At 44.3% G+C, this 144,179-nt stretch overlaps 2 protein-coding genes and 1 long non-coding RNA gene across 6 annotated transcripts; 1 reads left to right on the top strand and 2 right to left on the bottom strand.

Moving 5' to 3' along the window:
* Positions 1-33,593: 33,593 nt before the first annotated feature.
* Positions 33,594-57,635, top strand: LOC125169817 (uncharacterized). Its single transcript, XR_007153805.1, has 3 exons — positions 33,594-33,737; positions 34,934-35,078; positions 57,548-57,635. It is a non-coding gene; the product is annotated as an uncharacterized LOC125169817 (long non-coding RNA).
* TXNRD1 (thioredoxin reductase 1) lies at positions 40,574-127,208 on the bottom strand. Of its 4 annotated transcripts, none has more exons than XM_047865566.1 (15): positions 127,154-127,208; positions 107,454-107,563; positions 86,708-86,830; positions 84,281-84,353; positions 81,919-82,038; positions 76,478-76,620; positions 75,947-76,062; positions 74,481-74,706; positions 69,709-69,801; positions 68,588-68,664; positions 67,128-67,284; positions 60,559-60,666; positions 57,854-57,949; positions 54,839-54,973; positions 40,574-42,510 (listed from the first exon to the last, which is right to left on the bottom strand). In XM_047865566.1, the coding sequence occupies exons 1-15, from the start codon at positions 127,191-127,193 to the stop codon at positions 42,448-42,450; spliced, it is 1,680 nt and encodes a 559-aa protein (XP_047721522.1). In that variant the 5' UTR covers positions 127,194-127,208; the 3' UTR covers positions 40,574-42,447. The 4 variants fall into 4 exon arrangements, with proteins under 4 accessions (XP_047721522.1, XP_047721524.1, XP_047721523.1 ...); XM_047865568.1 differs by lacking the exon at positions 127,154-127,208 and adding an exon at positions 109,005-109,160; XM_047865567.1 differs by lacking the exon at positions 127,154-127,208 and adding an exon at positions 108,978-108,996.
* EID3 (EP300 interacting inhibitor of differentiation 3) lies at positions 94,323-97,257 on the bottom strand. The gene has a single exon (XM_047865569.1). It carries the CDS (start codon positions 96,380-96,382, stop codon positions 95,267-95,269), a length of 1,116 nt encoding a protein of 371 aa, XP_047721525.1. The 5' UTR covers positions 96,383-97,257; the 3' UTR covers positions 94,323-95,266.
* Positions 127,209-144,179: the final 16,971 nt, after the last annotated feature.

The raw sequence follows: 144,179 nt of genomic DNA, 5'->3' as shown, positions 1-144,179 counted from the left end.
ATGCATGTGCCATGAAATCTTAAAACCCGCCAGGATCGGGGGTGCCTGGATGGCTCACTCGGTTAAGCATCCGACTTCGGCTCAGGTCACGATCTCACAGTTCGTGGATCTGAGCCCCGCGTCGGGCTCCGTGCTGACCGCTCGGAGCCCGGAGCCTGCTTCGGATTCTGTGTCTCCCTCTCTCTCTGCCCCTCCCCCGCTCATGCTCTGTCTCCTTCCGTCTCTCGGAAATAAAAATGTTTAAAAAAAATTTTTTTTTTTAATCTGCCAGGATGGGAGTATTTACTCTGCAGAAATCGGCCAGTACGATACCCCGGGGATTTTTACACCTTGAAAGCTGGTTTTTAAACATTTACCAGTATCTCACTGAACATAAATGAACATGTGCTGTTGGTATTCATCTCCTTTGTTAAGAGAGGTGGTTCCCATCGAACTCCACACCATTTGAGGCATCTGGGGACACACTGTTTCGACCCCAAGTTGTGTTGTGTCATAGGCTAACAGCTGAGCGGTCCCGCACGAAGGCCAAAAACCTACCTCCTGTTTGTTCTCTGCACACTAAGTTACTGATACTAATGTGCGAATGCAGTTGTAACGACACTAGAGCCAGCTAGTGAGGGGAAACATCCTCTCTTTGCTCTAGTAATTAAAAAACGGGAAACGCTAGTCACTAAACTAGGAGAGCTGATAAAGAGTGGTGATAATTTCCGCCTTTTTCTCCTCAGGGAAAACAGCAATACTGTACATAGTCATTTTCGATAAATATAGAAAATAAGTAATTATTGCCGGAGCCATTCATTATGAATCTCTATTCCCAGTCGCACTTTCATAAACACCACGCATTGTTTAAAATAATCACTTGGAGGGGCGCCTGGGTGGCTCAGTCGGTGAAGCGTCCGACTTCGGCTCAGGTCACGATCTCGCGGTCCGCGAGTTCGAGCCCCTCGTCGGGCTCTGGGCGGATGGCTGCGAGCCTGGAGCCTGCTTCCGATTCTGTGTCTCCCTCTCTCTCTGCCCCTCCCCCGCTCATGCTCTGTCTCTCTCTGTCTCAAAAATAAATAAACGTTAACAAAACTTTTTTTTTTAAATAAAATAATCACTTGGAAAGGCCAAGCCAAACTTCTCACTGCTGGATGATGGGCAGTCCTTCAATGAGGAGGCTGCAAACACACAAGGGCAGCCCGGGTGCCTAGGGCCTCGCTGGTCGTCCGGGTGCTGATGGGGAAAACGGATTTGAAAAGATCATCTTTCCAACATGGAAAAAGCCAGAAAGCTCAAGAAAAAGCTAACGTGTCTGTGTGTGCCAGCCAGGGGCAGCTGTAGGTTCGGAGATCTAATTAAGAAATGCGCGGGAGGTGAACGGCTCGCGGATTGACTTTGTGTCCACTCAGCCCACAAGAGCTCCCTTTCATGTCTAACCTTGATTGAACCACGCTTCTCAGAAAGTCCGGCCCCGACGGCAAATAAATTCCACGGAATTCGAATGGAGCCATTAACATCGCCCTTCTCGGGTTCTGAAACATTTATTTGCTTTAAAATACACACACTCATCTCCGTTTTATTAGGAGGGAGAGCCAGCTTTTTCCTCTGGAGGGGGCAGATTTCTCCCCAGACGAGACTGAACTGCTGGGGGAGGGTAGAAGGGACAGGGGTCAGGACACGGGGAGTCCCAGGGGACCCACTCCTCATTGGCTGGTGAGAGAAACCTCAGCACCACTTTGACCAACCCCAAAGCCCTGCTCCCCCCGGAGCTCATTTTTTGATCTGAATCAGTCATAGCGCCAGTGACTGGAAGAAGATTATTAGTGCAACGTCAGAGATTTGTGCCCAAATCCTGGCTCTGGCATTTTGGCAAGCCTCTCTCTCCCTCCCTGTGTCTTAGTTTCTAAGCCATTTGGGAGCGGGGGTTGGACCAGTAGGGGCACTGTTCCCCATGGGGGGTCTTGGAGATCCGTCAGAACATATTTGATGATCACAATGACCAGGGCCACCGTGGACATGAATGGGCATTAAGCAGAGATACTAGATGGCCTGCAACGCTTAGGACAGTGTCGCACAATGAAGAATTGTTCACATCCCACGTGACTTTCAAAGGCCCCACTGCACATTCCTGTACCTCTGTGGTCTTTTTGGGTCACTCTGCTTCTCCAGACTTTCCTTTCTTTATCTTTAGCTGAGACGTATTGTTCTCTGGGCTCATTGTAGGAGTCTATGAGAGTGACTAAAATCAACACGTTCCTGGGGCACCGGGGTGGCTCAGTCGGTTAAGCGTCCGACTTTGGCTCAGGTCATGATCTCTCGGTTTGTGGAGTTCGGGCCCCACATCCAGCTCTCCGCTGTCAGCACAGAGCCTGCTTTGGATCCTCTGTCTCCCTCTCTCTCTCTGCCTCTCCCACCCCTTCTCAAAAATAAATAAACATTTAAAAAATCAGTATGTTCCTCCCCAACAAATATTTCCTTTCGTAATCATTTTTTAACATTTATTTATTTTTGAGATACGGAGACAGAGTGCGAGGGTGGGGGGAGACAGAGCGAGAAGCAGACACAGAATCCCAAGCAGGCTCCAGGCTCTGAGCTGTCGGCACAGAGCCCGACATGGGGCTTGAACCCCACGAACCGTGAGATCATGACCTGAGCCGAAGTTGGGTGCTTAACCGACTCAGCCGCCCAGGCACCCGGACAAATAGTTCTTGGGCTCTAACTATGTGCCAGGTACTGTGCTGGGTGGTGGGACCCAACCCTGGGTCAGATACAGGTCTCGTCTGCAAGGGGTGGCTACATTCAAACTTGTAATCCTAGCGACGATGGAAAAGGGGTCATGCCCCCAGGTCATCAACCCTCGGCCTCCGTTTATTGGCTTTCCGTGAGGTGTCAGGCGCTGAACTACTGCGAGAGGCTCTGAGTGGAATAAAACAGATCTCCATCCTCGAAGAGCTCAGAGTTAGTGATGGTGATGACCAAACAGCGAACACACAACGCAGTGACATAAATCCCGTAACGCAGGTTTGACCGCTAACAAGATAAGAGCTCCCACCTATCACATCCTTCCTCCGTGCCAGGGAGAGATACTTTCCACACGTCACGTCATTTCGGCCCAACAACCTCGCGAAATCAGGCAGCATGAGTGGGCGTGTCACCGGGACAATTTTTGCCATGGCCACCTAACACCTGTTCTGTTATCAGCTCGACATTTTCCTTTAACAAATTAAACCGGCCCTCGTCTCAGGCAATAACCTCTCTGCGATCATAAGGCTGATGAGTTCGTTTTACGTATATGTGTATTTTTTCCTAATACCTCTAAACAAATGAGCAACAAATCAAAATTTAAAGGTGGACACCACCTAAGACGTCTTGTGTCTCAGACGTGGGGAAATGCTGTGGATGTGAGTCAGGGTAAAGAATGGTAGCCGCTGCAGAAACAACACGGTCACGGGTGATTTTTTTGCTTGTTTTGTTCTGTTGTTTGCTCATGTTATAGTCCAATGTAAGCGACTGGGGATTGGGGATTCTCCACAAAGTCACTCAGAGGCCCAGGCCCCTTCCACTCTCCTCTGGAGCCTCAAGGCCTTTCCGGGGTTCTCTGCACCCAGAGGGCAGGTGAAGGAAGAAACAGCATCACGTGTGACCCATATGGCCCATGTGACCGCACCTAAAAGCAGGGGATGCTGGGACATGCGGTTTGCTCATGGGCCCAAAAGGAAGGGAAAACAGGTCCAGTGAAGATCTGGCATTGTCTCTGCCACGTCGAGGTAAGAATTCCTACTTTGGCAACATTGAGACAAAGCATTTTCCATTTTACAGATGAGGAAATGGAAGTTTTCAAAAGTCGAGTGCCCCGCCCCAGGTTACACAGGCATTAAGAGATAAAGCTTGGCTGGAAGAACAAGCCAAAGACTGTGTTGTAACCATCGCCTCTGTTCTCCATGAGGACTCCCACACCCTACCTCCACTCAGAACTCACTCCTCACCTCCAGATCTGCACATCAGTCCTTCCGCAGATGTCCTCACCTGAGTGTCCCACAGACACCTCTCACTCCGCATGACCTGAGCCCAGGTAACCATTTCTCCCCATATCCCAGCCCAGCCACCTTCTCCTTCTGAATTCCCTTTCGGTAAATGAATCCACTGACCAAGCCAGAAAACTAGGCCTTTTCCTAGAATTTTCTCGTCTCAGAATGTTTTTAGCAGCGAGGAACCGAAAACCCAACTCAAAATGGCTTACACCGTTATGACGTGTCCCATCTCATATAAAATAACAGGCCACCAAACGTGGCAGTTCCAGGATTGGTTGATGGGGTGGTTCACCGTCAGCATCAAGAATCCAAGTTCCTCTGTCTTTCCATTTGGCCACCCTCGGCCTGTTGGCTGGATCTCTCAGCCTGGTTCCAAGTAACACAAGCAGACACCAATGCCCAGAGGCAGAAAAGAAAGTTTCCCTCAACATTCTCTTTTAGAGAGCAAAAAAACTCTCTACAGAGGTACCCCAGTGGAGAGTTCCTTCACATCTCACTGACCATGATTGTGTCACATGCCCATCCTAAACCAGCCATGGGCAAAGGGAATGGAATCATTAGAGTGGTCGAGATTAATGGCGATTTACCTTCTGGGATCATGTGAAAACCAGACCTCTCTGGCCACATGATGTCAGAACCAAAATGGTGCTCTTTGGCGAGAAAGATGAGGGAGAGAATGAGCATCGTACAGTGTCTGCCTGGTCCCTTCTTCCTGACTTTACATCCAACCAATCACCACTGTCTGCCAATTTCGGTTTCTCTTGGCTTCATACTTTAATTTTGGTCTCCACGGAGGCTATCTTAACTCAAAGCCTCAGTAGGTTGAGCAAACTTCTTACAGTGAGTGACTTTGTGAGCGAGTAAATAAGTCCTTCTTAAATGCTAAAAACTAAACATTCTTGGGGCGCCTGGGTGGCTCAGTCGGTTAAGCGGCCGACTTCAGCTCAGGTCATGATCTCGCGGTCCATGAGTTCAAGCCCCGCGTCGGGCTCTGTGCTGACAGCTCAGAGCCTGGAGCCTGTTTCAGATTCTGTGTCTCCCTCTCGCTGACCCTCCCCTGTTCATGCTCTGTGTCTCTCTGTCTCAAAAATAAATAAAAACGTTAAAAAAAATTTTTTTAATTAAACATTCTTGCTTTTAAATCACTGGTATGTCAATTTGCTCCGGTAACTCTTCTCCTCATAGATATATAAAGATAAATTTTATCCCGGTTTTTGTGCAAACTGTAAAAAAAAAAATCAATAAATTCTAAAAGTGAGACATCAGAATTAATGGGTTGGTACTGTATTTGATGTTCTCAGTTTCTAGAAATAATTGCGACTAAAATTGTTATAGAATCTGATTTTTGAAGATGCATTAATTAACATTTTTTAAAGTGGTTCGTCAGAGAACATTGAGAGCATATATATTGGTAGCTAACTACCATTTGAAAAATTCACCACCACGTTATCAAGAGAAACAGAAATGTGTGTGTATTGTACATATGCATGACCAAATTTTCTATTTTCCCACCAAAAAGCCCTTCTATCTATGCTCATCTTATGATATGCTAAATGGTAATTTTATTCTTCCAGTTGCCCAAATCAAAAACCTTGTGTTTATTAGTTATGTATAGAACTGCATAACCAATTATCCCCAGAGTTAACAGCTTGAAACCCACTTGTATTATCACCCAGTCCCTGTGGCTGAGGGATCTCGACAGGGCTTGGAGGAGCCCTTGCTGTCGGGTGGGTTCATAGGCTGATATCAGTGTCAGTAGGTGCTGTGAGCTCATCTCAAAGCTCAGCCAGGGAAGGACCCCCTCCAAGCTCATATGCCTGTTGCCAGAATTCGATTCTTCATGAGTTGTTGGGCTGAGGACCCCAGTTCCTTCCTGGCTGTTGGTCAGGGGCCACCCCCAGGTCCTTGCCATGTGGACCTCTCCAGCGAGGCACTCTGTTTCGTTGACGTGTGCACGCACAGAAGACAACAGACAGAAACTGCTAATACGGGAAGTCAACCTTCTGTAACCTGATCACAGAAGTGACATCTCATCAACTCTGCCATATTCTATTCATTAGAAACAAGTGACAGGGTCCAGCTCGAATCAAGAGAAGGGGAACTACACGGACACGAGCATCAGGAGGTGGGGGTCACCGGACGCCGTGTCGTAAGCCGCCTATCGCACTTTGGAACCATCCTCAATTTCCCTCCTTCTCTCAGACCCTGTATCCGACCCATCAGGCAACACGACAGGCTGTCCCTTCAAAGCAACAGATCCAAATGCTTCAGTTGTTTTGCCCCTCAAAGGTCACCTGCTCAGTGGTATTTGACCATCCTCTTTACTACCGCCACGTACCCATTAACACACACAAGCTCCCATCCCTCTTCCCTCATTTTTCTTTATAGATCACCATGACTCTAGATACTTTTATCATTTTTAAAGTGATCTCTCTCCCCACTTTGGCACATACGCTGCATAAAGGCAGGGATTTTTATCTGGTTTTTTTGTGGCTGTATTCCTCACGCCTAAGGCAGCTCAAAAATTTTACTGAATGAACGAATGAATATTAAAATACACGGAGATGTGTTCCCTTCATTAAGCCCAATACAACGGGGAAAATGTTATTCAAAGATTTGCAAAGATTCCATCCTGTCTATACAAATAGGTGTGGGCTCTGTTGGTTTTTCCAGGTGCTCTTGCTGGCCTCCCAGACGGCGCCCATCACAGCTCTAACCCCTTACTACACCAAAACCAGATGGGACGGAGCAGAAGAAGGAACTTGAAGGGTGATCTCTAATTTAGCTTCGAAAACCACACAACATGGGCTCCTGGGATGAAACTGCAGGGAACATTCTGCCAAGGGAGCCCTCAACTCCCAGTGCCCACCAATGGGCAGACCATGGTCATGGGTGGACAGCAATGGAAGGCAGCCCAGGACAGAAGGAACCGGGTATATTTTTCTGCTTAAAGCCCAATGGCCATGAGGCTCAAGGGACTCTTTGTAAAGCAGAGTTTCTCAAACTTTTCCACATCGGTGTCCCTCAGGGTAGAAGAAAATGAACGCTCAACCCCGGGGGCTTGGGGGTCTAGTCTGAAGCTGACCAGAAAGCCAGAACTGTATCTGCTCTTTTTAATTTCCTCTTTCAAATTCACCCAGATTTCACATTTTTCTCCGTCATACAGCTGCATTTGATTTAATACAAAAATAATGCTTAAGATTGCTTATAAAAGTTTCCTAAAATTTTCTACCCTTTTTTTCAGGCAATGAACGCAATGTTGAGGTACCGAAGCTGTAAAATCCAGAAAATTTGGGCTGAATTGACAAGAGTTCGTGCCGCAGAGCACATTCAGGACCTGGGCAATTTCTTCTCATGGTATTTTGAGAATTCAGATGCTCCCAAACGTGTGGGTGCAGAAGGCAGATGGCGGGGAAGTCAGAGAAGAAAGTGCTGGCAGGGATGAAGTCCCGTGCTCCTCCTGGAAGTTCCTGTCCAGGGAGACTCTATAACCATCTTCTCGCTGAGCAAGTAAGAAGCTTGGGTCAGAGGGTGGACTTTCTGGGTCTTTGATCCTGCTCTCTTTTGGGGGCTGTTTTTACCTTGGGATAAAAAAACAGTTTTCCAAAGACATTTTCCATGAACAAAGATGACTGATTCTTTTGTTCCTGTTTTATTACCAAGATTGTAACTTTTGGCATCTTTAAATGAACCGAGCCTCCAAAGATTCAGTCTCCACAATCAACTCCATTCATATCTCATGTTTCATTGTCATCACATCAATTCTGTCATGTGTGGTAAAAAGAAAAGAAAAGAAAATGTGCGCTAATTCAGGCTTTTAAGGAAATCTGCTAAATGAAGTAAACTTGGGAGCAAGGCTTTACCATTAGGTCAACACTGAATCCACATTTTTACCTTTTGTCTTCATTGGTCCATTTACTCCTTCTTGAAGGATAATAGTTTAAGCCTGAATTCAGTCGTTCAGAACTGGGAGTGCCTCTTCCCCTGACAAAGACAGCCAATGTCTGTACAAAATTCATCATTAAATTCACACCCATTTCGGGGCGCCTGGGTGGCTCAGTGGGTTCAGTGTCCAACTCTTGGTTTCGGCTCAGGTCATGATCTCATAGTTGGTGAGTTCGAGCCCCACATCGGGCTCTGTGCTGACAGCTCGGTGCCTGCTTGGGATTCTCTTTCTCCCGCTCTTTCTGCCCCTCCCTCACTTGCTCTATATCTCTCTCAAATAAATAAACATTAAAAAAGATTCACACCCATTTTAATCCAAAGCTACGGAAAACGATGAGTAGCCAAATAACTTTTGTTTCTGCCTTTTTCAATGCTCCATAGAACACAATGAGAAACCACGAGAACCTTTCCGACGTGAGGTGTCCCTGTACAATGAGGCAATGCCTGCTGGGGAGTTCAGGTGAGAAATAACCTTGATCCTGGCTACTTTTGCTGCCCTTTTGCCTGTCACAGGACTGACCTTGCCTTTGCAACATGCTGGCACCTTGTGTTGGCACACTCTCCCCCCTAATCAATACTATGCTCGCTAGAATACAAATCTGGTTGAAAATCCTTCAGCAGGTATTTGACACATTACAAACTTACACACTTCTACGTGAGATCCTGTAGTACAGCGTCTGAGCCTGGACCCTGGAGCTGACCTCTTGGCCTGGATCCTACCCAGCTCTACCAGTCTCTGGCTGCACCTCAGTTTCTGCATCTCCTAAGCACCTCAGTTTCCTTATCTGTAAACCGGGCCTAACAGGAATGAGGATTCGAATGAGTTCATGGGCAGGGAGTCTTAACGCCTGACACGTAAGAGGAGCTACATGTGTGAGCTCTTTCTACAAGCCACCATGTCCAAGATGCCGTCACTTATAAAAAGTACACGATTATTGTATGTACTGTGAAGAAAGGGGGGAAAAACGCTGCCAATTAACTATGATGCAATGCTTTCGGATCTCTGAAAATGTTTATTTGAGACTTCTCAAAAGTATTTATTTAAAAAAAAATTTTTTTTTAACGTTTATTTATTTTTGAGACAGAGAGAGACAGAGCATGAACAGGGGAGGGTCAGAGAGAGGGAGACACAGAATCTGAAACAGGCTGCAGGCTCTGAGCTGTCAGCACAGAGCCCGACGCGGGGCTCGAACTCACGGACTGTGAGATCATGACCTGAGCCGAAGTCAGATGCTCAACCAACTGAGCCACCCAGGCCCTTCTCAAAAGTATTTATTTAGCGACTTGCGTGGATTTATCACAGGTCACCCTTGGGCGCGCCTAAAGAGGCAAAAAGCGGAAACAAGTGGTTAAGTCATTTGCAAAATGCTGCCAGAGTCCAAATCTTCTCAGTGATTTTTCAACTCAATGTTGTCAATGTTCATAGTTTTCAACACAAAGTCAGCGCTCCGGGCAATCGATGGCGTGAGGAGGAAGCGTTTCTCTCAAGGCTGCTGCACTGGGTTTCTGAAAGAAGGTGTCAGGCAATGACAACCATGTCATGACCTTGTGTCAAAGACAATAAGACATATTCCGATTATGCAGCTGCTAAAAACGTGTGTGGAGGGGGTGGGCACTGCATCTTAGAATCAATGAAATGTGTTAATAATAATACATTCTAAGCAGAGCAGACAAAGCTTACTAAAATGGCGGCATCATGCAAACCCATGCCTTTATCAAATTGCAAAGGACTGTTAACCTCGGTCATGATCCCAATCAGTTGTTCAAATGCAGCTTCTGAGAACATTCCATTTGTCATTCCCCAAGGGCACGGTGTTCAGCTTGGCTGTTTCATTTTGACCCAGATCAGGTGCACACAGTCTTTGCCAAAGTTTCTCCTGGGATGTGCAGGTTCCCATCCAAGGAGTTCTGAAAGGAAAGGTCAAGTCATTTTTTATTCGTGTGTTTGATCATGCAGTTGAATGAGAGAGCGGCAAGCCCAGGGTTGATTCCCTTCTGATGGCCTCTTCTCTTTATCCCCTCTGGATTTTACTCATCTTTCAAGAGCCCCCCCCACACCACCACCACCACCCCAGGGTAGTAGAACTCGTGATTCTTGCTCAAATCAGGATGCAGTACAATCAATCACCTGGAGAGCATGGTAAAAATGCAGAGAAAGGACCCCACTCGGGAACTGGACTAAAGAGACTCTGGAAGTGAAACCCAAGAGTCTGCATCTTAGAGAACTGGACCCGGGGCGCCTGGGTGGCTCAGTCCGTTAAGTGGCTGACTCCTGATTTCGGCTCAGGTCATGATCTCAAGGTTCGTGAGATCGAGCCCCGTGTCTTCACTGTCAGTGCAGAGGCTCTTGGGATTCTCTCTCTCCTTCTCTCTCTGCTCCTCCCCTGCTTGGCTCTCTCTGTCTCTGTCTCTCTCTCTAAATAAACAGACATTAAAAAAAAAAAAAAACAAAACTGGATCCTCCCCATGATTCTGATATAACCGAAGTTTGTAGTTCACAGCTCTAAAAAAAACAGATGGTAGGAAAAAAACGGGCAGAAGATGGGTCAAAGGACACGGCAGGAGAACATTAAAAAATGTCCTTACGACGTATTTTCAAAAAGTGGTTCTTTTTCAGCTGCTTTTTAAAGGTAATATATTGACTTTATAGTGCTGTTAAAATGGAGTGAAAGATGTGGGGGAAGCTGTGGAAAAGGCCGGTTCAGGCTTTGTACCCTCCATCAGAAGCACTATCCCAGCTGTGTGAAAAATAGAAATGCGCTGTCGCACCCCGTGGGCTGAAGGCTGGGACCCTCAAGATCACAGGGTGACCACCAGGGAAGGTGGGGTAATGTGCTCGCCACGCAGTCCCCGGAAAATGGCAACCAACTGGTTCACCTGTCCAGAAATTACTGCAAGAGTTCTTTTGAAGAAATAAAATATAGCGTCCACTGTAGAAGAGTTTAAGGGTATTTTTAACTGCTCAAAACCCCAGCAGTCTTACAAAATAATTATTTGAATTCATTAATGACCGCTTTCTAATTTTAATTCTTTTTTTTTTTCAACGTTTATTTATTTTTGGGACAGAGAGAGACAGAGCATGAACGGGGGAGGGGCAGAGAGAGAGGGAGACACAGAATCGGAAACGGGCTCCAGGCTCCGAGCCATCAGCCCAGAGCCTGACGCGGGGCTCGAACTCACGGACCGCGAGATCGTGACCTGGCTGAAGTCAGACGCCCAACCGACTGCGCCACCCAGGCGCCCCACTAATTTTAATTCTTACACACCCACATAATCCTTACATGATTTTAATCACAGCAGGTATACACATATATATGATTTTACGCATAAATTTTTCTCCTAATATTATTCTGTAAACTTTCCTCATGTTTCACAGTCGCCGTATGATTTTAAATAACAGCACGGCATTTCTTTTCACTGATACACCACAGCTTACTTAGCCAAACTCCACTGTTTCTTCTAGCTGTTCCATGTTACAGGCAACGCTGTGATGAAAATCTTTTGCACAGGGCATTTTTACACACCTACGGCTTCAAATGATGTCCATTTTCATTCCTGTCCCGTGCTCTTCCTCGGTTTTCCGACACCTCATTGTTGCCGTCACTGGCTAACGACACGTACTGAGGACTGACAGAGTGGCAGAGAAGCCCGACCCTGGGGGAAGTTACTGAACTCTATTAGATGAAAATTTATTCCTGAAGTCTCACTGTGGGCTAGCTTTCCCACCTCCAATCTTCTCCTTCTTACCCCAGGAAGAATTATTATTAATCACAAACATATTAAAGAAGAGGGGTGGAGAGGAGGAGGAGGAGGAGGCAGGGTAGGAAGAAAGGGGAGTCAGGAAATGTGGGTGGCTGGGGCGGGGCATCTGGGTGGCTCAGTGGTTAAGCGTCTGACTTCAGTGTGACTTGGGCTCAGGTCATGATCTCATGGTTCGTAAGTTCGAGCCCCACATCAGTGCTGTCAGCGCGGAGCCGGCTTTGGGATCCTCTGTCCCCCTCTCTCTCTGCCCCTCCCCCACTCGAAATCCTCCTCCCTTCCTCCCTCTCTCTCTCTGAAAAATAAGTAAATATTAAAAAGAAAAGAAAAAGAAATGTGGGCTGGAAGCTGGGTCAAACAAGGAAGTAGATATTCCCCCCTGAAGCCTCCAGAAACAATGCAGCTCTATCAACCCCTTGATTATAGACTTCTGGCCTCTGGAACTGTTACCGAATAACTGCGCTGTTGAAGGCACTAAGTTTACGGGCCTTTGTTACAGCAGTACTAGGAAACGAATGTAGCTGCTCTTCAGGCAGGGCTGGGGAGGACACAGAACCTAACGACAGGAGAGACCGTATAAATAGCCGCTAACACCCAACCATCGAGTGCTTGCTCTGTGCCGCACGCATATCTACCCAGATTCAAGCCGCACAGCACTGTGAGGTGAGTGCCATTATTATCCGCGTGCGACAGACCCGAACCTGAGACTCGCCACGGTTGAGTAGCTTCTCCAAGGTGGCACAGCCTGGGAGGGGTTGATTCAGGACTTGGACTTAATCCAGCCAGGAGCAGTGGTGGGTGCCTGGCATCCCGGCTACTTAGGGGGCTGAGGCAGGAGGACGGCTTGAACCCCGGAGTTCTGGGCCATCGTGGGCTGTGCCTATGGGACGTCGGCGCTCAGTGCGGCATCCGTGGGGTGACCTCCTGGCAGCGGGGGAACACCAGGTTGCCTCAGGAGGGGTGAACTGGCCCAGGGCAACAGCAGAGCAGGTCAGATTTTAGACCCAGTCCAGAATCTAGCAAAGATGCTGTGCAAGACTTTCCCAAGGCACGTGGTTTGTGGCGAGGGGGCGGGGGGGGGGGGGCCTACCTTGGACCTTCCAGCTGACTCCAGAGGACTCTTGCCTTGGAGTATGCTTGATGAGGGGGAGGGGTCGGTGGGACTCTGCAGGGGGCTGGAGCTGGTGGAAGGTGTTGAGGCAGGCCCGGAAGGGAACGAGGTGGATTCTTCAGCACTCTGCGCCGGGCCCAGCTCTGGGTTATCACCGCTTCCTAAGCAGACAGAGGCTCTGGGTGGCCGGCCTTGTCTCAGTGTGGATGTAGTCTCTCCAGCTGCTCTTTGGTGCTTCTGTACCTCACAGCCGCCCCCCAGCACCACCCTCTCAAGCCTTCACGCCTCTGTCCACAGGGAAGTCTGAGAAAGGGTTGGCAAACTCCACCAGCCCAGGGCTCCTGGGGCCCTTGCAGGCTCCAGGCTCTAGAGTTCATCTCCCAGAAAGAACAAAATGCCCCACAGGCCAGGCTTGCTGAACTGAGCCTCGTAGAGCCACCACTGGCCGCTGCAGGTAACTGTGTGTTCGGAGCGCCACCTAGTGGTGCCCAGGCTCCCCAGAGTTTCTTCCCAAATCTGATCTCCAGGAAGGGGCTCCCACCTCCCTTCCTCCAGGGAGGTTTAGGTGACTAAGAGGGTCTCCAGCCCTGGGCTGCAGGACACTTTAGAGATGCCCAAGGCCAGCTGGTTCCCTGAAACACTGAATTTACATGGAGCCTGCCCCATCCTGGGCTCTGCCTGAGGGTCCAGAATGCGGGCTCTGGGTTGAGATACAGAATACGGTTTTTTGTCATTTATCAGCTCTGTGACCTGAATGAGTGTGGGGAAGGCGTGGGGGGAATCGGCATCTTATTTCAATGTGAGAGGAACTAATGGAGGAGAGTGAATTTTAAAAAGCTGTTGAGAACACATTTTTTGACAACTTAGATAAAATGGACCAATTCCTCGAAAAACGCAAAGACTCACTTAATATGAGCTAGGAAATTTGAATATGCCTACAACTGTTAAGGAAATTGAATTTGTAATTTGAAAACGCCCAAAAAAAGAAGTCTCCAGACCCAGATGGTTTCACTGGAATTCTACCAAGTGTTTAAAGAAGAATTAACACTATCTCTGTACATTCTCCATCAGAAAATACAAGAAGCAGGAAAACACTTCTCAATTCACTGTATGACATGAGTATGACCATGATATCAAAACCAGACAAAGACAGTACAAAAAAGAAAACTATAGATCAATGTCCCTGTGAATATAGACATAAAAATCAATAATGAAATATTAGCAAGTAGAATTCAGCTAAATACAGGAGGAATTGTACGCCATAACCTAGGGATACGAGGCTGATTCAATATTTGAAAAATCAATGAATGGAATCCACCATACTAATAGGCTAAAGAAGAAAATTCACATGATCATATAAATTGATGCGGAAATAGCATTGACAAAATTCAATGCCCATTCATGTTAAAAACTCACAGAAAAATAGGAATAAGGAATCACTTTCTCAACTTGATAAAGAACATCTACAAAAAACACCCTACAGCTAACATACCTAATGGTGAAAGACTGAATGTTTCTCCTTAAGCCTGGGAAGAAGGCAAAGTGTCTACTCTCACTACTCTTATTCAACACAGTGCTGTAAGGTCTAGACAATGAAGTAAGGCAAAAAACAACGACAACATCAACAACAGCAACAACAACAACAACAAAAGGAAATGAAAGGCATACAGACTAGAAAAGAGGATATATGTGCAGAGGACATGATTGTCCATGTATAAAAATTATTGTATTTCTATATACTATGAACAGATGGACATGAAAGTTATAAAAACAGTATCATTTACAGTTGTTCACAAAAAGGTGAAATATTTAGGTGTAAATCAACAAAACATGTACGGGACTTGTATGCTGAAAACTACAAAATATTTAGGGAGAAATAAAAAATCTAAAGAGACATACCATGTTCATAGATTGGCAGGTTCAATATAGTGAGGATGTTAATTCTCTCCAAATTGCTATACAGGTTTAACCCAATTTCTATCAAACTCCCAGCAAGATTTTTGTAGACATAGACAAGATTATTCTAAACTTTATATGGGAAGGGAAAGGAACTAGAATAGGTAAAAAAATTTTGAAAGAGAAGAATAAAGTGGGAGGAATCAGCCCACTCAATTTCAAGACTTATTATAAAGCCAGAGTAGTCAAGGGTGTGTGGTATTGGTAGAGGAATAGACACATAGATCAATGAAAGAGAACAGAGAACCCAGAAATAGATCTATACAAACATACCCAACTGATTCTGGGTAGGTGCAAAAGTAATTCAGTGGAGGAAAGGTAGCCTCTGCATTCAACACATGGTGGTCGTGTGATGGGACATCTGTAGGCAAATAAACAAACAAAACCCTTAACCTAAACCACACACTCTTGTACAAAAATTAACTCTAAATTTGTCGCAGACTTAAATGTTGAACATAAAACTATAGAATGTTGAGGAAAAGACAGAGAAGACAATCTCCGGGATCTAGGTTTAGGTTATTTTAATTTAGTTTTGAAAATACAAAACGCAAACATACTACAATCTATTTCAAAAAAAGTAGGAAGCATTTTCTTTCCTTCACCTTCCCAGCTGCTGCCCTTTCCTACAGAAATGATGAAATTACATGGGAAAATTTTAAAGATACTAATGTCCAAGTTTCAATCTGATTCACTTGGTCTAGGGTAGTGCCTGAACATCTGCATTTTGGCAAGCTCCCGGGTGATTCTAATGTGCAGCCAGGTTGAGAGCCACTTTGTGAAATGCAGAGCTCCCACAAAACACCTCAGTACAGTGGTTTCCCAAGGGTGGCCCCTGACCATGCTGCAGCGTCACCTGGGAGCTTGTTAGAAGCGCACATTCTCAGGCCCCACCCCAGACCTGCTGAATCAGAAACAGCCACCCATGTTTCAACAAGCCCTCCCTCCAGGGGATTCTGATGCCCACTCAAGTTTGAGAACCTCTGCCTCAGTAGACCAATTCTGACACAGACAGGAGCAGCTGGTTCACAAACAAGAAAATACACGACATTGAAAAGCACTGAGAGCACTGTTCAACCTCCCTGGTGATCAAAAGAGAAGCAACATAAAAACAGCAGGGAAATTCCACCTGACACCCGTCCAATGAGCAAATTCAGAAATACATCCAACGAAAGACAATACTTTACGCTTGCCTTTTCACACAACTGAGGTAACCAACCATCCGGTGTGACTAGGACTGAGGGGGTTCCCAGAAGTGGGGCCTTTCTGTGCTAAAGCCAGGACAATTTGGTCCCCTTATCAAGTTGATAAGTCTTATCAACAAGACTTATCAGATTAATATAATCATTGCTTACTCTGTTTTCCCCCATTAGACAGTGATCCGTGGGGGCAGAACCCTGTGTTTCTCATATTCTATCATGGTCTCTACCCTTGAACATAATATATATTTGGAGATGGAAGAAAGAAAGGAAGAAACAGAGAGAAAGAGGAAGGGAAGGGGAAAGGAAGGACGATAAAGCATTACGGGGCAGTCAGTTTCTCCTTCAGTATTTCTACAGTCCCCAACACACACCAAGATTTTAATTCTGACTGTGCTACTACAGCTACTTATTTATAGGTCTTTCTCCCTCAAGAACTCACGAGCTCCTCCTGTGCATGGACTATATCCTACCCACCGTGGTATAATCAAAGACGTCAGCACCTACAGGTTAGGAGACTGAGTGCTGAACTCAAGGCTTTCTGGGTTCAAATCCTGACTCTGTGGATTATCAGCTGTGTGCCCTTGGACAAGCTAACTCACCTTGCTCTACTTCAGCATCATCTGACAAATGGGTATGAAGAGAATAGCACAGGACCTACCTCGCGGGGTTGTTGTGAGAATTTCACACTGACTAACCCACGTAAAAATGGTGCCTGGGAAATTCAGAATGCTCAATGCAGTTAGCTATTATCATTAGGAACGGAAAGGGACCCACAAGCCCCATGTGAAGGACTGAAGTTACCTTGTAGTGATCAGGAAGCTGCAGGTGGCTGTATTTTCTAGATGGGGGACAGACAGCAGTGTGACTACCTCCAAACGGTCAGGGGGGAACTTTGTAGGGGTGGGAAGACGATGCAGGAGGCTGCAGGCTACCATGGGGCTCCTCTTGCCCATGTCCTCCTTCTGTGTCCCCTACTCGTTACCCCACGAACACCAGACACCCCAGTGTCTCTGGGGTCCGCAGAGTGCCTGGCCTACAACTACACTTGCCCCCCGGAGAGGGACAATGGGCTCTGACCGGAAAGTCATATTTGGGGGAGCAGACCCTTTGGTTCATTACTGAATCCCTAGGACCTGGTTTCTAGCACAGCATATGCATTCGGGGACTATGTATAAACTGACTGATTTTAATGAGTGTAAATCCTTCTTTTAATCCCGTTCGTTAACCACCTTACCTCTGGTTCTGCCCTCGACGGTGCACTTCCTAGCTGGATCTTTCCTGTTGGGTCACGAATCAGGAAGCAGAATGGCCAAAGTTACTCCACGGGCATTTAGCTGAAGGAGGCGGAACCCAGGTCCACACAAGAACCCGCGTGTGAATGTTCATAGCAGCTTTATTCATGATTATCGAAACTTGGAAGCTACGACCCAGACACCCTTCAGCAGGTGAACGGATAAATAAACTGTGGCACATCCAGACAATGGAATATTATTCAGTGCTAAGAAAGAAATGAGCTAGGGGCGCCTGGGTGGCTCAGTCAGTTAAGCGTCTGACTCTTGGTTTCCGCTCAGGTCGTGGCCTCACGGTTCGGGAGCTCAAGCCCCACTGTGGGCTCTGTGCCAACACGTGGTACCTGCTCAGGATTCTCTCGCTGTCTCTGTCTCTGTCTCTCAAAATAAATAAGTAAAATTAAAAAAAAAAAAACGAAATGAGCTAGCAAGCCATGAAAAGACACGAAGGGACCTCGAACGCATATTGCTATGTGAAAGCAGCTCATGCGAAAAGGCTACGTACTGCACGACTCCGATTTTCTGACACTCTGGAAAAGGCAAAACTATGGAGACAGTGGAAAGACCGGTGGCTGTCAGGGGTTAGGGGGACAGGTGCATAGGAGGGGTACAGAGGGTTTTTAGGGCTGTGAAACTCATTTTGAAAACTAAATAGCCCCATCTATAAACTCTCCAGGCCTCCAACGCTCCCCACAGCCCGCCCCCCCCCCCCTTGACTTGAGAGCTAGCAAAGGGAAAGGAAACATGTTGGATTAACTAGGCGAGACTTCACACTGTCTTCATCACCACCCTTTTTAGGGACCTAAAAAAGGGCACCCTTTTTAGGTGCCCCCTTTGTCCCGCCTCCTCACTGGCATTCACAACGCAGTCTCGGCCCTGATGCACGGAGCTTGTCTTTCCCATGGAGTTAACCATGCAGTTGGGCACGATGAGAAGACAGGGGCTTGGGAAACGAATAAAGGCTGAATTGGCACCAGTCTCCCCCTCCCTGTGCCCCCCCCAGAATGGATCCTCCCTACTGTGTGTCCCCCCCCCCCCCCCCGGGACGTGCTACCAACGACACCTCAGCAAGCTCATTTCTTTATCCCTTTCCTGGGCCCAGAGTTGTTAAGGACAGGGATCCCGTTCATTCATGGTTAGGTGAGCCAGCCCCCCGCCCCACCACGAGGCAGCAGGGACTACGCTAAACATGGAAGACAGAGACGAATAAGACACAGCCACAGCCGCTGGCAAGTGTTCGATGCAGGAGCCTCGTGTGTTGCTCATTTCTGCATCCTTGGCGTTTAGCACAGCGCCTCGCAAATAAAAGACATGTTTGTTGAAGGAATGGATGAAAGTCCCTACATGACCCCACAGCAGGTTGCAGAAAGCGCCACCACCGAAATCCATTCCGAGGTCTCTGGCCATCTAGGCTTGGCCCTGGGGGAGGGGCAGCGATGAAGGCAGGAAGGGTCCAAGTCACCTAAGGACGGAAGGCGGCTTTTATTGTCACAGATCGACAGCCAGGCCGGCCAGCTCAGCGTCCCGACGGCCCAGCGCTGCCCTCGGTGTGAGAGAGTGTAGCTTGGAGAACTGTCCTCCCAGGAGAGGAAACGTATTGACAGGTACCTTTCTTGTCCTTTGATTTTTTTTTTTCTCCCTTTAACAAAAATGGGACCGTATATAGTACATACTATTTTGTGACTCTGGGGGATTTCCTCCGTAGAACATACGAACATTCGCAGTAAGGGAAATAAATCAAAACCGCCAAGAGCCTCCTGGCGGCCCGGGGCAGGATTTGCCACACTGTCTACATTTTGGAGCTGGGAGTATGTTTAAGAGAGAAACAAACACCCAAACTTTCAGCATCCAGAACGTCTGCAGTTTGCATTCATGGAGAGGGGAACGTGGGGTACAGTCACTCTTCTGCTTTGTGGGAGAAACTGGCCTCATAAGGCAGAAGGAGGTCGCGCGGGGTAAGGATGAAAGCCCGTCTGTGTTTGGATGCCGGCTTTTCCTACTGCAAGCGGGGTGACCCTGGGCCCGCCACTCGCCCTGTCTGGGCCTCGTCCTGAGGAGCTGTGGAGGAGACTACAAAAGATGAAACTAGCTTAGCAGGGACCTCGCTAGTGCTGGGGAAGGGATGAGAGCGGTCAGTAAGCTTGCCTTGGTGGATGGCAGAGCCGAGAAGTGAAAACCTTTGCTTTTCCTGCAAATGCCACGTGGACCCAGCTACACACTCCGTCCCCGCTAGTCCGTCTGCTCCGACTCATGTAACTGGGAGGCCCAGAAATTGGGCTAGAAGGAAGGACCCAACAGGAGCCTCGGGAGACCCTCTCTCAATGGCCCCAAATGGCTTCTGCCCACCCTGGAGGCGCTGGGGTGCTCTGGGTGGGGCAGAGCCCAGGCCGGCCCCACCTGGACCTCCACAGAGACCTATTTCGGTGTCCCGGAATGTGGTTGTTGCAAATGAGGGCCTGGATGGTTCGAAGCTGCGGTTCCAGGAGCAAGTCAACCAAATACCTGGGCAGGACACCAGCAGGTCTCACAAAGAGTCCAACTGTCTCGTTAAGGCCACGGGCTGCCCGGCGGGAAGAGGTGTGAGAATGGGCAACCGTCCACTTTCCGCAAGTGCCGGGGTGCTCTGTCAGGCCACAGGTGGGTGCCCCAGCGAGAGGGGGTCGAGGGGGCACTGGACAGGCTGGGGGCTCGGAGGTCTGCGCTCGGCTGCAGGGACAGAGCAGAGGGAAGGGAAGGGGCCAGTGCAAGGCTACTTTCCACGTGGTACAACCACACAGACCTGGTGGTTGGAAAACTGCACCCCTGGCTTGTGTACTAAAGTTGGGGTGGGGGGCAGAAGGAACAGATTTGGAAATAAAGCCTGAAAAGCCCTCTGTCCAATCCCCTCTGTTGGCGAAGCTTGCCCGCTCCAGATTATAGCACCTTGGTTGCTGGAGGCTCTTTGCACTGAGAATTCTGAGACCAGCGTGCATTTGCCAAGAATAATTTTGCCAGGTCTGAACCGCTCTGCACCGGGAGGTGGGAGGTGGAAATTTTCAAAAGCCCCCGATCCAAGGAGGCCTTTCACAGCTCACCAAATAGACCCTGGAAAATAGCAAACTGGATCTCATCTCTTTAGAAAGTACTGAAGGGGTTTGTTTCTTTAAAAATATTCTAGACTCCACTGTAGAAGTTATCACAAGTGTTACTTACTTGCTCATAAGCCCACTAATTTTATACGATAATAACCTTATGTCTCAATGTACCTTCTAATCTATATCTTGATTTACATGTTTATGTTGTTTTAATCAAGTGTTTTTAAATTTCCATCTGTAGCTTTTTCTTTTATAGTCTATAAACACTTTTCCATGTTTTTATGCTCTCCATGTTAATTCTAAAAGTTTTTTAAATGTTTATTTATTTTTGAGAGAGAGAGAGCATGAACGGGGAGGGCTCAGACAGAGAGAGGGGACACACAGATTTTGCAGCAGGCTCCAAGCTCTGAGCTATCAGCACAGTGGCCCACAGGGATCAAACTCAGGAACCGTGAAGTCATGACCTGAACCGAAGTCAGATGCTTAACCGACTGAGCCACCCAGGTGCCCTTCTCTGTGCTAATTCTAACAATAGTATCCATTTCATTGTATTTAATACCATAGATTTTTTTTTTCTGTTTATTTATTTATTTTTTTGAGAGAGAGAGAGAGAGAGAGCAAGCCAGGGAGGGGCAGAGAGAGAGGCAGAGAGAACCCCAAGCAGACTCTGTAATGTCAGTGCAGAGCCCCGTGCAGAAGCCACAAACCACGAAACCGTGACCCAAGCCAAAAGTAAGAGTCGGACACTGACTGGGCCGCCCAGGTGCCCAAATACGATAGATTTCTTAACCAGACCACAAAAAATAGTTTTTAACTGTTATAAATAATGCTGCAGTGAACATCTCATGCCAACTACTTAACTTAATTTTCAGTTATGTGTTCAGCATATATTTATTGGACGCCTATTATGTTAGGCCCTGGGGATAAGTGAGAAAACAGACACGGTCTCTGCCCCAAAGGCTAACAAACATTTTCTATCTTAATAATCCGCAGATTTTTCTCAAATGCAACAATAATCCTCTGATGTAAACAGGGTAGCGCCCACTGCCAAGAGAGCAGACCGGGGCCTGGGACACGCAGAGCGGGGGGCTAATCAACAACATTCCTGTCTCACCCGCTCCCTCCTCAGCTCCCAACACACACACACACACACACACACACACACACACACACACACACAGCACAGGGGAGTCCAGGACGGACAGCAAATGGAGCCCACAGCCCCAGGACCGAGGCTGAGGACAGAGGCCCCACTGTAGCAGGACCTTGCTGCCCCACCACAGGGCACGGGTCTGGGCCTCTGCGGGCCTCTCCCACTCCCCTCCCCACAACTCATGCACCCGGGGGCCTCCCCTGTAAAGTGCTGGGATTTGGGGTGCAAGGCGGGTAGAAAGGATGCTTCCTGCAGACGGGCTGTTCCCAAGGGGAGAGGGTTCCCTTCCCTCCTGACCTCCTGATGCAGGCGACTCACCCCCTCCCACCGCCCCCACGCCCCGACAGAAGACAGGATGCTGAAGCATCTGGAGCCGCTCCCTGCCCCCACCCCCACCCCGCAAGGAAACAGCAATGGGGGCAGCAAAGGCAGTGGCGATGGATTATGGTGCCGACAGTCGACAGTCAGTCGGGAGCTCTCAGCGCCAGGCTGCTTTTGACTTACTGTTGCTAAATTAACACACTGAACCCCTATTATGTGCCAGGCAGGGTGCCAACCTTTTGACATCACTGTCCTGTTGAGTCACCTGAACGGCCCCCGACCAGGAGCACTGACCGTCTCTCCTTCGCCAGGGGGCTAGTTACCTTCTCCGGGATCACGCTAGTAAGTGGCAGTGACCAGTTCTAACCAAGATGGGTCTGATGGCGAAGTTGGGATTCCCAGCCTCTGTGCTCTGCTGTCTAGACCTGGTCACCACCCCCCCCCCCATCCCCCTCGTCCCTTGTGCCTTCCTTCTCGAAAATGCAGGGGTTGAAAGTCAAAATCACTGCTCAGGTTACCAAAGAGGAAGGAAAGAAAATTCAGGCACACACGAGAATTCGTGGGTCTAGCTGGAAGAACCCCCCCCCCCCACCTCCCCAGTGGCCAGATCTGCCGTCTGCCGAAGGTTCGCATATAGTCTTCGCTCACACCGGCAGAGGGCTCTCCTTATTTAGTCCTTGCGACAACCACACGAGGGAGGGGCTGATGTTATCACCCCCCTTTCTCTGGCTGAGCGACCCAGGCCCCAGGAGGTTCGACAGCAAAGTCAAGTCACACAAGCACGTGGCTCAGCTAGGATTTGAACCCAGCCTGTGTGACTTCAGGAGCCGTTGCTTTCAACACCTCCCTCCAATTCCTCTTGGACCGAAGAGGGAGGAAGCAGTCAGTCCGTAGGACGCTGTGGGGATTGCTCACGGAGGTTCTCCCTCAGGCCTTTTGACATATGCCTCTCTAGATTCTCCCACCAAACAGTCTCAGGGAAAAGTCCGTTATTTCCTAAAACTGGGGACGTGGGGCCGCAGGGCAGGGCAGGTGATAGAAGTCTTGCTTCCCTTCTTAGGCGGTAGACTCCTCGGTGCCTTATTCTTACGCCCAAGTTCTTAACCCTTCTTAGCCTCTTTATTGACCCTCCCTGATTCTAAAAGGTCTCCTGCATAAAACATTCCATTCCCATAATGTGGCCTTTCTTTCTCGTGAAGACCTCTCTCCCTTGCAAATATTGACAGAGGTGTTGTCGCCCCCTGTGGATGAATCAACACACGCCACCGCCCGGCCAGCATCCACTGTGCCCATGCACACCTCGAAATGTCCCCAGAAGGTTTTTCGCTGATTTTGTTTGCAGAGAGAACTGACTGGTCCCTGTTGCACTGAGAACAGAGAGTGAACAGAACAAGGAGGGATCACGAGAGGTGAGGTTTTGAAGCAAATGCTCCACCTGCTTAATGATGATGTAAGTCACATCGAGACCTTCTGTAGCAAGTAAACAGGGGAAACACAGGCTGTTCTAGGATGGCTAGTCTTGCTTTTCCTTTTCGCAGCTCTGATATTCGGAATCATGGCTCTAACCTGTGCAGTCCGTTACAGAGCTCTTTCATGTATGCAATCTTCTTGGAGCCCTATAGCAACCCCGGGGTGGGGTGGGGGGGGTGGTAACAGAGCCCAGAGGGAAGAAGACAGACATAAAACAAAAATTAGCTCCTCCACTGCCTGGGGTTATCTCTGCTTTGCATGGGCTAATCCACTCAATAGACTGGAAAAGCGGAAAAACAAAACAAAACAAAACTCACTTTCCCAGTCTCCCTTGCAGCTGGAGGTGGCCATGGGACACAGCTTGGGCCAGGAAGTTAAAAGTAAAAGTCAGCTGGGGTTTGCTGGCATGGCTGCACAAAAGGTAAAGAGGCAGTAGCACCCTTTTTGCCCTGACTATGGACTTGATGCCTGGAGCTGCAGCAGCCATCTTGTGACCATGAGGAAAAGGACAAGAGAATTGCCAAGCAGCAGACCCAGAACTCTGACATCAGCGAGCTGCTGCTCCAATAGCTGAAACCACTTGCTTGGGACTTCTTATGGGAGAAGAAACGTTTATTAGTTTAGGCCCCTGGTTGTTACTTGCAGCCAAAAACACTTCTAAATAATACACTTGGGTGCTATTATCTCCATTATTCAGGGCAGGAAAATGAGACCAGAGACACTGAGTGTCTTGTTCAAGGTCCAGTTGCCAATCAACAGAATGTGAACTGAAGCATGAACCTTGTCTTGCCTCTCCCCTCCTCTTATTCTTTTTTTTTTTAATTTTTTAATATTTATTTTTGAGAGAGACAGACAGAGCACAAGCAGGGGAGGGGGCAGAAGGAGAGGGAGGGAGGCACATAACCTGAAGCAGGCTCCAGGCTCTGAACTATCAGCACAGAGCCTGACGTGGGGCCCAAACCCCGCTGAGAGATCATATGCTGAGCCGAAGTTGGATGCCTAACCAACCGAGTCACCCAGGCGCCCCAATGCCCCCTCCTCTTCTGATCTGGCTTTTGTTCGAGGCTTTGAAAGTACAGAGGTCAATAATATTATTGCTAATAATAATAATAGTTAACATTTATATTATTGATAATAATAGTAACAGTTAACATTTATTAAACACTTAGTAAGGATCAAACACAGTGCTAAATGCCTTCTAACCATTATCTCCTCTAATCCACTTCCAGCCTCTAAGGTAGGTAGATGCTACAACACGTCCACTTGACGGGGAAGGAAAGTGAGGCACAGGGAGGCTCAGTCGTGTTTCTCAAAAGACCACACGGCTAGTAAGTGGCAGATGGAGATTCAGTCTGGACTCAGGGCTGCAGGCTCCCACAATTCCCTATGCTGCCCCCAGCTCTCTGGACGCTCCAGCCTGGTTGGGGAGAAAGACATTCCTGAAAATGATCCCACTCTGATCGGCACTATGAAGCAAACTTCCCAGGGATGCTTGCTTGATAATCAAGTCTTTTGAGATCCGGGAAGGGCCTGTTGGGCACCAAGTTGCTCCTTTCAAAGCTGCCACGGGTTGAAACCACGGGGCATGCAGGGAGAAGCTCCCGGCCTAGGTTCCAGGTCTTCAGAACACAAGGCCGTGGGCAAGCTGGAAGATCCCCAACTAAAGCCAGCGAGAGGCTGCTGCATAACTCCTCCTGGCCTCCTTTCCTTCTGGAGGCTTCTCTTACCTAGCCTGCTCCCCACTCGCCTTTCTTCCTGGTCTCCATGCTGGCTCTAGACAAGACTTTGGCCCTTCCGGGAGGCCCCTGGAATTTACCTTAGAACCTTTCCACAGAGCATGATGTAAGGGAGAGTGTGGGACTTAAGCCACCCCAATGGTGGCATTCAGTCAAAAGGTCACACTCTGGAGGGGCCATCACGAAGTCTGGCTCTCCTGATCTCTGATCCATATTGAAGAGTTTGCTATTTAGCAAAAATAGATGTTAGAAGTAGATTTAGGAGGTGAAATTCGTGGCTAAGGAACATCGTGGAAGCTAGAAATGGGCCCTCCTAGGGGCACCTGGGTGGCTCAGTCGGTTAAGAGTCCGACTTCGGCTCAGGTCATGATCTCGCGGTCCGTGAGTTAGAGCCCCACGTCAGGCTCTGTGCTGACTCCCTCTCTCTCTGCCCCTCCCCCACTGACGCTCCATCTCTGAATAATAAACATTAATTTTTTTTTTTTTTTTTTTTTAGAAATGGGCTCTCCTTGGTAAAATCTGTGGTTTTCAGATAGGTGCATTGGCTAACACACTCTAGAGACATCTCATCCATGTATGAGCAGGGAACGGAACCCAGTGTGCCCTCCCCCATGCTAGCGCCACATTCCCAGTTCCTAAAGGGTCCTATGTCCAGCCACCAGCTCAGAGGATTTGGTGACACTTTGCGTCAATGAGGCTTTTATCCAAGGTGCAGGTGGAGTGTCTAAAAGGACCAAGAATCGGGGCCTCCCTGGGTTTAGTGAGCAGGTCTGCACCTCCCTGCTGATGAGTGTCAGCCAACTGGTAGCATTTTCACCAGGGAGCAAAGTCAGGGAGCAGCTTCCTTCACCACCCCCGGCAACTACCGGCCTCCGATAGCAACCAAAGGCTACCTGGCCATTTGCCCAACGAGGCTGGCTGCCATTAGTCCACAATATGTCTTCTACTCCTCAACCCAACCCCACATGCGTGGGTCCTTGTAGAGTTCTGTGGGGGTTTTGTGTGGTCTTGGAAACAGCTCTGGAAGATTCTAGAGCAATCCTAGAACAGGGTCTCTCGACCTCCGCACTGTCGGCGATTTGGCTGGATAATTCTTTGTTGCAGCAGCCGTGCTTTGCAGTACGTTTTGCAACACCCTGGCTTCTTCCGCCGGACGCCGATATCACTCCCACCCTCTCGGACCCCTGTGCCCCGTTGTGACAACCAACATGAATGTCCCCTGGGGGTAAAATCACCCCTAGTTGAGGAACCCTTCTTCTGAGTTATTGGGTGAGATTCCAACACAGTTAACATGCCCATTAATCAAAGGAAGGACACCCTTCAACCTCCTACAGGAACTGAGTCTCTAAAGAAACACACCGGCCAAAACACAGCCCCACATCGCCACTTCCTAGTGGACACACAGCCTGAAAAGTTACTGAAAGACTAGGTCTGCTGCGCACCCTAATCTTCGGATCATCTCAACATCTGGAAAAGAACACGGTCTGAACGGCAGAGGCGCCTCAGAGATCAAGTCACTGGTGCCACGTCTGTCCCCGGCGGCCGGTGGTGTCACAAGTTCCCACTGCCCTGGGTCAGAGCGGGTCTTCCCACGCTCAGGTTGCTTGGCTCTGCGTGGGCGTGGCATTTGCTCACTGTGTGAATGCTGGAGCCATCAGCACCCTCAAAGCCACTTAGCTTCTCTGACCCTTCAAGCTTCCTTTGGAAATCATGGCTGGGAGCCCTCACCCTGCTCCAAGGCAGAGCACTGGACAAAACGGGCCCCTGCAGGTTCTTCCCTCCAGCCTGGAGAGCTGGCATCTTCGACACGCACACCTTGCCTCTGCATCCAGGGAAGGTTGTGGCTGAGAGACGCCAAGAGCCTCGGGCGCGCGAGCTGCGTGTCCTTGGAGAAGTCACTCCTTCTTTTTTTTTTCTTTTTTTTTTTTTTTTTTTTCAACGTTTTTTTTTTCTTTTTTTTTTATTTTTGGGACAGAGAGAGACAGAGCATGAACGGGGGAGGGGCAGAGAGAGAGGGAGACACAGAATCGGAAACAGGCTCCAGGCTCCGAGCCATCAGCCCAGAGCCTGACGTGGGGCTCGAACTCACGGACCGCGAGATCGTGACCTGGCTGAAGTCGGACGCTTAACCGACTGCGCCACCCAGGCGCCCCAGAGAAGTCACTCCTTCTTAAACCTCGGTTTCTGCTTCTGCAAAGTGGGTGGCTTCAAGAAGTCCCAGAACTCTTTGTAAATGTGACCGAGACCAGCTACCATCTCCCTGGATCCGAGAACCTGGTCAGGAATATTCGCCTGGGGGGCTCTAAGCCCGCTCTCAGTTCTGACTTCCTGGAGCCTGTCCTGTCCCCGGAACAACGCTGACCACAGGTCGGGGCCAGGATGCTGAAGGCTGGGAGGGAGCTCAGCACGGGGTGGAGGGCGGCATGAGTGACAGAGTGGGAAGGTGGTTCTGAGCGGGTTTTGTTCTTTGATTACATCAGAGAAAGCCTCCGCTGGTTTCCTTACCGCCTCCCTCTGCCACCTAATGCTCTAACGCAGAGAGGCCTGAGGCCCAGCGGCTTCGGGAGGCCACGCTATGTAGCCAGAAGTTAATGCCAACGTTTTGTTTTCATCGCATTTCTTCCAAACTGTTTTTGTTTAATTCCAGAGGCAGAAAGAATAAATGGGATTAAGGAATAGGCACTCACAGTTGTCCCCCACCCCATCCCCGGCCACCAGCTCTTCTCTCCTAGGTCATCACCATGTGCTTCTTACGTGGCCTTCCAGAGACAACTCATGCATTTCAGGCACAGGCAATATGCATTTTTACAAAATTAATATCTGTTTACGGCAAGTGAGGCTGGCTTCCATTTATGATTTTGTTACATGGCTTTGTTTTCAAATAAATGTGTTCAGGGGGTCCCTGGCTGGCTCAGTCAACGGAGCATGCAACTCTTGATCTCAGGATTGTGAATTCAAGCCCTATGATGGGTGTAGACAGACAGACAGACAGACGTATGTACATAAATGTGTTCACATTTAAAAGAAGGTGGGGGGCACCCGGATGGCTCAGTTGGTTAAGTGTCTGACTTCGGCTCAGGTCATGATCTCGCCGTTCACGAGTTCGAGCCCCGTGTCGGGCTCTGTGCTGACAGCTTGGAGCCTGGAGCCTATTTCCGATTCTGTGTCTCCCTCTCTCTCTCTCTGCCCCTCCCCTGCTCACTCTCTGTCTCTCTTTCAAAAATAAACAAACACTTAAAACAATAATAAAAGAAGGAGGATCACTTTATTAAACCAGAGTGTTAAGTAAATACACAGAGATGACAAAAGTGCTGTAAGCTATGTGATGACACCCACAGGAAAGGCTGTGAAATCCGCGGGGACCTGTCCCCAGCTCTGCCCTGCAGCGATCAGGGGGAGTCTTCACTCCCTCTTACGCCCACCCACGGTGACCAGTGACAGAGGCTGGCAGGAACCTGGTTCATATCCAGATCTGTTGGAGCAGCCCCTCCCCGGGACCCTCTCCCCTGGGAAGGAAGGGGAGCCCGGGTGGAGGGCACAGACCCTTGACGCGAAGCCTCCCGGCCATCAAAGGAATCGGGAGACAGGACCCCAGCCTCCTGTTCCGCAGAAGCCTTTGGGTCTCTCTGTCTCTATTGTTGCATCCACGTGATGGAGGTTTGGTTACATCATGCCTGACACGTATTTGCTTCCCGAAAGAAGGCATCATCTGGAGGGGCGCCTGGGGTGGCTCAATCGGCTAAGCCTCCCACTTTAGGTCAGGTCACGATCTCACGGTTCGTGAGTTCAAGCCCCGCACCGGGCTCTGTGCCGACGGCTCGGAGCCCGGAGCCTGCTTCAGATTCTGTGTCTCCCTCTCTCTCTGCCCCTCCCCCGCTCCCACTCTGTCTCTCTCTCAAAAATAAATAAACATTAAAAAAAAAAAAAAAAAGAACGCATCATCTGGAGATGGTCCTTCTGCCCGCTGTGTGAGTGCCCGCGGGTCCCCACGCGTGTCTCAGCTCCTCCAGAGAAGCCGCAGGTCTGGAGCAATGGCTCCAGACTCGTATTCGGCACAGCACTGGACTGCCAGCACTTAACAGTCACGAATAAAATATTAATGCATTTTAGTTAGGCACTAATGAATGTCATTATAAATACAACTAACGCTCTCCTTCTTCTCAGACACGACACCTTAGGAATCTAATAAACAAAAGTGAGGGAGAACCACCTCCTGCCGTCTTCCGCAGAGATTAGTTCCACGGGGTCAGATGAAAACACGCTCAGCAGTACCTGTGTGGTCATAGTCACCCTCTGGTGCCACGAGCCATGTGACAGCCACACGGCAGCAGGCCCGAGTTTCCCGTGACGTTGGATTCTTGCTCATTCGGTGGGTGGCCGGCATCATGAGACCTTGAGGCCCAGCTGAACCTTGGGGACTTACCTGAGCATCTCACGCAGACAGTTTGTTCCCTAGGCGCAAAAAGGTCCGGGTCCCAGGGGCCACCTTCAAACAACCATGCGGACCTCTCGGCAGGCCGTGAGAAGGTTGAGGCCACGCCACAGAAAAACGCGTGGGTCTTCCGCGCTGGCGCACATCTCTGGAGCTGGATTGGGTTGTCGTGTGGTTCTTTTTTTTAATAGCCTTTATTTCGTAGAGCAGTTTAATCTTCACGGCTAAATTGAGTGGAAGGGACAGAGATATATAACCCCTGCCCTTACACACAGGGCGTCCCCCAATTTCAACATCCCCCTCCAGAGTGGTACATTTGCCAAGATCCATGAACCTGACACATCATAATCACCCAAAGTCCCAAGTTTACATCAGGGTTCATTCTCGTTGTCATGCATTCTGTGGGTCCGGACAAATCGTCATCCAGAGCGGTTCCAGTGCCCTAAAAATCCTGTGTTTATATACTGACAAAAGCTATTCACTGTAAGCTATTTCTCACATTACTAAATATTCTCTGGGACAAAAAATGATTTAAGTGGCTGTATTAGCGGGAGTAGAGGCTAAGCTGGGGTATCAGAGAGCCCCAGAGTGCTGCATCTCCAAAGAGGGGTCCAGACACACTTCTTTCTCTCTCGTCTACAAGATGGGGGGGGGGGGCAGGGCGCTCCAGGGCTGGTCACCCAAGGACTCTGGTTCCTTCCGCCTTGTTGTTTCCCCTTTGTGTTCTATTCACTGAAGACAGCAGACTGTCCCCATCCCTCACGTGTGCGACCACCCTGAGGTTCTTCTAAAAAATGGAACAATAACGCCCAGCTCTCGGATCCACCTGTGGGCTGAGACCCTGCACGGCGGAGCCTCAGACGGCGGGCAGCACGGTGAATGCTTTTACTGGAGCCTCCTTGTTTCAGAGGCTCAGCGCAGAGCAGAGTGCATGATGGTGACCGCAAGCAAAGCCCTGAGGAAGCAGCTCCTAAATGCTGCACGTGGCCGTGGGAGAGCCCCCACGCCAGTGGCCCAGAGCCGCCTGACTCCACACCCAGCAGGGACAAGTCCAGGCAGGCCCAGCCCTGAGCAGCTGCCGGTGGCCTTTTCTCCCTTCCTTTGTTAAGGGTCCTGGGTATGGACCCAGGCCACGTACCACCAGATTTGAGAAAAAAGAAATTTATAAGAAGGTAGTCATTAACCTGTGAGAGCTACATGGGAGGCAAGGCAGTTACCTTCCTAATCATTTTCCTGTCTCTTCACTTCACCGTGAGAAATTCATTTCACCAACTATTAGGCTCAAATTCACGACCGCAGGAAGGACACCAGGGAAGGGTGGGGCCTGTGATGCAGCCAATCCCCGCCCTACGCCCTGCAGGGGTGGGGGACTCATCCACAAAGTCCCCCTCCCATGGGTTGTTGCCACACTAGACTTAGGGGTAGGGTGTGATATTAGCTCCTGCACATTACACGGTCGTCTTCAAAGGCCTGTGCGGGTTCCAGGCTGGCTGCTGGGGGCCACGGGCTTTTCCTCCCTGCCTCTGCACTTGACCCCTTGGCACAGACAGGCCTCTCCTTCTGGGTCTCCCTCCTGCTGGCCCAGCGCTCTCCTTACCCTAGAGTCACCCCTACACCCTTGAGCGGCACCAAGGGCTCGAAGCCCCACTCCACGGCGGCGGGGCTCACAGTCCCTCAGAGGTTATTTTCAGGTGACAGCCCTCTCCCACCCTCCCTACCCAACCGACAGACTCCCCTGGACATTTGGAGGCTGCTGTGTGTGTAGGAAGCAGCAGGGCTGGGGTAGAAAGAGACAGAGAGTCGCCGTCCTGGCCTTGAATCCCAGCACTGCCCCTTTGCTTCTGTGGACCTCACATGCTGAAAACACACTCAGTCCTGCTCTGACCCATGTCGCGGCACATCTGGAACACTGCTGCCCTGTCCTGCGCCCACCGCAGCCCACCCAGCCGTCCCCCAGTGAGAGACATCGGGACCGGGCCCAGCTTCCCGATGCCCCGAATGACGCTCCAGTAGACAGCGGCAGGCTCGCTCCCTTACGCACACTTACGAGCTCTCTGGGGCTGGTGCCCCGGGGGGGGCAGGACAGCCGGGTCGTGGGGTACACACATCGGCACAGCCCAGGAGTCCCCTCGCTTGGCCTTCATCAGCCTCTGGTGTCGGCAGATCTTACGAGGATAACGTGACCTCCCGTCATTTCCATTCACCTCTTAGTCACTCGTGAGCCTGCACATCTGTCCTCTTCAAGGAACAGCCAGCTCAGCGTCCTCTGCCCGTTTTCTTTCGGGGGCCCTGTCTTCTTGAGGACGGAGCAGGATTCCTTGGAGTCATCTGGCTCCAAGTCCCTTGTCAGTGTTAGACGCTGAGATTGTCTTTTCCCAGTTTTCGTGCGTCTTTATTCCCTCTTGTCCACGGTGGTCTGTTGGGTCAGAACCCGTGACACTGTCGGTCCATTCGATGTTTTTGCCTCATGGTCCATGCTTTCAGACCACGGTTTAGCAGTCCGTCCCCACCTCCGGGTCACCGACGTATTTTCCTATATTACCGTACACACTTGATGTTTGTGCCACACGCATGCATTTAGGTCTGTTTCGAGGCTACCTTTGTTACACGGTGTTAGACACGGATCCTGTTTGACAGTCACACAAGTACTGATGGAGTTTTCCCAGCATTGTCTGCCCAGCTGTATGTCCTGCCCTCTTGATGTGCAAGTCCTGTAACTTCTTTAGCTCAGCGGGCTTATTCACTCAGCTGAATAGTTTGTGTTCCAAAAAAAGTAATGGATTAGAAGTGGGAGGCGGAAGCGGCAGCCTGCTGTTCACACAGATGAACACCAGGGGGCACACCTTCTCTTTGTGCTACTTCACATCCCCGTGAGTTTGGACTGATGAATGGATGCTTGACTCTGAGCCGCATCTTCCACCCCCCTCCCCCGCCCCAAAAAATGGGTACAACAGTTCTGAGGGTTCTTACAAGGGTTCATCGAACCGCTGCACATAAAGTGCCTTGCATGTGCACTGCTTTTGTTCTCCTTGCCTGAAGTTTCCATCAATAATGTCTCTTTTGAGCATCTCCTCTGGGGCCGTTTTGAGGTCTTTGTTCTCCTACACACTTGTATTAGCACGTTGCCCCCACATCATCCCAGACATATGAACTATAATGTTTACAAGTATATGGGAGCCAGATTCAATTGCGTTTGATTAGTTGAGATCATGTTAGGTAGACATTTAAAGATTTCTCCATTGAGGGGCACCTGGGTGGCTCAGTCAGTTAAGCATCCAACCTCGGCTCAGGTCATGATCTCACAATTTGTGAGTTCGAGCCCTGCGTTGGGCTCTGTGCTGACAGCTCAGAGCCTGGAGCCTGCTTCAGATTCTGTGTCTCCCTCCCTCTCTCTGCCCCTCTCCTGCTCGCACTCTCTCTCTCTCTCGCTCTCTCTCAAAAATAAACACTAAAATTTTTTTTTAATGTTTTTATCATTTTTGAGAGAGAGACAGAGACAGAGAGCAAGCAGGGAAGGGGCAGAGAGAGAGGGAGACACAGATTCGGAAGCAGGCTCCAGGCTCTGAACTGTCGGCACAGAGCCCGATGCGGGGCTCGAACTTACAGACTGAGAGATCATGACCTGAGCTGTAGCCAGCCGCCCAACCGACTGAGACCCCCAGGCACCCCAACACTAAAATTTATTTTTTAAAAATATAAATAAATAAAAGATTTCGCCATTGCAGTTTTCCTGTGTTAACTTTTTTCCTTCATGTTTTGAAGCATTTTTTAAAAGGTCTAAAGCCCTGAGCGCTGCTGGGGACACAGCCCAAATCCCATCGCTAGACCTACAGCCCCTAAGTCACCTGTGAGTCCTTCCAGGCCAACGGATGAGCTGCTTTAGGCTTGTTTTGTCGAAGTGCCCGCTGGAAGCTGGGGACTGAGCTGAGGCCGCCGTGTGCCCGTCTCCTGTGTTCCCCGGAGTCTGTCTGGGGAGACTGAACTTACCCTGGCTTTCCCATCAAGCCAGTTCTGAGCACAATTCCAAACACACAGTAGGGAATTCATACGTAACTGTGGAATGACACACGGCCGTGTCACAATCGGGTTTACTGCTCTTCTCTCCATACCTACCACCCCACCTTCTCCACGGCAACTGCCCTTTCCAGGCTCCCTCCGTCTCTTGCTCTGACTTGGAGCTGCCTATGCATCTGTTTCTCCGACCTCTTTTCCACTCTTCACTCCCACCGAATCATGTAATAACAACAGTCAGTGTTGCCATATGCCTGCTCTCCACACAGTAAGGTTATATTCTGAGCGCTTTATGTTTTTCAACTTCTTAAATGCTCGCAGACATCCTCGGAAGGTACAAGTCAACAGCCCCATTTTACCGAGGAGGGAACTGAGCGAGGCTGAGCGCAGATAACTTGGCCCAGCGGTTGGCACGGCTGAGATTCTAACCGTGCTGCCTTGGTCAGGGCTGGGGCAGGATGTCAACCGGCCCAAAGCCAACTGCCCATCAGGTGCTCGGGACCAGGGTGAGAAGCACGTGGAGCCCAGAGAGCAGAACTCAATTCCCAGAGCTGTGCAAGGGCTGATCCCGCTCTTAGGAGGCCTTCAGTGAGCAGGCCTCACTCACCTCACCCCCATCCCGGCTCCGGCCCCAGAATGCGTCCCAAAGCACTGGCCAGCGCTTGGAATCTTCCACAGGGTACTTACAACTCCCCTCTCTGCCTTCCCATCTTCCGTTTTCTGTTTCCCTGGGATCCACACCCCTATCTCTTTCCCTGCTTAGATTTTTCTCCATGGCATTTAAACACCAGCTCACATTCCATACATTTGACTTGTTATTTTTGCCTGTTTCCCTCCACTATGGTGTGAAGAGTTATTGATGTTTTTGTTCACTGCTGAATTCTCCTGCCTGCATAGCATTTTTTTAAAAAGAGAGAGCAGGTGCGAGCGAGGGGCAGAGAGAAGGAGAGAAAGGGAGAGAGAGAAGCAGGGCTCAAGCTCCCCCAATGTGGTACTCAAACTCACGAACCATGAGATCCTGACTTTAGCCAAAGTCAGATGCTTAACAACTGAGCCACTCAGGAGCGCTGCATAGCATTTTGTTTTAAAGAATTTTTTAAAGTTTATTTATTTTGAGAGAGAGTGAGACAGCATGAGCTAGGGAGAGACAGAGAAAGAGGGGAGAGAGAGTCGCAAGCTGGCTCCACGCTGCCAGGACAATGCCTGATGTGGGGCTCGAACCCACAGAACTGAGATCATGACCTGAGCTGAAACCAAGAGTCGGATGCTTAACTGACTAAGCCACCCAGGCGCCCCATTCATAGCATTTTTTTAAAAAGAAATGAAGGAGTAACTATGTGCATTCACCTGCCATACCTGACCACACACACCTTCAGAGTTTTAGAGTTCTCTAGAGAAACTAGGCCAATAGGATATATGTATAGGAAAAGATTTATTATAAGAAATTGATTCATGCAATTGTAGAGGCTGAGAAGTCTCGCGATCTGCCGTCTGCAAGCTGGAGAGATCCGGGAAAGCTAGTGCCTCCCAGCTCAGACTCAGTCTGAGTCCAAGGGTCTGAGATCCAGGAGCACCAAGGGTAGATAAATATCCCAGCTCAAGCAATCAGGTAGGACAAGCCAAATTCTTTCTTCTATTAAGGCCCTCAATGGATTGGATGGTGCCCACCCACACTGGGGAGAGCAAACGTCTTTACTTGGCCTACTGATTCGATGCTAATTTCCTTCAGAAACACCCTCACACACACACGCCCAGAGGTAGTGTTTAGCCAGATATCTGGGTATCCCCTGATCCAGTCAAGATGACACATAAACTAACCATCATAGTGTTTATTCACCTCGTAACCACTGTGCCTCGGATGGAAGGAGAGATCCATAATCTGGTCTCCTGTCTCTTCATTCATTTAGCAAACACTCACCCAGGGTGTTTGCTTTTGCAGTTATTGGGCAGGCCCCACCGCATTTCCCTGACATACAAGAAGGAATCCCCATCATCCCTGCGGGGCAGCCAACCCCACGGGCTCCCCACGCCTCACCGCCGGCCAGTCGCCATGCACTCCCGCACACCTACTGTGTGCCGACCGCAGGGCCAAGGACCTGCTTATCTATCGGCTTTTTCAGAGTCAGCACGTGCTTTCCTGCCCTTCATTTTCATGGCAGTCGAGAGTGTGCTTGCGTGGCTGGTGTTTTTAAGCATGTGGGACAATCTACAAAGGAGATGGTGGCAGGAACCAAGCGGTATTGTGCTGTGCAAAGGCACACAGCTGCAAGCCGGGATGGCTTCTGGTCGCGGCTCCGTTTACACCTGTCCACCCCTGACCTTGATGTCGAGGAGGCAGCTTCACGTCTGGCTCTGTTTCTGCACCTGTAACTGGACTCAGAGGAGCTGACCTCCCTTTCCAATCTCTATACTATGAAATAGTACCTGACGGACAAACGACTGTCATAAGGCTGGTCATGGGGTGGGGGGCGGGCACTCGCAGACGGCCAGAAGATCCAGAAGCGCCCCATCCCTGCTCTGCTCGGCTCCTTGTGAGACCCCCCCAGGAGTGCCCAGAGGGCAGTGGATGGTGTCAGAGCTATAGGGCATTAGCAGGAAACATCCTGCAGTAAAATCCTGCTTTCTGGCAGTGGAATTTCAAATTCACAAACTCGAAGAAAAAAACAAAACAAAAGCTCTTTTCTTTTTCTACATAAAATCTTAGGAAATGTTCCGAGTTGAGTGCTCTGATTTAAAGTGGGTTTAGGGAAGAGACCTGGCCTGCCTGTTCTCTGACCTCGCTCTTCGGCTCCCATCGTCTACTGCTGTGCCACAAATGACCCCAAAACTCAAGTTTATGTTCGGCCGACTCCTGGATCTCAGATCAAGGATGCAGTCATGGTGAGTGAAGGTCAGGAAAGGCCTTCTGCCGTTTGGGCACACCTCAGAGACACTGCCGGTCCAGTTCCAGTGATACAGTGTGAGAATAAAGTGAGATGATACGTATTTTGGTTTCTTGGTACGTTAAGTTATGCTCATGCTAAACTATAGCTTCTTGTGTGCAGTAGCATTATGTCAGGGGAAAAAAAGTACATAACTAAGTTTAAAAACACTTTATTAATAAAATAAAATAGCCATTGGGGCTCCTGGGTGGCTCAGTCAGTTGGATGTCCAACCTCGGCTCAGGTCATGATCTCCTGGTTCGTGAGTTCGAGCCCCGCGTCGGGCTCTGTGCTGATAGCTCCGGGCCTGGAGCCTGCTTCGCATTCTGTGTCTCCCTCTCTCTCTGCCCCTCCCCTGCTTGTGCGCTCTCTCTCTCAAAAATAAAAACATTTTTAAAAAATAAATAAAAACATTTTTAAAAATTAAAAGAATATAAAATAGAACGGCCGTCATCTGAGCTGTGAGTCGTCATCTTTTTGCTGGTGGGGGTCTTGCCTCGATGTTGACGGCTGCTGACTGCTCCGGGCGCCGGCTGTGGGGGGCTGGGGCGACTGTGGCAGTTTCTTAAAATAAGACAACAGTGAAGTCTGTTGCGTTGACCGACTCTTGCCTTCACAAACGACCTCTCTGTAACATGCGATGCTTGTCTGACAGCATTTTACCCACAGCAGAACTTCTTCCAAAATTGGGGGAGCCCATTCTCTCAGACTCGGCCACTGTATTACTAACTAAGTGTATGTGAAATTCTAAGTCCTTTGACACTTGAACACTTTCACAGCATCTTCACCAGGAGTAGATTCCAGCTCAAGAAACCACTTTGCTTGTTTCTATGTGATAGGGACGGCTTCTTCCTATAGACCTCATGAGCCAACCTTTCTTCTGCAGCTTTCTCACTTCTCTGAGCCTTCACGGGACGGGAGAGACTCAGGGCCCTGCGCTGGGTCAGGTTTCGGCCTAAGGGGGATGTTGTGACCGCTCTGTTCTTCCATCCAGACCGCTCACACTTTCCCCGTATCAGCAGGAAGGCTGTTTTGCTTTCCTGTCACTCACGTGTTCCCCGGAGTGGCAGTTTTCTTGCCTCCACGAACTCGTCGTGTTCACAGCTTGGCTAACTGGATCAAGAGGCTCTGTTTGGGGCCCGTCGTGGTTTTTGCCATGCCTTCCTCCCCAGGCTGACTCATTTCCAGTTTGTGATTTAAAGTGACAGACAGACTCTCCCTTCCCCTTGAACATGCAGAGGTCGCTGTGGGGTTATTAATTGGCCTCATTTCAATAGTTCTGTGTCTCACAGAAGAGGAGGGAGAGAGACAGGGGAATGGCCAGTTGGTCGGGAGCAGTTCGTGGTGGCCCCTAATTACAGTCGTAACATCAGAGGACAGATCACTGTCACAAACAGAAGAATGAGAAAGTTGGAAATATTGCCGGAATTACCAAAATGGGACACAAAGTGAGCAGGTGCTGTTGGGAAAACGGCACCAATATTAGGAAGGGTCGCCACAGACCCTCAATTTGTAAAAAAAAAAAAAAAAAAAAAAAAACCAAAAAACAAGAACACGGCATCTGAGAAACACAAGAGAAGGACGTATGTCTGGGTTCTCTCTCCTCAGACCCTGGTCTCCCAGCTCTGCGTGCGAAACCTCCTCGGAGATGGTGCCGGCTTCCTCCCAGTCGGCTAACCTTGCGAGCTGCCCCCCTCCCCTTTTAAAGCCGCTTGAAAGAAGTGCTGCGTAGACACAAAGGAACATCCGTAAAAACCATAAATAATGACACAACAGACGCAGAAGTGCTCCAGCGGGGTTAGGAAAGGGACCTTTGGTTCCTAGCGGCCGCTTAGTGACCCCATCCTCCACTGTAAGTTGGTAACGAGCAGCTTACATTCTGGATCCTTCATTTTCAACTGTCATTCTCTTGCTTTCCCTTACGTTTCTTTCTTTTTTTTTTTAATTTTTTTTTTCAACATTTATTTATTTTTGGGACAGAGAGAGACAGAGCATGAACGGGGGAGGGGCAGAGAGAGAGGGAGACACAGAATCGGAAACAGGCTCCAGGCTCTGAGCCATCAGCCCAGAGCCTGACGCGAGGCTCGAACTCCCGGACCGCGAGATCGTGACCTGGTTGAAGTCGGACGCTTAACCGACTGCGCCACCCAGGCGCCCCTTCCCTTACGTTTCTATGCCAATTTTCTCTCTCTCTCTCTCTCTCTCTCTCTCTCTCTCTCTCTCTCACACACACACACACACACACTGCCTAGTTCTGCCTGTTTGTTTACGCAACGGAATCACTGTACGTATTCCTCTGTGACTTTCTCACTCAGCACTGCTTTAGACCGATCCCTCGTGTTCTAGATCTTGCCACGGCTGCTCCAGTCTTCTTGCGTGGATTCGTGTGTCCATCCCCATCTGATGGCTACTAGGGCTGTTTCCAGGTTTTGCTTTTTGCTGTTCCTCACAGCGCCACGGATCCCCGTACGCGCCTACTGTGCTGGCTGTGTATCTGAGCGTGGAAGAGCCGGGCACCAGGCTGTGCAGCCTTCACCTCGTACTAACGTCAAACTGTCTTCCAAAGTGACTGTACCGGTTCATTTACACTCCTGCCAGCAGTAAGCGCTCGATTCGCTCCACACCTTTGCCAACATTCGATGCCGTCAGACTCAAAATGTGCGGTGTAGGTGGAATGCAATGGTTTCTCAAAGCAGTTTAATTTTCTCCTCCCTGCTGAGGTGGACAGTTTCACGTTCCGTCTCTTCAGCTTTCATTAACATGAGAATCAAAGGTTCCTGAGGTAAGAGGAGAGATTAACAGGCTCCGTAAAGTGGCCTTGTCCGACAGGTCCTGAGCCAGGCGCAAGAGGCTCCATCAGCCAAGCCTCTCGCAGGCCTTGTGCTAGAAGCTGGGGGGCGGGGTGGGGGGCCGACAGAGGGGAAGAACCCCGATTATCTAGAGCCAGAGACAGACAAGACACATACGCCAGTCTCCACGCAGAGTAATTCAAAGTGCTCTTGAGAGAACACAGAGTACCGCCGAGTGCATGTAGGGAATCCTCGATGGAGGCGGTCCAGAGCAGGGAGGTCAGGAGTCGAGTGTATGTGGATCACAGAGCAGGTGTGACCAGAAGGGGCAAGGGAAAGCAGAGGTCACAGGTGCAGGTGACAGGCCCTGTGTCCGCCAGCAGACTATGTGCCTATTTAGAGGCCCCCGATAGACCCTGAGGGCTTGGGGCAAGGGAAGTCTGAGCAATGAAATCCTGGCTCTACAAAGAGTGGAAATAAACTGGCAGCGTAGAGACCAGTCAGGAAAAGCGCTAACACACCTCAGAGTATGTATTAACTGTGCCGACAACACTGTGCAACGGCGTGCAAGAAGAGAGGGGCCCCGGGAACGGACTCCGCAGCCCCGAGAGCTCGCAGGAGTCACAGATGGAGGGGAGGAAGTATGGAAAGGCGGCGAAGAGGCTGGGCCTGTGACGTCACAGACCTAGCTCTGGGTCCGAACACTTGCTGTGTCACTAAGCAGCAGTGTAATCCTGAGCGAGGATTCCTACCTGGGGCTGTTTCTCCATCTGTAAATGGGTGGGTCCAGGAGTACTTCCTGGCAGAGCTGTTGGAGGACGAAGGATGAGGACAGCCAGAGAGGGTCAGGACACAGGGCCTGGCACGTGCTGCGGCAAACACGCACCGGGCTGATGCTGTCAGCCCTCGGCCATCGCCCGGGATGGAACAGATGTTTTGGAAAGGTTTCGGTCCGGGTTAACACAAAATAGACCTTTCTGCTTAACAACTGATGCATAAGAAAATCAGGTGCACGTGAGTGAATCAACTGAGCCCTGAACACCTACCGTGTGCCAGACACGGCCAGAAGCCGGAATGGTCATAACCAGTGGATCCGTACCCAAGGACTGCTCGGTCCGGAGAGGAAGGATTACAGACCCGCACGCGGCCGTGTGGGGAGGTACGAAGTGCTGGGACCGAGAGAGAGTGCACCTGAGTGTGGTTGGGGGCGGCGGGGTGGGAGGCTGGTGCCGCTCTAAAGATCACGACCTCAAGTAAGCTGGAGGATGGAATCGGAAGAGCCAACAGCACTACCACGTAAATCTCAGCAGCTAGTTCTCGTCATCATCGACGCAGAACCTGAACTCTATCCGGCAAAGCATCCCGACACCACCATTCAATAAGAAGGCACACAGTGGGTATTAATACCTTTTAATGTTTCACATTGTCTGTTTTTCCCAGAAGATACATAACAAAAATACATGGAATAGGAATCTCAGTACAGTGGGCAATTATAGAATCTAAACAAGACAAATCTATATATAAAGTGTAATCCTTCTTGGGGCGACAGAACATTCCATCCCACTAAGAAGAGAGAATCACAACATGATTAGGCACGTAAATCATACTGCCTATTGTTCTAACTTCAGAGACTGGCAGGCTTGGAGAAAAAAAAAAAAACGGTTAAAAAAATAAATAAAACCGAACATAGTCAACTGCCTCAACTCCCCTCTTTGTCCCTTCCCACCTTCTTCACAGCACTGCAGGGGTAAGAGCGGGAGGCAGCGCCCTGGGGGGGGCAGGCGCAGGCGCTCTGCTGCCTAAGAGCCAGGCAGGCGCAGAAGGTCCCTGAGGTGACCAAGAAATGTACTTTGAACCAAGCATTCGGGGTTGCCGCTGGAATACACGCGGAGGGGAGAGCTGACAGAGGGGCCGGAGGGCCTGCGGACGGGAGGCCCGGTGGCCACAGCACACGTTTAAAAGCCAACTCAGAGAAAGACAAGGTGGCCTCCACGTAATCCTGGAACAGTCAGCACATTCACGCAGAAATCTACAGCTGCAGAGTCAATCCCTCTTTGTAACAAGACGAGTTGGAAAGCTAACGGAGCGCAAAAACTGCCACCATTCTGCCAGCAACGGTCATCCGTTCAACAGAAAAAGGCAAAACCATTCGGTTTTTCAATGAAAATCCTTCACATCCACCTGTGTTCAAAAATAATAACTTATGATATTAATAGCTTCCTTAAAAAAACGATCACCACAGAAGAGTTAAATCCTAAGTGTGGGAAGACCTATTTTCCTATGAATGTGGTTCTTGGGAAGGGACAGATACAGATAGCACGTGTGAAAAGTAAGGCCGTGATATTTGTGTGTTTAACTTAAAGCTAAAGTTACAACAACAAAAAAACCCAGTTTTACACAAATTAAATGTTTCTTATTGCAAAAGAGCTCACTTTGACCAACACACAATAAACCAAGTAAAGGAAAACATTTATTGTTTTTCCCCATCTAAGGTGTACCTCTGCCTCCATGATGAGTACTGGCAGGAACCATGGTACAAGTTCCACCCCGGGGAACGTCACTTGAGATGGGCTGGCCAAGGGGCCATCACCTCACGACTGGTGATGTGGCACATGGGGCAAATTTGGCCAGATTCGATCATAAATGTACTCGTTGGTGGACACGGAACTCATTAGGGGAGACCCTGCTCAACAGGTGAGTCACATAAAACAGGACACTTGGCTCCCGGGACCGTTCTCTCTCACGGGACAAGCCTATGCAGCCTCTGAGGGCCTCTCATGTGCGAGGCACCTTACTTGCACACTCTAGACAAGACTTGCTTTTGGACAAAAATCGACCGCTAACGTTTCTCATCTCTAGTAATCACGTACACCTTGGAGGAAAAAAAAAGAAGAAAGTAATCAACGTGAGAAAGCTGAACAATGAGAGTAAGCAAATCCAGAACGGAGAGGTCGCGCTAAAACTGCTCGGCACTTGTTCCATCACCGCCCACCGCGGGGGCTTGGGGCCGGTGACTTCATGGACGCGCCCTCCGATGCGCTGCCGAGTGTCAGCTCCAGTCGGTCACGGTGACCCCAGTGCGACGCTGTCTGCCTTCCATCCACCACCTTCTACCCGACAGATCCAAGGGGGCCTTGGGTGCCACCAGCGCGGGACACGCGGGTGCCAAAGCACAAAACCCTTCCTAAAATCTGCACCTTGGACTTGGGCAAGTTAACACAGCAGTGGCTTGGAGTGTCAGCAACAGCATCCGCACTGGGGCTTAACCTCAGCAGCCGGCCTGGAGGATGCTTCCCCCAGAGCGCTTGGTCACCGACAAGGTTGTGAATACCTGCGGGGAGGACAAAGCATGAGATTTTCAGACACCTGAACAGATGAGTTAACAGGGAGTTAGAACAGACAGCACCATTCCTATCAAGAGTGACTTGGGGGACCACTTCAAATGAATAAAAACAGGAGAGTGACGTGACCAGGAATGTCACAACTTCTCCCGAGGATAAAAGGGGAAAGACATTTTAAAACCAAGGTGCAAGAAAAAAATTTAGATTATAACTAATGAAGAACTTTATTACCATGAGGGTGATTAAAACAATTAAATGAGACGCCCCGGCTGGTCGTCAATTCTCTAAAAGAACTGCAGGGTGAAATATTTTGGATGTGCAGAAAGGTATAAAGTGTACTATTACAAAACCCCTGTGTTCATACACTCAGCTCAGGGATTACAAATGTGGTCAGAGCCCCCACGTGTGTCCCCCCCCCATCACCTCCTTCCTCCCCTCCCCAAGTCAGTGCTCAGCATTCCTACACATTCCCTGCATTCCTTTTGTAGGTTTTTCACAACCTTGCATCTAAATAGCAAGATGACAGATGCACTGTTCTGTCGTCTGCGTCCTGGGCCCCAGTATTCCTCGGAAATACTGTATTTCCGTAATTCACCCATATGGCTACAAATGGCTCTAATTCTTCCATTTGTCACTGAATAGTATTCAGTTCCTCTAGTATACGATACATACTGTAGACTACAGAACTCAACTCTCAAACAGTGAATATATTACACATTACACACCCAGGCTCCTAGAGCTGGCTATCCCTGCTACTGCTGATACGCTGTTTGCGACAGGCTCTGTGATGTCCCAGTCGTCTCCCTGCACCCAGAGCTAGACACACAATTGATGGGTTGGAGGCTATGCGTCACTTCTAGGCGACTGGATCCCCAGGGTGCCTGACCAACTGATACTTTCATCTGCAGAGACTGATGAGACCACCTCGTGTCATATCCTTACAAACACTCAGTGCTTACGGACTTAGAGCCTTAACATCGTCAGGCAGCTGTTTTACTGGCTACTGCGCAAGAGGGTCTATACAAAAACAACGATTCTCATACTTGGTGAACAAAGTCTATTCACATTGATTAAAACACACAGAAATTATACTGATCTTAATATGGCAGATTTAGAGTAGGGCCCAGGAATCTTATTTTTAGCAGGAGTCCCAAATGGCCTGATCCGTTCTAATGCGGGTATGCCCAAGCACCACACAGCAGAATTTCTTGCGGAGTGCCAATGCAGGCAATGCACTGCGAATTCTTGGCCCAATCCAAAGTCTGGAAGTCTACCGATGGTAAGCTACCATCAGTTGCTTACCTTGTAGTTTTACCAAATAGGAAGCCTACAGTCAAGATTTTTAGAAACCTAATACTTCTATACATTTAGAAACAGATTTTCATTCCTGATCTAATGGAGTAATTGGTACCACACCAGCTCTCTGGACAAAACACCAGACAACAGGCAGTGACTGTAATTCCCTAACAAAGAGAAACAAACAAGGTGAGCCTTCAATAGGCCTGGCTTTCCATCTGGAAGCATCTGCAAGACCCTGGTGCAGTAGGAGGAAGGAGCCCGGAGAGAACACAGACATCTCCGGGACTCGAAGAGACAGAGTGGAGGCTGGGGAGGGAGAGGCGGCTGGGATTTGGGGGGTCAAATTCCCAAGAGGCAGCCACCCCGAGGAAGAGCTGTCCTCTCATCTCTGGCTGAATACCAAGCTGTGCACACCTAGAGGGCAGGGCTCCATGAAGCCAGAGAAGACACAACACCAGACAGAGAGCTGGAAGCTGCCCACCACCAGAACCCACTCAGGGCTGGGAGATGCTCCAGTTCTCACTAACCAGAGTCAAGAGGCTTCTCTGAGCAATCAGTAGAGACTCTAGAAAGCCACATCTAAAAACAGGGTTGGGGCGCCTGGGTGGCTCAGTCGGTTGGGCGTCTGACTTCGGCTCAGGTCATGATCTCACGATCCGTGAGTTTGAGCCCCGCGTCGGGCTCTGTGATTCTGTGTCTCCCTTGCTCTCTGTCCCTCCCCCACTCATGCTCTGTCTCTCTCTCTCTCTCTCTGTCTCAAGAAAATAAACGTTAAAAAAATAAATAAAATAAAATAAAATAAAATAAAATAAAATAAAAATAGGGCTAAGCATTACTAGCGCCAGAATAAAAGCTATTCTAAACCACCCTAACAAAGCGTAAAAACAAGTTTCCAAAGGATCAAATGATGCACAAGGACATCAACGGTCTACCACAAAAACAAAAACAAAACTCAGTACTCTTTAGAGGAAGACAACAACAAAGCACAGATTCAAAGTGCTAAATAAACAAAAAAACCTGTCAACCTAGAACTTCCTTCCATGAAGAAAGCAAAATAAAGACATTTCAGACAAAGAAAAGCTAAGAGACTTTGTCACCAGCAGACCTCTACTACCAAAAAATGTTAAAGGAAGTTCCTCCAGCTCAGGGAAACATAACAAAGGGATAACACATTTTCCCACCATCACCTGCCTGCTGCTCGCCACCCAGGGCGAGCCCCTCCTTCCTCCTCCATAACTCCTCCTTCTGCCAGGCTGAGCTTTGGATCCCACCCCCTCACCTTCTCATTTCACACATCACCTGAACCCACACCTTTTGATTCTTCACCTTGCCTTTTCCATTGGTTCTTGCTTCTTAGCATTTAAAAGGGCTCACACTGCCTTAGGATCACCTCTACCACCACCGTCTTATCCTCTTTACAGACACAGTCTTAAGCTGCCAGTACTCATCATCTATTTTTATCCCTCATTTCACTGAAATCTGGCTTCCATCCCCGCCAGGCCAACGAAGCACCTCTCCTGTGGTTCATCAGGGACTCACCGGCCGCCAAACCCAGAGGGCACCTTGCGGTTTTCCCCGCGCACAGCCTTCTGTAGCCTTCGTCGTCGACCTCACCTCCCTTTTGACAACTCCTTCTTTCCTCTTCTTGTCCCGTGAGAATGACCGTGCCCACATCCCTGTCTTGTGGCCGCCCCCCACCACGGCACCAGGCATGCTGGGATGCTCATCTGCCCGGGCTGACGGGCTGGCTGGCTGAGCCCCCAGAAGGCAGGCCGTGCAGCCCAGCCACCTGCTCTACTTACTCAGTGTGCCGCACAAATGCCGCCACTGAGGCCGGAAGGTGCTGCCCAGGGCATCCACCCCCAGCGCTCCCCCCGGACACCCTCGCATCACACATCTCATTCAGCCCGCCTCTCCCTTTCAGGCAGATGAATCCACTATCTCCCCAGCCACCGTGTCCCTCCTCAACTACACGCCAGTAAGACCTAACGAACACCTCTTCCCGGATGGCACGTCAACCTCACCATGTCCAAGACTGAACCCTTAATCCGGCTCCTTGGTGAATGTCATTACCAGGCCATACATCCGGAATTAATGCTTAATTCTTCTGTCTCCATTGCTGCTGCTAAGTAATCAATTATGAGGTCTGATCCCACTCCTCTGTCAAATCTCATCTTTGTGTTAACACTGACAGTTCCTGTCTTTATAATTCTGACTGAACTCCTCTGAGACTTTTGCTAGTTTCCAAAACATAGAGTGCCTTCACCTCCCTGTGAAGACCTTTTGTGTAGACCACACATTATATATTCTTGCCCTATTAGATGTTAGGGGCCCAGGGCTTGCTTTGACTGGGGACACATGTATGGAAGTGGGATGTGTCATTTCTGAAAATCCTGAGCACCAAGGCACGCATTTTTACATGTCCTTCCCCTCTGCCACTTAGCCAGAAACGCCCCGGGAAGGGGCTGCTTTCATCAGTGGGGCCTGGAGCAAAGCGGCATAGGAGTGGGGTCGCAGCTGATCCACGATGCCCACAGAGCACCGGTGAGGAACAGGCCCAAATCGTCACCCAAACTGTCCATCCGCATTGCCCAGTCACGAAAACATAAAAAAGGCTTTGTGTTCAGTTAATCAAATTTAGAAACATATTTGGCTACTGAGTATAATTAAGATTGCGATCCAAACCTTTTTGGCCACACCAAGCAAGCTAGAGGGAAACACTGGTATGTTTCTAGCCTCCCCTACATACAGGCCAAACTTTTGCAGCCACACTAAGCGTCTAGTAAGACTGGAGGCCATGGCCTAGGTGAGTCCCCAGGGGATGCAAGACTCACAGAGTGCCCGTATCCTTGTTGGCACACCTGGACAAACCTTTCGGTCAGCCACCCCTTTGATTCCTGAGAAATAACCGCTTTCCTGGTTTTTAATACAAAGAGGAAAAAGTATAAGAAATCAAGGCCACTTTCACTTATGCAAGTCAAAGCAATAACAATCAGCACCAAAACTACCTCTGAATAAAAGGAGAAAATACTTTTATGGACAGAAGGAACATTACTGAGAAAAGTCCTTGGTCCATTTCAATCTTAAAGCAGTGACAACGCCTTTTTACTTCCTGCATCAGCACCTTATCATCAGCACCTTAAAAAATGCAGACCCGATGGACAGTATTTTAAAACATTACAAAAATGAAGCCAGGAGAAAATATGAATGATTCACATTTAAAAAAAATAATAAGACACTCATCTGTTAAGCAAAGATATGTAAAAGTCTTTGAAAGTTTACAAGCTTAAGTTTTACTTCTCAGGAATTATTTTAGAAATAGAACTGGTAGGTTTGGATAGAAAACTAAGCCCGTCGGGAGCACCTGGGTGGCTCAAGTCCGTTAAGAATCCAAATCTTGGTTTCAGTTCAGGTCATGATCTCATGGGGTTCATGGGTTCGAGCTCCACATTGACAGCACAGGGCCTGCTTGGGATTCTCCCTCTCCCTCTCTCTCCCGCCCCTCCCCTGCTCACACGCTCTCTCTAAATAAATAAGTAAAATAAACTTAAAAAAAAAAAAAACTAAACCCATCAAAAATGCAAGATTTTTTAAAAAAGAGCTCCTAGTTATTTTTCTTGTACCAATAACATGCTTATGGTAAAGCATGTGCCACTGTTGATTGGTCTAGATGAGAAAACTAATGAGGTCAATTTCTTGTAAGATTTTATTTGTACATAGCTGTTTTAAGAATTTTCGTGTGGAAGTTCCTCAAAAAATTAAAAACAGACCTACCCTATGACTCAGCAATAGCACTGCTAGGAATTTACCCAAGGGATACAGGAGTCCTGATGCATAGGGGCACTTGTACCCCAATGTTTATAGCAGCACTCTCAACAATAGCCAAATTATGGAAAGAGCCTAAATGTCCATCAACTGATGAATGGATAAAGAAATTGTGTTTTGTGGTTTTTTTTAATTTTTTTTTTCAACGTTTATTTATTTTTGGGACAGAGAGAGACAGAGCATGAACGGGGAAGGGGCAGAGAGAGAGGGAGACACAGAATCGGAAACAGGCTCCAGGTTCTGAGCCATCAGCCCAGAGCCCGACGCGGGGCTCGAACTCATGGACCGCAAGATCGTGACCTGGCTGAAGTCGGACGCTTAACCGACTGCGCCACCCAGGCGCCCCAAGAAATTGTGGTTTATATACACAATGGAGTACTACGTGGCAATGAGAAAGAATGTAATATGGCCTTTTGTAGCAATGTGGATGGAACTGGAGAGTGTGATGCTAAGTGAAATAAGTCATACAGAGAAAGACAGATACCATATGCTTTCACTCTTATGTGGATCCTGAGAAACTTAACAGAAACCCATGGGGGAGGGGAAGGAAAAAAAAAAAAAGGAGGTTAGAGTGGGAGAGAGCCAAAGCATAAGAGACTGTTAAAAACTGAGAACAAACTGAGGGTTGATGGGGGGGTGGGAGGGCGGGGAGGGTGGGTGATGGGTATTGAGGAGGGCACCTTTTGGGATGAGCACTGGGTGTTGTATGGAAACCAATTTGACAATAAATTTCATATGTTGAAGAAAAAAATAAAATAAAATAAAAGGAAAAAAAATTTTTCATAAAACACATACTTTAAAAAAATGAGCATGGAGGCTGCCTCTTCATGCTTTTCTAACCCAACACAAAGAGCACTTACAAAGGTCAAGGGCTGCTGTACCTCAATTCCGGTCTGCCACTACCTCCCAGCCTCACAAGACCCTCCACTCTAGGCCACAATTATGTTGCTAATTAAAACTTCCGATGTTCGGCACTAAGATTCACTTAAAAACATTTCACAGGGGTCTTTTCTAATGTTCTCTCCTCTTGAGCTATTACTTTTCCCCTACGGATAAACTTGGTTAGCTGAAATTACTACTCTAAATGATGTGCAATCAGTTTCCTATTCAATTACTGCTGCTCAGAAGTCCGGAATAAATTATCACCACCCTACCTTCACACTGAATAGCACTAATGCGTTACTGATGCTCCAAGCGTTACAACCCCCCCGCCTCCGCCACCTGTACTGACACCACAGTCCTCATAACAAGAGTACTCTCTCCTCCTTTTATAGCAATTCCTCAACTGACGAATCTGTCGGTTTTTCTAAGTAATTACTCCTCAGAACCACAGATCGCTCAGTTGCCCAGGTTATTTTATCAAAACGGTATGAAGACCACTCGAGCGATTTGCTCCGCAAACAACGCACAGCCAGCCAGGGGAGCTGTGGCTGGTTCTGAACACCTGAAAACAGTGCTCAGACCAGTTTTTAAATTACTTCCAATCCATCCCGTGGACTAACATTTGTGAAATTCAATAAAAATGTATTAGAAAATGAAATTTAAAAGGCATGTAAAATTAAAAGCCAAGATCGGATACTGTCAAATAGGTCTTAAAGTTTCTAACCCTTCCTTTTTCATTTCCATCCATACCTCATGTGGACTAGTAACAAACATTCCGGGGGCATTTTGTGTGCCACCTCCCTACAGCATGAGGCTGGACATGAAAAAAACCAATGGGTCCAGTAGCATATCCAATTACTGCCCAAGCTAGACCCACCATTTAACACGGAGAAAAAGAGTCCCTAAAAATTCCCTACAAATCAAATTTCACTTTCCCTCGATCAAGAAGCTTTAAAAAGTATTTCCAGGGGCGTCTGGGAGGCTCAGTCGGTTAAGCAGCCCACTTTGGCTCAGGTCATGATCTTGCAGTCCGTGAGTTCGAGCCCCGCGTCAGGCTCTGTGCTGACAGCTCAGAGCCTGGAGCCTGTTTCAGATTCTGTGTCTCCCTCTCTCTGACCTTCCCTCGTTCATGCTCTGTCTCAAAAATAAATAAACGTTAAAAAAAAAAAGCTTAAAAAAAAAAAAAGTATTTCCATAGTCAAGGGTCAGAACATTTTGGTTTTTCAAAATCTGGTTTCATACTGAGGGGTATAAAAAAAAAAATGTATAACTCAGCAGCAAAAACTCCAATAACCCAATTAAGTAGTAAGTAGATCTGAACAGACATTTTCCCAAAGACATCCAAATGGCCACGAAAAGATATTCCACATCACTCATCATCAGGGAAATGCAAACCAAAACCACAATGAGATACCACCTGACACCAGTCAGAATGGCTAGTCTCAAAAAGTAAAGAGTAAGTGTTGGTGAGAATGCTGAGAAAAGGGAGCCCTTGTGCACTGTCGGGGGGAATACAAGTTAGCTGCAGCCACTATGGAAAACAACACAGAGAGTGGAAAACAACACGGAGGTTCCTCAAAAATTAAAAACAAAACTACGAATGTGATTCAGGAATGCCACTACTGGATATATATCCCCCCCCAAAACACTAATTTGAAAAGATATCTGCACCCCCATATTCCCTGCAGCATAATAGCTAAGATATGGAAACAACCTAAATGTCCATCAATGGATAAAGAAAATGTGGTGTGTGTTACATACACACACACACACACACACACACACACACACACACACACACACACACACTAGCCAGCCATAAAAAAGAATGAAACCTTGCCACTTACACACAAAGATATGCATGGCCTCAAGAACATTATGCTAAGTGAGATGAGTCAGACAGAGAAAAACACAAACTATAGCAGCTCTCTTATATGTGAAATCTAGAAAATAAACAAACAAACAAAACAACAGGGGCGCCTAGGTGGCTCAATCGGTCGAGCATCTGACTCTTGACTTCGGCTCATGATCCCAGGGTCGTGGGATCAAGTCCGTGTTGGGCTCCAGACTCAGCGTGGAGCCTGCTTAAGATTCTGTTTCTCTTTCTCTCTCTGTCTCTCTCCCTCACTCATGTGCACTCTCTCTCAAAAAACAAAAACAAACAACATAAAACACAAGCTCACAGGGAAAACAGATTGCTGGTTGCAAGAGGCGGGTGTGGGGGGTGGGAGAAATGGATGAATTAGTTTGTTCTTGTTGTTGTTTTTAGTTTACATACGTTTCATTTTAAGATTTTATTCTTAAGTAATCTCTGCATCTAATGTAGGGCTCAAACTCACGATCCCCAAGATCAAGAGTCACGTGCTCTACCGACTGAGGCAGCAGGCGCTCCTAAATAAATTTTTTAACAAATCACCAGAGAAGCTTTTTCTTTCTTTCTTTTTAAGTTTTTATTTATTCATTTACGAAATCTCTATCCCCAATGTGGGGCTTGAACTCACGACCCCGAGATCAAGAGGCACATGCTCTTCTGACTGAGCTAGTCAAGCGCCCCAGAGAGGAGCACTTTCAAACTATGAATCCCTTCCCAGCACACCCTGCAACCCCCTTAGAAAATACCGTAGGGGCACTTGGGTGGCTCAGTCGGTGAAGCGTCCAACTCCTGATGCCGGCTCAAGTCATGAACTCACAGTGCATGAGATCTCTCACGCTCGCTCTCTCAAAATAAACAAACAAACATTTAAAAAGAAAACACTGTAACGATCCCCTTGACTGAAGCCACATCTTCTATAATGAAATACCACCAATACCAGTACCGGGTGCAGGAACTCTCCCAAACACTTTCTGCACAGCACCGCTCATCAGCCCTAGGACTTAGACGTCACCTCTGTTTGAGTTAACACAGAGACTAAGGTGCCTGAAAAGCTGGGTGCTGCTGTGGCCAGGTTCACGGAAATCTTGCGGAGACTACAATCCAGCTGTGTGTGTGTCTCTACCACGCTCATGTTGCCACTTTTTAAATTCCGTGTCAAATGCCGTAGAAGGGGCCTACGAGTGGAGTATCATTCACACAGCGGCGGGCGCCTGGGGAGCCAGACTGCCTGGGTTAGAATCCTGGTTGTGCCACTTCCAAGCTGGAGAGCCGTGGGCAAGTTATTCAGCCCCTCTGTCCCCAGGGTCCTCCCTCATCTGTCAAATGGAGATACTACTGCCCCCCGCGCCCCCTCCCCGGGGAATTCGCGTAAGCACTTCCGCAGAGAGCACAGTGCCTGACACACAGGACATCAGCGCCACAGCCAGCATGACTCCCCTGGACCCTGCTTTCTCTGCTACTGCTCCCCACTTCACTCCCACACCCTCCCCCTCCCACTTCAGGGAAGCCCACCTCCTAGTTCTCTCTCAAATCCACCAGGGCCTCTCGATGTCCACTGCCGCCCCCCCCCCCCCACCTGCCCCAGTTCAGGCCGGCACCACATCCTTACTTCCGCATGTGCCTGCTCTGGCCCACGAGGTCCCGTGCCACAGCGTGGCCAGGGATTTCTCCTCACGGCACGTCTGATCACGGCACTCCTGCCCCATCCAACCTTCTCTCGGCAGAACACCAAGGCCCCAGGATAAAGCCCAAACACCCCGCCTCGGTTTACAAGGCCACCGACCTTCCTACCTCCTTTCCTAGCATAGTTTTTTTCACCTCTCTCTGGGCTCTCCAAGCTCCAGCAGTGCTGAGGGCCTTCCAGCTGCGTGAAGAAACACGATCCCTCCCACAGAGGCCCTGTATTTACTATTCTCTCTGACTGGCTCTCTACCAGCACGTTTTACTTGTCTCAGACGAGAACTCCCTCCTCCAGACACCACTTTGGATTTCCCTGATCGGGACCTGTCACGCTCCACTGCATCTGGCCCTGGACTCAGCTGCCTCCTGCTCTTTCTTGACCTCATCCTAAATCCCTGCTGTATCCCCAAGCGCCCAGCACAGCACTACACACAGAACCGCACAACAAACATGTTCACGGAGTGAGACAGCTCCCCATTTTTCTCTCATTCGTCAACCACCAGCTTGGAAAAACAAATTTTTTTAAGCCCCGTCAAAGCAGTGAAACTTTCAGTCTGCAAGCTTCACAGTCATACGGGAACTGACTGATGGAGATGCACAGCAGCAGAGACTCACAGAGGTCCCCAGATGTGCCAGGTGTATCCAGGAGGAGAGGCCTCTGGTTGGCTCTGGGAAGCCCTGCCTCTTCGGCGCATCTCCCCGCCCGGCCGGCGGTCAACCCGCCCAACGCCACCCCGCTGGCCGCTGCCTGTGCGGACGGTGGGAGTCGGTCTTTTAGCCCACCGACAGCTAAGTTCAGGTTTAAAAAGTGAGACGCTCACATACACAAGTTGAGAAGTCTCTTCATCCATGTCAGAGATGGCTGCTGTCGTTTTTAAGTATGGTGGCCTGACTTCTGAAGTTGTAAGTATACTCACTGCTGTGGGTTAAGTCCCCCAGAAAGATACACGTGAGCCCTCACCCCGGGTGCCTGTTAACAGGACCTTATTTGAATAAGGTCAGGCTGGATTCGGGTGGGCCCTAATCCAATGACTGATGTCCTTCTCATAAGGGGAATCCAGACACAGACATGCAGCAGGTGAGGCCACGCACAGGAAGATGGAAGCCGGGATGCAGGAGCGATCCAAGGAAGGCCCAGGACTGCCAGCGACCACCACGAGCTGGAAGAGGCCAGGCAAGAGTCTTCTCGAGGGCCGTGGGAGGGAGTATGGCCCTGCCGACGTTTGATTTCAGACCTCCAGCCTCCAGAACTAAGCGAGAATCAAGTTCTGTTGTGGTAGGGCCACCCGGTGTGTGGCACTTCGTCACATAAGCCCTAGACGAGTAGAGTTCGTACACTAATGTTCTCACTAAAAGAGTTTTTGAAAAAAAATGAAGCTAGTTGGTTCCCTCCCTAGGCAGAGACAGCCTTAGTCATTACACAGAACGAAAGACATACTCGCTGTACATTCTTTAAGAGCTTCAATCTAGACTCTTTTCAATTTGGGGTCACATTTTTAAAAGTTTAGTTTTATTTCACAAAAAGAGTAGTTTTCTGTGAATAAGGCCCTGGTCACTAGACCTGTTCATACTGTGTGCTTTCACCCTAGCCAGGTGCATATGAACACAGAGGAAGACACTGCCCCTGACCACAGGAAAGGCAAAGCCAAAGGAAACCAAAACCCTCCCTCTTCCAGGTCGTAAAGCCGACATTTCACACGCTCAGCAAAGACTTCAGTTGTTCAAGGGTGAAAAGAACAGAGACCAACCAGTTAATGAGCTCCTGGACGAAATCAGGCAGGAACGTGCACACCTGCGTGCGTGTGAGCACACGTACACCCTGGAAACCACGGACGGTGGGGGCCAGGTAACGGCTACAATTTTCAAGTCCATATCCTAAGCTGGACTCATATGAGCTACCTCCCCCCAACCTTCACCAGTCTCCAAAGGAGACACATTTGTGGTTCGCGAGCCCTACGTGGCAGTAAGCAGCACACCATTCAACCCTGGCATGACCCCAGACGAGCATGAAGAAACACGGACACCCACAGGCCCAGAGCGGTCGACTTCCAGCTCTACTGTCTGCTTCATCTTTCAAAAGCATCACTTTCGGGGCGCCTGGGTGGCTCAGTCGATTAAGCGTCCGACTTCGGCTCAGGTCATGATCTCACAGTTCATGAGTTCGAGCCCTGCGTCAGGATCTGTGCCGACAGCTCGGAGCCTGGAGCCTGCTTCGGACTCTGTGTCTCCCTTTCTCTCTGCCCCTCCCGGCTTGTGCTCGCTCTCTCAAAAATGATAAACATTAAAAATTTTTTTAAAAAATAAATAAAAGCATCACTTTCAAATCTCATCCTTTGACACCAAAAGCTAAAGAGGCAGACAACATCCTTTAGCCTCGAGATGGCTCTGGGACACCTAGGACTGAAGCTCTTTCCGGGTATGAATGGCACCAGTCGCTGCCAGCCATGAAAATAACTGAGGAGATGCGATAAAAGGTTGAATCTCTGTAAATAAATCCCCACCATCATTCCTACCATTTAATAGCATGCTACCACTATCTAGTTCCCATCAGGAACAAAAAATATTTGGAAAAGGAAAACTGGTTTCTAGACCCAAGGCTTTTTTGAGGTACCCAATCACGAGCTGAACTGTAAGGATGCACAGAAGTAGCTGCACTGTAGCAGAAAGACCCCAGCTTCAGTTCAGAGCGCTACACCCTCCACTTGCCAGCCAGGCGACGGGCACTTTTAAACAGAGCTGTCGACGCACAGGTGACCCACCTCTGCACAGACGGGGTGGATCCCGATGGTACTATCCAGCTGCATTTTGGTCAGTCCACACTTGAGTGCAGCTGCAAAGCCTTGCGTAACCTCTCCAGCATTTGGACCCAGGACGTGGAAGCCGACAACACGTTCCTAAGATATAAAATAAAGGAAGACGGTCACACTGATTCTTTCCCCCTTAACAGACTAGCGTATTAACCCTGTGTATTCTAAAACCCTGTTCAGAAATGATCAAAGACTTATATTTACAGTTGCCAAAAGCGATTTGGGCTGAAGATACTCCAACATGGGCCCACAGAGTGTGGTGGTTACATCAAGCAAGAAGGAAGAGACAAGAGCCGGCCTCGAGCGATGAGGGGGAAAACCATTAAAAGCCAACACGTGTGCAACTCCATAAGCACCAAAATGTTCGGGAAAATGTTTTCAAAGGGGCAGATGTGTCCTCATCTCCTTTATTTGGTTGTCTCAAGGCTCCAGATAGACTATCTATGATAGCTGGAACGTTTAAAAGCAGCCATTTAGGGGCTCCTGGCTGGCTCAGTCAGTGGAGCATGCGACTCTTGATCTTAGGGTTGGGAGTTCAAGCCCCATGCTGGGTGTAGGGATTACTTAAAATTAAAAAATAAATAAATAAATAAAATCTAAAAAAAATTAAATAAAGAAAAGCAGTCATTTAAATTTAAAAATCATTTTAACTAAGGCTTTGGGGGTAGACAGCACAGTTAGACTTAAGATGCTTCCAATCTGAAAACATCTCTGAAACCAATAGAGAAATGTTTGGCAATTCTGAAATACCTATATGGAAATTACTTTGAATAAACTCTATATCCCAGACTCTGGCTACCTCTGCCAAGGGCAGAGAAATCTGATGCATCCTAATGTTCAGATTTTCATGACTGAGCTATATTATCTAGTCCAATCTCCTCATCACAGATGAGGCAACTCAGGCTGTGGGGTGCAGAGCCTTATCTAAAGTTCAATCGCTGCCTGGAAAACAGTTGCCAAAGTATGGTAATATATTCCACGATGGACTCTCACATTATTCATCCTGCCAATCAGGGGTTTAGGGTATGGATAGAGCACAAAACACACTGCACTGAAAATAAACTAGATTTGCATCTGATAATATGAGTCGATCTCAAAAAAAGAGATATATCAAAGTTGCAGGCTTGTCTTTTTAGCTGAGGATACCATTCTTAATTAAACCACAATGCATAATATTTAACAGGGAGCAAACATAAAACCGTGAACAGGGGAGACACTCCAGGACAGCGTTGCCTCTGGGGCAAGGAGTGAGGAGTACAGAATCGAGAAGGAATACAAAAGATTACACAGGCATAGGATAATGCTTAATAGCATGGGATCGACACTGCCTGGGACTGAGTTCCATCGCCATTAACTAGGCAAGTAGCCTGAGCACACTTACTTAACTTCCATGCGCTTCAGTTTCTTCATCAATAAAACAGGAATAATAACAACACATACTGCACAGGACTGTGTAAGAATTAATTAAGTGAAACCATGTAGATTTCTAAGAAGTACAGGGTACATAGTAAGTACTCAATAAACATTTCCTGTCATGGTTTCCCTCTTTCAAGAGGGAAACATTACTGAATCTGGGTGGTAGGTACTTTCCCTATCTTTCTGTAAATGTTAAAGATTTCATATTTAAAAAAAGAGAATAGCATACAAAAAGAAGCAAAGCCTAGCAGATACTAAATACTGGAAAAACCAAGCACATGTAGACACTGTGAAATGACTGACTCAAAGCGAATAAAGCATATGTCCCAAGCACGGTCAAGTTCTAGAAGCATGCTTTTGTTTAAGACTGCTCATGACAAGGCACCTGGGTGGCTCAGTCGGTTGAGCAACTCTTGGTTTCAGCTCAGGTCATGACGTCACGGTTTATGATTTTGAGCCTACACTGTCAGCACGAAGCATTGCTTGGGATTCTCTCCCATTCTTGCTGCCCTTCCCCCACTCACACACATTCACATGTCCTATCAAAATAAATACACTTAAAAAAACAAAAGATTGCTCATGACCAAAGAACAATGACAAGTATTCATCTTTTCTAATGCTATCTTTGCCAATGAAAATAGCTGAGAGTAAGACCACCCTACTTATGGCCTCGACTATTTTAATTAATTGGGCTCATTAATAGTGAAAACTACTCTTTATATCATATTTAAAAAGTGTTACTTGAACAAATGACACAACAGTGAAAAAAAAGGCCAAAGAACTACAGGGGCGCCTGGGTGGCTCAGTCGGTTGAGTGTCTGGCTCTTGGTTTCAGCTCAGGTCATGATCTCGTGGTTTGTGGAGCTCGAGTCCCCCATCAGGCCCTGCGCTGACAGCATGTGGCCTGCTTGGGTTCTCTCTCTCTCTCCCTCTGCCCCTCCCCCTGCTCGCACTCTCTCTCTCTCTCTCTCTCTCAAAAAGAATTAAACTTAAAAAAAAGAGAGAAGGGAAAAAAAAAGACTGAAAAACAACAATTTACTCAATCATCGTGTAGGTGTGGAAACAAACCCTATGAGGTCAAGGAGTCCGCCACAGGCCTTCAGCTACTGGTTGACATGCAGCGGCAGGCAACAAAATCTGAAACCGGAACCCAACTAAGAGCTCTTCCTATTGCACTCTTCTCATTAGTGCCAGCTGCTTAGCATACAAACTTGTGTAACTCCGTTTATATCTTCTCATTTTTAGACAGTGACTTCACTGCTTTCCTTTTATAAACACAAACATCAGTTCTCAAATCGTCTCTGCGGTCTTCGCGCCGCAAGTTCTGCCTGCCTGCCTGCCTACCAAGGGCAGAGCCCTGTACCAGTGACACTGAGTAGAGATCAAGCGCATCACCATGACCCCTGCCCTCAGATAATGTCCACTCAGCTGGGGAGACCAACAGGTAAAGTACGAAAGGAATGCAATGTATATCATGGGATCAAAATAGAACCACATAGTAAAAACAAAATGAAATTACTGGAGAAAGGATTAAATGAGGATTTCACTTACATTGTCTTTGATATTACAGATTATTTTTGCATAACACTTGTTGTTATCTCTTGATGGAATCGTCCATTCCAATGGCCAAAAGTAACTATGGTAAACCTAAAAAGATACAAACACAATTGAGACCCATTACCGTAAGAAACATGTTTGTCAAACACCAGGTGTGGTTTGAAAACACTGGAGGCTCTTTGATACTTACTTTCATTAAAGAATAAAATTCATGGAATAAACAGGAATTTGGTAGAAGGTAAATGACGTTAAACTTGTGGTTAAGCCTCTTTGCTATAAGCTCATCCCTTAATTACATCTCAACCTGAGAAGAATAAACCTTAAGTAATAATAACAACAAAGAGCAGACAAATGAGAGAAAGAAGCCAGGTAATTACTTGCTGTCTTCCATCAAAAAAAAAAAAAAAGGAAAAGGAAAAAAAACCCCAACACTATCTTGTATAGAAATGACAACTTTGGGCAAGAAACAAGCAAGGTGCCAGGAACAATTAGAGCAATTACCTAGCTCCTTGCTTAATGCTTCCAAAGACATTTCCTCCTTTGGCATTATTCACCAAAGGAAGGAGAGAAGAAGAGAGGGAGGAAGATGAGAAGGTGGAGGGATGCAGATATTTTTATTGATGTTCCATAAACTTAAGTCTGGGTGACTATAGGGATTTGTTTTCCTCCTCCAGCTGCTACCCTCAATTCAAAATATATATGGTTGGCTACCTCTTAAAAACTTAACTGATTATGTAACTATTATAGTGTTCTTCAAGGTTGCAATGCAATGTGAATTTTTTTTTTTTAATGTGGGTTACAAAACTGAATATAGTGTCATAGTATCACACCAATTATGCAGGGAAAAGATAATTAAAGAAATTACCCCAAATTGCTAGCAACTTCTGTGTTACAGACATTAGTCTATGGGTAACTGTTTGCTATTTCCATTTTCAAAATTTCAACTGAAATGTATTACTTTTATAATGAAAAACGCAAATTCTAATAAAATGAAAGCCAAAGCCTGTCAAGAAATATGAAATATACATTAAGAACCTCAAATTTTAAGTACCTTTCAATAGAAATCTATCCTCAGAAAATAATCTAGAGAAATGGACAATGAATTATGAAGACGTTCATCATTCTATTTGTAATAGTGAAAAAGTAGAAACAATGTAATAAAAGTATGGCTTAAATTATTGTATAGCATCCAAAAATGCAGAAGTCATTTTTTAAAATGCTGTTTTTAGAGGAAAATGCTCATGACCTAACATTAAATGCACATAACTTAATCACACTTCAAAAAAAAATTAAGACACATGTACCTACAATTATACATGCACACGTATATATACACTATATAAACACATAAATATTTTGAAAAACTAGAAGAAAATATGCCAAAATATTAATAGCAATGATCTCTTCTTGAATTAAAATTTCTTTATATTTTCCTAATTTTTCAAACTTCCTATGAGGATATACTATTTTTACAATCAGATGTTACTAACGTGATACTGATTAGATCAAGATATTACTACTGATGCATATAATAAGAAATAGATTTAAGAGATTTAAAACAGACTTTTAAGGGGCGTCTGGGTGGCTCGGTCGGTTAAGTGTCCGACTTCAGCTCAGGTCATGATCTCACAGTCCGTGAGTTCAAGCCCCGTGTCAGGCTCTGGGCTGATGGCTCAGAGCCTGGAGCCTGTTTCCGATTCTGTATCTCCCTCTCTCTCTGCCCCTCCCCTGTTCATGCTCTGTCTCTCTCTGTCTCAAAAATAAATAAACGTTAAAAAAAAAAAATTAAAAAAAAAAAAAAAACAGACTTTTATGTCATAAAATTTACTCTGATTTACAAATCTGGTCTTTTAGAAGGTTTTACTGGTAGCTTTTTTCCTAAATGACTTAAAGCAGCAATCCCTTTGGGTAGCATTGTATACATACAAATAGCGTATTTCTTGCACATGTTCCTTGACTGTGGCAAAGTTACTAGAAGGTAATGATACAAAACTACCCAACTATTGTTATTAGAGTGGTAAAAATGTAGTTCATTTTTAGTTTTCTTCTTTGTATTTTCCTGTATTTTTCCTATTTCCAGCAATAGTGTTTTAATAATAAAAAGAACTAGTTAAAGTGGTTTTAAAAAGCAGAAGGAAGGGCACCTGGGCGGCTCAATCGGTTAAGTGTCCAACTCTTGGTCTCGGCTCAGGTCATGACCTCACAATTCACGGGTTCAAGCCCCACATCGGCCCCTGCACTGAATGTGGGGCCTGCTTGGGATTCTCTCTCTCCCTCTCTCTGCCCCTTCCTCTGCTCTCTCTCTCAAAAATAAATTAAAAAAAAAAAAAGTAGTCAGTCTGGGTCAACTGACAGAATTGGAAAATGAAAGGTAGATCTTAACCTTCCTAAAAAGGGTAACTATACAGTGGTTACTTAAGAAAATACCCTGTTCACGGGAAACAGACACACTGAAGAATTCAGGAGTAAAAAGGCATTTAACTTACTTACCAAACGTGGAGGAAAAAATAATACACACAGACACACAGAAATAAAGAAAGAATACTAAAAGTTTATATAAAATAAGTGGGCAAAATGTTGACAGCACACGTCTGTATTGTAGGTCTTTGTGCTACTTTTCACCCTTTCTGTATGCTTGAAATTACTTTTAATTTTGAATAAAAAGTAGTAGTAGCTTAACAGAGGAGGGTGTAACTTACCTCAATGTTTTCTTCCCCAAATTTCTCCGCAGCCTTCTCCTCAGAAAGACCACAAGCACCATACTCCAAAGGAGTGAACACAGTTGTCGGAACATTTTCATAGTCACACTGGTTCAAAATGAAGAAAAGAGTTACAACAGGAGAAAATGTAACCCAAAAAAGGATGTATGGCAAAAAAGGTTCAAACTTAGGAGGGGAAAGCAGACTAATAAATTTCTACCAAAAGTATGGGAAGTCAGAAACCCAAATATCAGACCTACTATGCTGAGAACCATCAACTCATGTGATCATTTCAGGAAAGGTGTGAACCCTGGCAAGACCAGTCACGCCTGCTCCGTCCGTCAACCAACCGATGTCAACAAGGGCGTACTGCTTCTCCCTTTATCAAGCAGCCAAAAGCAATACGAGTGCACCCGACGCTAAGAGTCTCATCTTGGTGACAGGAATTAATAGACTTCTTTTGGGAAATCAATTAGGTAACGCCTATTAAGAGCCATAAAAACATTCTTTACCTTTGTGCCAAGGTAAAGATGTCCTATAATAATAATTTACTGTCTAGAAAAAGCTACATGCGTTAATGGAGCACTCTGCAGCACTCAACAGCGGCTGTCTCTTGGGATTAGCAAATCCCAAGGGCAAACAGGAAAGTGGTTCATACTCTCAGTGTATCATTATGCAGCCACTGAAGCGGGAATGAAGACTACAGAAACAGAAAAAGTTAGCGACAGTGTTTCCAAAGCATATTTTATGATGTTAACAGTGCAGGTGACTAAAGGGTTCTGAAGTCAAACAAGTCTGTGAAGCGCTGGATTAAGCAAGCAAACAGGTTTCGCTACTACTGATTTCTCAGAGCCTTCAGTATACAGATGTGAATTGTGGAAAAGGTATTATGTAAGTGCCAAACACGTTTGTAAATGCTATTGGGTAAAAATCTACCAGTCACATCTGTACACAGAGGTGAGCCTAATAAGTAACATTCTGCATTTAAAATATTGGAAATTCAATTCTCAATTCTCATTCTTTAAAACACTAGTGTAAAAATCTTTAAAATGTGTCTCCCTCTAGAAACAATAAATATAATTCTTTTTCTCTAAAAAGAGCATAAACCCTTGGAATTCTGAATCAAAAGTAAAGGTAGGGGCGCCTGGGTGGCTCAGTCAGTTGAGTGTCCAATTTCGGCTCAGGTCATAATCTCATGGTTCGGGTTCGTGAGTTTGAGCCCCGCATGAGGCTCTCTGCCATCAGCAAGGAGCCCGCTTCAGATCTTCTGTCCCCCCACCCTTCTCAAATAGAAATAAACTTAAAAAAAATAAAACAAAAGTGAAGGCAGACATCCACGTACAGCCATAATGGTATGCCAGGGACCAATTTACTTTTCTGCTGTCAACAACTAGACCACCAAACAGCAGGCGACAAACACTTCCAGACACGGGACGACAGGCAGTGCGGGACTGTGATCCTGACAGAAGGGAAACAAATGAGGCGAGCCTGGAGATTTCTCTAGTTTACTGCCCAGAGCACTTCCTGAGGACTGGGTGCAACAAGAGGGAAACCAAACAGAGCACAGCGGTATCTCCGAGTTACGGAGGCTGGAAGCTGCAGGGCGGAGCCCCCAAGGGCAGAGCTGCACAAAAAGAACTCTTGACATCTGCAGAGATTTGGGCTGAGAACTGATCTGTAAATGTGTCACAGGAGGGATTCAAGGGTGAGTAAAGAACCACGGGACAGCAGTAAGCAGCAGGCCCCCAGAGCCTTATGGGACTGGAAATAGTTTCGGTTCCCTGAAGCCAAAGCAGAAAGAATTCATAAAGTAAGAGGAATGGGGTGGAGTTCTCCAAAAGGCATCAGTTTAGTGGTGGAACCAATCAGCCCTAGATAAAAGGTGGTTATTGGCAGGCCCTAAAAAAGCTTTTAAAAGCAAGTTACAAAGGGATAAAACTAATTCCATGTAACTTCACAGGCTGCCAGAGCAAAATTGAACACCATATAAAGGAATTCAATAAAACCTGGCACCCAACAATGTAAACTGTCCAACGTATGACGTCCACATCCTTCCAAATTAACAAGACATGCAAAGGAACAAGAACATGTGAGCCAATACCAAGAAACATCAATGAACAGAAAGAGACACCGAAAAATAGATGACAGAATTAATAGAGGACATTAAATGAGCTACTATAAATATGTAGAAAACTGAGAAAAACATGAACTTCCTGAGGAGAGAAAAGGAAAACATTTTAAATAAAACTAGTAGAGATGAAAAACCCCAGTTGAAGCGCAAACTACACAATACAGAATTAATAGCCTAAGAAGTGGAGAAATCAGCAGACTTGAGCTTGATCAGGCTCTCTAAGAAAATAATGCACAGAAAGGGGTGGGGGGAAAGAACATAAAAAGAGCATCAGAGACCCATAGGATAATACTGAGTGAACCAACATTCGTTAGCTGGAGGCTGAGGGGAAAAATAACCTGATGACAAAGGCAAACAGATAAATCCAAGAATCCTGACAAATCTTAAGCAGAATAAATATAAGAAAAAGCATGCCAAGACATACAATAATTTAGCAGTTAATTGCTAAAAATCACTGATAACAAAAAAAAATCTAAAGAAGAATAAAGATGAAAATGATAGCATACTTCTGTTCAGAATCTATGCAACCAGAAATAGTAGGCAAATTGTTAAAATATTTAAAGAAACACAGTAAGTCTAGAACTCAATATTCAGCAAAAATATCTCCCCCCCCAACAACAACAAAAACCACCACCACCAACAACAAAGAGGAGAAAAGGAATTCACCAGGAGCAGACACACACTAACTGTGAAAGGAAATTCTTTAGGCAGAAAAAGGTGTATCAGATGGAAATCTGCATTCACAAAAAAAGACCAGTTTCTTCCAGGTTCCAAAATGCAATTTCCAATCGACTTAAATGACCGTTGTGGCCTAGCCTGGAAAATGTAATCCTCGTTTCTAACACTTTTATCTGGAAAGCGTACTTGGCAGTTTTCACAACCATCAATTTAATGAACTTTTAAAGATATGTGTACTGTAGCTGCTCCAGATTTTCCACAGAAAATATTATATATATATATCTTTTAAGTAGTCTCCACACCCAACACAGGGCTTGAACTCATGACTCTGAGATCAAGAGTTGCATGCTCTACCAAATGAGTCAGCCAGGTGACCATAAAATATTTTATATTTACTATAAAACTGAGTTAACTAATAAAGTAGCACCTTAATAATAAAGATGCTAATGTTTACTCTTTATAAATTTCAAGTGTTTGAGAGCAATTCTAAAAAGATCCAAGAGAAAACAACGGTTCACTCTGCTGAAGTGCCCATCACACTGTGCTTTAAAGTTTGTACATGTATCTTACCAGTGGGCTTTTTTTTTTTTTAAAAAAAAAAAAAGGGCTTAGTGGAATATCTATCATCCACAGGCTGACTCAACTTTACAGTCTGTTCTCTATCAGTTTTTGAAATGATAAAAACTTTTTTTTCATTCCTTCATTTATGTTCCCTAAAGAATGGAATATTTAGTATTTAGTGGCAAATATTTTTAAGTTTTGAAAATGATGTTAATCATTAAGTGTTAAAAAGGTTCAGTTAAATTTTCCCGATGTATTTTCCACTTCATTTAGGAAAATTACACATTACAGAGGTGTTTGCAAATTGGTAGATCCTTTAAAAGTCTGGAGGCTGGGGTGCCTGGATGGCTCAGTTGGTCGAGCATCCAACTTTTGGTTTCGCCTCAGGTCACGGTCTCCCAGCTTCGTGGGGTTGCCCTGCATCGGGCTCAGGGCTGACAGCGCAAAGCCTACTTGGGATTCTCCTTCTCTCCCTCTCTCTCTGCCCCTTCTCCGCTTGTGCTCTGTATCTCTCAAAACAAATAAATTTAAAAAAAAAAGTAAGGAAACATCATTCCTATTCCATCCCCTATTCTTCTATAATCTATACCTTCCAAATCTTCTTTCTTAGGCAATAAATCATCATGAGTAAGACAGCAGTACTACAGGGGCGCCTGGGTGGCTCAGTTGGTTAAGCGTCCGACTTTGGCTCAGGTTGTCACGATCTCACAGCTGACGAGTTTGAGCCCCGTGTCGGGCTCTGTGCTGACAGTTCAGAGCCTGGAACCTGGAACCTGGAACCTGGAGCCTGGAGCCTGCTTTGGATTCTGTGTCTCCCTCTCTCTCTGCTCCCCCCCCCCCCCCGACTCATGCTCTGTCTCTATCAAAAAATAAATAAATGTAGGGGCGCCTGGGTGGCTCAGTCAGTTAAGCGTCCGACTTCGGCTCAGGTCATGATCTCGCAGTCCGTGAGTTCGCGCCCCGCATCAGGCTCTGTGCTGACAGCTCAGAGCCTGGAGCCTGTTTCAGCTTCTGTGTCTCCCTCTCTCCGACCCTCCCCCGTTCATGCTTTGTCTCTCTCTGTCTCAAAAATAAATAAAGGTTAAAAATAAAAAAAAATTTTTTTTTTAAATAAATAAACAAATGTAAAAAAAAAAAAAATGACAGCAGTACTGGAGACTTCCATTTATGCTCTGGCTGCCTACCAGCCTTGTGACTTTGCACAGTTACCTAATCTCCCTGGACTGTGTCAGCAATCTCCATAGCTGCCCTGAGGCTGAATGAGACAATGCATACAAAGCACTTAGCACATTACCAGGCATGTCTCAAGTACTCAAACGTCACACTCTGTCTCCTTTCCTCTGAACACTCTTGGGAAGCGATGAGGAATAGATGACAGCAATTTTGGAGGAAGGCACGAACACCCACAATTCAATCTGGGCTCTCTTAAAATCCCACAAGGGATTAAACTCAGCCAGGTGTTTATGTTAAGCTAAACTTTTCCATAGACAGCTGCTTCTTCGGGAGACAGGCAGGCATGGATTCCCTCACCTCTCTGATATGTGCTAATGTTCTCACACACATTGGGCGAAATTAAAGGAATTATGCAGTTGCTTAAAAAAAAGTATGTGATTTCCCCCAATACATTTAACCTTGATATCTGCTGGCATTTTGACTTTATTTACTACACTGATGAACAGACCAATAAGATTTCAAACTCAGAGACCTGAGCAGCACCTGTTGATCTTCCTATTTGGTCAAGCATCTGTCTTATTATTAGACTACAGATAAAGAAAAAAACAAAAAGGAGTCTTTTAATTTTAACTTACATTAAATTCTGACGTTGATAAAAGCTTCTGGCCCTCTCAGAAAACACCTGCTCTACCGAGCAGGGGACAGAATACAGCACCACACCCACACATGGAAGGCTGTCTATGCCCAAAGCGGGTGCAAACATTCAGGAAAGATTTTGAAGAGTTTTGTGCTTTTAACTTCAAATTTATTTAGGAGTAGATTTTTGTAAGTGCTCCCTTTGGTTATTGTTGGTATATAAAAATATCTCCACTTTAGGGAAACACAAAGACACAGGGTCAAGAGCAAATCAAATGCATCTCAAGCTATATCTGTAGATACGCTTTTCTCAGTTTACTGGTCAGTAACTGCAACAATGAACACAAAACAGGACTCACTCAAAGAAGCAGTTAAATGTACCCCAAACAGTAATAGGAACCAGATGCTATACGTCCTGGATGATCAGACAATCTGGGACTCAAACTCTTTTTAGCTTCAATCCTGTTCATTTCAAAACATGAGGTCTTACTATACGATTATGCAAACTAACCCCAGGTGCACTGGGAATGCTTGTCACAAATTTGACAAGCTGTATTCTTTCAGGTTTCTGTTCCCGAAACCAACATAAATCAACCCATGCTGATTATGTGCAAGAAAAATGGGTAGCGACTAAATTATTTACAATCTATGCTCCTGGAATCCTTTCAAAAAATTAATTAGGGAGGGAATGTTGGTAATGAGGAAGGCCATGCATGTATGAAGGCAGGGACTAACACAGGAAATCTCGGATCTTCATCTCAATTTCGCTGTGAACGTGCAACTGCTCTAAAAAATAAGCTTAAAAAAATAATCAGAATATATTTATTCCTTCCTTGACATCTAGTCCCATGAAACATACTTAAGAGTTTCAATTTCCTACAATGACTAAAAAAATCACTTTAAAACATTAATATAACACATTAAGCATTCCAAGAGCAGAAGACATATTTTTAGAAAGGACAGGGTAATAAAGCCTGAATTCTGGTCTAAGCAGCTCTGCACATGATTACCACCTAGATCCCCAAATCCTTGTATAGCCTAGATAGGTGCCATAAAAAGATTTAGAAAATTATACTGAAATTGGCAACAATGAAATTAAGGTAAAATCCAACTATTATGAGAATATGGAACACAACAATAGTGCTGAAACTTGATTAGTCAAGCTCATTTTTTCCCAGTGTGATTCCAGGAATGACAATTTTCATAACAAAGTCACAAAGACACAGCAGTCTTAACGATGTCTTGTTTGGAATACAGTTAATAGAGCACATGTAGGATGCCACCAGCAAGAGAACTAAATTATGCAAGACCTGGAAAACTTCACAGCTACCCCTAGAGAACTAGTGGTGTTACTAAAACCAGTATCAACAGGTGTCAGCCACAAGCTCACCTTGATATTGGAGCCAGCATAGAGCCTCTGAGCCAGCAGTCTCCCTGCCTGGATTGCTACTGGGGTGAGCTCGAGCTTCCCCTCCAATATATCGCCGATGGCATAGATATAAGGCACGTTGGTCTGCTCTTCATCTGTGACAGGTATTTTTCCAGTCCTGAAAATTCATTCAGTTAAAACCATCAGTTACTCCTATTAATTAAGTGGAACAAAAAAATTCCCCTTTCTCCCAAAGAAGCCAAAATTCTGACTCTAGCAAAGGGCAGCATTCTAACGTATTATTTAAAAATACATACATACCTACATACATAAAATAAAATAAAAATAAATGAGTATTTTAAAAGCTTAGAGACAATTCTGGAACAAGAAAACTGTAAGAAAACCTGGGAGAAAACTACAACAGATGGTTAAGAATATGTGTATTCTAAACTATAGGTCTGTTAGTTGTCACCTCTATGATGTTGGGAGGGCTATTTAATATCTCTGAGCTTTATTTTCCCCCCTATTAATGCGAACAATAATAATGAGAACACTGTAAGAAGAAAAGGGATGCCATCAACTACCTTAAGGGGCTGTGAGGATTAAATGAAAATAGGTACAAAATATTCAGCACAACGGTCCACGGCTCACAGTAAGTGCAGAATAAGTGTTAGCTGCTTCCATTATATAAAATCTAAGCTTTGGACCCCCTGGAAATAGGCTAGCGTGTTTATTATGCTGGTGCAATATTTGGTCTGCTAAATCTTATTGGTGACCTCAACAATTCTGTCTGTCTACCCTAGTTAAAAAATAAGTAGAACAAAAATCCTCACACTAAGATTAGGAAGTCTCTTCTCCAGAATAGATGTTATTCCTAGAAGGGACAAAAACAAAACAAAACCAAACCACCTTTATTTTTTAGCTTCCAAGGCAGTTCCCATTCACAGCACTTGTTTCTACTTGGCTGTACGGAAGGTGATATTGGGAAATACCCCAGACAGCAGATAAGCAGATACCACTGAGTCTCAGTTATCTCCTCTACTGCTATAGGCCAAAGGATTTTAACTTCAACCCTTGCAAGTTTTTCATACTTGTAGCTGTCACTAGAAATGCAGTGACCACTCATCATCCTAAAACTTAGTAGCTCTCAACATGGTTCAGATCTACGTATTATTTAGTAAAGCTCAAAGTACATGCCTGCAATTAACTGGGGGGTTAGACTCTTTTATTCTATACACTGCACATTAAAGAAACAAACTGCAAGCCGCCCTATCTTCCACTTAGATTTTGAAAAGGAAGAAACAAAATAAAACAGAAAATACCAACGTGAGTGGCACTGAAGGAAGAGATCTCTAGGCTTAAAAAGGGAAATCGCCAACTATGATAAAAACTAACTGTAACAATCTAAAACTCCACTATTAATCAGTATTATCAACAACTGAAATAATATTCAGTAAGACACAATAAAATTGTTTTCTTACTTGTCATTTATCTTTACCCCCACGGTTTCTAAGCCAAGTTTTCTTGTGCAAGCGTCTCTTCCTATTGCCAGCAATACCTGAAAAAGTATTAATATACCAGGTGAGTATGATTAAAAAGACTTCACGTAAGTTACTTAATCATTAAGCTACTCTGATTTCACTTTCCAGACCTGTAAAGAAATATTTCATTAAGAAAATAACGTAAGAGTTTATGGGGCACCCAGGTGGCTCAACCAGTTAAGTGTCTGACTCTTGGTTCCAGCTCAGGTCACGATCTCAGTTTGTGGGTCTGAGCCCTGAACTGGGCTCTGCACTATCAATGGACAGTGCGGAACCTGCTTGGGATTCTCTCTCTTTGAGCCCCACCCCCACCCCACACTCTTTCTCTCTCAAAATAAATAAACTTAAAAAAAATGCAAGAGTTTAAGCAAATTAAAACAAACAAAAATCCCTTGAACAGGATATAGCAGAAATCCTCATCCATTGATTAAGAAGAAAAGTTAGCAATTCCTTTATAAATCTAGTGAAGTTCACAGACAAAGACAACATAGCCTATGACTGAACTAAGTTTTTTTTTTTTTTAAGATTTTTTTTTTTCTAAAGGTTTATTTTTGAGAGAGAGGGACAGAGTGCAAGCAGGGAAGGGGCAGAGAGAGAGGAAGACACAGAATCCGAAGCAGGCTGCAGGCTCTAAGTTGTCAACACAGAGCCCAATGCAGGGCTAGAACTCACCAACGGTGAGATCATGACCTGAGCCGAAGCTGGAAGCTTAACTGACTGAGCCACCCAGGCACCCCTTAAGTTTCGTTTTTCTTTTTTAAAGTAGTGAGCTATGAAGATAAAATTTTGAAGGACAGAGAAGTTCTACTTCTTTTAAAAAGGATGTCTTTTTATAGCTATTTGACAAATGATATTTTTAAGTTACATGGAAGAAAATTTGAAGCCATCCCTATCCCAAAACAAATTACAATATCACAAGCAATATAGATGTCTTAGAATAGGAACATAATCAGGTTTTGAAAATAGAAAGCAGCCATTACATGTACCCAGCAAATATCCAAATATCCAATAAGCACATTATTTGCTTTCTAATAAGGGGCTAACCTGGGTCCATTCCTTACCGTATTATACTCTCCTTCAATGGTTTCACCACCACTGGTGGACTGGGCTACCACCCTGAGTCGGCCTGGTGTCCCTGCTTCAATTTGTTCAACCTATAAAAGCAACAAAGTTTTACTCCACAATAAAGACCTGTATCAACTCCCTCCTATCAGGTTGACCCAAAGTGAAAACACAAAATCTGGCGTGAGAGGTCTTTCATGTCCCACCCCCCTCACCATAACATCATTAGGACAGTAAGAGATTTTTCTATTTTATCCCCCTTTTTCTTGCTGCTTAATGTTTGCCAGAGGGGCTTTCTTTCCAATAGTTCCCAAACAGAATAAAATTCAAAGAGAAAAAAGTGGGAAAGGAAAAAGCCAGAGGAAAAAGCCAGCACACTACGATCCCTAAAACACAGCTAATGACGTCGCTTTTCCCAGGCTCCTCTCTCTTAACTCACCCAGAGCCCTTAATCCCCTGGACAGCCACTACTGCTCAAATTCAGAGATTGTCTTCTGGCTACAGACGTTCAGCTTTGTCAACAAAGAACAGACACTGGAGTAGATCAAACATGATACAGGTAAACAGCCAGAAAGCTCTAAAAAGCATAGTGAGCAAGGAGGTACGTTTATAAGGACGAGGGGTGGTCTCCGTTGTTCAAGATGTAGGGAAGAACAAGCAAGCCCCGGAACGTGCACTATGCCAGATGAGATTAAACATACCAGCTCACCACTCCTGGATGTCAACAATAACCTTCAGACTGCGTTGCAACAAATGAAAACCCTTACCACCTAGAGGCTTCTGCAAGCCTGCAGTTAACCTTGGTCTCTGCACTGGCAGCAAATCATGGGTTCCTGTAAAATATTTACTGGGAGAAACTCATAAAGTCACCTGCAATTTCTACTCTACCTTTTAAATGCAATCACTCTGCATGGGAAAATGGTCAAGGGTCATTTTACTTTCACCATTAATAAGTAGCAAAAATTTCCTTCTCAAATTCCTTCCTTCTTACATAGTTAAGCCCATCTGAACATACCGAAGATGTCTTTCGTAGTTAAGCTATAATCTAATCTTTGGAGAAGAGCTGCATTAGTCAGATTACCTGCATTAGCTCAGATTTACCTAAAAATGATAAGGGCCTCATCTCACCTCTAATTCCTTCCTGCCTCACTCACTTTTGTGTTCCAGTTAGGCTTTTTCTATGTCTACAACAATTTCTGCACTTAGAACGACTTTATTCCCCACAATCTCTGTGCACATCACACAATGCGCTCTCGCCTTCCTCCCTGCCAAAGGCCGCTTCTATCAGGTCACTGAATAACACAGCATGTGTTCACCGTGACCCAAGGAGATCAGAGACACCTTGGTAACCCAGGTAAAATGTTAATGTGCACAGACACAGGTTTATTTCACTAGGGGATAGTCTATGAGATTCTCAAAAGGGCCCACAACTCTCCAAATGTTAAGACATTATAAAGGAATGGTCAATTCACCTTCAACAAAGGAGGCAAGAATATGCAATGGGAAAAAGTCCCTTCGACAAATGATGTTGGGAAAACTGGACAGCTACGTGCAAAAAAAAAAAAAAAAAAAAAAAAGAAAAGAAAAGAAAAGAAAAGAAAAGAAACTGAACCACTTTCTTATACTATACACAAAAATAAACTCAAGATGGATTAAGGATCTAAATGAGAGAACTGAAACCATAAAAATCCTAGAAGACAATACAGGCAGTACTTTCTATGACATCAGCCACAGCAATATCTTTCTAAGATATGTCTCCTAAAGCAAGGGAAACAAAAACGAAAATAAACTATTGGGACTTTATCAAAATAAAAACCTTTTGGGGGCACCTGGGTGGCTCAGTTGGTTGAGCGTCCGACTTCAGCTCAGGTCATGATCTCACAGTCCATGAGTTCGAGCCCTGCGTCGGGCTCTGTGTTGACAGCTCAGAGCCTGGAGCCTGCTTCAGATTCTGTGTCTCCCCCTCTCTCTGCCCCTTCCCCACTCACACTCTGTCTCTCAAAAATGAATAAATGTTTAAAAAAAATTTTTTTTAATAAATAAATAAAAAATAAAAACCTTTTGCACAGACAGCAAAGGAAAACAATCAACAAGACTAAAAGACAACCTACTGAATGGGGGAAGATATCTGCAAATGACATATCTAATACAGGGTTAGTATCCAAAATATATACTGAACTTATTAAAAAAATAAAGAGTTTATACAATACCAAAAAAAAAAAAATCCAATTAAAAAATGGACAGAAAACATGAACAGACATTTCTCCAAAGACATCCACGTGGCCAACAGACACAGGGAAAGATGGTCAACATCACTCATCATCAGGGAAATGCAAATCAAAACCACAATCAGACATCATCTTACACCTGTCAGAATCAGAATGGCTAAAATCAAAAAACATAAACACGCATTGGCAAGGATGTAGGGAAACAGGAACCCTCATGCATTACTGGCGGGAATAGAAACTGGTGCAGCCATTCTGGAGGAGACTTAAAAAATTAAAAACAGAACTACCGGGGCACCTGGGTGGCTCAGTCAGTTAAGCGTCCGACCCTTGATTTCAGTTCAGGTCATGGTCACAGGGTGGTGGGACCAAGCCTTGCCTTGGGCTCTGTGCTGCCAGTGATGCCTGCTTAAGATTCTCTCCCTTTCTCTCTCTCTCTGCCCCTCCTCTGTTTGCACTTTCTCTCGCTCTTTAAAACAACAACAACAGAAAAAGCTAAAGAAAAAAACAGAACTACCATATGTGATGCAGTAATTGCACTACCAGGTACTTACCCAAAGAATACAAAAACACTAATGCAAAAGGATATACGCACCCCTATGTTTATCGCAGCATCATTTACAATAGCCAAATTACAGAAGCAACCCAAGTGTCTATCGGTAGATGAATAAAGATGTGGTTTATATAAAAAATGATTACTCAGCCATAAAAAAGAATGAAATCTTGCTACTTGCAACAACACGGATGCTAAGCGAAATAAGCCAGTCAGAGAAAGACAAATACCACATGATTTCACTCATATATGGAATTTAAGAAACAAAACAAATGAACAAAAGAACAAAAACAGATGAACCATGGGGCACCTGGGTTAAACTCAGTCGGTTAAGCATCCAACTTCGGCGCAGGTCATGATCTCACAGTCTGTGAGTTTGAGCCCCACATCAGGCTCTGTGCTGACAGCTCGGAGCCTAGAGCCTGCTTCAGATTCTGTGTTTCCCTCTCTCTCTGCCTCTGCCCTGCTCACACTCTGTCTCTCTCTCTCTCTCTCTCTCAAAAATAAACATTAAAAAAAAAATTTAAAAAACAAACAAACAGATGAACCAAGAAACAGACTCTTAACTACAGAAAACCAACAGATGGTTACCAGAGGGGAGGTGGATGGGGGATGGGTGAGATAGGTGTTGGGGATTAAGATCACACTTCTCAGAGTACTTAAGTGGCTCAGTCGATTAATAGTCCAATTCTTGATTTCAGCTCAGGTCATGATGCCAGGGTCAAGGGATCGAGCCCCAAGCTGGGTTCCATGCTGAGTGTGGGGCCTGCTTAAGATTCTCTCTTTCCCCCTCTGACCCTCTCCCCTGCTTGCATGCTCACTCTCTCTCTCTCTCTCTCTCAAAACAAAACAAAAACACACTTCTCATGAGCAGTGAGTAAAGGGTAAAAGTGCTGATTCACTGTATTGTACACCTGAAACTAATGTAACACTGCATGTTGCCCTGCATGTTGGAATTAAAAATAGACATCATAGAAGCAGATGTTACTTTTCCATTGCACAACTTGTATGTACAGCTGTTTTCTAACCACAGCCCTAAGGCAAATGTATCACATGTACTTCTACTCTCTAAAAGACACCTCCAGGAATCAAGTAGTGATAACTTCCAGGACCTGTGCTGCTTCACCCTCACAACAGTATTAGACTTACTCTGTGCCAGGTACTGTTCTAATTACTTCCTAAGTGTCAGCTAACGCAATCTTCACAAGAACTCTGAGATAGCTGCTGTTATTATCCTAATTTTATGGAAGAAACTGAAGCTCAGAGAGGTTCAATAATTTCCCCAAAGACATATAGCAAGAAAATGGTAGCACAGTATTGAAAGTAGGTCATTCTCATCCCAATGCTCGAACTCTTATCAACATGAAGCGATTCTTAACATGGTCACCCAAAGGGCCTAAGTTAACTTGTTCCCAATAACTAAGTTCCCAATAACTTAGTTCCCAAGTAACTAAGTTCCCAATGTAACTTGGCATATTTTTCCACCTTTTCAAAAGGAGACTAAATAAGCAGGGGGGGGGGAGGGGGGAAGGAGCCCATGTAACAAATTTAGATAATCATTTTCAGAGAAGCCAGAATAATACAGTGTATCTGTTGACTACATGGTACACAAGGACAAATTTCTCATGAAGAGCATTTAAAAATCAGCCGAGTCTTGAACTCTTATTTCAATCACTGGTGTGTACAAAGAAACAAAGGATAACAGACCAAAGATTATAAAGTGAAGGAATGTATGAAGGGAAACATTAAACAGAAGAGAACTAAAAGTAAGAAGGGTGAGATGAGAATAAAGAAATTACTGAGCTGCAGAGAAGAACAAAGCTCTCCAGGTGGCAGTGGGTACAAGTTCATATACCGACATCACAGCTGAGAAACTGCAGCACTCCCGATGGTTTAGACCCCAGAAGGAACGCTTCCATCACCTACCCCAACCCTCTCTCTCCTGCCTAAACAGGAGTATGAAACCAACAAACCTACCAGCAACTCCACTTACTTTTATTGGTATGAACTGTTTTATAAACTTGACACCATGTTCTTCCATATGTTCGCCAATTTTGTTGGCCATGTCCTGGTCAAATCCTCTCAGGAGAATGGATCGTACCATAACAGTGACATCTAAACCGATGCCAGCAAGAAATCCAGCACATTCCAAGGCGACGTACGATGCTCCAACCACCAGGGTCTTACCCGGGCAATAAGGTAAGGAGAAAAGATCATCACTGAAAAGAAATTAAAAAAAAAAAAAAAAAGGTGGGGGGGTGGGGAAGAAAAGAAAGAAATTGAAAATGTTCCTATGTGAGTAATGACTGAATCAATGTAAATATTTTTGCTTTCTTAAGAATACACTTTTAAAAACTAAAAACATTCGGGGCGCCTGGGTGGTTCAGTCGGTTAAGTGTCCGACTTCAGCTCAGGTCATGATCTCATGGTCCGTGAGTTCGAGCCCCGTGTCGGGCTCTGTGCTGACAGCTCAGAGCCTGGAGCCTGTTTCAGATTCTGTGTCTCCCTCTCTCTCTGCCCCTCCCCTGCTCATGCTCTGTCTCTCTCTGCTCAAAAATAAATAAAACATTAAAAAAATTAAAAAAAAAAAAAAAACTAAAAACATTCAATTGGCTACATAGACAATCTATGAAAACTATTTACAAGGGCTTAGACCCAGTTCCTTTCTTGCCACTCAGTTGCTCTGGGAGCAGCTCAAGCTGCCCATAGCCAAACACAGTCTCCGAGGTGGAAGATCTATCCAGAACACGAATCAGCAAGAGAGGAGTAGGGGAAAACTTCCAACATAACTGTTTTGTCATATAAAAACCCAACTATAAAGAGTAAAAGCTGACAAAATCTTTTAGCCAAGTAAAGAATACACGAGACGTGAGAGGGATCACAAAAGCATGTTTAGGAAATGAGTTCTTTTTTTAAATATGAGAAGGAAACCCATCCAAGACGGAGAAGACAACAGTCGCCATCTGAGCTGCCCCTGTATGAGGTGCAAAGGAAAAAAAATCACATACCCTTCCCGAGAAAGGGACTGAGAAGAAATAATGTGTAACATGAGCAGAAACTCCTCAGCAGAAAGCATCCAAGAGGACACATTTGTCAACCATAGTATGTTAACACGTTTACAAAACATGCTCAGACGTGTATAAATTTCAAACAGAAGTTTCAATAGAAGTATGTATTTATATGTTAACAGTGATGTTAAGTGGGTGGTAAGAAAGACCCATGTTTATAGTTTTGAATTTTTTAAATTTCTCTTGCATAAAAGAATTTTTTCCCTTCTCTTTTTCCCAGGCCCCTGTCCCTTTGGGCAGAAACACAGAAATAAAAAAATATAAAAAAATAATAATTAAAAAAAAAACCCTCGGAAGTTCTAGGAAATGGACTAAATGGGTTTGAAGAAAACAACTGAAAAGTAGAACTCAACAACGGGTGCCTCCTTTTCTCCCTCCGGTGCCCCCTCACCTGCTGATGCAGAACTCTTTGTCACCAGGGATGCCCAGATACCGTGGCCTCTCGCCAGTAGCAATGAGAAATTTCTCTGCTGTATAAATTTTTTCTTTGCCTTTGTTATTTGTTGCCTACAAAGAAACCAAGTGTCAACTTTTAATAAGCTAGTGTTCATTAAAATTGTAGTTATAGTGAACAGAGGCCATTCGCCACATTATCCAATTTGATCCTCATAAAAATTTGGTAATACGTACTAAGGCTCTAAGAAATTAACGGACTTATGCAAAATCATAAGGCTAATAAGTGGCAGGGCCAAGACTCAGATCCAGGTAACCTGGCCACAAATCCAGTATTCTTACACTGCCACAACCATACGGAAAAGGCCCATAAGAAGATGTGTCTGCAAAATCATCAAACTGGGCAGTTTGGGTCACAGTGGCTTTTACTTTTATCAAGACAATCACTTTCTCTTTTCCTCCCCTACCCCTCACAAAAGTTCAAGACAAACAAAACAAACATTAGCTCCTCAGGATGTCACACAATTACCTTAATCCTATGAGGACCTACAAACTGGCCATATGCATTCTCATAGGTCACTTTTCTCTCCCGCAGAGCGACCCGGTAGCCCCAGTTCAGGGAGCCGATGTAATTCTGTACAGCTTCTGTCATCTTATCCCAGTCATGTTTAACTGCACAAGAAAATAACACAAAACGTTTTTAGCTTTTCAATCGCCTGGCAAATATCACTTCTCAGGAACTGTTCGCATGGGTTACAAAGGGCAGACCTTTTTGTCTAAAACAGCAGGGTCCTTCATTTCAAACACATAAACATCCTTTTCAAGCTCAAATATTCTTTCCTTTTTTAGAAAACTACCATACAATTACATAATGTCAGGCTTCCTGGAAATTCTTAAAATAACCACGCATAATAACTAAAATAACCATGCATGATCCTTTTTACTTCTTTAGAAATGAACGGGAATTTTACTTTGATTGTAAATACTGATTGCTGGGGGAATGGTGAAGCCTGGAGGATTCTATACTCTGTAACAATCCCCAAGGGATCTTGATGTAGTCTGGAGTCGCTAAACTGGTAACAGTGTCTAAACCAGAGGCTGGTACACAAAGGCAAATTAAGGCCCCACGGCCAAATGCAGCCCATCACCTTTTTCATAAGCAGTTTTACTGAAATACACCAATGATCGTTTATTTACACGTTGTCTAAGGCTTCTTTTGTGCTATGATGACAGAGCTGAGTAGTTGTGACAGATCAGTAGGTCCCATGAAACCTAAAATATTTACTGTCTGGCCCTTTATAAAACAAGTTCGCTGACCCTTGATATCGACAGAGAATTTTGAGAGTCTGTCTCACTGTCCCCCCCAAATCTCTCCATCACCAAAGAGAGGACAATTTTTAAATTCTATTACAAAATGATCATTTGAGTCAGGCACAAATATACTGAACTTCAATGCATAAAAATCAGTCATTTACTAATTAATACCTCATGAATAACAAGGAAAAAAATAGGATACATAGAAAATATACTCTGGTGAAGGATGAAGACAGATTCCAGGAAAGCTGTGGTTTAGAAGGAAGGAAAAGAGAACCAACATATACTGAAAGACTGTCATGGAAATGAGGAGTCTCAATCTTAGATTCAGGGTTAAGTAGCTTGACCACACAGGAGGTGGTGAACCAAGTCTACGAGACACAATGGCCAGCGTCTGGAATCGGGAATGACAGCACAAAAATTGGTTTGTGGCCTCCTAGAGAACAGATCATCGGTGTTCGTTTCACGGAACCGTAAAATGTTAGACTTTGGGAGATCAATTCAACTTAAAAGGACAGTGACTGCAGAAGCCACTGTGACTGCAGTACTAAGAGGACTAGGTGCGGGGCGACGGGAGTGGGGGACGCTGCCCACCTGCCCATCTGGCCTCCACCTAGCAACACCAGAAAAAAGACGATAGGGTTCACTTCCGGTTTCTCCACTAGGAATGGAACAGAATAGTAACTCTGCAATGATCTTGCTTTCTTTGTAATGATAATGGGATCCTCAAATACTTAATGTTTGAAAGGCAGATTTAATTCTTGAGCACAGGGAACTCAAGTTGATAAATAAAATATATAAAGCAAAGAAATCTTCCAGAAAGGACCAATTCATCCAGTTTACATGACTGGGCTCCAGGTTTTTTGTTTGTTTTTGTTTGTTTAAAGGCCTGAGGCTTTCTCTGTACGTTCTCAGTTCAGAGCTTTAGGAAAAGGGCAGATCACACTGAGTCCTGGATGTGTTACTCCCCCTACCCCTGTCCCAGGCAGATTCAGCTATGCTGCCTGGTCCAGGTCCCTTTCCTCCTCCACCATGCCTGGAGCTATCTGCAGCGTCAGAGAAGACAACCCTCCCAGACAACTAGAGCGCTGTTGCTGTTCTTTGGTCAAGGACGTGAGATTAGATAGGTTTCTAGTCAAAAAATGTAAAATAAGCCTTCACACTTCATCTGTGGGAACAGGGATCAACAGCCTCTAGGGGGTTCCCATTTGAAAAATACACCTCCAAGTTTCTTTCTCGCTCTAAGATCTAATGACATAAAGTAACGTTTGTTTAAATCCACTATATTCCTCATCACAACCATTTTCAAAGGAGGGAGGTAATTTACTGCTGCCTCAGTGGTAGACTCTGGCAGGCACAGAAGGCCTCTCCCACCAAGCCCAGCTCTGGTTCCTTCTGCTAGGCCACAGCAAGCTTCAGAGGTCCCAAGGCTTCATGAGAAAATTGAAGATAACAGAATAAACAAACCGCTAGGTTTCCATTTACCAAGAGTAAAGGGATTTAAATACAGGGCACAGCTCTCATCAAACACGTTGGGATTGCTGCTGCTAACAAATACAAGAGGAGTAAGGCATTAAAAACAGAAAAGTATGTATTTCTAATGTTAAAACCTGGAAAGGGGGAAGAAACACAAAAGTAACACTGTTAATGTAGCTGAATAAATAATTTCTTTAAAGAGAGACAAATAAAACAACTTTGATCTGGTCCAACTTTTAAAACCCCATGAAATTCAGGGAGCTTTTACTGGTGTTAACGTATAGATCTGGACCATGCTACTAGTGACTCTTTATTACCTCAGTGGCGAGACATTTATTAGTTCTTTATTATGTAACTTAGAAATAAATTCAACATAAATAAGCACAGCCAGTCCTTATTGTTACATGACAGCTACAGAGATATTCTTTTGCTGGAAAGATCCGCCAATTCACCAAGTTCTATTTCACCATCCACCTGGTTACTGAATTTATTAGAATGAACTCACTTGGCCCTGTTAACAAAAATCCACATTCAGCGGAGGCCTGTACTTAACTCTTATCTTTTTAAGATTCTAAAGACCCACCCGCTATATATACTTCCTACATTTTTAAATTAAGAATTCTGTTCCAATGACTTCATTTTTCTTAAGAGTTGACAGTTTAAAGCTAACATCAGTTAGTACAATATACCAATTTGAGTACTAGACCCCTGTGTGAATGAATAAAATTTGTGTGGTTGAGTCATATAGCTCCCCGGCACTGTTTTTACCTAGATTTAAGGGACAGATAGCATCCACTATGTAGATGACAGTACATGGAAATTATAAAGCTGCGTCAATCAAAATTTGCTCGGAACAAACTTACTTTTTCCAACAAATTCTAGACTTCTTCAGATTAATATTCCTGTTACGTGTCCTCTTTAAGAGGAAACTAACTTCGTTCAGATATACAACTTCCTTTAGTATCTGTAAAGGTTTTCCTACAAACCAGTAACCAAAGAACCAAGTGCTTGCCAAGTGCTTGCCAGGGTCTACTCTAATTTATTGAAACTCTGAACGGAAGAATTAAAAGCAGCAAGTCCAGAGGAAAGGACAGAAACTAATGTTTGCTGAGTGGCAGCTATCTTACCACCCTACTGTATCCAATCCTCATCACAGGCAGTAAATGGCAAAGTCACCAGTTGTGCCCAGGTCTACCTACGACAATAACCCACCTTTAACGCTGTCAGGAAGGCTAGGGTGAAGGAAAGGCTACGTGACACCACTTCAATCACATTACCCATCCTCCCTCTGGGCTCCCAGGGTACTCGGTCTGTACAGCGATGACGTTAGTGCATGAGTGATTAACAGAATCTGCATGCTAACAGAGTTTGTATTATTCACCTGAATTTCCCCAGCACAGACTCACCTGCAAATAGTGGACGCTCGACAATAAGATTATATGACTTTCTCGGCAGAATTTCTAAAATTTCTAAAATGTGTACTAAGAAGTCTAATAAATTAACTGAAGGGAGACCCTCTTATGAACCAGGTACATTAAAAGCAGGCTCGTCCCCCTTGCCGGTCACGTAACACGCATTTGTGGGGAACCTGGTGCCAAACCATTCGTAAACGACCTGCTTCTGGGTCCGGGCTTCATATGTAGCAGAGCAGCTCCCTCACTGTGATCTAGCGAACGTCAGCCCTCAACACAAGGGTTTGTAAAAAAAAATTTTTTGATTTAAAAAGAAAAACAAAACTAGGCTTCCCGAAAGGAAAGAGTGTATTAATGGCAGACTCAGTGGGGAGACATTCAGACATGGGAGTAAATAGTAACTTGGAGGGGGGGGTAGAGGTGGGAATAGCAGTGGACTACAGCTAGATTATGTGTTAGATTCATATTCCACAGGTCAAAGGAATCAGCTCAACTACCCTTTTTGTTGGAAAGAGAAATGGACGTGAGGCTGCCTGAGGCCCCAAAGGTCACGGACAGAGAACAGCCTTGTAAGGATCTGGGAAAGAGATATGACCCCAACGTAAGAAAACTTTTAAAGTAACTGATTTTCTAAGATTCCAGACTTGAAAAAAAAAGTGCTGTTGATTTTAAACAGGAAGTAAACACATCAAACAAAGGAAGCATGACTAATTTGAGTAGGAGCAAAATTTTTCAAAGCATGTATTTATGCCCTGTTTTTTTTTAATATTTAATAAACAATTAAAACTCAGAAAAAGTTATAGAATAATTTACCCTAGCAAATGTCCCATACCCTGTAGATCTCGAAACTAATATTAGATAAGGTTAGAGTTTCCCTCTTCAAGGACACGGTGACCTATGTCATTGATTAACTATGAAGCTGTGCCAACCTCATTTTATTCTTCTACCAAATAATACAACCTACTTTCTAAAGGCAACAAATTCCTCTTCAAGTTCTCTAGGGTTGCTAGGGTACTCTAAATATTTTATCCAAAGACTAACCAACGCTTTCTCAACAAACAGAGTCCCTCCACCCCAAAAATATCGCTCATAAACTGATTTCTTTGGACAGAGAAAAACAAAACAACTTCAAAGGAAAGCAAATAAATTTGCACTCCCTTATGAAACTCTATGTAATTATAAGAATTGACTTGAGGGGCATCTGGCTGGCTCAGTTGATAGAGCAAATGACTACTGATCTCAAGGTCGTGAGTTCAAGTCCCATGCTGGGTGTAGGAGATTAGTTTAAAACAAAATAGGAATAATACAAAACGAATTTCCCTGAAAAAATTCTGGTTTTCTTTTTTTTTTTTTTTTTTTAAGTTTATTCATTTTTGAGAGACAGAGACAGAGCATGAGCAGGGCAGAGAGAGAGAGAGACACGGAATCCAAAGCAGGCTCCAGGCTCTGAGCTGTCAGCACGGAGCCCGACACAGGGCTCGAACTCACGAACTGTGAGATCATGACCTGAGCCGAAGTCGGACACTTAACCAACTGAGCCACCCAGGCACCTCTGAAAAAATTCTGGTTTTCTATTACAGAAAGACACTCTAAGGACAGTATCCATTCTGTGCAGCTAGTGACGCAAGGTAATTGCAGTGATTTTATACATAAAAAACATAAACAATAAAAACTTCCAGATTATCCTCTAGTCTTGTAAAAATGGATGCTGCGTCCCCAGACCACAGTTCGCACCCCTCAAAAACACAAGCAGCCTCTCCCACCATACCTGTCTCCTCGATCTTCCAACCGTAGTTTCGAGAGTCTTGCACGGCTTGTCCTAACAAAGCCGCTTGGTGCATCAGTTTTTTAGGTATGCAACCCACATTCACGCATGTTCCTCCGAGACCTGCAACAACATCAAGAAATAAGTTTATACCCTGCTTCACGATCCTTGATGGAGAAAGGTCAGTAATCATTATAATGTGCTACAAAAGATCATAATTTATTTGCCCAACGTAGCCCAATACTGTTTATGCAAATTCATTCCTAAGTTTCAAGGCATTTCTAAGCTCAGAGAGCCTTATGTATCAAACACAGTGAGTGACCTCACCCTCAAACAAAAGAAAAATGAGATTTCCACAATTTCCATACCCTCAAAAATTCAAAATTAACTGACTGCTGATAAAGATGCCAGAAATTGAAATTTTACTTTGCATGCAATCCTATACTTGCCACCAAATCTTTGAACAGAACTGTATGATAAAGGGGTTATTAAGCTAGCCACAGTTGGACTGCGGTGGGTCTGAAACTACATATAAAATGTGGTGTATGTGAGCATTTTTTTTAAGATGGTGGTCTACAGCTTTCATGGATTCTCACAAAAGGATTCATGACCAAAACAAACACAAGCTTTAGCATCTCTGAGACTAAAGAACATGGCGCTAGACTGTCTCCATTAGAACAAAATACAGGCAGGCAGGGAGGCAGACAAAATGGCGTGAGATCGCAAGATGGCAGCAGACGTCACAGCTCAGAAAACAGAAGCCTTCTGAGGAGAATGCTTCCAGACTGCCACTATGGAGTGCAACCTCCCCAGGCCAGAGGGGCTATCCCCAGCACAAGAATAGTGCCTGGGGCACCTGGGTGGCACAGGAGGTTAAGCATTCGACTTTGGCTCAGGTCATGATCTCATGGTTCAAGCCCCATATCGGGCTCTGTGCTGACAATGAGAAGCCTGCTTGCTTGGGATTCTCTCTCCCTCTCTCTCTCTCTCTGTCCCTCCCCCACTCACTCTCTCTCTCTCTCAAAATAAATGAACTTAAAAAAACAAAAATGGGGCACCTGAGTGGCTCAGCTGGTTAAGCATGTGACCTCAGCTCAGGTCATGATCTCACAGTTCATGGGTTTGAGCCCTGCATCAGGCTCTGAGCTGACAGCCCACAGCCTGGAGCCTGCTTCAAATTCTGTGTCTCCCTCTCTCTCTGTCCCTCCCTCACTCACGTTCTGTCTCTTTCTGTCTCTCAAAAATGAGTAAACGTTAAAAAAAAATTAAAAAAAAAAACAGTGTCCAACACAACACTGACACCTAATAAATATTTGTTGAATGGATGAATTAGAAAGTGAGACACTCTCTTATCCAAGAGTTCTGCTTCTTGCCTCCTAATGAGAGCAGCTAAGTCATCTTGGTAAAATTTATGTATCACATCAATCCCCTTCTCAAAGGCTTCCTACTAGGCTTCGATTAGGTCCAATTCCTCATCTTGGCCTATCGAGACCTGTATAGCCTTGACACCTGCCTTCGTCTCTAATCTTACCTCCAGCTCGTATCACCCATGCTACCACCATGAAGGACTCCCACCTGCCTCAGGGCCTTTATATGTTCTATTCTGTGACAGAGACCGAGAAAAGTCCCCTGGAAGGTTCTTCCTCAGCTTTTGGCATAGCTGGTTCATTCTTAATTCTTTTGGCCTCATTTAAAGGCCACCTCTTCAGAGGCCTTCCTTGATAATCTTCCCAAAGTTAAACTCTTTCCTCTACCCAGTTCCTCTCTATCCCACCATATAATTTTTTTTAGTACCACTCATCATAATTTGTAAAGTTCCCCGCTTATCTCTTGTCTCCCCGCTAGCATATAAACTCCACAAGGACAAGAACTTCACGTCTACCACACCCATTGCTACATCTCCAATGCCCTGGTTCGTAGTAAGTGTTCAATTAATATCTGTGGAATAAATGAATACAGAACACTGATTCAACAAGATTCGGAAGCAGCACGGGCTCTCCACTGAGATATCTGATTCCAGTTCTTATTGAATGTAGGAACTGGTTTTAAAACAGAAACCCACAGGTAAGTGTTTCAACTTTCAGTCATTAAATCCCTAAGTTTACCAAATTACTCAAATCTTTAGTTTTAAATCATCATGACAGCTGTGGAGAAGGTGTTGCATCATCCTGACACTGCCAGAAACTCCAAATTTTCAACATTTAACATTTCCATTTTAACTTAGCACAAGTGAAAGAGGCATATATCTTTTTTGTTGTTTTAATTTAACTTTTAAATGTTCAATTGGGTTTTAGGAGCCATTTAAACATATGCCAAGGAAAAACCTGCTCCCACAAATCCACTTCTAAAATACTTCAAATCTTACCCCATCTAGTTCCATGGGGGGTTGGAGTGACAAAATCCAGGACCAATATCTTCTTGTCATATTTGGCTGCCTCCTAGAAAATAAACGTATTAAAATGAACTCGAAAGGTGACCATGACAGACTAGAAATGGACTGTTAAAAATCCAAGCTATTCTTATTAAGCTACAGTGCCCGCAGCATAACCAGTTATTACTGCCTGGAACTTCAGATACTGCACCAAGATGGTTAGTGAGACTCCAAAATAAAAATTAGGCAACTGAGACAGTCACAGGGTAGTTGTAAAGAACATACAGAGCACAGCTGTAAAACTGTCTCCCGGACACACTAGTATCCTCTTACATAATTCCATGCAAACAGTAACATATTAAGCAATAATCTGAAGAACCTGGGGTCTTTTCTAAGCAGGCAAAAGGTGAATAGCCAGTAAAAAAGATTTAGGACAGTCTACAACCCTTGATTCAATCTGTATTCTGTAAGTATTTCTGAAAGTATTTTAAGTTTTATCTAATTCAGTATCTAGGCAGAATATTGGAAAAGTTTTTCTTCTAAAATCGTCAGATTTCCTAAAATTTCACATGAAAAGCCAGTAAGAAAGTTGATGGTATCTATGAGCTTTCCAAACAGATTTTAGGGGAGTGATGACAATAGTCAGAAGTTCATTTTGCAGAGTATCCTTTATCTTTTTCAGAGAATAAGTTTTGTGTATTGGCAACTACAACCTCCAAAGGTTATTTCAAAGGATTGAGTCTATGTTTCCTTTAAAACCAACAGAACGAGGGGCGCCTGGGTGGCTCAGTCGGTTAAGTGTCCAATCGCAGTTCCTGAGTTCGAGCCCCACGTCGGGCTCTGTGCTGACAGCTCAGAGCCTGGAGCCTGCTTCGGATTCTGTGTCTCCTCCTCTCTCTCTGTCACTCCTCCACTCATGTTCTATCATGCTCTCTCTCAAAAATAAACATTAAAAAAATTTTTTTTTAATAGAAGAAAAATCAAACTCACCAGAACTAGAGTAAAATACATCCAGTATTATTACTGAATTATTTATAGCTAAGTATGGCTTCATGCCAGATGCTGGCCTGCTCCTCATCTGGGCAGCTTCATTTGAATCTACCCTTACTGACCCACAAGCTACACCTTTTAAACCATGTCATCTTTTATTTACAAAAAAATTTTTTAGGGGCGCCTGGGTGGCGCAGTCGGTTAAGCGTCCGACTTAAGCCAGGTCACGATCTCGCGGTCCGTGAGTTCGAGCCCCGCGTCAGGCTCTGGGCTGATGGCTCAGAGCCTGGAGCCTGTTTCCGATTCTGTGTCTCCCTCTCTCTCTGCCCCTCCCCCGTTCATGCTCTGTCTCTCTCTGTCCCAAAAATAAATTAAAAAAAAAAAAAAAAAAAAGTTGAAGAAAAAAAAAATTTTTTTTAATGTTGGTTTATTTTTGAGAGAGAGAAAGACAGCTGTCAGCACAGAGCCTACTTGGGATTCTCTCTCTCTCTCCCTCTCTCTCTGCAACCCCCCACCCACATGCACACGCATGCATGCACATGCTCGCTCTCTCTCTCTCTCTCTCTCAAAATGAATAAACTTAAAAAAAAATAAAAGTACCTGTTGGAGAAGGATGACAGGCCCAAGGGCCCTTGGCCCCTCACACATGGAAGATGTATCTCAATTTAGGACCAGGAGTCTCATTCCTTAACCTCCCTTATTTATACTTCCTCTCCCCCATGACCCCCAGACCAGAGTTAGTGGGTATTCTCTTAGTTCACTTCTTATACAAAGGAGGCAAACATTTTCAATTTTTTTTAATGTGTATTTTTGAGATAGAGCGTGCGCGAGCGAGCGGGGGAGGGGCAGAGAGAGAGAGGGAGACACAGAATCTGAAGCAGGTTCCAGGCTCTGAGCTGACAACACAGAGCTTGATGCAGGGCTTGAACTCACAGACCTCAAGATCAGATGCTTAACCGACTGAGCCACCCAGGTGCCCCAGGAGGCAAACGTTTTTAATGATTAAGTTTAAGGAATCCAACTGCTCTCCATTTTTCTACTGGGGAGGAGGGCCTGTGAACAGGAAAATCATCAAAGTGAAAAAAACCTAATATTGATATTTATAAAGAGTAAGAAATATATTTATTTAATTTCAAACTGTTTCTATACCACACCTTTATTATCTTTGAAAAGTCAGCCAAACTTAAAATGAATGAAAATGTGTCCCAAAATACGGGCCACGGTACTGTCATGTAGAAGTACTTTCACAAAGAAGGTACAGTTCAACCTGGAAAACTGATTTACAAAACAGTCCCTTTGTAAACATGTCCTGCCCGAGTTAAGGTGCAGAATGTCACAAGAGTGGCTCAACCTAATTCCAGTGAGAACCGGCGGACGTCTATCAGGAGCGTGACTCCTACCCATCACCCAGATGACACACAGGAGCCTTGCCTTAGCAGCTGCCAGCCCTCCTGAGCCGCCTCCAACGATGATGAGGTCATAGTCATAGGACTCGGGAAGACCCTCCGAGCCGTTCATTTTCAGTAGCTTTTGAAGTCTGCCCTCCTGATAAGCCTAAAGAAAAGGAAGAGGAAATACGTTAACTTAAAAGCAGCAATGCCTGAAAAGTTTTGTGAGAAAACCTTTCTCTGAAAAAAGCAAAAGGAATATTCAAAGGAAAAACATCGTTTAACTTCTATCACAGCACGCAAGAAGAAAACGTTCAACCCTCTTTTCAAGTGGTGACCAAGAATTTGCTTTTTGTTAGGACTGTCCTAATTCCTTTTCGCATCACAGAGAGCTAACTGAAATGTTCATATAGTACTTCCAGTGTTAGACCCTGACATTCCAACAAAATCAACTTAGTCCTAAATGAAGTATGATCATCAGTCCTTTTTCCCCAGAATTATTACACTAGGTTTTAAATTTGGTTTTTAAAATATTTGTACTGTATGTTTTTAATAAAACCATCAATAACCATTCAGTAGTCGTCTTTATTTTCTGGCCAAAGGTACAAAAATAAGTGGCCTAAGTTCTCAGATTAGGATAGCGGTCTGGTAGGGGCACCTGGTTGAGCGTCCGACTTCGGCTCAGGTCACGATCTCACAGTTCTTGAGTTTGAGCCCCACATTGGGCTCACTGCTGTTATCCTGTCAGCACAGAGCCTGTTTCCAATCCTCTGCCCCCCTCCCTCTGCCCCTCTCCTGCTTGTGCTCTCCTAAAAAATAAATATTAAAAAAAAAAAAAAAAAAAGATAGAGGCCTGGTAAATAGCAACTGAAACAGATGAGCCAAATACTTAAGACTTTTCTACATTGCTCAGGTAAAAGTTCAGAACAAAAGCATTAATTGACATTTACCTACAAGAAAAGTTAACTGTAAAAGTCCCTGCTTTTTCCAAAGCATTTTATTTATTTTTTTATGTTTATTTATTTTTGAGGGAGGGAGGGAGAGAGAGAGAGAGAGAGATCGCGCCTGCGTACAGTGTGGGAGGGGCAGAGAGAGAGAGAGAGGGAGAGAGGGAGACACAGAATCCGAAGCAGGCTCCAGGCTCTGAGCTGTCAGCACAGAGCCTGATGTGGGGCTCGAACTCATGAGCCGTGAAATCATGATCTGAGTCAGCTAGACGCTTAACTGACTGAGCCACCCAGGAGCCTCCCAAGATACTTTATATAAGGAAAGAAATAAAAAGTGGGGGAGGGTGCGGGAGACAATAAATTAAGCACAACTCTGTACAACTTTTTTTTAAGAAGACATTTTTTAAAATGTATTTTTTTAGTTGTTTTAAGTAATCTCTCCACCCAACATGGGGCTCGAACTCACAACCCTGAGATCAAGAGTTGTATGCTCTACCCACTGAGCCAGCCAGGCACCCCTAAAGCTTACTGCTTTAATCTACCTAGGCACGAGGCCTCCTATACTGTATTAGTTTCCATGTACTTGGCACATAACAGACTTTATAATATAAATATTATAGACTTTTAACTTCAAAAGCCATTTCATTTCGCTAGGTTTTATATACATGAGTTATATTTCATATTAGCTTGGAACACTGTTTTGGTGATTATTTTTTAAAGCAGGCTTCACTCCCAGAGCGGGGCTTGAACTCATGACCCTGAGATCAAGCCCTGAGCTGAGCTCAAGAGTCGGATGCTTAATCAACAGAGCCAACCAGGTGCCTCCTGTTTTGGTGGTATTTTTAATATTACCTTTTATTAAAACAAACATGCGTGCTAAACGTTATACCAGCAACAAAAAAGTGTTTCTAAAAATGAAGTTTTAATCTCAATAATTGATAAAAGTCCCCCAAACTTACCAGCCCCGACGCCACATTTTTCTCCTGCCTACCATCAGCTGCACGGGGCGAAGGGCAGAGCTTAGGGTCAGTAGAGCAGGATGCTGGGGACGCGGAAGGGGGCGCACTGGAGGAAGGTGCAGGAAGAGGCATGGCACTGTGGCTGCCCCTTGGCAGGGTGGCAGGTGCACCTGACGGCGCAGAGACTGAAGGGAGAGCACGTGGGTACCAGCAACAATGGGGACAAGAATGCATCAACCTGACCGTCTGTACAAAAGGTCTAACGTGAGAGGCTGGTAAACACAGCCAGTATTCATCTACTGGCATTTTGGCAGAGGCTCCTCCTTCAGTACAAGGCACTGTGGGGGGAAAAACAATTTGGTAATAATAGCCATTCAGATCACAGGACCGTTACAAGCTTCAGGTAACAAACATTACACTCTAGTTGGTCTCCAGGAGCACAGGCTGACTTGCTGGCTTAAAAGAATTAATAAATGCAGCCAGATGTCCTTTTGGAAAAATAACATATTACCATTTTAATCTCAGCCTCAGTTTTATCTGCAAGTACTTGGCACAGTGCTGGAAGACCGTCACTGGCTGTCTAAATGAAAACTACCCATTTCATAACCACCCCCACCATTATCTACTAGAACAAAAGAAAGAAAATGCACTGTCATGCTGAAAAGCCACCAATGTATAATCTGTTCTGTCCTGAAATTCTGGATCACACCTGATTCTTATTCAAGCTTGAAGTCAAATTGTATCAACCAGAATACAGATTTTATGAAGAAAACTAAGTGAGCCTGAACACTTTTGACTCTGTAAGTATAACGGTAAGACACAGGCAACTAAAGCAGTCCACTGACCCCAAAACTACACATAGTGTTTTCAAATTCCAATCCAACTTAAAACTGAAATTGCTATCCTTAAGGTCTAAGTTAAGTGGTTTGCCACCTAAAATATGAACAAGATAGGCAGTAGAATAAAGCTCCCCCAATGTCAAGGAGGAGCACACAGTTGGGTAAGACAGAAAAGAAAAATGCCCCCCCTCTTCTCCTCCAATTATGCTTGTTAGAAATAGTGGCCACTGACTATATTACCTGATAAAGAACAAGAATTCTCAAACTTTTTAGTCTTAGGATCCCTTTACAACCTTAAATTATGTAGGACCCCAAAGAGCTTTGGTTAATGTGAAGTTTATTTATCAATTTTAGTGTACAGAAGTTAAAACTAAGAAATGTTAATGTTAAAATATTTTAAATTAAAATATTAAATGCCTTAAGCATTACTGTTAAACATACTTGCTAAAAATAACTTTTTAATTAGTGACAGTACAATTCTTTTTAATGCCTGTCTTAATAAAAGACACTCGTATCTTTAATGCGCTCAGTCTGTTACAAAGTCACCTGTCTGGAAAACTCCATGGTAGACTCGTGAAGGAATTAGACGAGAAAAGCATCTCAGTATTATGGAGATAATTTTGACTTCAAGGTCTTCCTGTTAGGGCCGCAGGAAGTCCCCAGAAGAACTCACTTTGAGAAGCAGTACTATAGGACACAGCACCTTACCCCTAGCTGGTGTTTGCCAGACTTACATACTGAATATTCTTTCACTTTTTCCATCTGCTTCTTAGGAAAAATGCCTATTCCCACCCCTACCCCTAGTGAAACACTGCTCCAGACTCACCTCTGAAAAGGCACAACATAGAAAACAATTCAAGTGTCCCAGATTTCTTCAAAATTAGAATGATTTTTACGTTCCTCCCCACCAAACATGATTCATATCCACTGAGCAGAGACATGTACTAGTTTTTCTTACCATTATATATCAGCTCTGGTGTTGAAATGACCTGGGTTAAAACACTTGCTCTACCACTCTCTAAGTTAGGTGACTTGGGCTCATCACCTAATCCTTAGGGAGTCTGTCTTTTTAGTTTGTAAAATGAAATTAACATACCCTTGTACTACACCAAACGGCAGGGCAATGCATATCGGCACAGACGCTGGTAGGAACAATCTCTTTAGGTTACTAATTCTCCCCTTCCCAGAGAAGGAAACCTGCATGGTCAAAAAGCTTCTGGAGTGTTTAATAGATATCCCCTGCACTTCCCTGTGCCACACCTCACTTGAAATGCCCTCTTCCCATCAAATCCTGACACAGTATATAAACAGTAAGTAAACACCGATGTTGTATTATTTTTATTCAATACACACAAACACATCACCCTTTCTAAGGCATTCCTTCAGGAGTTGGGGGGGGGAGCGGTGGGTTCTTTTACCAACATTCTAAGTCTCCAATACAATATCCGTTTCTTCCATTAAGGTCTTCCTAAATTTCCCAAACAACTTTTTCCTTTTGCTTCTTGCAACTCCATTAACACATACCATAACCTTATACAAGGAAGCAGAGGGAGACTTCACTACAGTAGTAAATGTGAAGACAGACTTAAGAAGTTGCACCAGCAACTCTGAAAATGGGAGGAAGACCCTGTAAAGCAAGGATTACAGGTGGCCTCTGAAACTGACAAGAAAACAGATTCTCCCCTCAGAGCCTCAGCAGAACCAGTTCTGCTAACACCTTGATTTTAGCCCAGAGAAACAGATACGAGACTTTCAACCTCTAGAACTGTAATATGATATAATACACGTTTTCTGTTATTTTAAGCCACTAAAAGTGTGGTAATTTGTTACAGCAGCAATAGGACACTACTACATGCACTAAAATATAAATTCCCTAAGAGACGGTCCATTTCCTGTCCACCACTTTCCCCCCACTGCCTAGACCAGCATCTGGTACAGTGAACACTCAAACAATTGCTGAGTAAGTAACAATTGCCAATTCCAATCACTTGATAATAGATTCCCCAAGACAAAGGCAAAGGCATGAGGAAGTCCTATGTAGATATAAAGTGAATGAACCATGACAGAGATGTCACCACTAAAGTAGCTTACAGCACAGAATTTCTGACCCTGAGAGGAGGCCCTAATATGAGGGCTCACTCCTGAGCCAGACACTGTGCGAGGTGCTTTGCATATATTATCCCATTTGTATATATTATCCCATCTAGTCCTCACAATAGCCTTCCAATGTGGTCATCTCATAAACGATAATATAGAAGCCCTTAGAGATGAAAAAAGTCGCCCGATGAATTAAGAATTGAACCCAGGAGTAAATGATTACTAAGCTCTTGCTCTTCTCACTATACCATACCCCGGAACTCAGGTTTCTAAGTACAGCTGACCCTCCAACAACATGGGTTTGAAATGCAGTCTACTTATATGCGGATTTTTCAATAAATAGAGTATTATAAACATATTTCTCTTCCTCTCAGTATTATGATTTTCCTATTTTCTCTAGCTTCCTTTATTATAGAATATAGTATATAATACATATAACATACAAAATATGTTTTAATTGACTTTATGTTAACAGTAAGGCTTCTGGTCAACAGTTGGCTATTAGTAGTTAAGTTTTGGGGGAATCAAAAGTTACAGTTGCATTTCTGACTGTGCAGGGGGGATGGTGTCCCTAAACCCCTCATTGTTTAAGAGCCAACTGTCCTTGTCACATACATTTTCCGATTTTATCCTTATTGTAAACTTAAGAGACAGATGTTATTCCTATTTAGCAAATCAAAAACCTATGGTTTACACGTTCAATAATTTGCCCAAAGCCTCTAACTAGAACGTTAATTAAGTCAGGATTTGATTCCAGGTGCTTTGATCAGAAAGTGGTTCTGTTACACAATAAAGTTCTAGTTAAAAATTCTTTCTGTAATATTCTCCTAAATTTCAGTTGATTTTATTGAACCTGTGAAATTTAAGCCCCTCTAATTATATTCCTGGGAAACCAGCAGATCTGCAGTTTGCCTCATATCTAATCTCTGTAATTATCTATCGGTCAATTCTTTTTTCCTTCAAGGTAAGCTGTCACTTTAATTTCAAAATGATGTGGCAACTAAGGTGTCACAGTAAAAACAGAAACAAGTGGTCAACATGATTTAGATTTTAAAAGCTGTTAACTTTACAGAAGGCCCCTAAAATTACCTTCCCCCCAAATCTGTACATTCTCTACTGATGCTTTTAGTCAAGTCTCCAATACTCTGTAAAGACACTGGGCACTTAACTGAGCAATCCAGTGATGAGTAAAAAAAGTGAGGCAGAATCCTCTTGCTACTAAGAAATTCTTTTCCTCTAATGGCAAATCTCTGGAAAACCCAAGGAACTTGGGTACTAAAGACAGGCTAAAATGAGAATCAGCGAAACCAAATGATACTTCCATGATGCTAAATAAATCAAAGGGTGGCACACCCAGCAAGGTTAGCATTCCTTTATGAAAAAGGGGGAAAGAGGGGCGCCTGGGTGGTCAGTCAGTTAAGCATCCAACTTGAGTTCAGCTCAGGTCATGATCTCGCTATTGAGTTCGAGCCCTGCAGTGGGACTCTCAGTGTGCAGGCTGCTTGAGATTCTCACTCTCTTCCTCTCTCTCTCTGCCCCTCCCCTGCACTCCCACGTTCCCTCTCTCTCAAAATAAAAAACTTAAAAAAAAAAAAGGAAAGAAAGAAGGAAAGAAAGGAAGGAAAAGGGGAAGGAATGGCAACTTTATTTTTTTTTAACGTTTATGTGTTTTTAAGAGAGAGAGAAAAAGACAGAGCACAAGTGGGCAAAGGGCAGAGAGAGGGAGACAAAGAATCCGAAGCAGGCTCCAGGCTCTGAACTGTTAGTAACAGAGCCTGATGCAGGGCTCAAACTCACAAACCGTAAGATCATGATCTGAGCGGAAGTCAGACCCTTAAACAACTGAGCCACCCAGGCACCCCAGGAATGGCTACTTTAGAAAACAACTGAACAAGTTTCGTGAGAAATTTCTATTTTGGCAAAAAACCTCAACTACTACTGAAGAATCTGTCCCCAACACACATTAGGATCACTCCTGTCAACCTTGATGCCATTTATTTAGTCTTTGGACTTCCTTTCCCTATTCTACACAAGACTTAGTAGGAAAGTTCGTTGTCACTTCTTCCCAAGCCAGATACTTATCCACTTGCCAAATGATGCCTAATGGCAAAGTCCACTACTACCCCAGATTAAGTTCCTCTAGGGATGAAAAAAAGCAGCCTAAGGGGCTCCTGGTGGCTCAGTCAGCTAAGCACTTGACTCTTGGCTTCGGCTCAGGTCATGAAGCCTACTTTGCAATTTTGTCTGCCAGTCCCCCGTTCACAGTGTCTCTCAAATAAGTGAACTTCATTTTTTTATGTTTACTTATTTTTTTTGAGAGAGAGGGCGTGAGTGGGGGAGGGACAGAGAAAGAGGGGGGACAAAGGATCTGAAGTGGACTTGGTGCTGACAGCAAGTCAGATGCAGGCCTCCAACTCACGAAAGGTGAGATCATAACCTAAGCTGAAGTCAGACCCTCAACCGAGCCATCCAGGTGCTCCAAATAAATAAACTTAAAAAAAACTTATGGGCAACTCAGTCCATAGAGCAAGTGACTCTTGATCTCTAGGTCCTGCATTCAAGCCCCACATACAGCATGGAGAAGGAAGGAAGGAAGGAAGGAAGGAAGGAAGGAAGGAAGGAAGGAAGGAAGGAAAGAGAGAGAGAGAGAGAGAAAGAAAGAAAGAAAGAAAGAAAGAAAGAAAGAGAAAGAAAGAAAGAAAAGTAGCTTACAAATAGACATGCTCTGCACCTTCAAGATTGTTTTCTTAAAGACCCACATTTTTAGCATAACTTCTTAGATTGTAATTCATAATTGCAAGCAACAAAAAGAAAAAACAAGTCTTTATGGTGAAGTAAAGAACATATGGGCAAGTTAGTTATATATTTCAGCATAAACAGAGATAGTTTCCAGGCATTTAAAGCCCTCATAAGAAACACAAAATTGAACTGGGAATATTCAAGGCTGTTACATAATGAAACACCACTGATTCTGAAGGCCAATCTGTGTACCAGCAGCAACCACAAAGGGTTTGGAAATTAGAGGCCAGAGAAGACATTAACCAAGTAGATAAAGACTGTAACTCTTGGCCTCTATTTGGCCTCCATATTCCCCCTGCCGAGAATACCTCTGCTGTCTTTGATTAATCCCTACTTACCTTTCAGCACACACTTAAATGATGCCTCACCTATCTACTGTAGAGGTTATTTTGTCCAATCACAGGAGAAACTATTTAGAATATGGACACCCACGCATTAATCTTATGGAGTCTTCCTTGCAATGAAGCAAGGAATCTACATTTTTTAAAAATAGTGTTGCATCGCTTATTCACTGACCTATGTATAAAGTCTTTCTTGACTTTTTTTTTTTTTAATACCCACTCTTCCCCCAACCTTGTCGGAGCCTCATACGGGATTCCTTTGGTTCCCTGTAACAAAAGAAGCAATGTAGTATCACAGTGCATCATAAAATTGAGTTTTTGGTAAATTATCAATGCCTTTTAGGAAATTCAGAACTGACTTTTATTGGTAAAGTCTTAATGGGCATTCAAAAAAAATCTTTCCGTGAACATGCCAATGAATATTTTTTAATAACAGATCATGACAACTTCATAAACTACCAAAAAAAAATACATTGCACAGTAAAACAATTTCTGATGTTTTGAAAATACTTTTTCACTTTACATGAAATACACTATGTGCTTCTGCTTGGATCTTACTCTCAATTTTGAGATACTTTGGAAAAGCCACAAAATACATCCTATACTAAGAACAAAAGTCCCTAGTATGAGTTTGTGATCATAGCCTCTGAAATCTCAAAAGTTGCCACAATATTTTTCCAGTCCTGTAAACTTAAAGATATAACTCCTTGTCTCCTGCCATGAGAACTGGGATCATTTCCCTCACCCACTTGGTTAATATTAATCGGTTCTAATATTGGCAGCCTGTCTTGGTCAAGCCTTATTCTTGCAAAACCATCCCTTATAATGAAAGAAACATAAAATATATTCTCCACAGTACGAGAAAAAGAGTTTGGATCAATCACAAACTCAAAATAGGACACAGGAGTATCAGGATACTTTCGAAAGTAAGTTTGCAACAATCCCAAGATTCTTTCTACTTCTTTTTCTGTTGCTTCTTGATTATTACTCAGGTCCAACTTCCTCAGCTTTGTAGGCATAGCCCCATTTTCTTCCATTTTGTGAGCTTTCTTCTGGTGTTCAAGTCGGGGCTTTGGTGCAGAAGGCTTAGACTTGAATGAACCAAAAATAAAGTGGAATGTTTCAGCTTGCACTATCCAGGATGTTGCTTCCTTCTGTACTGTCTCCCAGAAGGAAAGAGCTATATTATCATCACAGCCACTCAATTCATCACGTTCATCATCTTCCATCCAGTTCAGGCCCACAAATATAAACAGAAAGTCACAAAACGCTACTTGATTAAAAAAGCTCATATCACAGTTCAGTTGCTTTGCTTTCTCTTTACCCAAATCAGAAGCCAAAACAAGAAACTGGGCATCGAGTGCTGCTTCTCTGGTTCGGCTCACTCCATCAAACAGGACATTGGCTTCTTCAAGGGCCTCGCTTAACGTGTCGCTCGCCGTGTTCACTATGTCATCACGGTTCTGCTGGACACTATAGATGAGCTGTCGGTACTGCCTGCGGATTTTCCGGCATTTCTCCTCGTCATCCGCAAGCCCTAGGAGGTATGGGTCTATGTCGGCCTCCCGGCAGCTGAGGTCGTCAGGGCAGCCATCAGCCCCCACCGCCACTTCCACCTTCATCGGTTCTTCCTCGTCCTCCACCCGTTTCACAGAGAACGCACTACCAGCGATGGTCCCCGCTGGCTCCTCTCCTTTCTCTACGCCTCCCCTCAAGGAGCCTTTTTCATCAGCCATTCCGGCCACCAGCGCGCTCAGCTGACACTCCGGCGACCGGCGCGCTCAGCTGACACTCAGCTAACTGCATTCGCTACGTTTCCGACCATGGCGGAAATTGAAGGGGGTCCGTAGGAGAAGACGTCGCCCATGCGCACTGGCGGGGTCCCGAGGCCCCGCCCCCAGCTGGCTCCGGTTCCCGGCGGCCCAGGCCCGCGGAGCCCAGACGCACCCGCGTTAGCAACCGGCTCCCTGCCGCACAGCACAGAACGTGCGCAATAATGGGGCCCCTGTCCACACTACGATAATACCCGCTCAACAGACAGCTATTATTTTAGCAATTACTGACAGTGTCCTCTGGCTTTCAAAGAAATACCTAGACAATCATAGCAAAATGGGGGAGGGGAGGGTCAAAGCTCCTGCACTTTAAAACATTTGCCGTGACCTTGCAGTTAGGTCAGCCTATGTTTTTCGTTCTTCTCTGATTAAAAGGCAGGGTCCTTGGGGTTTTGGTTTTTTGAGAACTGAATCTGGCTGCGTTGTAAACTGCCCATAAAGCCAAGCATTGTGAGTTGCTGAACCTCCACTACAAATAGGCCGAACTCTCAGCGTTCACTTGCAAAGTGGCTGTTTGGATTAATTACCTTCACGGGCCCTCAAAAGCCAGACCCCCTCCAAACTAGGGCAGAGGCAGTTGCGAGGCAAGAGAGTGTCGGCTAGCGCATGAGCTAAAGTGGTGGCAGGTCAGGCATTACTCAAGTGACCTTTGGTTCTCCACCACCCAAGTGTGGAAGAATAAAGTGGGTGCAGTCTCTGCAAAAGCGAGGTTTCTTTGAAAGTTTGCCAAAAGCTAAAGACCACAGACTGAATGGAGAGTAAATCTGAACCCTAAAAGGTAAGCAAAGCTATGAAAAAAAAATTTTTTTTAATTTTTTTTTAACGTTTATTTATTTTTTTGAGACAGAGAGAGACAGAGCATGAACAGGGGAGGGGCAGAGAGAGAGGGAGACACAGAATCTGAAACAGGCTCCAGGCTCTGAGCTCTCAGCACAGAGCCGAACGCGGGGCTCGAACTCACGGACCATGAGATCATGACCTGAGCCGAAGTCAGACACTCAACCGACCAAGCCACCCAGGCGCCCCAAAGCTATGAAAATTTTAAACACATTCTGTTGCAAGAAAAAGGAAGCAAATGATGTAAATCGAGTGACTACATTGGAAAATTCACCGGGAATCCCCGCACAGTTGGGGGAAAGGGCTTATTTAGCTCATCAGTCTCACAAGCAGCAAAGCAGATGTAACAATAAGGAATACATTTTGTTTTTAAAGAGAACAAAAAAGTACACTCTCAACCCAGATCAAAAGCTTTTCACTTCAACAGGTGCCATTTTAATTGGGGGTGCGGGGAGACAAATACCACTGCACCTGTCAATTCTGGTTTCAAGGCACCAAGAGGTAGTAAATTAGCCCTACCTTCCTTCCCATGCGTCTAGACTGGGTCATTTTTCCTGTCTTTACCAGAAAGTTTCTTGCAAATGCGTGAACAGTAAAACCTAGTATTAAGTTTCTCTAAACTATTTACATTACTCTTCATCCCCCATTATTTTAAGTATAGGTAATTCAGAGGGAAAAACGTGCATTTTTCAAAAGCACCAGGCATTATAGTTACTCATGCATATATATTATCCTGCTCTATTAGACTGAACTTCTCTAAAGCAAGAATCTGATTTTAAATCTTCCAAGCAAAGCTGTGTTCACATGGATACATTGGAATATGCATGTTTGAATGTATAAATGAATGTAGATGAAAACTTTATTCCAGCCCCTACTGCAAGTTATTTGGCAGCAAAATATTAATTTCACAGATCAGTGGGAAAACACAGATCCAACACACTGAAAAGAAAACTTGACTGCTTTTCAGAAAGTCAGGTTTAAGTCTTCTCTGAAGTACAGTAAAAGCAAGAGAAAAACAAAGGTGGGCCCCAGTTTCATCAAAGGGCCATATTTTCTTCCCCAAGTTTGGCCAACTACAAACTATTTAAATCTGTTCTAAATCTTAGATGAAAACATATAATTAATCCCAAGTTCCAAATACAAAAATGTTTCCTTTTACAGTTAACCATATTCTTGGGAGCTTCTGTGAAATCCTGTGAAATCCAGTGAAAGCAATTTATGAAAAGAACTCCAAAACAAAGGCCAACCTTCCCACCCCAAGGTGCCTCTTCTCCTGTCTCAGAGAAGGGAAAACGGGCTGACACCAATGTGCTCCATACACAGCCTTTCATCTAAGAATTCCAAAACGGTTTAGAAAAATAATTCTCCCAACCTACTTCTAAAGCATTATTAATACCATTTACAGGGATTTCTCAGGAGATAACAGCCCACACAACTTGCCCAGAGCAACAGAACGCATCAAGACAAGCATCGTATTATTAAGTAGTGATTTCCAGTGCTGAATTCTGTGCTGGATCCCTGTCCTTAAGAACCTTGGGAACCTGTAACTCAGATCATCCTCAGAAAGCCATACTTGTGGGGCACCTGGCTGGCTCGCTCGGGAGAGCATGTGACTCTTCATCTCGGGGTCTTGAGTTCCAGCCCCACATTGGGTGTAGAGATGACTTACATGAATAAATGAATAAACTTAAAAAAAAAAAGTCATACTTGCATTATATTTTGCCTTTTCAACTCTGCCTTTAGAGCACAAGTTTTGAATGTCGCTACAGAGCAAAAATCTCAAGTGTAACAATTTTCCTTAATCTTTTAAAGAATGGGATTTCTACACTTGCGAATCCTGAAATCACTAAATAGCGATTTTCTACCCTAAGGTCCAATTACTCGTAATAAGTATATAAACGCAGCTTAAAAAGAAGAACGCAATGCATACGTTCAGTTATACTGGTAACCTTCTCTATGAATTGTAACAGCACAAGCACACTAGTGCTTCGAAGAAATCACTCAAGTTTGCCTTCTTCGTTCAGTAAGGTGACAAGTTCAGGCAACCATGACGTACAGCCTGGCCTCCAAAATAATTCAGCTCTTCTCCCCCTTTTTTCCTCTTTCAGGAGTTGCTGGCAAGAGCTCAACATGGCCTTATATTTTCTTTCTTCTTTCCTCCAGTTTTTTCCTATTTTCCAGTCCCTTGCTAAGAGTTCGGACTCATTCGAGTCCCAGCTCTTAAGCGGTCTCCCACAACCCCTGGTGGTCAACACAAACGTGATGGGATGGATGGCACAGATTACAGGTCCCTCTATGGCCAAATAAAAAAAGAACTCCCAGAGGGTCAGTGGGGTTTCTACTGCAGGATTAATCTATAACAAATGGGCATACGAGAGACCTCTGAGCCGAAGCCAGGAGCCAATCAGGTCTGGGTCGCCATCCAGCACGTATGCTTCTAATGCTACCAGCTAGCTCCCTGAACTTTTCTGTTCCTTCTTTCCCAGCCCCTTCTCTGCCCTTATCCTGCCACGGTGACTATTCAATACTTAGATAAGAAGAGTCTTTTTTTTTTTTTAATTTGTTGTTGTTGTTTTATTTTTGAGAGAGACAGAGCACAAGCAGGGGAAGGACAGAGAGAGAGAAAGACACAGGATCTAAAACAGGCTCCAGGCTCCAAGCTGACAGCACAAAGCCTGACGCGGGGCTCGAACTCACAAGCCGTGAGATCACGACTTAAGCTGAAGTCGACGCTTAACCGACTGAGCCACCCAGGCACCCTAGATGAGACGAGTCTTACTGATCAAAGTACTAGTTTGATTTGTCAGAATAGCAGGACATTAAGTATATTTTCTCTTTCATCTTAATTTCCTTCAAGGTTATGTTTGTGTGCATACGTTTTTGCTTTAGTTGGTGTTTTAGTATTTCAGGTAAACTTTGCCATGATCAAGGTAGATACATATTTTTTAAATAACCATGGACAGTGGAAGGAGGCAAACCTGGGTTCCAATCTTAACCTATTATTAGTTATTAGGTTTCTCTTAGGTAGGTTGCTTAACTGCTCAGTGTCTGGTTTCCTCATTTGTAAGGTAGAGATAGTACTACTTAAACACCATAAGCTACTATAAGTTTTGAACGAGAATTATGTGACAGATTGGATAATATTTTCAAATACTTAGTAGGTAATTAGTAAGTCTTCAATCATCCCAAAGATAGTAAATGTTTAATAAACATTATAAACTAAATGGGAAAAAAGAAGTATACAAACCAGTAGCTTCACTCCTGCATGTTGTTTTAGGAAAAGAAAAATATTTTAAAGGTTAAATCCAAAGGAGGCATACAAGAATATATCCCCACTGTAACTAATACCAGTGAAAAGGCACTTGCCACATAATGCAATTTAAAAACCTAGGAAGTCTTCAACTAATGGAGTGCATATAGTACTTTGAAGAGATAAACCTCTGTACTAAATATTCTGAAGCCGGTCTATTAAGAGTCTGAGATTGGGGTGCCTGGGTGGCTCAGTCGGTTAAGCGGCCGACTTCGGCTCGGGTCATGATCTCGCTGTCCGTGAGTTCGAGCCCCGCGTCGGGCTCTGGGCTGATGGCTCAGCGCCTGGAGCCTGCTTCCGATTCTGTGTCTCCCTCTCTCTCTGCCCCTCCCCCATTCATGCTCTGTCTCTCTCTGTCTCAAAAATAAATAAACGTTAAAAAAAAATTTTTTTTAAAAAAGAGTCTGAAATTTATATGCAAAATTATCGGGTATATTTTTCTCATGAGTGGTTCCTTGGATTTCAGCAGATTCTTAAAAAAAAAAAAGTATCCAAAAGAAGCTCTGAATAACTGTTCTATTCAAATAACATGGGATTTATTGTTGGTGAAGTAAGAGTACACAAAACCTCCGCCCTCGCTCTGTAGTCAGAAGGCACACGCTTCGCGGACACCAGCAAACCCAGTGCTGGCTGACTTTCCAAGCCTCAAGAGCAAACATAAACAAGGGTGTGAGTTGAGAATAGAACCTTTCAGGTTATGAGAGCAATTACCAACCCTCTCGGGACACACCTCAGAAGTCAGCAATGACCGGGAGCGTCATTTTGATAGACGACGGGCAGGAAAGCACAGGGTATGTGGTTTCTAAGAAGGCAGCCTTGAAGGAGTTCACGCTGGAGGTCTGGGCTCCAGTCAGAACTAGTGCTGTATTAGTTTCCACTTATTCTCCTCAGAGTCTGAGTTTCCTCATTTGTAAAGTGGATGTATTGGATGTCAACCCAGATTGGCTGTCACTCTATAATCACATACAAATATTTGTTGACAAACATATTTTTAAATATATACATTTGCCCCACAGATTTCTGCTACAGATAGCAAAAACAGTGCCTAGCCCAAGGTGGAGAACACAGGTACTCAAAAGTACCTGTAGCTAAATAAATGTAATGGGACTTCCTTCTCAACTGACCTTGACACACCTGCATAAAACAATGAAGGTAGCCGTTGCTGCTGTTATACAGCTCTTTAAAATTCTGAACCATTTATATGCTGCCTAGAATCTCTCCAGGATATCTTAAGTCTTGGTCTCAGATAGAGACAGTCCACCTTCATAAAATCAGACATCTTGTAACTAAATAACCTCACTTGAAGTTAGTCTCCTCTGGCCCCTACCATCATCCAGTCATTCAACAAATTATTTATTGACTGCATACCAAGTGTTACACACACACACACACACACACACACACACACACACACACACACACAGAGAGAGAAGGTACAAAAATAAGTCGTTTTTGTTCTAAAGGAATGTAAATTTAGTAGGCACGGAGGAATGCAGTTCCACTCTGCAAGCATTTAATGAATGAATGCCAATTTGCCAGAGCTATGCTAGAAATACTGAGATATGCATGGGCTCAGCTCTGAATCATGAGCACACAACCACACTGGGGAGCTCAGGCATGTATCCCAATAGCTGTAACACAAAGTCAAGTGCCGGGAAGTATGAGTACCCACACAGTGAATTTCACAGACAGGCCTGGATTCCATTCCTGGTTCTGCCACTTAAACTAGCTGTGTAATGTGGGCACGTTCCTTAAATTCCCAGGGCCTCCATTTTCTCCTCTGTAAACCTAGATAAAACCACCTTCTGCAGAGGACTACTGTGAGAATTTAATCAATGAGGCAATAGAGCATTTAGAGTAGGCATTCAATAAATGGTAGCTATTATCATTAATAGGCATGTTCATTTAAATAGTTTTTGAACTCTAATATAGACCTGGGATCCTAGGCACAAAGAAGACTAACTCTCCACTGCTGATATGTAAGCCAAAAAATTATAATTGGCAGGATTCTTCCTCTTCCAGAGAGCAGATTCTCAGGGGTGCTGTGGGAGCACCGAGGGAAAGAATGGGCAAATCTGGCCTTGTACTGTAACACAGGGAGGCGGTTGGAAAAGTGTCTCAGAACAGGAAGATAAACCAGAAACTGAAATGAAGAACAGAGGAGAGAAATTTTAGGGACTCTGGCTGCAATGGTAGCCCCACTGCAGATAGGTAAGGGAGCAGAGCAAGAGATAACCAGAGAAGCAGGTGGGGGCCAGGCCCTGCCACACAGAAGGCCAAGCTAAGGAGTGTGCCCTTTACCCTGGATGCAGACCCAGGGGCAGCGAAGCAGCAATCAGAAGAGGACTCCCAACAGCCCAGGGACGAGAAGGGGAGGGAGACCAAAGTGGGAGGCCAGGGAAGAAGCCTCTGTTACAGGCAGTGGGCACGTATGTGGGAAGCAGTCAGGCCCTGGCACAGGAGGAGCCAGGAGAGGCCAGAGTAGCAGCACTGCTGTGGAAGGAAAACGAACAGCAAGAAAGAGGTTCATGCTGTCAGTCCAAGTGGAAGGAAGCGAGACGGGGTCTCAACGTGGATTCACAACTAGTAAAAAGTTTACTACATAATTCAGCCCCAGATAAATTTATTTGTGGTCCTAACAATCCAGGCCTCTTTTGGATCTTGTTAGTCCTTCCCCCCGCGACCTTCTTAGTGTCAGCCAGTCGGTGCTCTTCCCCTCTCCTTGGGCCTCAATCAAGCTCCACTCAGCCACAGCAGGTACACCACTAGTCTCCCCAGAAGGATCAGGTCAGAGCAAAGAATCCAAAGAAATGAAGTTCTCTGCCAATTTTGGTAGAGTATTAAGATAGAAAGGGGATGGTTGGGGAGTTATTAAATTACCACTCATTTCCTGATGTCTACTCAGTTAAGAGTCTGGTTCCTGGTAACTTTAGAAGTTAGGCTTCAAAGGAGGAAACCTGCCTTTTAGTGTCTACCCGTAGAGCCTGGACCGCGGGGCCCGAACCTCTGCACGGGCCTGAGCTCCTCCTACAACTGCCTCCATAATTCACCTCCCTGTTAACCGGGCACTGCCTTACGTCTGGCATCTCTCCTACTATGGCCTTGAAGAAATGAAGTCCTGGGGGCGCCTGGGTGGCGCAGTCGGTTAAGCATCCGACTTCAGCCAGGTCACGATCTCGCGGTCCGTGAGTTCGAGCCCCGCGTCAGGCTCTGGGCTGATGGCTCGGAGCCTGGAGCCTGTTTCCGATTCTGTGTCTCCCTCTCTTTCTGCCCCTCCCCCATTCATGCTCTGTCTCTCTCTGTCCCAAAAAAAATAAATAAACGTTGAAAAAAAAAAAAAAAGAAATGAAGTCCTGCATTGCCAGTGTTAGTCTTCTCTCCCAAGACTATGGTCTCAAACTACTTGTCTTAATTCTGTCCTGCACTTAGTATCCCCATAAACACTTTTTCATGCACTTTGCTTTTCCTCTCTATACCACCACCAAGCATTTATACAAGTGGTTTCAAAACTCTGCGATCCTGGAGACACTGACTCACATACAAGAAAGGCTCCCTGCAAGACTACTTGCAATCTTGCCCTTAGGAACTAAAATGTTTATGGGGCGCCTGGGTGGCTCATTTGGTTAAGCGTCCGACTTCAGCTCAAGTCATGATCTCATGGTTCAGTGGGTTTAGCTGGATGGCCGACATCAGGCTCTCTGCTGTCAGCGCAGAGCTGGCTTCGGATCTTCTGTCTCCCTCTCTCTCCCCCTCTCTCTCTCTCAAAAATAAACAAACATTGGGGCGCCTGGGTGGCTCAGTCGGTTAAGTGGCTCAGACTAGGGTTAAGTGGCCCCTGCCTGTGGGAAAACTATCCATGAAAACAAAGATTTCAAAAATAAGACAATTCAAGACCCAGCATCAAAACAGTCCTTTAAGGGGCACCTTGGTGGCTCAGTTGGTTAGGCGTCCGACTTCGACTCAGGTCATGATCTCATAGCTCGTGGGTTCGAGTCCCACACTGAGCTCCGTGCTGACAGTTAGGAGCCTGGGGCCTGCTTCAGATTCTGTGTCTCCTTCTCTCTCTGTCCCTCCCTTGTTCATGCTCTGTCTCTCTCTCTCAAAAATAAATAAACATTAAAAAAAATTTTTTTAAACATTAAAAAAAAAGGAAGAAAAAAAGGAACTAAAATGTTTATGAAAGCCAGATGACTTTGAGCATAGGAATTTTTTCATAGTTCTTAGAATTCAGTAGGCTCCTTAGTTCCAATTTCACACCTGCACATTCAAGTCCTGGCCACAGACAGCATATTTCTCTATTTTTCTATTCAGGTATAAAGTGTTAGTGGCCTGGTGAGTTACCCCCATTTGCTATCTTCTAATGCATATCCTTTGGGTATTAAACAGCAGTACTTTGGGGGCACCTGGGTGGCGCTGTTAGTTAGGTGGAGTCAGACTCTGATTTTGGCTCAAGTTATGATCTCACAGATTGCGGGTTCGAGCCCTACAACAGGCTCTGCGCTGCTGGTGCGGAGCCTACTTGGGATTCTCTCTCTCTCCTTCTCTCCCTCCCCTGCTCATGCTCTCGCATGCACCTGCTCTCCCTCAAAATAAATAAAACATAAAAAAAAAAAGTAGTACTTTTTTGGTTTTCTCCGATTGTAATTATTTAGCAACCAACCCTGACCAAACTACCTTCTACATTAAAGTAAGTCTCAAATGTGAGATTTATCCTAATAATTACTTGAGGGGACTTGCTTAAAATAAATTAAAAGGCAGATCCTAGCCCCTTCCAGAAAGTTCACTTAAGAAGACCTCAGGTAAAGCCTAGGCATGCACATTCAACAAGCACTCCAGACATTCCGTGCAGGTGGCCCATAGACTAGATTTCTGAAACAAACTTCCTTAAAGCTTTCAGCTTCCTATAGGTAGTCATCTGGACTTATAAGTGCCTTCAAGCAGGATTCTCACTCCCTGTCTTCTATAGGACACTGTGACAGCTAGGTAGATTTTGCTGCTGCTGCTGCTGTGTTTATTTAGGGGAAAGAGAGACAAAGGAAGAAAGAAAAGAGGAGAAAAGAAAAGCAGGCATTTTAAAGAGCTCCCTCTCCCCTATTTACCTTGCAATTAAAGTATAAAATCTTAACCTTTTTTTTTTTTAAGGTGTGAACTTTAGGATCATAACACTACTCCTATAAAATCAATTCTCCACTAAATAAATGTTTTTCTCCACTCAAACCCAATGTTCCCTAAAGATTTTCAGAACCTACCACTTAACCTCAAATTGGGACAGCAGTTGGCTGGAAATTCACAAACATTTCAAACCAGTGGTCCTTACTTTGTTGTGTCTTAGGACTCATTAGAAACCAAAAATAAATAATACAAAGTAGAGTGGTAAGCTTACTTTAAAAACTGTGCTAAATAACTTTTTTTAATTTTAATTATGACTTGGTGGTATACTTTTCAACCTTGGCACCGCACCTCATTAAATGTCTGAAATTAACTATGATTAATGGATTGAAAACATCAGAACATACCAATAAAGTGGGTTCAAAGCTTATAAGAAGAGTGATTCTTTTTACTCCCAACGATGCTAAAACCAGAACCATTTGTAGAATTTATATAAAGGTCAAATACCCATGTAACTTTTTAAGTGCAAATTTATGACACAGGTGGAGAAAACAGAACAATCCAGACAGAAAGTAATATTAATAGACCTTTGTCTCATTTTACTTGCAAACTAAAGATCTGACTAATACTTTCAATCAAGCTAAAAGCCTTTTTATCCTTTAATTATTTTCCATGAATTTTCCATTTGTCTTTGAAGTCTATCTGTGTTTCCTATTTCATCACCCATTCTTCAAAAATGGTAAACAAGATTCTTTTAGAAGAAAAGGTAGTAAATAAAAATGCAAATTGTTAATATTCTTCCTAAATGTGCAGGCATCTAAGTAGACTTTTGACATTTAACCTGAGGCCTCAGGTTTACTTCTAAGAAGGCAATGTTCAAGCACGAGTTCCATTTCTTAAGAATTACACGGATACAAACAGACAAGGACAAAAAGATAATCAGCAAAACTTAAAGCAGACAGATGTATCAAGGTGATGAGATTATGAGACTTTCTAACCGGGTAACCAACCACACTCAATGGAGAACATCACGCACGATGGGTATTCCTCTACAACATGCACGGGGACCACAGCCATGACCCACCCACCCCACGGTGCGGGGTCCTAAGGGAGGACTGCCACCGCGCCTGCCACTGGTCAAAGGAAAGATTTTTCTCCCTCTCTCTCCACCCAATAGTTAACTCTGGGCTACAAGAGATACCAGAAGGGAAATGAACTCACTCCAGGAGCTTGCAGGTTACTCTCCCCAGAGCCTGGGGCTTCTGGGTTTCCCTCCCAGTGAATTAAAAAGAGGATAGGGACCGACGAAGATATGCGTTTCCTGATCTCCTTTGCTCAGTACTTCTCCCAACAGCTCACTTTCAGCAGTTTACACTGCTGCTAAAATTTAAGTTATTTAGATTGATTAGAAGGGGCAAAGGCAGGGAAAGTCGGGAAGGAAAATTCTTCTGAACGCGTATTTTAGAAGACGAAAAGTTACATACTCCCTTGCAAGCTCCCCAGTTCTGAATTTACCCGCCGTCTCATCAACTTCCATTAACACGTGAGCTGGCCCCTACTGCTTCTTTGTCGTTTTTAAGGACGCGCTCCGTTTGGAGGTTCGTTCACACATCCACCCTGGCCCCGAAAGGAGGGCCGCGAGCACGGTGGGCTCCAGGAGCTCCCTCCCGGGACCGGCAGGTAGAGAACGTTAATGTCCCCCCCGCCCCCCCGCCCTACCTTCAGGGTTGGACCATGGCCTCCTATCTTTCGCCGCTTCACAAACACCACCGGCACGTCGGTTTCCGAGGTCAGCTCCGAGAGCGCTCTCTCCAGGCCCCCGGCGTCCTCTGCGGCACAAAAGCAGAGAGGGGCGCGGGTCAGTCTCGCCGCCCCGGGCCGCGGCGGGAAGTGCACGGCGGGGGCGGGGCTTCCGCGTCCCCGACCGCGCCGCCCCCTGCCTCCGCCCGGGGCCCGGGCCCCTCTCCCCGCACACCTGCGCGCGCCGGCCGCAGGGTCCCCGGCCGGCTCCCGCACCCGAGGTCCCGCCGCGCTCAAATCCTGGCGGCCTCGCCGGACCAGACGCCCCGAATCCCGGTAAATCCCCAATGCAGAGAAGCCTCGCAAAGGAGGCTTAAGACAGTCATCTCCACTTCTATAAAACGCCTCCCAATTTAATCTGCCTTTGAACTCTGCATTTATATAGAATGCCAAAAGCCAACTTCCCAGGTTTCTTTGAAATTTGAAACCACGAGGCAAAATTAGGAACACTCTGCCCTCCTAGGGTGCTTTCTTTCATTTCAGAACCTTGAAGCCATACAGCAACACCCTGCTTGACAGACCGGGAGCTAATGGCCCAATTTTACAAACGGGTGAACTCAGGTAGGCAGTGAGTCAATGATAGAATTAAAAATAGACTCCAGTTACTCTAACATCATCCGGCCCATTCATGACACAAAAATCACACCAACTCAGAAGCGCTGCTGCTTTGACAACAAACAATGGCAGCTAGCACTTCTGCGATGCTTTGCACATTACCAACACTCAATCTTCACAACTACTCTTTGCAAGCAGGTCCCGTCCGGCCCGTCTCACACACAGGCAGAGCCGGCACGGAAAAGCTAACGTGCCCGAGTTCAAAGCAGCTAGGTCGTCAGAGCAGAGCCAGGGTTCAAACCCAGGCAGTGCAGTGCACGCCTGTAACCCTGTACGCCCGATACAGCGAGACCAGCCCTGGGTCCCACTCGCAGCTGTCGCGTTGAAGAGCCTGGGGCAAGTCACGTGATTCTGAGCCTCGGTTTCCCCAACTGTAAATAGGGAGGTACGGGCATTTTGCCAACTCGGGATTTCCGGGGATTAAATGGTGCGACAATTTCTTAAGAGACATCTTTAAATTATTATACTCCTTTAGTGCTGTGGAGGATCTGTCGATCTATTCGTCACATTGTCATCTACATTCCGACACTCGTACAGTAGGAAACGATACAAACACCCATTTTCTCACGTTTCTGCACACTGTCTCTACAGAGGGCGAGCGGAAGGAAGCCACCAGCTGACAAGGGCCGGCAGGTCTCTCCCCAGCCCAGGCTCGGCTTCCACCGACCCACGCGACACAATGAACGCGGCCCGCAAGAGCACCGCCTTACACCAAGCTTCACCCCTACTCAGACACACCTTAAAACATCCCTTTCCGGGGTTCGAAGCGCACCCGACAGACGGCTGCCCACGTCCCCAGCCTCGCAGCCCAGAGGCTCGCAGCCCTACCCGGGTTTCTGGGTCCCCACCGCTTACGTGAAGGGGAGCGCCGGGCCACCAGGCTCTTCTGGAGGGCGGCCCCCCACCTTCCGCTCGGAGGCACTGCGGAGACACTGCGAGGGACTGCTGCGAACCGAGGGGAAGGGTGGCGGGCTCCCCGCCGCCACGAGAAGCCACGCCCTGCTCGGAGCGGGCGGCCGGGCCGCCAGAGTCAGAATGACAAAGCAGAAATCCACTCCGGTGCAGCCCTGGCGACTACGCCAACGGGCTTAGCGAAGCGAGACCTCCTAATTGGGTGACACCACATCCTCTTCCTGCTCAGAGCGCCCCCAACCCAAGGAAAGAGCAAAAACAACGTAAGAATGTTTGGAACCAGAACGCAGAGACAAGTGTGTTTTAATTAAGCAAAACTGGACCGTGCCCTAAGGCAGTGACTCGGGAACTTTGCTGCCCATTGTGATCACGAGAGGATCTTGAAGAACACCGACGCCTCACTCCCACCCCCAGACATTCTGGGTGAATGGGTATTAGGTGTGACCCGGGCGGGCATCCGAGGGGTTTTTGTTTTTGTTTTTAACTCCCTGGGTGATTCTAGTGAACTGCAAAGTTTGGGACCCTTTGCCCTAGCGTAATGGACTTGTCAGTCTGGCAGTTCTCTAAAGGAAATTACCAGGCTTTTAAAAGAAACATCTGGTCCATTCTGACTAATCCTGAAAAGTGACAAATTCTCACCAACACATAACTTCCCCTTACGTCCTTCCTCCTTAACCCACTCAGGTTTTGGGTTGTCACGTTTGTTTTAGGGAAAACAGCATATTTAACTCCAGTCATGCCAAGCCACCTGCAGCTGCCCAAGTGAGCCATGCTCTCTCATACTTCCTGCTCTTACTCCTATTCTTACTCAGCACCTTGGATCGGTAGGGAAGTAGGAATATTTGCTGAATAAATAAATGAATGAATGAATGTCTCTCCCACCGCTTTGGATATTGGCCAACTGAAGCACACAGGGGTGAAAGGGTTGTTGGTTTTTGAAGGCTGCGAGAAACCACACCGTGTCTGAGGTGGCAGGCAACCACAGTTTGCTCCTTTGAGTTCATTCCAAGGCACGGTTGGAGGCTTGGTGAACACACACGCACTTGTGCAAACACACATACACACACTCACGACGCACATGAATGGAGGTACTCTCCTCGCATGGTAGTTGTTTGCCTAAGTGTGTGCCTCACCGGTTCTGGGGTGCTTAGAACAGAGTATGGGTCTAGCACAGGTGTCCAGGAAACAAGGAGCAAAGGAGAGGGAAAGAAGCCAGGACTCCCAGGTGGAAAACAACATTTCCTCCTGGCTGCTGTGCCCACCTCTGTTAACTGTCTTATATGCCTTAGCTCAGTTAATCGACACGATAATGTCCCATGAGCCAGGCACATAAACTCCTCATTCCTGTGATGTATAGAACCTACAGCTTCTTTCAAAGGTCAAGATAGAGATGGACTTTAAACTCATTTCACTTGAAATAATGTACTAAACGCAAGCGATAAGGACTGATTTTTATGATCCTTATATGACAGGTCAGCGTTGCCATAGTTAGTATCTTCTAATAGCATACCAGAAAAGGCTAGATAAGGCATTTTAACTTCACACTGTTCTTAAGTGAGCAAATTATAGCACAAATACGTAGAGTAGTTCCATGTAGTTGTTTTTTTTTTAAGTTAAACAAATCGCCACTTAAAAAAAAAACAAACCTTCATGTTTCTTTCAAACCTTTCTTGCTGCAATTAAGGGGCCAGATGCCTTACCCTTGTCACAAAATACAGAGAACTCCAACTCCTTAGTTATATTTAGTTTCCGGGCAGTGGAAGAAGTGCCTCATCTCCCACCATTTCTCATCGCGCAGCATTTGTTTCACGCATATGTCTTACATCTCTTGACTGAGCTCATGTTATTCCCCTGCCTAAAATAATCTACCCTCCCTAAGGCCGATTCCTTCAAAGCTCATCTGAAATGTCATCTCCTCTGGGAGGGCTTTCCTGATTCCCACCCAGTGTTGATAGCTCTGTCCCTATTCTGAGATCCCAAATACCTAAAAATCATTATAAATCATGTATATCCAAGAGGGCTTTAGGAAGGCAAACCCTTGTTTGATTTATCTTGTCTCCCCAGAACCTGCTACATATAGTAAGTACTCAGAAAATGCTGGAAAAGACCCTCTCCATTCCTGAACTGTCATCTAAGCACACTATAAACAGATCTATTAGGGGTATTAGATCAAGGGTCCTATTGCACTAAACTATTGTTCCTCCTATAATAAGTTTCTCACACACACCCCACCACATTGAGCTAGAACAATCTTTCTGACACTCAACTCTTCTGCGCTCAAACCTTGTCACTCTATAGGACCCTCAAAATAAAGTCCAAACTCCTCAATTGTACTGACTTGGCAAGGCCCACCCTTGTTAAACCCAGCTGTCCACATATTCTCTACCCTACTTACATAGCAAGACACCACTGGAGAAAACAGAACTTAAAAGTGATTTCACTTTAAGGTCAAGACCACAAACTTCAACGTGTCCCCAAAGCTTCTCCGAAGAACTGTGAAGCAAGCAGTGTGTCTAAAGCTCAGTGAACAAGGAAGAAAGTGGTAGGTAGTGAAGCCAGAGGCGTAGCCAGAGGTCAGAACCCAAAGGCCATAGGACTTTGGATCTCACTGTAAATGTAATAAGAAGCCAAAGTGTCACAAGCAAGGAGATGGAAATCAGCTAGTTTGTATCTTAGAAGGATTGCTCTGCTGCGTGTGGTATCGACTAGGGCGGGTAGGGACTTAGGAGAAACACAGACCAGCTGGGAGGTTGCTGTTGTGGTCCGAGCCAGAGACAATGAAGGCTTGGATTAGGAGGTGAGAAGAGATATTTGAAAGTAAAGCTCATAAATGTTTCACATGGGTGGAATAAGGAAGGCAAAAGAAGGAAAACAATCGATGATGACTAAGGAGTTTTAGCCTTCGCAACTGGGTGAATGGGGGCACTGTGGAATGGAAAGGGGGAACACCCAGGGAGGGGGAGGAAAGGTAGGAGTGGGGCAGGTGGAAAGCAGTAGTTGGGACAGATCCCACACTGGTTTGAGAGACCTGTTGTCACCTGAATGGAGATGCTCAGTATGCAAATCTGGAGTTCACGGGAGAAGTCAGAGCAAGAAATAAGAATCTGCGAGTCAAATACAAAAGACATTTAATGCCGTATATGTTAGTTCTCCAGAGAAACGGGACCAATAGAATATATAAATAGAGAGAGAGAGACAGAGAGAAACAAACTGGCTGTCAGGATTGTGGGGACTAGCAAGTCCTAAACCTACTGGACAGGCCAACAGGCTGGGAAGGCCAGTGGTCCTAATGTTGCAGTGTTGAGTCCAAAGGCAATCTCACTTCCTTTCTCTGCAGGAGGCCTCGGTCTTTTCTCTGACCTTCTCGGAAGGTCTTTTCCATTCAACTGATTGGATGAAGCCCACTCATGTTGTGAAGGATAATCTGCTTCACTGAAAGTCTACTGTTTTCAGCGTTAATCACATCAGAGAGTACGTTCACAGCAACCGTCTACACTGGTGTTTGGTCAAACGACGGGGCACCATAAAATTAGCCTTCACAGGTGGGACTAGATGAAGTTACCCAGGGAGTTAATATATTTAAGGAAATGAAGATGGTCCAGGAACGCAAAGTGCAAAGGAGGAGAAGGGGCCAGCAAAGGAGCCTGAGAAGAAACTGGAGGGAGGTGGGAGAGAAACCAAGAGAATGTGGTGTCTCAGAGGCCAGTGAAGAAATGCTCCCCGAAGGAGGAAGACCAACTAGACGAGAAATAACGACAAGATACAAACCGAGTCATGGAAGCCAGTTGTTGTTGATTTTTATGAAAACGATGGAGGCAACAAAGCCTAATTAGAGGACGCTCAACCAGAAACAGAAAAAAAGGACACGAAGGTAGTGAGGACTGCCAGCTCTTTGAAGGAGTTTTGGTATAAAAACACAAAAGAGGGAAAGCAGCTGAAGAGCAACATAGGATCAAGGAGCGTGTTTTGTTTAGTTTTATCTAAGAAGGAAATTATGATATATAATAATATATTATATATAATATATATGATATATAATAATATATTATATATAATAATATATAATATAATTTATCTAAGAAGGAAATTATGATAGCACGTTTTTATGCTGAGAAACCAATCTAGTAGAGTGAAATTTGACAATTTTCAAAGAGGAAAGGAGCAAGAGGAGGTCATTACAGAGGCAAAGTCCTGTGAATGTGCATCCATTGCACAGCGTCGACTTCAGTCAAACCCAGGCTCGATCAGTGACTAGACTGTCCAGTTACTCCGCCTCTCAGCTTCCTTATCCTCTTTCTACGAGACCCTCTTTGGTCCTTCTACCTCTTTATCTCGCCCAAACCTGCCCTCCGTCTCTACAGCCCAGCCGTTAGCCTTTTTTCAGTGTCTTTAATTACCTAACCACAGGTCTTTGCTAACTCCCAGTCGTTCATCAGATCTGAGAACAAGCATGCCTTCCCCGAGGAAACTACCACATAGGTCAAATCCCCCAATGAGGTGCTCCTGTCTTACCATGCATTCTTTCTGCCTGCTACTTATCACAACTGCAGTTATATTTTTATAGACGATTATTTGATCAATGTCGGCCTCCCCCTAGAACAGCACGGCTCAACGGAATTTTCTGTGATGATGAAATGTTCTCTATCAGCACTGTCCAACCCACATGTGATTACTGAGCACTTAAAATGTGGCTGGTGCAACTGCAAGTCTTAAGTTTTTATTTTATTTAGGTTTGATCTGTTTAAATGTAAGTAGCCACATGTAGGCAGGGTCCAGGATGACTTACGCTCACCACAATGTTCTCAGTACTTAAAACAGTGTCCACACACACAACAACAACAACAGTGCCCACACATGGTAATAGCTCAATAAATATTTCTTGGAAGACTCAATCTGTAAAATGGATATAATACTAGTTAATTTGTGGATCCCATCTTTTTCGGAGGAAAGGAAAAAAGACTTTACATGGCAACTCTCAGGGGTTCTCAGCCCTCCTACAAAGATGAATTTGCCCTTTTAGTTTGATCCATCCCAGAGGGTAGTGGGGATAATGAATGAGAACTCTTTGGGTGGTCTGAATGAAATAATATCTGTAATATGGCTAGGAGCGTGCCTGAAACATAGTAGGTGCTCAAATGTGGTGGGCCATCAACTTCAAATAGGGAAAGCAAATAATGATGTGGGACAATTGGGGAAGGCCTCACAAAGCAAGTGATCTGAGGGATAATGAAGGTAAAAGTAATGGGAGTGGGAGAAATACCTGAGAATGTTTCTGTGCTTGCTGAAAAAACCCTCAGGTATAGAAAGATAATTATCTTGTCCATGGCCACCTAACTAACAATCGGCAGAGCTGAGACTGACACCCGGTCCTTGGCAATTACCACAATGCTGTTCTATGTCTTGAACAGAACTTTTTCTAGGCAGAGGGAGCAATACGTATAAAGGCACAGCTGTAGGAAAGAAATGGTTTCTGCATGAGATGCAGAAGCATAAGCGGAGATGAAACCATCAATATATGTTGAATTCACTTTAGGTTCACAATGCAGCTAAGTGTCTGGTTCATTCCCCTACATTCTCAGTTAATCCTCCGAAATCACCTTAAGGTTACACCATATGAAAAACTGAAATTTCAGGAAGTTACGAATCTTGCCAAAGGTCACAAAAGAGCTGTGTTGGAGTAAGGATATAAATCCATTGTTTGCCTCACAATTCAGTAGTAATATATAGTGAGGTAGGAGCCGGAAAGAGGCGAAAGCATCATGCTATAGGGACACACACCAAAAGACGCACTGGCTTTCTGACAAAGACCAGGGTAGACTTCATCCATGAAACATCCACCCTGAAAACTTCGAAATCCTGCGTGGAGGACCATGATCTCTGCGACGCCTTCTTTGACCAAACATGGAACTAGTCACTCCTTTATTTCTCACATCAAGCTACATCACAACTGTCTGTTTATGTGTCTGCCATGCGTAGAACACTCATTTATTGAGCACCTCTGTGCCAGGACCTTTATGTTCTTTGGTTAATCAATGCAGTAATGCTCTGGGATATGTATTACCATTTCCATTTGCAGATGAGTAAACCAAGGTTAAGTGAGTGACCCAAGCCGGGTCTGACAGCTAGTACAGGATTGCCGTCTCATAGTCTTCTCTCTCCACTACAATATTCTTCACACAGTGCCTTTCCCATGGTAGGCTGGCACTGGAGCAGGCTTTCAAATGCGAGCGGAGAAGAGAGTCAAAGGTGTTCTTGTAAACCAGCTTGGGCAGGAGAGGTGGGGGGAGTCTGAATTTGTCAACTTCTGTGATACAAGTACTCCCGCTTTGGCTGATTTCAAGCTATCAACCTGCTTGCAAAATTCCTCAATGTTTAACTACAGCTGTCTTGAGCCGGCAGCAGCAGCTCCAACACACCCCCTGAAGCTCAAGGTCATCAGGTACAAGCTCCTTCCCCTCCTACATTTCCTCTTCACTGCACTTCTCTATTCTTGGACTTGACTGCAACCTCAGAAGGATAAGGATTGTTCTACCTCTGCTACAGCACACCTTTACCAGAACCCCACAACCTATTCCAATTCCAAGTGGTGTTAGGAGACCCCACATCCCTTAAACATCCTCTCCCTATCTTATTTATATCCAGGACTATTCAAGCCCTTCTGCCTTCAAACACGCCAGGTCTACTCTTTTGTAAACATCTGACCGACCCCACAGCCTCATCCAGCTTTCTACTGACAAGCAGTATGGCCCAATAGTCATGAGAATCTCCTCTGAAGTCACATAGCCTGGCTTGGCCGCAGACAAGATGCATGCCTTTAGGCGAGCTCTGTTATCTCTCTGCCTCAATTCACTCAGCTATAAATGGTGATAAACATAGTGACTACACCTCATGTGGTGGCAGTGGAAATCAGATGAGTAAGTAGATATAAAGGGCTCAGAACGCGGTATGTACTCAATATCCAAGTTATTATCATCATTATGTCCTTATGCATGGTGTAAATCTAGGAAGACCACAGAGCGGCTAAGAGTTTGGATTTTCTCTTTTGACAAATTACTAATTCACTGGCAACAATGTGTTACACTAGATGCCATTAAAAGCTTAATTCAAGGGGGCAACCTATTCATTTTTCTTTTAATTAGCAGTCTGTGGCTAAGCACACCTTTTTCCGTAGTTATCTATCCCCATTACTCAAAACTTGTGCTTTATCTGCCGGAAGAAAAATGTAATTTCCTTAAACAACTTGCTAAAAGAAATGGAAAGGACATGAGAACTTCTAAAAAACATGAGCACGTGCATTTTGTATTGTATGTACGTATACACATAATGTACATATGCTAGAACATGCAGAAATATTCTCTTTCCGTGCTCTACTTGTTTTAGGTCTCTTGGTATCTTATCTCAATTCTAGAGGAAAGAAAATGTATTTAATGTCGAAAACCACTGGCCAGCAGAACCTCAGGAGATACAGGCTCTAAAGAAGAGTTGCAATCAACTCTCGGATGTCTTGTCTGAAAAAACTGGAGATCAGCCACCCTTACCGCCAGCCAAGGGGTTGTGTGAGTACTCATTAATAGTGATCCATAGCTTTTGGCTCCTATGAAAGAACAGCCATACAGTTTATTACCATTGTTAGTTTCTAAATTTTAAACCCTATTAGGTAGTTGATACCAAGAAGAAGATCCCTCTCTAATTTCCCCAAGTGCCAAAATTCCAGAATCCCAAGACAGTTGATGACTACAAGTCATTGGTGGAGGGCTACAGTCACCTCATGAAGTGGCCTCGGATCTTGCCGGTTGGCAACCCGTACTCCAGACCCTGATTTGAACTGAGAGTGATCTATGTCTCATTTACCACCGTAGATGTATTAAGACCAACTTTTCCACTGTAAAGATAAATGAGAACATTGTAGTTCTCCACCAAAATGTTTCTGAACTTCTAAATCTACAGATCTACAATATCTGTAATAATCTTTCAATAATCTCAGAAACTCTTTTGATGCTGTATTGCAATGGGTAAGGCTGGACTACCTCCTACTCCCCTTGATAAGGTTCAATGTTAACCATTACGTTAGTTGACTAGGCCTCTAGTTCAGTCATTGTTCAGTCACTGTTCAGTCACTGGTCTTTCTAAGACAGCAAAGTATTTGCCAGCTCACTACCATTATACAATAACCATAGTATGGCGCCTCTATACTTATGATTTAACTAGGAGAAAGGGGCACCCGGGTGGCTCAGTCGGTTGAGCGCCTGATTTCAGCCCAGGGCATGATCTCACAGCTTGTGAGTTTGAGCCCCGCATCAGGCTCACTGCTATCAGTGCAGAGCCCGCTTCAGATCCTGTCCCCCTAGCTCTCTGCCCCTCCGCCCCCACTCTCTCTCTCAAAAATAAATAAAACATATACAAAATAAAAAAATAAATAAATAGGAGACAAATGCAGGGTTTATATGGAAATTATTATCATTATCTTCAGATGAACCAACCTCAGCTATTCTGTAGGCAAACCCAAGATGTTATTAGCATCACTAACTGGACTCTCAGCTTTTCACTGTGCACTTGACTCCCAAAATAAAGGTTTCATTTCCCCATCTCCTTTCAGCACACATATATGACTAAGTGACCAAATTCTGGCCAATACAACATAAGCAAAATATCAAGTGCAACTTTCAGGATATGTTCTTGAGTGGAAAGGACATGCCCTCCTTCAGCTCTTCTTTCAAGCGATGGCCAAAATTTGGACCCCCATCTTGGAACATGAAATGGAAGACAACTGCTGAGGACTGTGGACCATGAACACAGGTAGACTCAACATTGGATCCAGCACTGTGGAGTACCATGCAAGCCTTGGACAGACTACCTCTAGCTAGAATTCTTTTAAGTGAGGGAGAAACGAGCTTATGTTTAGTATCAGCCCCTGTCATTTTGGGTCTCCTGTCACATGTGGCCAAACCTAATCCTAACTAAGACACTTATGTTACATTGTAGGAAACACATTCACATTATAGGATTTTTAAGACTTTTTTTAATATTTATTTTTGAGAGAGAGAGAGACAGAGCATGAGCAGTGGGAGGGCAGAGAGAAAGGGAGACACAGGATCCAAAGCAGGCTCCAGGCTCTGAGCTATTAGCATAGAGCCCAATGTGGGGCTCGAACTCACAAACTGCGAGATCATGACCTGAGCCGAAGTCAGACGCTTAACTGACTGAGCCACCCAGGTGTCCCTACAGGAAATTTTAAAAAGAAAGAAATAAAGAAAGCAAAGGAAGAAGAAAAGCCATTCCAAATCTCACCATCCAGATGCAGTCAAGATCTAAGGCTCCCGTTTCACTCCACAGACTTTCCCCGAGTGTTCTTCTTCACCTCACCTGTAGTTCAAACGCTCCCAAATCTATACCTTCCGCTCGCCCAGACCTACATACCTACTATCCATAATGGACAATCATCACATGTCCAACACCAAATTCACCATCTTCCCTGGTCTAAATCCTGTCTCTTCTCTTAACGAATGCTACCACCGTCCTCCAATCTTCATTGCAGAAATCAAAGCATCGGGTTTGACTTCTCCCTCCACTTCATCCCACACTGGGTTGTGAATGTCTCCCTTATCAAAACTTTTCCCTGACGAAGAACCAGATTTTATTCGCCTGTATTTCTTCAGTGTCTATTACACTGGCAAGATAGATGCACAAAAATATTTGAGGGATTATTCATATTTTGTGTATTTCTTTCTAGTCCTTTTCCTATACTTTTAAAAGCAAGACAGAACTATTCTATAAAATTGATTTTAAACTCTTGGCTTTTTTCATTAAACATTATGGTATACAAAATTCCCCCATTCTATTAAAAACTCTATGTGAGTCATTTTTTTAATGGCTGCATAATATTACATGAGTTAGCAGCTTCCCCTAAGCACTGACTGTATATCAAGAACAGTGCTAGGCATTTTACATACATTCTCATTGAATCCCCACTTTACAGATGAGGAAACAAAGGCCCAGAGGAGAAAAGAGCCCTCTACTTGTGGTGACTATGACTAATGATGCACAATAGATAATGGGCCTATGAAAGACAGAACTCATGTCATTTATGTGTGAGAGCAGGCCCTCAAATATTTGTTCAAAGAATGAAAAGAATCAACACTTGACTAGAATGTATATCTGGCAATTAAAGAGAGTTTTATCTTGCTTTATAAAAAGCTTAATCTAGGGGCGCCTGGGTGGCTCAGCTGGTTAAGCATCTGACTTCGGCTCAGGTCATGATCTCGCAGTTTGAGGGTTCAAGCCCATGTCGGGCTCTGTGCTGACAGCTCAGAGCCTGGAGCCTGCTTCAGATTTTGTGTCTCCCTCTCTCTCTCTGCCCCTCTTCCACTCACGCTCTGTCTCTCTCCCTCTCTATCAAGAATAAACATTAAAAAATAATAAATAAATAAAAAGCTTAATCTAAATCTAACTTTTTCATATCTGAGTATACTGGGAAGATGACATTAATTAAACACTGTGTTAGATGCATTATAAACATTATCCTATTTTTTAATTTTTATTTTTTATTGAATTATAGTTAATATACAGTGTTATATTCATTTCAAGCGTACCATATAATTATTCAACAATGCTGTACATTGCTCAGTATAGTTTTAATCCCCTTTATCTATTTCGCCCATCTCCACACCTCCTTCCTTCTTCTATGGCAACTACCAGTTTGCTCTCTGTACTCAAGAGTCAAACATTATCCTATTTTTTTTAAGTTTATTTACTTATTTTGAGAGAGAAGAGAGAGAATGAGCTGGGTAGGGGCAGAGAGAGACGGGGACAGAGGATCCAAAGTGGGCTCTGTGCTGACAGCAGAGAGCCTGATGCGGGACTCAAACTCACAAACAGAACCATGAGATCATGACCTGAGCCACAGTCGGACACTTAACTGACTGAGCCACCTGGGCATCCCAACATTATCCTATTTAATCCTTACAACGAAAACAGAGGAACAACACTATCCCATCCTACCTGGCCCAGATTTGAACCCAGGTCTGTGTGACACAAAAATATATTTTCTACTTCTTATTTAAGAGGAATCCTTTCACGGGCGCCTGGGTGGCTCAATCGGTTAAGTGTCTGACTTCAGCTCAGGTCATGATCTTGCGGTTTTGTGAGTTCAAGCCCCATGTCAGGCTCTGTGCTGACAGCTCAGGGCCTGGAGCCTGTTTCAGATTCTGTGTCTCCCTCTCTCTGTGTCTCCCCACTTGTGCTCTGTCTCTCTCTGTCTCTCAAAAATGAATAAATGTAAAAAAAAAAATTTAAGAGAAATCCTTTCATAACATGTGTGAGTTGTTTTCTTAAATAGATACTCAGCTTCCCCTACCTACCTTGCATTCATTCCAAAACAGAAATTTACTTGAATAGAGGTGTATGTGTACAAATTCTTATGTGACTGCTACATAACCACTGGTCTCCATCCTCTTGATCCATCACATAAGGGCAAATCATACACAATTGGTTCAATCAGCGCAGTGGTTATTTCCACAAATAGCACTAAAACGGGTGTAAAAAGCAGTCTGGTTGGAGGCAGGGGGTGTATGTACAGAAGTTAGTGAGGAACACCGTGACCTACAAGATCATAAGCACAGTTTAGATCAAAGCACGGTTCAGCATTAAGAGCCTAGCCTTTGGAGCTGGATTCCCTGGAATTCAAGTTCCAGCTGTATCACTTACTCCTCGTATGACCATGAGCGAGTTACCTGGTCTCTTTGTGCCTTCATTTCTTCATCTGTGAAATGGAGATAGCAATATCTGCTTCACAGAACTCTGATTAAAATAGTTAACATTTGAAGAGCTTGGGGCAGTGGCTCATCGATATTGCCATAAAAGGGTTTCTTGCTATTATTATTATTATTCCATAAGGAACATGAACAGACAATTCAGATAACTGAGTACAATAAAGGAAATACAATTCAGATCTTTTAAAAACTGCCTCATTAATATCAAAGAAATACAAATTAAAATAAGGCCACATTTTTTTTTTTACTTCTCAAATTGGCAAACAATAAGTTTGAAAAAGCTCTTATCATGTGGCACTGGGGTGGCTCAGTCAGCTAAGCATCCAACTCTCGATTTCCTCCCAGGTCTAGGAGTTCGAGCTCTTGCATGGGGCTCCATGCTGATGGTGTGGAGCCTGCTTGGAATTCTCTCTCTCCCTCTCTCTCTGCCTCTCCAGCATTCCCTCTTTCTCTCCCTCTCAAAATAAATAAATAACTTTTTTAAAAAATAATATTTAAAAAAAAGTTCTTATCATTTCTTAACATTTCTTAACTAACTATGGGGAAAACTGATTGAATTCGTGCAATTATCAATTAGCACACATCATTTAAAAGGCTCTAGAAATTTAGAAATGTTAATACTCTGACTCAGATATCCATTCTGGTAATCTGTCTTATGAAAAGAATTCTAAATACAACAAAAACTTTAGGTACAGAGAAAAATATTTCTAACCTATTATTCCATAATAGCAAATAAAACTGGCAACAGACTATTTATCCAACCATAGTGGAATGGCTAAATAAAAGTACTGTATGGAATATTTTATAGCAACTGAGAAAATCATTAATAACTTTTAATAACATGCAAAAATATTTTTAAATAATAGAACATAGAATACATAAAACGTATACAGTAACAGTGGTTCTCTCTGGATATAACTACATGTGCCCTTTGCGTTTCATTTTACTGCATTCTGCAAATTCTCTAAAATGAACATTTTTACAGGCAAAATCAAAATGCTTAAAGAACATTTTAAGCCGCACCCATAAAATAAACAGAACAACCTTCTATGGATCCCCACTCCCTACAGCACAAAGCCTCTTTACTTTCCCACTTTTATCTCTCATCATTCTCTCTGCCAGGCATTCCTTACTAGATTCAGTCTAAATAAACAAGCCATGACGTTTTCTCATTTGTTTTGTTTACAGCTATGAATTCCTCACTCGCCACTTTTTTCCCACCAGGAAAACACCTGTCCAACATGCTGTCACAAGCACTCTGTGATCCTGCAGCCTTTCCAGACACTGGATCACACTGAAATTAGAGGGGAGGCAGATGGGAACAAATAGAATGACCTGAAAAAATGAGACTGTGCCTTCTTCATCTTTTTTCTCCATCGGTGCTTAGTACGTACACAGGTGCCCAAACACATCTGTTGAATGAATAAACATCAATACCAAAGTGGTAAGGTCTGAGCTAGCCTAGGGTACCCCTGAAGGGGTTCCCTATGGTCTGAGCTAGTCTAGGGTACCATGTCCCTTATGGTACCTCTGAAGGGGTTTTTATTTGTTTAAAAACAGCAACCCCTGGAGAGGCAGCTGGGGAATCAGACAGGCCTGGGCTTGACACAGCAACACTGAGCAAGTTACTAAAATGCTGAGTATCTGCTTCCTCACTCATAAAGCAGAGTTAAATCCAGCCACCTCACAAGGTCACTGTGAGGATTAAGTAAGAGAGATGTGAAACACGGGCATTAAAAAAAAAAGTTCATCAAGAAAAATTAAAAAAAAAACAAAAAGATAAAAAATTTTAAAAAGTTCATCAATATAACTCGAATGTTTGTTCCTTTCCCTCTCGGCGAAGGCATTAAAGCCGTGCCCTCTATAGGCAGCCGGGGGCAAGGATGATACACTTCGGAACCTCTGAGCCAGTGAGTTACATATGGCGTCCAGATACTCACTTCTGGCAGACTGTCACCCAAGTCCTCTCAAACCTTCTATCTGTTTCCCACGCCGACGGGTGAAGAACATGGCAGCAGCTACCAGACCACGTGAAGATGATGACACCGATGTCTGTTCCTCAGATCAAAGCCCCAGGGCAGATACCCAAGCCACGATCCAAGGCTTCATAGAGCACCAAGCCCGGTGAGTGGCAGCTCATCCACGGGGCAGCTGAGGCGCAACCGTCACGGGGGCAGCTTGCACAACCTCCGGTTAAACCAGCCACCGTCACATCCAGGAACACGGATCATAGTATCAATACCACGAACATCATACATAAGGAGGGAGGGTGAGTCATGAAGGGCTCTGAGGAGGCAGCCAGAGGAAACCGAAGGGAGGCACCAGGAATTACCAGTGGGTTCACCAGCAAGCCAACTCTCCTCTATGTGAGTACTTTTCCAAGCCTCGTTTCCTCATCATAAGAAGGTGATATCACTACGGACCTCACGGATGGCATTTGGAAGATTAAGTAGGAGGACACACATAAGCCTCTGGCACAGGGAGGATGGCATTTTTGACCATTACCACTGCCCACACACAAATACTAACACGTGCCTCCGGGGTGCTGAGCTCTTCTCTCTCCAACACCGATCTTGGGAGATCTGAGTGGATCTGGACAGCTGTTCTCAAATAATAACCTTAATTTGTATAGACTGGTCCGAAAGACACCCCAGAAGAGGGAAGAGGGAACTGTCAGGGTGGCAGGGCAGGCTCCTGGCAGCACAGCCTTCCTTCCCGATTTTCCTTGACAGATGATACCGCTGCCATCAGGACCTCCGCAGAGCCGCTCCAGTGCCAGTCCGGTTAGGCGGGACCCTGCGCCGGCTGCCACAGACATCAGCTCTGCAAGCAGCGGAGGAGGCTTGCTGGGGGGGGGGGGGGGGGGGCACAAAGCAAGTCTAACTTTGCAAGAGCACAGTTCCCTACTCCACTTCCAGCGCTGAGTACACAGCAAGTCCTCAATAAACACGGTGGATGAAGAAAAGCACCCGCCTGATTCTATACTGAATACCCCTGCCCACCAATTGACCCCCTGGCTCTTTGAGAACCTGCTGTGCTCCAGGCACCGTGATTAGGTAGCCAACACGGGTGAGAAAATAACGCCTGTGGAGGGTTCCTCATGGAAGCGATTCCTTCACAAAACCAGCACTTAGAGACCACACGAGTCCAGTCCAGCTTTGCAATCCCCAGCTTCTTAAAGACACGGACCTGACCGCGTATCTCTCCTGTGTGGCTGGTTCTGAGGCCCAGCACATGCTGAGCAGTGTTCTTCCTCTGCCGAGGACAAGTAAATCGCATAGAATCCAAAGTTCTTAGATTAACACTCATATGTCCTACTTGCCTTAGTACTCAAGATGTCAAACTTTTGGTGTCAGTATGCCTTTATACTCTTTTTTTTTTATATAAGTTCTTTTTTTTTTTTTTTTAAGTAGGCTCCACACCCAACGCGGGGCTCACACTCATAACTGCACGACCAAGAGTCCCATGCTCTACAGACTAAGCCGGCTGGGCGCCCTGCCCTTTATACTCTTAAATAATTATCGAGGACTCCAAAGAATTTCTGTTTATATGGGTTATAGCTATCAATACTTACCACATTAGAAATGAAAACTGACATATTTTAAAAGTATTTATTTATTCTCTTAAGATATTCATAAACCCATTACATGTTAACTTAAATGACATACTTTTAAAATAACTATATTTTCCAAAACAAAAAAATATTGAGAAGGTTGGCATTATTTTACATTTTTGCAAACTTTTGTCTATCTGGTTTAATTGAAGACAGCTATAGTCTCCTATCTGCTTCTGCATTCAATATATTGCAATATATTGTTTCAGTAGAAGCATACGAAAAAAAAAAACCACTCTCGCAAAGACAACGAGTTGGAAAAAAGGAGAAATATTTAATAGATTTTTCAGATAATTGCAGATATTCCTTGATACTACACCAAAACTCAACAAGTAATAGTTGATTAAACTATTGGAATCCGAAAGCAGATGCATGAGGTTTCATACTCTGTCACATTAAAAACCATTGGAGTATCTTGAACTCTGAATGGCTCTTTCACCCACGAACAACTTTGTAAGATCAAACATTGATCATTCAGAAAACAGTCATTCACTAATGTATACAGATTTTCTAAATGCTGACATATTTCAATACACAATATCAAAATAATTAGATTCGTGAGTGTTACATCGAACTTCATCAGAAAAATCTTTAAGTCCCGAAAAGCTTTTGAGCTCACACGCCAGGTACAACTTCTAAGATTCTGATTTTCATCTGAAAGCCCAAATTTTATCATGGGCAACAAATACGATCAGTAGTCTCCCTGAAGTGACTGGCTTGCCTTGTTCATTTGGGGAGAGATGTTTCCTAAATACCTTGGTATGAATGATCCAAACAATTTGAATAATTTGATTGTCAGTCAGTCTTTAAGGTACACCTGGTGTTCCCTGAGAAAAGCAGCCAGTTCAGTTTGCAGTGCAAACTACGAGTTGCACTTCTCCTGGAGACAACCATCATGCTTCATGGCAGCAAAATCACTTTATGCGTACTTTCCTCATCACACAGAATATGAAAAGATGTCTGCTCAAACGGTTGAGATTCAACAAAGGCAATGATTTTCCCTACCTCATCGAGAACAATCTTAGGTAAAAGTGGCCATTTCTTTTATTATGAGTATGGTGGCAAAGACTATAATGTAAACTAGTACCATCTGGCGGTACTTGCGAAGTTTGGTTCATGCTAAACTTCAGCAGTTTTACCCACAACTGCTTTTGCACCGTCAACGAAACTGTCAAAACGGTAAAACAGTAAATAACATCTTAAACGTTATTAGAAAACCGTTTTGACCTTGAGGACCTCCAAAAGATCACAGGCATCCCCAGGGGTGTGCAGACATTTTGAGAAACGCTGCCTGGCTCCGTAAGTCCTGATCTGTTCCCGCAAGCTGCGCGGCCAGTAAGTCAGCACGAAAAGGAAGACAGCTTCTTATGTGTGATGAAGCGGTAAGCGAAAACCCAGAGATCACCAATTCCCTCACCCAGCACGAGGCTCCCGTCCTTCGACTACAGAAGCTGGTTCAGGCCAAACCTGTCCCGACTCATATACTTCAGGTTTTCTTAAGGTGGGACTTTACCGAGGGGTGAGTGGGAGCGCCCAGCTGTGATCCATAGATCCACGGACACTTCCTCGGTAAGGGGAAAGAGCTTCCTGTCTGATTAGTGTTGCCAGAATTAAAATGCCTTTACTAACTTGCCATCCACCCGTGGCACCTTTGTCATACTCTGTGCCGTCCGACTCATGCCCCCTTTGGGGCATCTGGTACCTCTGCCATCCCCATCCTCCTCCACTGTTACTTCCCGTATTTTCCCCATCCTTAACAGACATGTTCATTTGTTTTATCTTGTTCGTTTAGTTAGTTTGTTGTAGGTTTCCCGATTCACACCAAGTTGCAAGTTGACTTAACTCTCCCAGGAAAACTTACATTTTTAAAAGGCTACTTTTTGACCCAGATGAAATTTTAATTATTGGGATTTCCTTCTATAGACTATGGAGTATTAGGGGCAAGAACTTTCCTTGTTCTTCTGGAACAGAAATGCTACCATATGAGGGGAGACAGACAACACGGTATTATGGGAAGAACACAGACTTCGAAATTAAACAAGGCTGTGTCCAAATCATAGCTCCACTACTTATATGACTTTAGGGAAGTTGTTTGACTTCCCTGGAACTCAATTTCCTCATCTGTAAAATGTGGATATGTTCCTTGCAGAGTTCTTGCGAGGATTAATGAATTTGAATACAAGCCCAGAATAGTCCCCATGAAGCACAGGCACTCAGTGGGTGGGAGGCTCTCTGTGTCGGGGAATCTGTCTTTAGAAGGATCAAAGAATAGTTTCCTGCCCCACAACTACCTCCTTCCTCCCGACCCAGAAATGAGCTTTCTATCTCAATTACCATGTCTCTCTCTCTCTCTCTAGTGGAGTCTCTTTTATTTTCAAATACTATTTGGTATTTGAAAGGTGGCAAATTTGTAAAAATAATAAAGGTACCATGAAACCAGTACATACTGTACCTGTAACTAAACTCAAGGTTAATAGGAAGAATGATTTCAACAACAGGAAACTCATACCAAGGTTACAACCTAGGTAGACTACAGGCAAATACGAGTAGTCCCAGGGAGTGGCTTAGCTAAATGGTCAAAAAGAGGAATCAACGGGTGAGAGCTCACTACACAATACAAACCTCAAAGGAGAAAAATAAAAGCCAGACAAAACAGATTAAATAAAATATACAGACAGCAGATATAATTTACATGTTAAGCAGAATCTTACCTGCTTGATCAATTTCGAGCAAAAAATAAGGAACACACATGGACTTAAATAACTTCTTTACCTGGAAAAACAAGAGGGAGAATAAGGCAAAAGAAAAAAAAAGGCTTTTATCCAGCTTTTTACTTTCCTCTTAATCAGCCCTCTCCTTTGCAAATTTACCAGCCCATTTTTATGCAACCCACAAGATTCTCCCTGTTGACGGTAACGATACTTAATGGGTATTTGAAGTCTGTTGACTCTACTCTATGCTCAATGATTCACCTGTATGGCTTCATAAAATACATTTTACATGTGGAGTGACTCCGTCTACCCCATTATAAGATGGGTTTAATACTAACCATGTTTAAAAATACACTGGAAGACTACATATTTCCAAAACAGGGGCGTCTGAGGGGCCCAGTGAGTTAAGCATGGACTCTTTTTTTTTTTTTATTTTTTTAAAAAAAAAATTTTTTTTTCAATTTTTTTTATTTATTTTTGGGACAGAGAGAGACAGAGCATGAACAGGGGAGGGGCAGAGAGAGAGGGAGACACAGAATCGGAAACAGGCTCCAGGCTCCGAGCCATCAGCCCAGAGCCTGACGCGGGGCTCGAACTCCCGGACCGCGAGATCGTGACCTGGCTGAAGTCGGACGCTTAACCGACTGCGCCACCCAGGCGCCCCCAAGCATGGACTCTTGATTTCAGCTCAGGTCATGACCTCACATTTCCATGGGATTAAACCCCTGCTTGGGATTCTCTCTCTCCTCTCTCCCTGTCACCCGGCTTGTGCATGCTCACGAACTCTTTATCCCTCTCTCTCAAAATAAATAAACATTAAAAAAAACATATTTCCAAAACATACATGCAACCCTGAAGAAAAAAAAAAAAAACACATCCTACAATAGTCAAAGTATTATTCATTTTTTGGCCAAGTAAACCTCAACCAACAAATCAATTACAAAAGTCACATGCTCAAGATTACACAAATTGTAATGGTAAAAAAATTTTACTGGAAGGATAAGAGTTAGTTTTGCCAAATCTGCTCCACTAAATGACATTTAAATCACTGAGGAAAGAGACTTTAAAATGACATTTATATTTAAGACACAATAGCCTATCATTAATGCTTTAGGAAAGAACTACATTTCCTCCAGCTTCTACAATCAAATGGCAAAGGCCAGTACTATGGCCTGGAGTTTATAGAAATGGCCACTAGAGAGAAGGTACTCTTGTCTCATTCTAATTTAACTACAAAAACAGTAGGCTGAAAGATTTCTATCACTTTTGTAGGACCCAATACAACATTTTGATAAAAATGAGAAAACGAGTTCATTCACACAGCCTCGGTGGCCTTCCTCTTAAACTCCTCTGGACAGCCTCTGTGCCCCAGTATGGATGGAGCTCCCCCGGGGAGCTGAATGTACAGTTAAAAACAGAAGAATCCTTTAGAAGAGTGATGGGGTGAGAAAAGAAGAACTTTAAGGAAAGAGCAAGGAAAGCTACAGCTGGGAGACCATCTGGACAAAAGTCAATTCATATTCCAGTGCTCATTTTCTAAGACTAAAAATAAAAAGTTCACACACACATAAAATCATGGATTCTTCAGACTTCCTTAGCGACTTAATTTTAGAAATAAACCATTTGCAGTTTGTTACAAGAAACAAGTTTTCCATATTTACAGAGTAATCCTAAAAGCGGCTCCTAAAAGTATCAAAATTTGACAGTACGTGAAATGTAGAAAATATATGCTCTCGGTTCTGGGGTACACATGACCCTACTTCAAGAAACCATTAGGTCGGTTACTTTAACTCTGACTAAACTTTAGCACTGATTCACAGCGTAAGATTAAAGGTCTGTATTGAATACCATTAGCACCGGTTTCCAGGATATTCTATTTGATAAAAGTAGGGGATGGTCAACTTTGCCCGCAAAATAGACACACTCTGGAGAAACGGCAGTGGATCTGGGTGTCAAGCAGTAGATGAGCTGTAATGAGACCTCATTTGCTAATTCCAACTTCATACTTTTAATCTGCCACTGAAATATCCATAAGAAACAGATACCACATTTTCTGAAAAAGGAGAGAGTTATCTCTGCACTATAAAGCCCAGTCTTCGCAGTAGGATGTATGCAAAGCACACACAGTAATGTGTTATGCAACAAGCAGGAAACTAACTAATGTAGAATTTCATTTCTCTGTGGGCATTTCCCAACTTGAATTAATGCAAATTGCATTACTCATCCCGCAGAGAGGAGAGAGAGAAATATAAATTCATCAGGTCAAGTACCAATTTAAAAATGCGGTTTCGGGGCGCCTGGGTGGCGCAGTCGGTTAAGCGTCCGGCTTCAGCCAGGTCACGATCTCGCGGTCCGGGAGTTCGAGCCCCGCGTCAGGCTCTGGGCTGATGGCTCAGAGCCTGGAGCCTGTTTCCAATTCTGTGTCTCCCTCTCTCTCTGCCCCTCCCCCATTCATGCTCTGTCTCTCTCTGTCCCAAAAATAAATAAACGTTAAAAAAAAAAAAAATGCAGTTTCTCCAATTCTGATTTACTCACATCACAACTGCTAGATGATAAAATCAAAACTGAAAGAAAATAACCTGGGCAAATTCTGTGTCAAGGTAATTTTTAAAAGTAATATAATAAAAAATTAAAATAAAACAAAAATTAAAAAGGCATGCCAACAGTCAGTACATAAGTTGTATCCTCACAGAAGAAAATCACTATTTTTTACTAGAAGAGACACCTAACCATCCTTCACAACCAAAGACATTGAAAATTAATTTCCATATTAATTGGCACAAATCTGAAAATAGCTTATCTATGATGCATTCAGAAAAGCTAAGGAACTAGTACTGGTTAAGGTAAAACCAGAGGATTATTTGTCCAAAAGATCTGGCATATCCAGGAATGATTCAGATAATGGCATTAAATAAAGTTGTAAGAATTACTATATATTTTAATACAATAAATATGCAAATATCTGCCACAAATTTTATTTGGGAAATTTATTCCCAAATTTTATTTTATTTATTTCCCAACTTTTACTTGGGAAATGTCCATCATTCCCAGAGTACACTTAATTGAGTAAAACTGAAAAAAAGAGAAGACTTTGCCTTTCCAGAGTCAAGGAGGAGAGCTAGGAGATGAAGAAGTTAGTAGAATTCAGGGAAAAGATCATAGAAATAAGTGTAATTATAGATCAAAGAGCTCTGAGATGTCAGGGAACATGGAAAGAAACTGCCCATCATTACTAGCAATCCTGTATCCTCAATGCAGAACTAGAGCAGAGTCAAGACTGCAATTTTCCAATTCCTTACTAGTGTTTTAAAATATAAGTAGAGTGACAAAATACTGCCTGGCATTCAATGACAAAATACTGTAGGCATTCAATGGTGACTACTAATACTAAGTGTATGCTATAGGCTTTCAAGTGCTTTCACATAGATTTGAAATTATTTGGTCCTCAGAATAAAGCTGTGTATTTAACAAGTATAGTAGATAAGGTGGTGTTGTCAACCTTATTGTTGAGGAAACTGATTTACAGAATGAGAACTGGTATCTTTCAACTACAGTGTTCCTTCAACTACACCACCATGTGCATAGAGTTTTGGAGGGAGAGGTTAGTTTAGAAAAAACAACCACTTTATAATAGGAGTAACTGTACTTGGAACAGAATTAGATATTTGTTGATTTCCACTTAACTGAGCCTCAATATTGAAGGAAGATCACCATCCAAGATTTGAAGTCTTGATAGAAAAACAGAAGGGAAAATAGTTCTTAAAAACATTATATAGGGACACCTGGGTGGCTCAGTCAGTTAAGCATCCAACTTCAGCTCAGGTCATGATCTCGCGGTTTATGAGTTCGAGCCCCGTGTCAGGCTCTGCACCAACGGCTCAGAGCCTGGAGCGTGCCTAGAATTCTGTGTCTCCTCCTCTCTCTGCCCCTCCCCTGCTCACACTCTGTCTCTCTTTCTCTCTAAAAAATAAATAAACATTAAGGTTGGCTGTTTTTTTAAATAAAAATAAAAATAAAAACCATTATTTGAGCATTTATTATGTGCCAGGCATGTTCTATGGCTTCTATAAATATTAGCTAATTTGATCCTCATGACAAACTTATGAGATGGGTACTATTATTACCCACATTTTACAGATGAGGAATCTGAGGCACAACAGGTAGGGGGGGAAAAAAGCCAAGGTCACATGGCTAGTAAGTCACAGAGTCAAGATCCAAATTCTGACTTTAGAGTTCAGGCTCTTCATCATTATTTGGAAACAGAAAAGATGATACAACCACTTAAGTTCAGAACTAAAAGGAATCTCAATTGTCAGCTAATCCAAGCCCTTCATTTCACAGATTACACAAACAACGAAGATGAGCCTAAAAAGACCACCAGTGCCATATGAGGAAGCTCCCAGAGGCCGAGAATTATGCGGCAGATTTCCAATACCCAGCCCTCTACCAAATTCTCTGTTTACCGCCTATGCTGATCATTTAGAATTACCTTAGATCCTGGGATACCTTAGATCATTTTCCTCTTTAAGCCTAGGATCTGCCTTCTCAGTTTGACTAAACCCCGTCGGGATGGAACTTGGGCCTCCTATGTCTTTGCAACCCTGTTCCCAATATGATGTCCTACACAAAACGCTCCACAATGGCATTAATAGGGATGAAGCTTCAGGTGACAATGAAGCAGACTATGTATGGGCAAGAAACCGAGATGAAAGGTTCTGCCTACTTTCAGTGTTTCCACTGCTTGCCCACCTTCCCTTCTTCCTTATTTAGAACAAGAGAACACACACACACACACACACACACACACACACACACACACACAGTCCAAGAAGCCCATCTCTGTGTAAGACTTCCAGAATAAAAAGGCTTCTGAATTCAGCCTCCCTGAGAGATGGGAAATAAGTCAAGAGATAGACAAGCTGAGAGAAAAATTGAACTTTATAAATTACAAGTGAACCTGGACAGAAGGCCAGCTGTGTTCACTTAAGAATCCACTGTGTCTCGTCCTGGAATTATCCAGAGTATAATTTAAAGCTAAGCTTCAGTGACCTTTGAATGTCCTCAACCTTCCTATAAAGCACCCGATCGGGTCTTTCAATTCTCGACATCATTCTGTGGTTAAATCAGGGCGGATTAAACCAATGCTCCCTATGGCTGCGATTGCTGACCTTTTCTCTCAGATAACCTAAGGTTAAGAACCAAGTAGGAAGCACAGTTTATTCTTTGGGAAGTCATTTTCCCCCATAATGAGCATGAAGAGATACTTAAAATTTGGAAGTACCTTAAGTAACAGCATCTTAGGAAATGTTCTCTGTAGACGAGCCTAATGAGGAGCAAATCACCTGGTTTGGGAACTCCCCCACCCCAACTTTCCCTGACTTTGAGTACCTGAAGACATCCAGTATTTTGCAAAAGCTCAGGAAAAGATGACTCAAGCAACTTTTTGTTCTCAAATCTTCACTCTCCAGGGACTCTGAAGAAACATCTACACAAACCACTTCCTAAGGTGAAATCCAATTGTTTACAGCTGAGCCCAAAAGTCTGTCAAATTTCTAGAAGGCAACAGTTTGTGGCCCCTCCTAGAAGTTGAAGCCTTACCTCAGCACAGCGCTCGCATGTGGACTTGCTGAGGAGGACGACAGGGTGGCTGTCTATACAGGCCCTAAGCCGGGCTCTGGGGTCCAAGACCCTCGCGCTGGTGGACCCTGAGGGGCCACTCGCACCAGTGGTTCGGTGTTCTGGCAAAGGTGGACTGGGGGGATGAACCTTAGCTACAAGTAATGGAAGCAAAGATGGTAATTATCAGAAAGGAAAACATGATGATGCATTTCCTAATATTAGGTTCAGTCTCAAAGCCTTACAATTCTAGCCCCAACCACCAAAAGAAGGAGTCTGAGGAAGGACTCTAAAATGGATTACACGTCTAGTCCTGTCACCTGACTGGAGCCTTCTGGCAACTCACCCAAGATTTCCAATTTGCTTTGCCACACTCGAGATTAGTTCTCAGGGGACCCTGACAAAAGACAGCAAGAGTCTGGAACCTCCCCGAGGTAAGAGAGTAAGTAACAGGTTCTAGAGACTGAGGGCCACTTATTACCCCACCCCCACCCTCCCCACTGGTTTAAAGGCAAGGGGGCCACAGATCAGAGATTGTGGCCTTTTCTCACATAACCCTGCTCAGAGGCACAGGATTAGGCAACTCAAACCAAGGCTTACTCCTTTTTCTCCAGCTAACGCCTGGACAAGCAGACACAGGATCTTCAGGCCACAGGCACAGCAAGATTTAAAAAAAAAAAAAAAAAAAAGTACTTTCTTCAGATTCTTCGTTTTCCTGCCCAGGATTTTGCTGCAGTCCAATCGGACACCATAACAAACATGACCCAGCTTAGTGGTATGTTACCCCACATGACACCACTGTCATCCTGGGCATCACCACCCTCCAAAACCACTGAGAGATTGCTACCTCTGGCTTGTAAATATTTTAAACTAGCTATCTTCTCCAGGGCCCACAAACAAACCAAGCTCAATCCTACCCTTGTGACCTGCTCTGCAAGTTATTTCCTCTCATTTCTGCTTATCTAAGACCTATCCATTCTTCTTCACTCTCCTCATCATCTTCATAGTTGATATTAATGTTTACCCAGAACTAGACAGGGGGTTAATAGTTGTATGCATCACCTAATTTAATCTTTACAGGGATATCATTAGATAGGCATTTCTACCATCATCCCTATTTTGCAAATAAGGAAACAGACCCAGAGACGCTAAGCAAATTCCCCAAGTTTGCACAGCTTACAAGAAGTGATGGAGCTGGGATTCAAATGTACGTTATAATTCTCTAGAACCCACGCATCTTTTAAAAACAGCTTTATTGACATATAATTCATATACCATAGAATTCACCAACTGAAAGTATACAATTCGATGATTTTTGGTCAGAGCTGTGTAACCATCACGAGAACCAATTTTGAAACATTTTCATCACCCCAAAAAGAAGCCCTGTACCCATTAGAAATCGCTCCCCATTTTCCCCCAGCCAGCCCTCCCCCTTTCCCCACCTTTAGGCAACCGCTACCCTACTCTGTGGAGTTATACAATATGTAGTCTTTTGTAACTGACTTCTTTCACTTAGCATAATGTTGTTTATGGTTCACCTATGCTGACAAATAGTATTTCATTGTATGAATATACCATATTTTTTTTTTAATTTTTTTTTTCAACATTTATTTATTTTTGGGACAGAGAGAGACCGAGCATGAACGGGGGAGGGGCAGAGAGAGAGGGAGACACAGAATCGGAAACAGGCTCCAGGCTCTGAGCCATCAGCCCAGAGCCTGACGCGGGGCTCGAACTCACGGGCCGCGAGATCGTGACCTGGCTGAAGTCGGACGCTTAACCGACTGCGCCACCCAGGCGCCCACCATATTTTTAGTCTATTCATCAGTTGGTGGACATCTGGATTGTTTTGGCTATTGTGAATAGAGCTGCTATGAACATTCACGCACAGGTTTTTGTTTTGAATTCCATTTTTCAACTCTTTTGAGTAAATACCTTGCAGTAGAGTTGGGTAGTGTTAAATCTTCTGAGGAACCACCAAACTGTTTTCCAGAGCAGCAATTCTATTTTACATTCCCACCAGCAACATATGAAGGCCCCTATTTCTCCGTATCCTTGACAATGCTTATTATCTGCTTTCTGATTCTAGCCATTCTAGTGGGTGTTAAATGGTGTCTCATTGCAGTGTGATTTGCATTTCTCTGATGGCTAATACTGCTGAGCAACTTTTCATGTCCTTATTGATTATTTGCATATATATCTTCTTTGGAAAAATGTCTGTTCAAATCCTTTTCCCATTTTCTAATTAGCCTATTCATCTCTTTATTGCTAAGTTGTAAGAGGCTTTTTATTGTTTTTGTTTTTTTTTAATTTTAAGGAGGCTCCACACCCATAGTGGGACTTGAACTCATAACCCTGAGATCAAGAGTCACATGCTCTACTGGTTGAGCCAGCCAGGCACTCCTAAGTTGTAAGAATTCTTTATATATTCTGGATACAAATCCTTTATCAGATATATGATTTGTGAGTATTTTCTCCCATTCTATGGGTTGGGTTTTTTTTGTTTTTTTGGTTTTTTTTTACTTTTTTTGGTATCCTTTGAAGCACAGACATTTTTTAATTTTGATAAAGTCTGATTTCTTGATTTTTTTCTTTTTTCTTAAGCTGTTGATGTCATATCTAAGAAATTGTTGTCTAATCCAAAATCATAAAGATTCACTCCTATGATTTTCTTCTAAGAGTTTTATACTTTTAGCTCTTACATTTAGTTCTATGATCCATTTTAGGTTAATCTTTGTGTATGGTGTGAGGAAGGAGTCCAACTTCATTCTTTTGCACAGAGATATCCAGTTGTCCCAGCACCATTTGTTGAAAATATTATTCTTTTCCCATTGAAATGTCTTAGCAACTCTGTCAAAAATAAATTGGCCATGAATGTAAGGGTAGAGCCCTTGCTTTTAACCAGTATGCTATACTGTCACAGCACCCAAACTGATATTTAAACAAAGTGTTAACAAAATGTGCTAATCCCAAGAAAGTTGACAGTGGTTATCTCTACTAAGCTTGAATTTCACTTTTCATCATATAATCTTTTGTAGTATGTGTTTTTAAACCATAAATACGTATTATTCTCATAAAAAGTTTTTTGAAAGCTAGTTATAAATTTTAAAAATAACCCCTACTATACACTGTCAAGACAGGGTCAAAAACTAAGCGACAGCTTTTTTATATACCAAACATTCAAATATTACTAATACCTGAAATATAGATATAAAAATAAAAAAGGATATAGAAATCCCCATATCTAATATGAGGAATGTGTGCTTCCTAAAGAAAAACTAGAATCTATGCCAATTAATTATAGGATCCCAAACGAGCAATGGGGCTTTGTACTTGTTGCAGAATATTCCAGACCAGACCATACCTTTAGTATCTGCCATCTATAAGCTCCACCAATGCCCTCCAGCCTCACCAATGACACTTCAAAAATTTTATATTAAACTCTGGTTTTCATATTCTCTTTCCCATGTTGCTTTTTTTGGAAGGCAACATGGAAATAAGGATTCTTAGTGGTAACATCTCATGGAAAGAAAATCACAAAATGTCAGCATGGGAAAGACACTGGAGGTCATAGGCCAACCTATTCGTTCTACTAATGAGGAAACTGAGGTCCAGACAGGTAATTAATTGGTGTCAGAGTCACGGCTGCCATACAAGCCTTTTGATTTCATTATGCCTTCCTGACTCCTCTGACTTTATGGGATGACTGACTCTAAAAGAAGGTGACAATTCCTTACATAACATCTATGCTAAGGTCACCACCCACCTATGAAGCTCAGATACTTGCCAATACGCAGAACACAGAAATCAGGGCCAGCACAAGGAAAGGGATATCTTCTGTAACCAAAAAAGCTGCAACCTTACTGGGTAAAGACTTCACCCAAAATAAACATAAAACAAACAAATGAATAGATAAATAGATAGATAGAGATTGCCAACTAATCAAAATCATTAGAATCTTTCCTTCAATTCTGCCTCTAACAAAAAAGGCAAATTTTGTTTTTAAATATTTTCCCTTGTTTTGAAATAAAACTTGAAGCAGCACTCAAAGAAATATATTAAGTAAATGCAGCAAGAACAGCACAGAACCATGTGACCAGAAAAACTCAGATAAAATTGTAATTATGAGTTTCTTATTTCACCTCAACTCTTCTGCCTAAGATCAGTTCCTAATATCTGGATCCATGAAGTACTTACTGTCCTATTTGTAAAAACTCAAACAAAAAGATAATAATAAAAGTGCTCCATTTACATAATTTACAAAAATTATGTATGTCAATAAAAAAGATCAGATAGCTCAATAATAGACAAATATAGAACAACTTACGTTAAAAATATATTGCAAGACAATAAAGAAAAATGTATTTTTAAAAATAGTATGGTAATGATGTCTTGATAATTTAGAAAAAAGTTTTTTCACTTATCTATTATAAATGTTTTTTAATGTTTATTTATTTTTGAGAGGGAGAGAGAGTGCAAGCAGGGGAGAGGCAGAGAGAGAGGGAGACACAGAATCTGAAGCAGGCTCCAGGCTCTGAGCTGTCAGCAAAGAGCCCGATTCAGGGCTCAAACTCACGAACCGTGAGATCATGACCTGAGCTAAAGTGGGACACTTAGCCAACTGAGCCAATCAGGTGCCCCTACTTATTTATTATGTAACAAAGCATTTTAAATGGAATATTTACCGGATCTCTAATGATAACTTCCTAAACTTAGAAGTAAACACAAAGAGAGGCGCCTAGATGGCTCAGTTGGTTGAGCATCCAACTTCAGCTCAGGTTGTGATCTCGTTTATGGGTTCAAGCCCTGTGTCCCATTGACAGTGGAGAGCCCTCTTCAAACCCTCTGTACCCATCTCTTTTTGCCCCCCCCCTCAAAAATAAACATTAAAAAAGAGAGGGAGAACGGGGTGCCCAGGTGGCTCAGTCGGTTAAGCATCCAACTTCAGCTCAGGTCGTGATCCCGAAGTTCCTGAGTTCGAACCCCGTGTTGGGCTCTGTGCTGACAACTCAGAGCCTGGAGCCTGCTTCAGATTCTGTGTCTCCCTTTCTCTCTGCCCCTCCCCCACTCACATTCTGTCTCTGTCTCTCTCAAAAACAAATAAACATTAAAAATTGTAAAAAAAAAAAAAAAGAGAACAAAGGGAAAGAGCAACAGACTATATTGCAAAATAATATTAATTTTTTTAGGCAAAAGAGCAGCCTATGGAAAATACTTACATAAAGAAAAAACAAAAGAACAAAAAGAACTCAAGCAAATTGGTGAAGGAACAGCAAGACCACAAATGATAAAGTGAATAAAGAACAGGAACAACCAATTTATTAGAAAGAAAAGAGCAAACCTAGAATAAAAAGTCTATTTATTTTAGTTTTCTTTCAAAATCAGAAATGCAAATTAAAGGAATGGAGTATCATTTCTTCTATGTTAAAAATGGAAACTCCCAGTGCTGGTAAATGTATACTGAAGTGAGTCCATGTACATCAGGGGGTATATAATATAAGCTGTTACTATTCTTTTGGAAAGCAATTTGACAGTATGGACCAAAAACCACTGAAATAGCCATACCTTTTAACCGAGCATTTTTACTTATAGGAATTTACCTTTAAAACTTTTTAAAAATTTAAACTAACAAAGACATAACATTCATAAAAATGACCCTCACCTCCTAGTCTTCTCACAGGAAAACCTTTTAGTAATTTCTATTAATATAATTAACACCACCTAGTTAACGGGAAAATTTCTCAATTTTCGATCTGAGCGCTATAGCTTTAGGAGTAATCATGTTAACCTCCTGTAAACTCCGACAGGACAAAATAAGCCACTGACCTGACAACACTCTCCATCCCTATCTCCTGCGCGTGTGTATCCTCCTTTGTAAGGACAGGAACAAAGTTCTATTTATGTCACCTTTCCCTCTCCGAAGGCTAAAAGACAAACAACTTCTATACCTGCTCTCTCGGCTCCTTCGCCCCTTTCTATTCCCAACCTCAGTCCACTCTTTTTATCTACATATTACCAATAGTTGAATTACAGCATCATTGGTTATAGTAAAAAATTGGAAAACAGCACATGTCCAACATTAAGAGAATGGCTAAAATATGGTAGCTGACTTGTTTTTCAATAATTTTAATGGTTCTATACTATGCAAGATTCAAAACAATATGGAAGTAGTTTGACATAATGTTAATTGCAAAGAAACAGAATACCAAATCCTATGTGCCATAGTTTTACAATTATGCGAAATCTTGCATCTAGGAATCCTGAAAAGGGATATGCAATAGGGTCATAGAAGTTTTACTGGCACAATAGAATTATACATGGCTTTTCCTTTCTTATATTTCTCAAACTTAAAAAAAATTTTTTTGCAAGACATAATAACTGGCCACAAATTGCAATATATGGTCCTTAATTAGATCTTTGATCCAAATAAACTGGGGATACAACTGAGTAAATTTTATTTTTTTATTGTATTCTATTTTTTTAAGATTTTATTATTTTTTAATTTTTTTAATGTTTGTTTATTTTTGAGATAGCAACAGAGCATGAGCTGGGGAGGGGCAGAGAGAGAGAGAGGGAGACACAGAATCCAAAGCAGGCTCTAGGCTCCAAGTTGTCAGCGCAGAGCCTGATGTGGGACTTGAACTCACAAACTGTGAGAATTTCTAAGTAATCTCTCCATCCATCATGGGGCTCAAACTCACAACCCCAAGATCAAGAATTGCAGGCTCCACGGACTGAGCCAGCCAGGTGCCCCACAACTGAGTAAATTATAATATGAACTTAACATCAGATGATATTATTGTATTAAGTCCACCAGGTTTATATGGAAGAGTACTTGTTCTTAGGAGACACATGCTGAAGTTCTCAGGGCTGAAAGTCATGATATCTATAACTTACTTCAAATGGTTCAGGATAAAAGTGTGCGTGTCGGGGGGGCGGGGGAGGGGGAGAGATATTGGAAGAGAAAAGAGGATATAAGGAAGAAAAATGAAACAACTGTAGCAAAATGGGAATCTTAAGAAGGGAATATGAGTACTCATTATATTAGCCTTTCAATCTTTCTGTTGACTGGGGGAATTGCTAGAATTGCTGGGATAATGGCCTTCAAAGGTTTTCGATAGAGCCCTTAAGAATATATCCCTGTTGGGGCGCCTGGGTGGCGCAGCCGGTTAAGCGTCCGACTTCAGCCAGGTCACGATCTCGCGGTCCGTGAGTTCGAGCCCCACGTCGGGCTCTGGGCTGATGGCTCAGAGCCTGGAGCCTGTTTCCGATTCTTGTCTCCCTCTCTCTCTGCCCCTCCCCTGTTCATGCTCTGTCTCTCTCTGTCCCAAAAATAAATAAACGTTGAAAAAAAAAATTTAAAAAAAAAATAAATAAATAAAAAAAAAAAAAAAAAAAATATATCCCTGTTGACATTTGTGGTAAAAGTCTGGCTCATTCATCTTGACTCCATCACCTTCAGTCATGTCTCTGCATATGGCTGGTTGCAGTTTGAAAAACTCAGGAAGCTGTAAGTCAGCCCACTTTGGGTCAATCAATCTGTACTAGTAAGGAATCTCTAGGACTGATTACTTGATTTCCTTTCTTCAGGAGACATCTCCTACGCCAGTGACCATCAAGATGTGGTAGGCATGACTCTGGAGATCCCTGAGGTCAAAACTACTTTCATAATAATAAGATGTATTTGCCTCTTTCACTGTCGGGGTCCTTATCAATGTTGCAGAGTCAAGGGGTACTAAGACCAAAAGTTTGAAAAACAACAACCTTGATAGTTTTAAAAATTTGAAAGAAAGAAAACATGGAAAGTACAGTTTCCATAGGAGCTAAATTTTTTTTTAACTAGGATTGAAAAAAGTTCTTCTCTTAAAACTAAGTAAAGTGAGGGGCATCTGGGTGGCTCAGTTGATTACGCATCCAACTCTTGAACTCAGCTAAGGTCTTGATCTTGGGGTCATGAGTTCAAGCCCCACGTTGGGCTCTGTGTTGGGTGCGAGGCCTGCTTAAAAAGAAAAACAAAACAAAACAAAACCCTAAGTAAAGTGAACACAACTTGGCTTCTCTTCCAAAGTCCCCAAAACTAATTAGAATGGGGCAGTCCTTCAATCTAGACCTCTCTTTACAAATTAAAAAAAAAAAAATTGCTTCTGTTGTTGTTGTGAATTCTAATTCTGTGCCATTTAAAACAAAATGTAGGGGCGCCTGGGTGGCGCAGTCGGTTAAGCGTCCGACTTCAGCCAGGTCACGATCTCGCAGTCCGGGAGTTCGAGCCCCGCGTCAGGCTCTGGGCTGATGGCTCAGAGCCTGGAGCCTGTTTCCGATTCTGTGTCTCCCTCTCTCTCTGCCCCTCCCCCGTTCATGCTCTGTCTCTCTCTGTCCCAAAAATAAATAAACGTTGAAAAAAAAAAAAAAAAATTTTAAAACAAAATGTAGCAACGGAAGGAGGAGGGGGAGGGGGAGGGGGAGGGGAAGGGGGAGAAGAAACAGCTTGATTCCAAGTAAAAAATCGATTCACCAACATTTCCTCTTTTCTTGATCCTTAACACATCACATGAACCTACAAAGGCCTGCGTTTCTATGCTGCAGTTGGTCGTGAGGACAAAAAGCCATGATCATTATTAGAGTCGACTGATCAGACTTCTGAGAGCACCAGGTCAAAAGATTAGAGAAGTAACTGGTAAATTTCAGAGCAGGGAAACAAGGGGGAAAGCAAAGAGGCACCCAACAAAAGAAAGCAAAATAACAAAGTTAAACACAGCCTAAAACTGGCACTTGTTAGAACTTGAATTTCTGCCATTAATAAGCAGCAGGATCACTTCAAATGTGATGATGAAAATTTTATAGCACTCCACTCTGCCTGTTGCCATCACTTTCTCGTTTGGAGGCTTGTCACATGCATGTTTTTACCCTGTTGCCTGCGGTTAAAACATCTGGACTGTAAAATGGCAGAAGAAATCAAGGACTTCTGCAAATCCTATAGCTCTTAAACATATTTTTTTTTTAATTCAGCTCAAGAGTTTTGCAAACATACCACTGCTCCCAGATTTCTTTTAGCAAATTAATAATTTGAATAGTATTTTATTCAATCCACATGACACACAGAATATTGGGGCGCCTGGGTGGCTCAGTCGGTTAAGCATCTGACCTCCACTCGGGTCAATCTCACGGTTTGTGAGTTCAAGCCCCGCATCGGGCTCTGTGCGGACATCTCAGACCCTGGAGCCTGCTGCGGATTCTGTGTCTCCTTCTCTCTGCCCATCTCTTGCTGGTTCTCTGTCTCTGTCTCTCAAAAAATCAATAAATGTAAAAAAATAAAATAAAATAAAAAGACACACAGAATATTATCACCCACGGGTCTAACAAGACTCCGTGAAATAACGAGTTATTCCATAAAAAAACTAAGAGTGGGGAAGCTTTAATGGGGAAGCATGACATGATCTATAAAGTGAAGAAAACCAGATAATTATGCCTGCTTTTTGAAGTCTATAGGGTATGAGACATGCTAGAAAAAGAAAACATAAGAACATAAGAAGGAAGACTAAAGACTTCTTAATAGGACGTGATGATGACTTCTCTGACGCGAGACATAATAAATGTATCCTAGTTTTTAGCGCCATTTATTTGACAAATTAAAAGAAAACTCTAGGACACTTTTTTTTTTTAACCTCAAAGGGATTTTTAGTTCTTACAAAGAACCTGTCACATAAAGCGCTTACTGTGTTCCAGGCAAGCTGCTACCAACAGGCCTACAATGTCCTGGGCAGAGCTCTTCTTGTATTGATGCTGTTAGTACGAAAATAATTTTAAAAGAAATACTATAGAACTTTTTTTTAATGTTTATTTATTCTTGAGAGAGAGACAGAGACACAGAGCACAGCAGGGGAGGGGCAGAGAGAGAGGGAGACACAGAATCCGAAGCAGGCTCCAGGCTCTGAGCTGTCAGCACAGATCCCAATGTGGGGCTTGAACCCACGAACTGCGAGATCATGACCTGAGCTGAAGTCTGACACTTAACTGACTGGGCCACCCAGGTGTCCCATAGAACTTCTTAAGATCAGAAGTGTAAAAACATAAAAGATGTTACATGAAAGAATAAAATTGAAAAGTTTTCCATAGTACGTCATCTTTAAAAATGGCTTTCAGGGCACCTGGGTGGCTCAGTCAATTAAGCCTCCGACTCTTGATTTTAGCTCAGATCATGACCTCATGGTTTGTGGAATGGAGCCCCGCAGCAGGCTCCATGCTGTCAGCATGGGGCCTGCTTGGGATTCACTCTCCCTCTCTCTCTGCCCCTTCCCCACTTATACCCTCTTTCTCTCTCAAAGTCAACTTAAAAAATAAACTTAAAAAAAAAAATAAAAATGACTTTCAATGACTTGAGAGATGTAACTTTGATTTAATAATGCCTTCTCAGGGCACCTGGGTGGCTCAGCCGGTTAAGTGTCCGACTACAGCTCAGGCCATGATCTCATGGTTTGTGGGTTCGAGCCCCACATAATAAGGCTCTGTGCTGACAGCTCAGAACTTGGATCCTGCTTTGGATTCTGTCTCCCTCTTTCTCTGCCTCTCCCCCACTTGTGCTCTGTCTCTTTCTAGTCTCTCAAAAATAAATGAACATTAAAAAAATTGTTTAAATGCCTTCTGGACTTCAATTCTTCATCTGTGATATGAGTTGGTCCAGATACATGCAAAACTTATGCAAATATGCCCTTTGTGAACATAAAGTATATACATAGAAGAAAATATAGATGCTACCTTTGATTGTATAACATAGCCACTATAAAACCTGAATACAGTCATTAAAATACAGTAAGAATCTGTGGAAAATGACTGAACCGATCTCTCACACACATGCACATGGGCACACACACACACACACATTTACTAAATACCATTAAAGAGCTAACTAAAAACTCTCGCCTACACTAGACCATTAATTCTCATTAATCTCAATAAGCATGCTTCAAACATACATACAAAAAATATTTTGCATTTTTCATATTCTTTATGTTACCTAATGAGTGTCAAGAATAGCCAATGACTGGGGCGCCTGGGTGGCTCAGTCGGTTAAGCGTCCGACTTCAGCTCAGGTCACGATCTCGTGGTCCGCGAGTTCGAGCCCCGCGTCGGGCTCTGGGCTGATGGCTCAGAGCCTGGAGCCTGCTTCCGATTCTGTGTCTTCCTCTGTCTCTGCCCCTCCCCCGTTCATGCTCTGTCTCTCTCTGTCTCAAAAATAAATGTTAAAAAAAAAAAAGAATAGCCAATGAGTGGAGTAATCATAGTATGCTAAACATCTAGACAATGTGACCAACGTTAGGGTTTTAAACAGTCTCAGGGCACCTGGGTGGCTCAGTGGGTTAAGCATCTGACTCTTGATTTCAGTTCAGGTCATGATCTCACAGTTGGTGATTCT

Source organism: Prionailurus viverrinus, chromosome B4 (assembly GCF_022837055.1).
Source record: "Prionailurus viverrinus isolate Anna chromosome B4, UM_Priviv_1.0, whole genome shotgun sequence".
NCBI lineage: Eukaryota > Metazoa > Chordata > Mammalia > Carnivora > Felidae > Prionailurus > Prionailurus viverrinus.
Note: the sequence above shows the minus strand (reverse complement) of the source record. Positions and strands in the feature narration are given on the sequence as shown.

What these genes read in the sequence shown, in the direction of transcription:
- TXNRD1 (XM_047865564.1), bottom strand. Translation starts at nt 88,876, where the DNA reads ATGCCAGTAGATGAATACTGGCTGTGTTTACCAGCCTCTCACGTTAGA. An exon ending in AAAGAGTTCTGCATCAGCAG is followed by an intron (nt 74,707 to 75,946) that starts GTGAGGGGGCAC and finishes ATTTCTTTTCAG; the next exon opens with TGATGATCTTTTCTCCTTAC. An exon ending in TCCACCCCGTCTGTGCAGAG is followed by an intron (nt 42,511 to 54,838) that starts GTGGGTCACCTG and finishes TCCTCCCCGCAG; the next exon opens with GTATTCACAACCTTGTCGGT.
- EID3 (XM_047865569.1), bottom strand. Translation starts at nt 96,382, where the DNA reads ATGGCTGATGAAAAAGGCTCCTTGAGGGGAGGCGTAGAGAAAGGAGAG.